Source organism: Astatotilapia calliptera, chromosome 15 (assembly GCF_900246225.1).
Source record: "Astatotilapia calliptera chromosome 15, fAstCal1.2, whole genome shotgun sequence".
Taxonomy (NCBI): Eukaryota; Metazoa; Chordata; class Actinopteri; order Cichliformes; family Cichlidae; genus Astatotilapia; species Astatotilapia calliptera.
The window spans coordinates 22,808,930-22,953,108 of record NC_039316.1 but is presented as its reverse complement, the minus strand read 5'-3'; the positions used below and the strand labels follow the sequence as shown (position 1 = coordinate 22,953,108).

General features: G+C 43.0%; 1 protein-coding gene across 1 annotated transcript; it reads left to right on the top strand.

Moving 5' to 3' along the window:
- Nucleotides 1-31,969: 31,969 nt before the first annotated feature.
- tnfrsf21 (tumor necrosis factor receptor superfamily, member 21) lies at nucleotides 31,970-126,382 on the top strand. Its single transcript, XM_026142404.1, has 4 exons — nucleotides 31,970-32,346; nucleotides 74,223-74,913; nucleotides 83,355-83,921; nucleotides 125,999-126,382. Exons 1-4 carry the CDS (start codon nucleotides 32,311-32,313, stop codon nucleotides 126,322-126,324), a joined length of 1,620 nt encoding a protein of 539 aa, XP_025998189.1. The 5' UTR covers nucleotides 31,970-32,310; the 3' UTR covers nucleotides 126,325-126,382.
- The last annotated feature ends 17,797 nt before the right edge of the window (nucleotides 126,383-144,179 follow it).

The window sequence follows — 144,179 nt, the reverse complement described above, 5'->3', positions numbered from 1 at the left end:
CATTGTTAAATGTTCAGTTTCTATATGTTAAAACAAGATCTAGAGCAGTGGTTCCCAAGCTTTTTTCGCTGGGCCCCCCTTTGTTTTACAGAAAAATGTTCGCGCCCCCCTTCAGGCGCGCGCAAACACGCAAGCACTAACACATCCTCCAACAACACACACCCATATTTTGCTCAATTGAGGTTTATTTCACACGTCAAACATTTAGTAAACTATTGAGCAAATACAAGTAATCTGCAGGTAGTAAGAAAATAAACTAACTCTTTCACGCTACGTCTGCACCTACACGGGTATTTTTGAAAACGCAGGTGTTTCATCCACACGTAAACGGCGTTTCAAATCACCGAAAACTGAGATTTTTTAAAACTCTTTTTTTGCGTTTACGTGTGGACAAGGAATACAGAGTTCTCCATGCAACGTCAAACGTATGTGCCTTTTTTCACGTCACGTTGTGCGCCACATTATTGCTTACAGGAGATGAATTGCAGAATGGCAAATAGTCAGATTAACAGTATTTTGTCTCTATCTTCAGGTTTTACACGCTTACATATAAACATGCAGTTACTGTCCATCCATTTAGAAAGGCAGAGGCGTCACGGTGTAATTATTTTACATGTAGTTGTTTTTTCCCTGTGTAATAATATTCAACATTGCTATCAATAAATTTTTCAAAAAAATGCCTCTGTCCAAAATGGGTTTAAAAACATAAACAGCTGTGGGATACTATTTGTCCGTGATTTAGACAGGGGGAACAAATCGTGGCAGGATCAGCCTAATATTATTTGTATCCCACTGTAACTTTACTGTATAAAGAGCTAACATCTCCAAAATGTCAGGAGTAGTTAGTCATTACAACAAGTGTTTGTGAACTAAAAATCAAGAATGTGGGATACTGTTTGTCTGTTATTTGGAGAGCCCAGCGTGTGCTCCCGATGTAGGGAAAACCAATTCTGCAGGGGAGACTTACCTCGGCACTTGTGCAGGTGAAGCCAAAGGGCAGATATGCTTCACCATATTTTCTAGTCTTTGGCTTAGAATGAAGTTGGTTTGGAAACATATTCAGCAATGCTTCATCTCCTGCTTTGCGTTTGTGTGGGCGCCCCTGTGCTAGCAGTGTCCAAGTGTTGTTTTTTTTTGGTTTTTTTTGGTTCCCTTTTCATGCCGCGCCCCCCCTGCAATGGCTCCCCCTAGGGGGGGGCGGGCCCCACACTGGGAAGGTCTGATCTAGAGTGTGATTAAAGTGGTTGGTGGGTTCTTTTACATTTTGAGAGAAGCCAATTGAGTCTAATAACAGATTAAATGCCATGTTGAGGCTGTCATTTTTAGCATCTACATGGATGTTAAAATCACCCACAATAATTATTTTATTTGAGCTGAGAACTAAATCAGATAAAAAGTCTGAGAAATCAGACAGAAACTCTGTGTAAGGCCCAGGTGGACGATAGATAATAACAAGTAAAACTGGTTTCTGAGCTTTACAGCTGGGGTGGACAAGGCTAAGCATCAGGCTTTCAAATGAATTAAAAGTCTGTCTTGGTCTTTCGTCAATTAATAGGCTGGTGTGAAAAATTGCTGCCACACCACCACCTCGGCCTGTGCTTCGAGATTTCTGGCAGTTAGAATGACTCGGGGGTGTTGATTCATTTAAACCAACATAATCATCCTGCTGCAACCAGGTTTCTGTAAGGCAGAGTAAATTGATTTGTTGATCAATTATTAAGTCATGTACTAACAGAGACTTGGAGGAGAGAGACCTAATATTTAATAATTCACATTTCACTGTTTTACTCTTTGGTTCAGATGTGGATATTGTATTGTTCTTTCTTTGTGATTGTTTATGTTTAAGTTGTTTATTGCTGGTTTTTAGTTTGTTTTTTGTCTTTTTGGGAGCTGACACAGTCTCTATGGAGATGGGTTTTTGGGGGGATAGCAGGAGGAGAGAAGCTGCAGAGAGGCGTGTAAGACTGCAACTCTGCTTCCTGGTCCCAACTCTGGATAGTCATATTTTGGGGGGTTTAATAAATTTGTCCATATTTCTAGAAATGAGAGTTGCTCCATCCAAAGTGGGGTGGATGCCGTCTTTCCTAACAAGTCCAGGTTTCCTCCAGAAGGTTTGCCAATTATCTACGAAGCCCACATCGTTTCTGGGACACCACTCAGACAGCCAGCAATTTAAGGAGAGCATGAGGCTAAACATGTCACTCCTGGTATGATTGGGGAGGGGACCAGAGAAAACTACAGAGTCCGACATTATTTTGGCAAAGTTGCACACCGCTTCAATATTGATTTTAGTGACCTCCGATTGGCGTAACCGGGTGTCATTACTGCCACGAATTATGATTTTACTGAATTTACGTTTACCCTTAGCCAGCAGTTTTAAATTTCCTTCAATGTCGCCGGCTCTGGCCCCTGGAAGACAATTGACTATGGTTGCCGGTGTCTCTAGCTTCACATGTCTGAGAACAGAATCACCAATTACCAGAGTTTGACCCCCAGCGGGTGTGTCGCTGAGTGGGGAAAAACGGTTAGACACATGAACAGGTTGGTAGTGTACCTGGGGCTTCTGTTTAGGACTATGCTTCCTCCTCACTGTCACCCAGCCGCCCTCTTTACCCAGCTGCAGGGGGTCTGCCGGGGAACAGCTAGCGGGGCCTAGGCTATCTTCGGCTGCACCAGCTACAGGGGCCTGGCTAGCTACAGGTGGATGAAGGGTGCGAAGCCGAGTCTCCAATTCAGTAATCCTGGCCTCCAGAGCTGCAAATATGCTACATTTGTTAGAGATATTACTGCTAAAGGAGGCCGAGGAGTAACTAAACATCTGACACAATGAGCAAGAAAGTGCAGGAGGGACAGGTGAAGTAGCCATGGTGCTAACGAGTCGGCTACGAGCTAAGCTAAGCTAGCGAAACAGTACAGCGACAGTGAGTGAATACTTTAGCTATAAATTAGGTAGTGAGTACACAGAAAGTGTGCTTCGGATGAAGCACGTGAAGATTATACTATGAAAAAAGAATGTATTTAAAAGTTTTTAATTAAATTGCTAAGCAGATAAGCTACTCAGAAACACCACTGTGTTTGAGCAGGAACAGGAAGTGATACTCTACCACAGAGCGAGCGAACACCAAGTGACAGCGCCACCAAGAGAGGTTACCCAGTCCAGCCAGGACTTCCAGGTTTAGGATGCAGTATTATCAAGGACTCCCTCAATATGGCAGTAAGATTACCAGTATTAAAGCATTCTATATACATATCTAAGAGGGGCTGTGCTAATCTATCTTTAAAGTATCTGTAAAGGTCAATTGGCTGTCCGTCTTGGCCAGCTGTTTTGCCAGCATTTGGAGAGTTTATAGCATCAATAATTTCTTGTATATTCATTTGCCTGTCAACATTTTCTTTGACTTCGACTAGAATTGCATTCAAGTTGCATTGTTGTATTCATAATTATATATTGTTTCAGAAAACATTTTAAATGCACTGTTTATCTCTAATGGGTCTACTGTAATGTTTCCATTTGAAATTTCAAGGTTTGTAATTGCCTTTTCAGATTCCTGCTGTTTTATACACCAAGCCAGGAGCTTGCCGGGTGTTTCACCTTGATCATAGAATTGTTGCTTTAATCTCAATAAATTTGCAGTTGCTTTTTCGCTTGTCATTTCGTTATATTGTGTTCTCAGTATTTCGTTGAAGACTCTTTTTTCAGCCTCGTCAGTTCGCCCTCCACAATTATGTATATCAGCTTGAACAGCTCCAAATACTGACACAATGCCACCCATTTCAGTATGTGAGTTGCTTTTCTTGTTCGTGTCCGTGCATGGCGTCCGTCTGCCCGTCCTCCACGCCGCTTTCGTCTTGTGTCTCATTTGTAGTTTTTTTGTTTGTCCTTGCTCGGAAATTAGGCATTTTAACTTTCTCATATATTCACCAGACAAACTGTGTCAAAACTGAAGTTCTTTTGTGGATTTACAAAGAGTATCTAATGAAAAAACAACTGAGCATGCGAAGCACGCTTCTGCTCACGGTGCTGTCATTACCGGAAGTCCTCGGTACATCCTTTAGCTGAATTTGCCGTTTAAAAAAAACGTTATTGTTATTAAACATGTACAGGGAAACTGCTTTGCTATGGTGTTTGCCGAAGTGATGAGGAGGTCTATTCTCACCCTAAAAGCAACCAGACAGGAAACCCTTAATCCAAAGGCAAATGGGTCTATCAGGTCTGTCAGTTTGGTCATCAGTTGGTCAAACAGGAGCCAAGCAGAGACCCGCTGAATCACTTAAATTGAGCTTGCCTGACGAAGTGAAGTTGACTAAAGGATCTCCAAAAGCAGCGCCTTAAGCCACAATCTACTGAAGAACACATGCGAAACAGTCATATCAGTCTGGAATAGCTTACAAAGCATTTCTAAGGGTTTGGGATTCCAGTGCATCACGGTCAGAGAATTATCCACAAATGGAGAAAACCTAGAACAGCGGTGAACATTCTCAGGAGCAGCTGGGCTACCAAAATTACTCAGAGAGCGCTTAGACTAATCCAGGAGGTCATAAAAGAAACCAGAACAACATTTCAAGAACTTTCAAGAATCACTTGTCTCAGACAAGAATCACTTGTCTCAGTTCAGGTCAGAGTTCATGATTCAACAACAGGAAAAAAAAAGTTGACAAAAATGGCATCCATGCGAGAGTTCCAGGGTGAAAGCCACTGCTGATCAAAAGGAACACAAATCTGGTGTATTTTGATGGTTCTCAAAACTTTTAGGAAAATTAGGTTTAACAAGACAAAAGTTAATAATAATGGATTGGATTTATATAGCGCTTTTCAAGGCACCCAAAGCACTTTACAATGCCATTATTCATTCACTCTCACATTCATACACTGGTGGAGGCAGCTACGGTTGTAGCCACAGCTGCCCTGGGGCAGACTGACAGAAGCGAGGCTGCCGGACCGTGGCGGCACCGGACCCTCCGACCACCACCAGTAGGCAACGGGTGAAGTGTCTTGCCCAAGGACACAACAACTGAGTCTGTCGGAGCCGGGGCTCAAACCGGCAACCTGATGAACTGCCAACTCTTGGGCCACGATCGACATCATACCAACAGTCAAACATGGTGGTGGTAGTTGGATGTCTATGGCTGCTTTAAGGGGGTGGCGTGTGTAATAATGTGAATTATTGTTTGCAAGATGGTTTGTTCCACAATGGATTTTGTTGCTGCACGAACGTTTTAGAGTGTCACACAAGTAAGGAGTGTTGGGCCAGATTGTTAGGCTGTATGTTGTTGTACATGGCAGAGGACCAATCAGAGTCGCATGGCTTGTTAATAAACCTTACTATCCCGTTGGGTAGGAAATAGATATTCTGGAGTCTGTCGTGAATAAGACCAGGATATAACATGGTGGCAGCAGAGCGGACAGCGAGCAGGCAGCAGAGTAAGCTGCACGGACCTCCGGGAGACGCCTGTCGGAGCGGTGAGCAACTAGCGGCTAATCGAGTTAGCACCGCCGCGAGGCATGGAGGGCCTTAAAGCGCCGCCGACGCTGGTACTGGACTCCAGTAACCTATCACGGACATGGAAGACCTGGAGGGACGAGTTTATGCTCTATGTGGAGCTGACCATGGACTCAGAAGGCGAACAGAAAAAAGTAAGCCTGTTTAGTTATCTCGTTGGTGAGAGCGGCAGGGAGCTGCTAGACATGATAATGGGCGACACGGTGAGAGATCGGTGGACAATTAAGGACATTATTGAGAAGTTTGATAATCATTGCAATCCTGTAGTTAATGAAACTGTGGAGCGTTATCGGTTGTTCACGAGAAACCAAGGCGCCAGTGAGACAATCGATAGCTATGTGACGGAGTTAAGGCTGCTGACAAAAACGTGCAATTTTGGAGTAATAAGGGACTCACTGATTCGTGACAGGATTGTATGTGGACTTAACAACCCGAGTTTGAGGGAGAGACTGCTGCGTGAGAAAAACATGACACTGGATGCAAGCATACGGCACTGCAGAGCCGCAGAGCTGTCGCGGGAAAACAGCAAAACCATTTTGGGAGCTGCAGTGGAGGAGGTGCATGCTGCGCGTGGAGCTGTGCGCCAGAAACAGATCGGCGACGCAGTGCACTGTAAGTTTTGTGGCAGAACACATGAAAAAAAGAAAGAAAAATGTCCAGCATACAGGAAGAAATGTAAAAAGTGTGGCAGAGAAAACCACTTTGCAGTTAAATGCACGGCACATTCAGAGCAGAAAAGAAGGACGAATGTACACAACGTGACAGCATGTGAGAGTGATGAGTATGAGGACATTCTCTGTGTTACAGAGGCAGACACATATGATTCAACTACAAAGAACGCTGACAAAGTGAGAGGCACTCAACTCTTTGCAGGCATGCTGATGAGCAAAGAGATTTTTCAGATTGACTGTGGTGCCAGTTGGAATGTAATGCCAATCCACATGCTAAGCCCGAACACACAGTTGGAGGACACACAGACAGTCTTGATTATGTACAACAAAAGTAAGATAAAGCCGTTGGGAAAATGCAAAGTTAAGCTATGTAACCCGAGAAATCAGAAACGGTATCGGTTGGAGTTTCAAGTGGTTGACAAAGACTGTAAAGTACCACTGATGGGCAAGAGAGCCAGCGAAGCGATGAAACTCTTTTATAAGTGCACTATGAAAACTTTTATAACTCTTTTATAAGTGCACTATGAAAACCTCTTGAAACTGGACAGCATCGTTAGTCAAAGGAGCTTGCAAAGAAAAGCGTCTGGACTTCTTTAAGTTGCTTGAAGACATTTCACCTCTCATCCGAGAAGCTTCTTCAGTTCTTAGGTCAAATGGTGGGGAGTCCCAGATATAAACCTAGTGGGAGTGTCCCCCCACAGAGGGACAAAAGGACCCCCTGATGATCCTCTAATCGCCTGAGCCAAGGACCTTCACAGACAGACAACATCGTTACTTCAGCGCACCCAACAGCCAATGAGTGGAACATGGATCAGATTAAAGCAGAGTATGCCGATGTCTTCACAGGAGATGGCTGTTTGGAGGGAGAGTTAAGGCTCGAGGTGGATGAAACTGTGAAACCAGTGCAGTTACGAAAACAGCGTGTCCCTATTGCAATGATAAAGCCGTTAAAAAAAGAGTTCAAGATCTTCAGCGCAGAGGGATCATTGCACCAGTAGAATGCAGCACAGACTGGATCAGTGGGATGGTTGTGGTCCAAAAGCAGAGTGAGGACTTAAGGGTGTGCATAGATCCAAAACCCTTAAACAAAGCCCTACAACGGAGCCACTTCCCATTGCCCACCATTGAGGACATTTTGCCAGATCTGTCAAAGGCTAAAGTGTTCTCTGTCTGCGACGCAAAGAGTGGATTCTGGTACGTGAAACTTGAAGAGGAGTCGAGCTACCTGACAACATTTTCGACTCTGTTTGGACGCTACAGATGGCTGAGGATGCCAATGGGGATAAGTCCAGCTCCGGAAGTGTTCCAGAGGAAAGCTCACACAAGCTTTGGATGTACTGGCAAGGATCTACAGTGGGGCAAAAAAGTATTTAGTCAGCCACCGATTGTGCAAGTTCCCCCACTTAAAAATGATGACAGAGGTCAGTAATTTGCACCAGAGGTACACTTCAACTGTGAGAGACAGAATGTGAAAAAAAAAATCCATGAATTCACATGGTAGGATTTGTAAAGAATTTATTCGTAAATTAGGGTGGAAAATAAGTATATGGTCACCTCAAACAAGGAAAATCTCTGGCTCTCACAGACCTGTAACGTCTTCTGTAAGAAGCTTTTCTGTCCCCCACTCGTTACCTGTATGAATGGCACCTGTTTGAACTCATCATCTGTATAAAAGACACCTGTCCACAGCCGCAAACAGTCAGACTCCAAACTCCGCCATGGCCAAGACCAAAGAGCTTTCGAAGGACACCAGGAAAAGTATTGTAGACCTGCACCAGACTGGGAAGAGTGAATCTACAATAGGCAAGCAGCTTGGTGTGAAAAAATCAACTGTGGGAGCAATCATCAGAAAATGGAAGACATACAAGACCACTGATAATCTCCCTCGATCTGGGGCTCCACGCAAGATCTCATCCCGTAGGGTCAAAATGATCATGAGAACGGTGAGCAAAGATCCCAGAACCACACGGGGGGACCTGGTGAATGACCTGCAGAGAGCTGGGACCAAAGTAACAAAGGTCACCATCAGTAACACACTACAATGGCAGGGAATCAAATCCCGCAGTGCCAGACGGGTTCCGCTGCTGAAGCCAGTGCATGTCCAGGCCCGTCTGAAGTTTGCCAGAGAGCACATGGATGATACAGCAGAGGATTGGGAGAATGTCATGTGGTCAGATGAAACCAAAGTAGAACTTTTTGGTATAAACTCAACTCGTCGTGTTTGGAGGAAGAAGAATACGGAGTTGCATCCCAAGAACACTATACCTACTGTGAAGCATGGGGGTGGAAACATCATGCTATGGGACTGTTTTTCTGCCAAGGGGACAGGACGACTGATCTGTGTTAAGGACAGAATGAATGGGGCCATGTATCGTGAGATTTTGAGCCAAAACCTCCTTCCATCAGTGAGAACTTTGAAGATGAAACGAGGCTGGGTCTTCCAACATGACAATGATCCAAAACACACCGCCCGGGCAACAAAGGAGTGGCTCCGTAAGAAGCATTTGAAAGTCCTGGAGAGGCCTAGCCAGTCTCCAGACCTCAACCCCATAGAAAATCTGTGGCGGGAGTTGAAAGTCCGTGTTGCTCGGCGACAGCCCCAAAACATCACTGCTCTCGAGAAGATCTGCATGGAGGAATGGGCCAAAATACCAGCTACTGTGTGTGCAAACCTGGTAAAGACCTATAGTAAACGTTTGACCTCTGTTATTGCCAACAAAGGTTATGTTACAAAGTATTGAGTTGTATTTTTGTTATTGACCAAATACTTATTTTCCACCCTGATTTACGAATAAATTCTTTACAAATCCTACCATGAGGATTCATGGATTTTTTTTTTCACATTCTGTTACTCACAGTTGAAGTGTACCTCTGGTGCAAATTACTGACCTCTGTCATCATTTTAGGTGGGGGAACTTGCACAATCGGTGGCTGACTAAATACTTTTTTGCCCCACTGTACATCATTGCAGATGATGTGCTGATCACGGGTCAGGGGGACACAGATGCAGTACGTGACCATGAGGAGAAGCTGAGACAGTTTTTGACTCGTTGCAGGCAGAAAAACATTAAGTTAAACACAGACAAGTTTAAACTTAAACAGAAGGAGACTACGTACATTGGACATCAGCTGACATGCAACGGTCTGAAAATAGACCCAGAGAAGGTTAGGGCTATAGAACAAATGCCCAGACCTACAGGCGTGAAGGCAATACAGAGACTGTTAGGTATGGTGAACTACTTAGCAAAGTTTTGCCCACATCTGTCTGACCACTGCTACATACTGAGACAACTGACACACAAAGACAGTGAGTAGAACAGGACGACTCGACATGAAGACGCATTCCAGAGACTGAAAGAGACTATAGCAGAGGCTCCAGTCCTGAAATACTACTGCCCAGCTGACAGTACAATGCGACGCTTCTGACAAAGAGTTAGGTGCAGCACTCATGCAGAAGGGTAAGCCTATGGCCTTTGTGAGTAGAGCACTTACACATACAGAGCAAGGTTATGCCCAGATGGAAAAGGAGCTTTTGGCTGTAGTTTTCAGTATGGAGAAGTTTCATCAGTACATATATGGTCGTAAAGTGGTAGTACACAGTGAACAGTGATCACAAACCATTAGAGACCATTGTAAGAAAACCGCTGTTGAGTGCACCCAAACGGTTGCAAAGGATGCTTATGCGCATTCAGAAATATGACTTTGATGTGATGTATGTGCCAGGCAAAGACATGTTATTAGCAGACACGTTGAGTAGGGCATATCTTCCAGAGTGCTCACCACAAGGCTCCATAGAGGAGGAAATAGAGAGCATTAACATGGTCACTCATGCACCCATCTCACCTGACAGACTACACAGCATAAGGACTGCTACACAAGAGGACAAAGCACTACAGATTCTCATAGATACAATTCACAGAGGTTGGCCGACTGACAAAAGAGACATTGACGATGACATCAGACCATACTTCTCATTCCAGGATGAACTGAGTAGTCAGGATGGACTTGTGTTTAGAGGTGAACGTGTTGTTGTCCCGACTACCATGAGACAGGAAATCAGAGCTAGACTATACTTGACACACCTAGGTGTAGAAGGTTGTGTAAGGAGAGCCAGAGAGTGTATGTATTGGCCAGGTCATGAACAAACAAATTAAGACTTATGTGAGTAAGTGTGACATCTGCAGATCAGTTGACTACAGACAGCAGAAAGAGACTTTGGTCCCACATGAGATCATGGGCTAAGGTGGGCTCAGACCTGTTTATGTTTGACAACAAGGACTACCTTATCACAGTGGACTACTATTTAAACTTCTGGGAAATTGACTATCTCCCGGACACTAAGTCCACCACAGTGATTAGAAAGTTGAAGGCTCACTTTGCCAGACAGGGCATCCCGGACATTGTTGTTTCAGATAATGGACCACAGTACACTGTTAGATTTATATTGTTGATTGTCATTTATGCTTAGAAATATTTAATCATATATGCTTAGAGGTGTATAATCGATTGTGTAGTGATAGGATGTCTGATCCTTAGTAGTCTGCAAAGACTTTGTGTGCATTCCAAAGTGTTCTGGCAGACACACTCAGATCCTAGGGTCATGGCAAGAGGTTATATCTTGTCTTACTGATATATGGTATAGCAAACACATCTATATCTGTTTTAGTCTAAGTGCCTTTTGTTTAGATGAACTGCTGGACGGTACTCTTTGTTCACATATGTACCTATGTTAATGAACCTATGCATATTCATGTAACCTCAATAAAGGAGCAGTGTTACGAGGGAGTAGACGAGAGCAACTGGGGTCAAGCAATGGAATGGCGCTCGTCCAGTCCTCTCCCTCATGCATGAGTTACACAAAGAACTTTTCCTACCTGGTGTTCAATGCTTTTGCTGTGTAGTTAAATTGTTTCGTTCCAGCGGTGGGCCTGTGCTAGACAGACCCATCATATACGTCTGGCGAGTTTCTGAGATTTAGTCGACTGTGGGATTTCCAGCACAAAACATCTTCACCAGGTTACCCTCAGAGTAATGGGAAGGCTGAATCAGCAGTGAAGACCACAAAGAGGCTGCTGCTAAAGGCAAAAATGGTGGGGCAGGGCCTGTATCTTGAGATTCTGGACCATCGCAACACACCATCACAAGGCCTGGAGACCAGCCCAGCTCAGAGGCTGCTCAGCAGGAGGACACAGATGCTTTTGCCAACCAGGACGAGCCTGCTAAGGCCAAAAGTCATTCCAGCCCTGCGGGAGTTGGAAGCGCCAAAAAGTGTGCTATGACCGATCAGCATGAGACACGGACTCTTTGAAGCTGGGGGACAGCGTCAGAGTTCAGCCTTTTGACCGCCATTCCACTTGGAGCAGGGGAGTGGTGATTGGGACTGTTGACCCGAGGTCCTGTGAGGTTCAGTTGGACTCTGGAAGTGTCCTGAGGAGGAATTGGAGGCACCTGAGACATGCAGGCGTGATAGATCAAGAAAATGCCATGACAGACACTGGGGCACTGAGCAGCTCAGTGACAGCTCAGTCAGACACTCGTGAGCAAATCAAGACTGACGAGGTTTCAGGGGGTGTCAGGACAAGGTCAGGCCGCAATGTGGTTCCACCACTTCGGTACAAGGACTATGTTACATAATGAGGACTTGACAGCCTTTAGTGTTTGAAGGGAAGAGTTGTGTATTCTGTGGAAATTGATGTTCACTACAGCTTGCAGAAATGTACATGTTTGAATAGTGGAATGCTTTTGTACTCTTTGAGTGTTTCATATTGTTTTCTCCCTCAGTAAGAAGAAGGACAAATCAAAACAAAAAAGGACTTGTTTTTCCAAAAAAAAAAGAAAAAAGAAAAAGGGATGTAATAATGTGAATTATTGTTTGCAAGATGATTTGTTCCACAATGGATTGTGTTGCTGCACAGACGTTTTAGAGTATCACACATGTAAGGAGTGTTGGGCCAGATTGTTAGGCTGTATGTTGCTGTTGTACATGGCAGAGGACCAATAAGAGTCGCATGGCTTGTTAATAAACTTTACTACCCCGTTGGGTAGGAAATAGATATTCTGGAGTCTGTCGTGAATGAGATCAGAATATAACAGCGTGAATGAATTAGTTGTATAAAGTGCTTTAGAATAGAATAGAATGGAATAGAATAGAATAATCCTTTAATTGTCCCACAAGGGGAAATTTGGTTGTAACAGCAGCCAAAAAGACACATATACAAACAAACAGTACACATACTATATACAGAGAGTACTGTACAGTTATTACATTAAATAAAAATAACTACAGATAAGAGGCAAAGCAGGTTGTAGTGCGAATCGGTTAATTAACTTATTGCAGTTACAGCACAGATGTAAACATCTATGTTTGTTGGGAGCAGTTCTGATTGTACAGTCTGACAGCTGCAGGGAGGAAGGCCCTGCGGAAACGCTCCTTCATGCATCTAGGATGCAGCAGTCTGTCACTGAAGGAGCTTGTCAGGGTTCCTGGGTCGTTGACCCAGTGATTTCAGTTTGTTCATGTTCAGTTTGGTTCGCCACATTAATGTTCTCACTTCCTGTTTTTTCCCATGTCAGCTTGTCTCCCGTGTCATTAGTCAGATTATGTTCAGCCCTGTACTCACCTGTTTCCAATCATTGTCATCATTCACCTGTGTATTTAAGTTCCTCGGTTTCACCAGTTCTCTGTCGTGTCATTGATGTTGATGTTCATGTGATGTTCTGTTGTCGTTTCCGCCTGCGTTCAGCCAGCCAGCCATTCAGCCTTCCAGCCAGTTGTCCAGCCAGCCAGCCATTTTCTCCCTTTGTTCTGTTCATCCACTCCTCATAATAAATCTGCACCTACCTGCGAGTCCTGCGTCTGGGTTCCTTCTTCCTCGCCTCCACACGACGCCTGACAGAATGACACGACCCGTGCCACGAAGACACGATTGGAACCCAGCAGACTCGGACCTCTACGAGCGGCAGGAGGCAGCGCTTTCCCGTTGGGCAAAGGAGCTCAGGGGAAAACAGCGGCTCTTCGTGGAGCGAGAGCACGTCTTCGAGGGCACTCGCTTGGCTCTGGGCGGGCCTCGGAGACGCCGCGTTCCCCCACCTGCTGCCTCACCTGTACCGGAGCATTTGCCGTGGAGAGTGGACGTTCCACGCCGCGCTTCGGCCACTCCCTCTCTCGCCACTCCGCTCCTCGCTCCCACACCCGCCGCCTCATCCGCCGGACCTCCACCATCGCCGCGGCACAACGGCTACGCCTCCCACCTCAGCTCGACGGAGGCTACCGCGCCAGAGGCTCAGCTGTTTATCCCGGCCGCTTCCTCTTCCCGGAGAAAGCGGCGCACACGCCGCCATAAAATGGACTATTTTCAGCAATTCCCGGTGGTGAGTTCCAGCGACTGTTTTCCACCCTCGTTTGACTCTCCACTTCAACCCAATAATAAACCCGTCTTTGATTCATGGGACGTTTCCCTCCTAGAGGAGGAAGTGGACTGGGAAGAGTTTTTTTGCTCTGCTCCTCCAAAGACTGTAGATAGTGGTGGCAGGAAAACCCGAACATTCTCCCATACACCTGCCAGTAACACACACACCGTCCCTATTTCCACACCCATTATTGAGCCATTGCCCACCAGCATGGGGGCCCAGTCTACGCCCACACCAGTGCCAGCTCCCAGGAGGAGGGCAGCTGCGACCCGGTCTAACTCCACACCCGCTTCTGTTTCTCAGGTGGGGGTGACTGGTGTCCAGCCGCCTTCCGTGCCCGTCCCAGCGCCCAGGCTGAGGGCAGCCAGAACCCAGCCTGACCTCCCTAGAGACTTGGAAGAGCTAACCGGTTCACCTGCTGCGTCACCACTTCATCCACCTCCTGACCCAGCCTTTCATGCCCTCGCACTATCCCTAGTTAGGTTAGCTGAACTGTCCCCTGCCCAGGCACCAGCCTTACTAGCCCAAGCCGTAATTTTATCTCCGTCACTAGCTCAATCTGTAGCTCAGCCAGCAGCCTCACCTACCCCTGTTCATCCCTTAGCATCTCCACTCCAGTCAGTTCTCTCACCTGCTGTTCAGCCTCCACTCCAGTCAGTTCCCTCACCTGCTGTTCAGCTTTCCCTCCAGTCAGTTCACTCTCCTGCTGTCCAGTCTCCTGCTGTCCTCCAGTCACCTCCTGTAGCTCAGTCTCCTCCTGTCCTCCAGTCACCTCCTGTAGCTCGGTCCCCTGTCCAGTCTGCTCCTGTTTCCCAGTCACCTGTCCACCATCCCGTCCAGTTCCCGGACCTGCAGCCACAGCACCCAGAGCCAGCTGTGAGCCGTCCTGCTTCTCAGCCAGGGGTCTCCGCACCCGCGGGCCCGGCCGCTCCTCAGCCAGGGGTTTCCGCACCCGCTGGCCCGGCCGCTCCTCAGCCAGGGGTTTCCGCACCCGCTGGCCCGGCCGCTCCTCAGCCAGGGGCCTCCGCGCCTACTGGCCCTGCCTGTCTCCGGCCAGAGGCCTCCGCGCCTGCATCGCCTGGTCAGGCCTCTGCCTCAGCTGCACCCACGCCCGGCCCGGCCTCTGCCTCAGCTGCACCCACGCCCGGCCCGGCCTCTGCCTCAGCTGCACCCACGCCCGGCCCGGCCTCTGCCTCAGCTGCACCCACGCCCGGCCCGGCCTCAGCCTCAGAGCCTTCGTCTGCTGCAGCCTCAGAGCCTTCGTCTGCTGCAGCCTCAGAGCCTTCGTCTGCTGCAGCCTCAGAGCCTTCAGCCTCGCCTGGCCCAGCCTCCGTGCCTTCAGCCTCGCCTGGCCCAGCCTCCGTGCCTTCAGCCTCGCCTGGCCCAGCCTCGTTTGGGTCTGGAGCTAAACGGCCGTTTTCTAGACCGCTGGCTAGGCCACTGGCCGGGCGCCATCGCCGTCGTGGGCGGCCCACAGACCCCCTTCGCCTGAGTGGCCGCCGTCGCCTTCCGCACGGCCGGCCCCCGGACCGCCTTCGCCTGAGTGGCCGCCGTCGCCTTCCGCACGGCCGGCCCCCGGACCGCCTTCGCCTGAGTGGCCGCCGTTGCCGTCCGCACGGCCGGCCCCCTGAACTGTCTCGTCTCGGCCACGGGCCGCGTGGACGCCCACCTGAACTGTCTCGTCTCGGCCACGGGCCACGGGGGCGCCCACCTGAACTGTCTTGGTGTGGACTCCGTCCCTCCGTCCTGGGCCCCCTCCGCCCGCCCTGTTCTGGTTTTTTTTTCTTTCTCTTTTGGCCGTCGGGTGCCGGCCTTTGGAGGGGGGGGTACTGTCAGGGTTCCTGGGTCGTTGACCCAGTGATTTCAGTTTGTTCATGTTCAGTTTGGTTCGCCACATTAATGTTCTCACTTCCTGTTTTTTCCCGTGTCAGCTTGTCTCCCGTGTCATTAGTCAGATTATGTTCAGCCCTGTACTCACCTGTTTCCAATCATTGTCATCATTCACCTGTGTATTTAAGTTCCTCGGTTTCACCAGTTCTCTGTCGTGTCATTGATGTTGATGTTCATGTGATGTTCTGTTGTCGTTTCCGCCTGCGTTCAGCCAGCCAGCCAGCCATTCAGCCTTCCAGTCAGTTGTCCAGCCAGCCAGCCATTTTCTCCCTTTGTTCTGTTCATCCACTCCTCATAATAAATCTGCACCTACCTGCGAGTCCTGCGTCTGGGTTCCTTCTTCCTCGCCTCCACACGACGCCTGACAGAGCTCTGCAGTTCAGCAACATTTACATGCATGGGGTGGGAGACTCTGTCCATCAGAGATGTTATTTTGGCCAGAGTCCTTCTGTCTCCCACCACCTGCACTGGGTCCAGGGTGCATCCCAGAACAGAGCTGGCCTTCCTGATGAGTTGATCCAACCTTTTCCCCTCAGCTGCCGATAAACCGCTGCTCCAACATACAACACTGTAAAAAATGACAGATGCCACCACAGAGTCATAGAAGGTCTTTAAAAGCGCTCCCTGGACTCCAAATGACCTCAGCCGCCTCAGCAGGTAGAGTCTGCTCTGACCCTTCCTGTAAAGTGCTTTGAGTGCTCAGATAGAGTAGAAAAGCGCTATATAAGAACAAGTCCATTTACCATTACTTTAGCCACTTGTGATAACTGATGGAAACATAAGCTCTGCACTCTACCAGAAAATCCTGAAGGAGAATGTCTGGCCATCAGTTCACTTCGATTGTGCAGCAGGACGATGATAAAAAGAAACAAACAAACACCAGTCCACCTATGAATGGCTAAAAAAATCCCCAAAATAAAATAAAGGTTCTGGAATAACCTAGTCAGAGTCTGGACTTGAATTTAATTGTGATGCTTTTGCATTCCAATTTGTCTGAATTCATGCAATTTAGCAAAGAAAAGTGCGCCAAAATTCCTCCACCGTCACGTTAAAGACTCATAGCCACAACCAGTTATTACGTTTTGGGGGCATTTACCTTTTCATACAGGCCGGGGTAGGTTTAGACAACTTTTTTACCTACCTCCATTACAAATCTTTCTCATGGTTTTTCTGAGTGTCAGGGTCAGACATCAATGGCAACAGAATCGACAGTGAGAGCTGCTTATTCTAATTGAACTTGTTGAACTGCAGCCAGACACTGGGGCTGCTATCTGTGAAATCCTATTAAATCACCAGGATCCCACTGAAAAAAATGTTAAACTCACCACTTGTGCGCTGTGATGGTGTAAAACATGTTACACAGGCAACAATTCACTCTTACATTTATTGTCTTTTTCTATTCAGTTTTCTTTCAAAGTCCAAAAGTTGGTAGGTCATTTCAGTAAACAGACCAGGATTTATCTCTGTCCAGGTGTGGGATTTGGATTAAAGAGGGTAACACACAGTGGATGATCCCTCCAAAGGAAAGCAGAAAGCAAAGCTCAAAGATCTGTCATCAGCAGAAGCGGTTTCCCTACTGTGACAAGCAGGAATATGCTGTAGAGGACTATTTATACTTCCAGAAAGTTGAACAAATATCTGCATATTGGAACCTCCTTGATGACGTGTTGCGTTTTTTCTGTTGCATGTTGTGTCATGGTCCTGGCAGGTTAGGTTATTTTTTTTGTGTCTTTCCTCTCTGTCTCTTTCCCTCTGAAGCTTATTTGGACAGAGCTCCTCCATTCTTGCACTTGCTCAAATGTAATTTATGGTCCTGCAAACACGTCCGTCTGTGTAAGGGTTTCCCTTCAGACAATGTATGGACAGCAGTACTGATGCACTGCAGATGTGCTCCAACGCCCTCCTTAAGAATCCCAACTGCAGATGACCTGTATCCTGGCTGAATGTTGATTGGCAGAGACGTGGGCAAACTCAATCACAAAAAACAATAATCCAAAACTGAAAACCAGATCCAGGGACCATAACACAACTACTGTGTCCCCAACAGCAAAGAACACAACATGAGGCTGAAAATATGGAGCTAATTATTCACTGTCATTGAGATTAAAATATTCCCTTATGTTTAACATCTTACAGAATCCTCACAAGTATTGTTTGCTGATAAGGACTTAGAAAAACCAGACATTTGAAGTAACCTCCTTTAATCAGGATGGAAAATCTGTCCTGCCCACTGACTAACACGCATGTTTCTGTCTACAGCTACTGACTGCTCTGCAGATGGAGGGGAAGTTGTCATTTGTTTAAGTTGTCATTTAGCAGTAAACTAGCTTGGTGAACACAGTGGTGCAGCAGTGTACTTCCTGTGGATGTTAAGTATATGCAGAGGACTCTCCATTTAGATGTATTATGCCTTCTGTGTAGTCTGTTACCAGGAGACTCAATTGTTCAGGACCTAAAACTCCAAAATATGGTCTCTGGCAGACACCACTTACACAATACAGTGAAAAAAACACCACAAACATGTAGTCTGAGAAGGAGTGGGGCATCAAAAACAAGTCACTGAAAACATTTAGTTTTCAGTCAGACCTTTAAATAAAAGTACAGGGACAGAAAGAACAAACAGTTGTCTGTAACACAGATGATGGACAGGCACCACACAATGATGTCCCACCAAGATACAAAAATGCAGCTGGTGATAGGTAAATTAAAGGTACAGCAAGTCATTTTTTAGGTTATATAAACCCCAAAAGAGAACGTTCAATTTTATTGAATGCACTTTGGCAACAGTAGGAAGGAAAAAGTCCCCTTTAACAGCAAGAAACCTCTGGCAGAACCAGTTTCAGGGAGAGGCGGCCATCTGCTACAACTGGTTGGGGGTGAGTAGATGAAAACAAAACAAAGATGTGCTTTGGAAAAGAGCTAGGGATTAATAATAATAATACATAATTAAATAGCTTTTTCATGCTACATATGACCATTTAACATTTGCATATTTTCATAATCTCTTTTCATGATGTCTTCGATAACATTCTCACATTGCATGAGAGTTTATTCACTAAGTGTTCAAGTCTAACAATTTTAAATCTGCTTCAAAAGTTTCACTAATCCTAGCTAACTAAGGCTAACAACAGCCAACAGGCAAAAAAAGACAAAACAGTGCTTAAAGTTGAAGCAACAAAGCACCCCAGCATCGCTGTCAATAGACAAAAGTGAGCTTCACTGACACATCACTTGTATCGGACAGCTGAGGTAAACAGTGGACTGACACCCTACACTCACTCTCAGAATTATTTGTCCTACAGCAGCCACTGGAGCTAGGGTTAGCACTTGAATTGGGAGGGGTAGGGAATGAGAATTCGGTTGACTGCAATCTACTGAAATCTAGTGGTGAGATTTTACATGCTGTAACTTTAAATATTAATATACATATTCAAAAAATATGTTTTTATGATCTAAGTAATGACTTGCGGAGTGAGCAAGACAAATTATATAACTCTATACCAGGGGTGCCCAATCCCGGTCCTCGAGAGCTACCGTCCTGCAGCTTTTAGATGCATCCTTGTTCCCACACACCCGAATCAAATGAATGGCTTGTTATCAGGCCTTTGCCAAACATGATGGCATGCTGAAGAGGTAATCAAACCATTTGATTCAGCTGTGTTGGAGTAGGGATGCATCTAAAAGCTGCAGGATAGTAGCTCTCGAGGACTGGGATTGGGCAGCCCTGCTCTATACTGTCTGCTTTGCTCCACTGTAACCCATCTGTAATGAATAAGCTGTGTGATTATAACAAACACAATACAGACGACTATTTCTGGCCTAAGTACAAAGTATTGCTCAGACATATCCTTAAACCCTCACTGACGAGTAGGATGAAAACAAAACTGTCATCACTGTCTAAAAATGAGCGTATTAAGGGGAAATTTAGGCATCCATATTAAAACCCTTCTGTCGTGGTCCCCGTGTCTCGCCGGCTGACTCCGTCAGGCAATATGCTTTTTTGTTTTGCTTTCTCTCTCTCTCTCTCTCTCTCTCTCTCTCTCTCCCTCTTTCCCTTTTCGCCGCAGCGGCACTCATTGTGGGCTCCCACTGCTGGCCCACAAACCTGCTCTCATCACCACACCTGTTGCTGATTCAGGCGGATTGCGGCACTACTTAAGATGGCGGACTTGCGCTAGTCTTCGTTGGATCGCTCAATGAACCTGCTTAATCTGAATTCATAAGTTTTGTGTGACTTTTGCCAACTGGACTCTCTGTGTGCTTAGATCATCCCCGAAGCTGTTTTGGCTTTATTTGGACAGATGAACAAGAGGAGTGGCTGTGGAGAGAAATTGGACTTTGTAACAAGAGAGTGAAACTTTTCTCTGAAACAAGTGTAGTAGTGCACACAGTATCAGTGAAAACAGGTGGGACAAGACTTTTAGGAAACAGGACAAGTCATTCTGGCACAACATGGAAATCTTTTGAATACTTTAGTTGAAACAGTGTCAAATTTGTAATTTTGGCGAAGATGACTTATTCACTGACAACAAAACTTCATTCAGTCACATGATTTAAAGGTGCTCAGTTTGTTACGGACTTCTGCATTTTCACTATAGTGTTTTGCCGGATGCATGAGGTCTTGTGAATAATAGACTTTTCTGCATGTGATTCCAATGAAATATTTTCATCAGTGTCCTGAAACATTTGCAATCGATAACATCTGACAAGAAATAATTTGCTTTCAAGGATTTTACGTCCAGTTTTGAAAACACAGTGTCTTTTGGGAAACCAGAAAAAACTAAAAGCGTGCTCAGCCATTCTCTCTGTCTCTCTGTGCATGTGTCCGTGCATGTGAATGTGAATGAACCACACCTTGTGTTTCAGGGGCGGGTCCTTCTTTTGCTTCCCGCCCTTCAGTCCTGCACACCTGGGTTGATGAACTCACCTGTTGGTATTGATGTGATTTTCTGCTCCCTGTTTAAGAAGAAGGAAGACCTTAATTCGATGCCTGTCTGAACTGGAGCCTCAGAATGACTAACTGGGAATCCTCTTGCTGTCACACCTTGCTTTTGTTTTGCCACTTTGTAAATAAATGTGTTAACCTTTATTCCTCTGAGTCAGATTTCTGCTCAAATCTGGCTTAAATGTCCCTGTCCCTCATAATCAGATGACTTTGTGACCCTTAAAGAGGAAAAATCTGGAAATGCATCAGTGTAAAACTGAAACATTCAGGTGAATAAACAAGGAACAAAACCCATGCTTTACAGCGCTATCTAATGGGGAACTCTAGCCACAGTGCATACTGTAAAAGCCAAGTTTGAAAGATAATTGGCAGCTCGGCCTTCATTTCTCTCATACTTTATAAAACTGTCTTTACGAAAGTTGTTGCTGGGTTCTAGAAACAAACCCACATCAAAGCCAGAAACAGAGATAGTCAGATGATCGAGTCAGCACCACCTTTGTTTGGGTGTGTGTGTGTTTAATTCCACAACTTTGCTTTATGCCTTTGTTTTCATTTAGGAATAAGCATGTCTAACCACAGGGTGTGTTTGCGACCTGTGTGGTCGTCTGACTGCTCGTGTTCCTCGCCCTGCCTCACTTCTTTTTACAGATGTTGCTCTAACTACCAAAATAATAGACCCAAGTTGTAATAAAGCGGAACTACCCTTTAAAAGGAATTACGACAGCCATGATTAAAATGTTTGCCAGGCTGTGTGTGCTTGCGGCTATAGTAGATGCTTGTGTGTGTCTGCTGTTGAAGCATATGTGATTTAACAAACAAACAAACAAACACGTGCATCTGGTAACGGCTTTGCACACCTATACACAGTCTCTCTCTCTCTCACACACACACACACACGCACACACGCGCGCACACACACACACACACACACACACACACACACACACACACACACACACACACACACACACACACACACATGAATCTCCTCACCACCGTAGTGGCCTGTTTATAACTTCACTTCTATATAAGGCAGCTTCACCTAGTAACTGCTGTTTGAGAATATGTGTGGCCCTGTGGCAACACAGGCTGTTTGGCCCACTGAATGTTAGCTCTGCATTGCAGCATGACTGAGCAGCTGCGTAGGTCAAGGCAAGCGCTATGTGTAACATGCTCTCCGGCTTTGCTCATTCGTGTCTTCGCATTAATCGCTTCCAGGCTGAGGTCCTATATAAGAAGGATTGAATCAAAATCTTGATTTTACATTGATTTTCCCTTCATTCCGAGTGAGTCACTGACCCGCTTACACTCTCTTCTTCCCCCACCAGCAAAAAGCAAAGCGGCATGTTTCATCCCTTTATCTCCCCCCCTTTCCTCCCTGTCCACTGTCTTCCTCTCCACGTGCAGGGCAGATGGAGCTCCGCTCTCATATCGGCTGCTATTTCCAGAAAAGTCTGTGGCTATAAGTGTGCCAGTTTGCGTGCGTATGCAGACTGCTCACTAACAGCTTGCCTGACAGGCCACAGAGCTGGGCGTATTGTGTCTGGGTAGCTCGACAGCAGGACGGTAAATGGGTGGGTGAGGGGTTGAGAACAGATGACTGAGTGGCTAGCTCAAGGAGCCATGTTTGCTCCACTGACACACATGGGACAGTTGCTGTCCCTCTCTTGGAGCCGGATACCACAATGAAAGATTAAACCAGTGGAACCCAGGACTAGGGATGGGTACCGGTATCCGGTGCCATGATGGTACCGGTATCCGGTGCCATCTGACATAAACGGTAGTAACCAGACCGAAAAGCAGCGCACATTATATACATAAGTCACTCATTAATAAATAGCTGGAAAAGAAACGTGTAGTTGTAGCAGTAACCAGTGTGTTAAGTGGATGCGTTGTACAGGGAGATGGCCACAGGCAGGAAAGATTTCCTGTGTCGTTCAGTGGTGCTTTTCGGTAATCTCAGTCTCTCACTGAACGTGCTCCTGTGACTGACCAGCATGCCATGGAGTGAGTGGGAGGTGTTATCCAATATTGTCTTTATCTTGGACAGCATCCGCCTCTCCGACACCACCTTGAGGGAGTCCAGCTCCATCCCCACAACATTACTGGCCTTATGGATTAGTTTATTAAGTCTGTTGGCATCTGCTACCCTCAGCCTGCTCCCCCAGCATGCAACAGCATAGACGATTGCACTGGCCACAACAGAATCATAGAAAATCCTGAGCATTTTCTGGCAGATGTTGAAGGACCTCAGTCGCCTCAAAAAATAGAGACGACTCTGGCCCTTGCGGTAAAGTGCTGTGGTGCTTTTAGCCCAGTCCAGTTTATTGTCAATGTGTACTCCAAGGTATTTATAGTCCTCAATGGAATACATGGAACTCATAATAATGGAATACATGTACCGGTGTTATGTATTTAAAATACAAAATATGAGTAACTCTATTCCTCTACAGTTACTGTTTAAAAAGGTGGTATTCAGAATACAGTTACTTTGTTGAATATATATATATATATATATATATATATATATATATATATATATATATATATATAAAAATTGGCAACATTGCAGACATAGAGGACAGTTACAAGTACCTGGGGATCCCGCAGGCGAATGGGAACCATGAAGGGGCCGCTAGAAAAGCTGCAACCACCAAGTACCTGCAGAGATTCAGGCAAGTCCTGAGGAGTCAGCTGAATGGTAAGAACAAGATCCGGGCCATCAATACGTGATCAGGTACCCTGCTGGGGTAATAGGCTGGCCAAAGGAGGAGATAGAAGCCACTGACATAAAGACAAGAAAGCTCCTTACCATGCATGGAGGGTTTCACCCCAAGTCCAGCACCCTGAGGCTGTACGCTAAGCGGAAGGAAGGGGGCCGGGGACTGGTGAGTGTCAGCACCACAGTCCAGGATGAGACAACGAACATCCAAGAATACATTGGGAAGATGGCCCCAACTGACCGAGTGCTCAGTGAGGCATACATGGAACACCATAACCAAGTGGCGTTCCATGCAATACGTACCAGTGGCCAGAAGAGCGCAGTCCTGGGAACAGCTAAGATACTGCGCAGGACCCTCAAGCTCCCAGGCCTCTGGTAGAGGACCCGAGCTTGAAGGATAAACCGCCCGCAGGGGCGTGCTGGGTGTTGTGTATATATATATATATATATATATATACACACACATGGATGCTAGCAGGCAAGGCATACATGGAACGCCATAACCAAGTGGCCGGCATAGTGTACAGGAACATCTGTGCCGAGTATAACCTGGAAGTCCCAAGGTCAAAATGGGAGATGCCCCCAAGGGTGGTGGAGAATGACCGAGCTAAGATCCTGTGGGACTTCCAGATACAGACGGACAAAATGGTGGTGGCTAACCAACCGGACATAGTGGTGGTAGACAAACAGAAGAAGACGGCCGTAGTGATCGATGTAGCGGTTCCGAATGACAGCAATATCAGGAAGAAGGAACATGAGAAGCTGGAGAAATACCAAGGGCTCAGAGAAGAGCTCGAGAGAATGTGGAGGGTGAAGGTAACAGTGGTCCCCATGGTAATCGGAGCACTAGGTGCGGTGACTCCCAAGCTAGGTGAGTGGCTCCAGCAGATCCCGGGAACAACATCGGAGATCTCTGTCCAGAAGAGCGCAGTCCTGGGAACAGCTAAGATACTGCGCAGCAGGCACGTGCAGAGGGGGGGGGCTAGAGGGGCTTGAGGGCGGGTGCTCATCCTTTCCTGATGGGTGCCCAAAGTGCCCTTTTGTTGAGGCAACTTTTAATTTTTTTTTATTTATTTATTTATTTTTTATGTGTGTGGGCGTGCGGAGTCCTGTCTGTGCCCCTCAACAATAATATTTAACTATTAATCACAGTTTTGCTTGTAGGAGAAACACAAGTTAACTCAGAGACACAGACTGATGCGACAAAACCAGTAAGTAGGTGTGCAGCGCACACTGTAGTGTGTAGCACCCAGGAGTATTAGCTTATTACGTACACGTTGGTAAGTTGTCTTGTGGCAACTGACGAACTGAAACAAACGAGCGTGCTGTGTGTGCAACAGCGCGACAAACATTACCTGTCCTTTTATTAACTGCACAAGTAGTGCTGGTCACAGCTGCTGGCTACCTGTGTAAGGCTGTCATGGGTCTGTAGCTCTGTCACCGTTTTAGGGAACATATTTAGTTTTAAAGTATTTAGAAACATTTAGTTTTAAAGTATTTAGAAACATATTTAGTTTTAAAGTAAGTTTCCGGGCTTTTCCTGCCTTTCTGGAGGGATTATATTTCACTAAAAAACGATCTAATATGCATGTCCACATAATTATGCATTATTATAATATTTTAAAAAACACACGCTGTATTTTAAAGAACATACATTAAGAAGCAGATTATATTAGATTTATATTTTAAATAAGACAAAATTTGGAATTTACAGCAGTAAAATTATTGTATCTCTACAGTTTAAAAATGTAATAAGCTTTGCCCCTGCACAGAGTGGATAGTGAAACAAATGGAATCATCATAATGACATTATTTCATATTTATTACTTCCCCCTCCTCATTGCTTTATTATTGTAACTCTAGTAATAAATAATAATGTAAGGATTCTGGATCAGCACCATGATGCCCATAGTATATACAGTATTCTGAAGAAGGTCTAAAATGTCCCTGTGTGTGCGTGCATGTGTTTGTTTTATTTAGATGGATTAAAAAAAAAATATTACTCATGATATAACATTGTCCAGACATGGCTGGTAAGGACATGAGGAAGAAACAGTAGGAGCTGTGTGAGGCTACTAAAGGCAGTGCTATAACATTTTTCTGTCATCATTTTATTTTAGATTAAGTGCAAGAGTTGTTAGGTGTGGATAATTAGATTATAGTTTATTGCAATAGCAAGTTGTGCCTTGTTCTCAGATAGACAGCAAGTGGAGAGTGATATATGAAAAGATGGGATGGAAGGAAGAAGAGAAGCAAAGAGTGATTCACAGGCAGAGCCTAAATTATTTCTCACAGTTTTTTGTGTCCTTATGGTTCCAAGCGCTGTCACCAATCTTTGCATTTTGTTATTATCTCATGACACTTGTTTAATCTGCTACCATCTCTCCTATGGACTTTTTAATGTCTACAGTCTCAGATCAACACAGCCCTGCCCTTCCCATATTAGATTCTTGATGAATGTATGTTGTTGTTATTCAGCCTGGTTCAATGTGCCCCTTTTTAACTTTGAGCACCCGCCCCTTTAAACCTCTCTGCACGGCCCTGCTGCGCAGGACCCTCAACCTCCCAGGCCTCTGGTAGAGGACCCGAGCTTGAAGGTTAAACCGCCCGCAGGGGCGTGCTGGGTGTGTGTATATACATATACAGTGGGGCAAAAAAGTATTTAGTCAGCCACCGATTGTGCAGGTTCCCCCACCTAAAATGATGACAGAGGTCAGTAATTTGCACCAGAGGTACACTTCAACTGTGAGAGACAGAATGTGAAAAAAAAATCCATGAATCCACATGGTAGGATTTGTAAAGAATTTATTCATAAATCAGGGTGGAAAATAAGTATTTGGTCACCTCAAACAAGGAAAATCTCTGGCTCTCACAGACCTGTAACGTCTTCTGTAAGAAGCTTTTCTGTCCCCCACTCGTTACCTGTATGAATGGCACCTGTATGTGTATTAGGTTATGCCCTAGGTTCTAATGCTTGTGTCGCAGCCCATGTCATCTCTACTTGCGCCCGCATAATGACGTGAAGAAATTTTTTTTTTTATTATTATTCAAAAAAATGACCGACCTAAAACGGGAGATTTAAGTATGTAAATATAATAATAACCACTGCAGACAAAACGAGTGCCTGACGAGCCCAGTTGTAATTAAGCTATTAAGACTCGACTGTATACTGTGTTCATGTTTTCCTCCGAAACAATAAGTTCCGTTGGAGCAGCCTTTCAACACCTCTCTCTGTCTCTCGTTAGCAAAGTTGACCCAGACAACAAAGCAAAGCTACACTGAACAAAAATATAAACGCAACACTTTTGTTTTTGCTCCCATTCCCCATGGGATGGACGTAGAGACCTAAAATTCATTCCAGATACACAATATAACCATCCCTCCCAAACAGTGGTCACAAATCAGTCCAAATGTGTGGTAGTGGGCACATCTGCTATATTGAGATAATCCATCCCACCTCACAGGTGTGCCACATCAGGATGCTGATCTGACATCATGAGTAGTGCACAGGTGTACCTCAGACTGCCCACAACAAAAGGCCACCCTGGAATGTGCAGTTTTGTCTCACAGCAAAATACCACAGATGCCACAAGCAATGAGGGAGCGTGCAATTGGCATGCTGACAGCAGGAATGTCAACCAGATCTGTCGCCCGTGCATTGAATGTTCATTTCTCAACCATAAGCCGTCTCCACAGGCATTTCAGAGAATATGGCAGCACATCCAACCGGCCTCACAACCGCAGACCCCGCAGGTCCACACCAGCCCAGGACCTCCACATCCAGCAGGTTCACCTCCAAGATCGTCTGAGACCAGCCACCCAGACAGCTGCTGGAACAATTGGTTTGCACAACCAAACAATTTCTGCACAAACTGTCAGAAACCGTCTCAGGGACGCTCAACTGCATGCCCGTCGTCCTCATCGGGGTCTTGACCTGACTCCAGCTCGTCGCCGTAACAGACTTGTGTGGGCAAATGCTCACATTCGATGGCATCTGGCACGTTGGAGAGGTGTGCGCTTCACGGATGAATCATGGTTCACATTGTTCAGGGCAGATGGCAGCTGAGAATGTCCCAGTTCTTGCATGGCCAGCATACTCACCGGACATGTCACCCATTGAGCATGTTCGGGATGTGCTTGACCGGCGTATACGACAGCGTGTACCAGTTCCCACGAATATCCAACAACCTCGCACAGCCATTGAAGTGGAGTGGACCAACATTCCACAGGCCACAATTGACAATCTGATAGACTCCATGCGACGATGTGTTGCACTGCATGAGGCAAATGGTGGTCACACCAGATACTGACCGGTTCTGGGTCCCCAGACCCCCAATAGCGCAAAAAACTGCACATTCCAGGGTGGCCTTTTGTTGTGGGCAGTCTGAGGTACACCTGTGCACTACTCATGATGTCAGATCAGCATCCTGATGTGGCACACCTGTGAGGTGGGATGGATTATCTCAATATAGCAGATGTGCCCACTACCACACATTTGGACTGATTTGTGACCACTGTTTGGGAGGGATGGTTATATTGTGTATCTGGAATGAATTTTAGGTCTCTACGTCCATCCCATGGGGAATGGGAGCAAAAACAAAAGTGTTGCGTTTATATTTTTGTTCAGTGTACTTTTCGGCTACGAACCCGAAACAGAACCCGTCGTATTAACCAGAGGTCCCTTTACTATGGTTTGGAGTTGCGGACCTGTTTTATATATGGGCGGAAAACGAGAGAATGCAGAACTGAAAAGGCTGATAAATGATTCATATGCTGGGCTCCAAGACTAAGCAATTTCTAAAAATAGCAAAATACATTCAGAATACCCCAGTGCTGTTTTGGGAGAAATGGAGTAACCATCTAGTATAATGTAAACCAGAAAATAGAACAAAAATATCGCCTGGTCTGACAAGTCTTGGTTTCTATTGCAAGATTCAGATGGTAGAGTTACAATTAGGAACAAATGAGACAAATGACTAAGGCCTCTGGAGCTATGTGTAAAAAGCTGAATGTGTGGTGTGTATTAGAGATGGACCGATCCGATATTACGTATCGGTATCGGTCCGATACTGACCTAAATTACTGGATCGGATATCGGAGAAAAATAAAAAATGTAATCCGATCCATTAAATATCACGAAAGCACCTCACAAAACTTGCAACACGCCGTAACTCACCTCAGAACGTTAGCACGTCGGAGCAGTATGCATCACGTGCGGCTGTGGCATGCGGGACCTGTCTGGTCTGGATAGCATGTGGAGCTTCGCTAGCAACCCGGCATTTCATCTCCGACAAAGTTATCCCCGAGAGAAGTAAAGCAAGTGTGTAAGTCCATCTCTGAATGTTTGTAAAGCATTCCTGCGTTAAGCTTAACAAACAATATATGGAGCGACTGCCTCTTCTTGCTGCTACTTCAATCATGAAACTGTTTAATGATCAGCTGATCGGCTTTTCTGTCGCGAGTCCGTCTCTCTTGTTTGTTTTTGGCCCACTTTGCACCAGAAAGAGGAAACCAGCAGCTGAACAACAGCAGCACGTTTAAGCTTGATATGCTGTTGTTAGAATTTATTTAATATTACTTTCTACACCAGGATCTTTTTCTACGTAGCTGACGGCTGGTAACTGTACAGGGGCGGATCTAGCAAAGTTTAGCCAGGGGGGCCGATAGGGCATTAACAGGGAAAAGGGGGCACAAAGACATACTTTTCTTTCTTATTCTTATTTAAAATGTCTAGCTTTTAATAAATAATTATCTGACACCCAAAGTTTTAATTTGATGTAAAATGAATAGAAGTCCATTACTGTATATAGTAACCATTAAGTCTAATATATATATACCTAACTAATATATAAGCTATAGTACTAATATGTAAGCTATAGTACTTTTTCCTTTGGGAAGGTACCATCTGTGCAGTGTGCAATTTTGTTGAAGAAGGATGTTGAATCTATTTAATATTTCTTGAAAAATAATTGATTTCTGTGCATTTTTTTTTCACACTGCATCAAATTAAGGTTGATTACGTCGATTAAGCATCATGAGGTGGAGCGTGAGGGGTGGTTCCCTATTTTTTATTTATTTATTTTTGTTGTTGCTGGGAATTTGCAACCCTATTAGTTAGGTTGCTTAATATTTACGCTAAGTACTCTTTAAAATACCAGAATAGGGAGGATGGTGTAGGTTTAAGTTTATTAGATTGATCAGTATTGCTGAACTATGAAATATTTTTTTTTTGCATACAGGTATAACAGAATAGCTTTAGTGTAGTTGTTGTTTTAAACTTGAGTATGAACTTATACAAAATGCAGCAAGATATTTAAAAAAACAGTTTTGTTGATTAAAACACACTATATCGGATTCATATCGGTATCGGCAGAAATCCAAATTTATGATATCGGTATCGGACATAAAAAAGTGGTATCGTGCCATCTCTAGTGTGTATCACACAAATTGTCATCAGCAAATGTAAAGATGCAGTAAAACTACATTTAAACCTTACATTAGAAACATTCGTCAAGTTCTGACAGAGATTTCGGAAAAATGAAAAGGTAGAGCTCTGATATCACTTTGGACATAAATGAAGACAGAAAATCAAACTGCAGCAACATTTGAAGGATTACTGAAGTTGGGTGGGCTAGCTGGAATGTAATGGTGTGCTATGTGGTGGATAGCTACTAGAGATGGCACAATACCACTTTTTCATATTTTCAGTTCTTACCCTCTCCGACTAAATCGGTTTCAGTTATGTACTGAAATATAAGAATGGACATTAGACGGTTCTTTCAAAGAAAAAACTCAGGTAAATGTTATTTTATATATTATGCTTTGGATGTTGTTCAGTATATTTCTATGCAAAACAAGAGGGATTTCAGTACACAGCAGGATATTCACATTTGTAACCAGATATTTACATACACTTTAGGGAGAAAACATAAAACATTTTTACTGTACAACATCAATTTAGAGTAAACTTTTGTTTTAGATAAATATCGAAATATCTTTTGAATTAGTTAAATGTCAGAATAAAGAGAGACAGAGCTGTCTATTTTTTATCACTTTGATCAAATTTAGGAGTACATATACACTAAGTTTGTTAATGTCATGGTCCTGCGACCATGACTCAGTGACTTTATGTTTATGTACTTATTGTTATTACTTTCATTATTATTCATGGCTGTTTTGGGATGGTTTGTGTTTGGGATTTTAGACACTGGGTTCTGGGTTTGTGCTCCCTCTGTTGGTCCCTGGTGTTAGTGTTCCCCTGTCTCGTCAGGTTAATCAGGTCCAGCTGTTTCCCCCATCTGTGTGTGATTTCCCAGTGTCTCTTTGTGTATTTATAACGTGTGATTTCCTCTGCTCCTCGTCGCGTCGTCTGTATTCCTACCTGTGTTCCTACCTGGTGTAATCCTCTGCGTGTTCTCCCTGCTGTTCTCCCTTGATGTTCAGGTTTGCCACTCCTCTGTGTAGTTTATCCCAGTTTAGTTTCGTCCTTAGTTCTGTTTGCCATCTCCACTTTGTGTTTGTTATTAACAATAAATCACCCTCACATCTGAATAAGTGCTGCATTTTGGGTCCTCCTTCCACTTTCCACACGGCCGCTGCCCCGGACCGTGACAGTTAATTAATAAGAAAACTCCAGACGATTCCATTCTGAGCTGAAGAAGCTTCTGATAGGTTAGTAGAGTCCATGTGAGTAAATTGGTGGCACACCTGTGGATGCATATAAGGCAAAACACAGAGCCTGTTTCTTTGACATGGGGAAATCAAGAGATTTCAACCAAAACACCAGGAAAAGAACTGTGGAGCTCCATAAGTGTGGCTCAATTTTGAATACAATTTGGTGCTATTTGCAATTAAGAAATACAGATAGTTTCTCTCTTTACTCTTAAAGTTAACAAATATGTTTTTTATATTTATCAATCTAAAAAAATAAACATTTAGTCTGATTTGATGTTACAATTAAAAAAGTGTTTGTGTTTTGATCTGAAGAGTACATAACATAAATATGTGGTTTCAACTGTATATTTGATGATTGTCAGCACAAAGAGGGAGAGAGAGTAACAGAGAGGGAGATGGAGAATGAGGACAGAACAGAGCAGGTGAGACATACATGTTAGTCAAATGGTTCTTTACCAAAAGTATCACCGTATCATAGGTCCTCATGTATCTCGTACCTAGTGTTTCTTTTTAGGTTTGCTATTTTTCAAATTCTATATTTATTAAGTTATGCAGGCTTGTATGCACAACAAGGCTAAATAATTATACAAACTTTTCTCAATCTAAATAGTGTACTTTGGTAGAATTAAAAAGTGCAGGTCTATGATGATTTTTAGTGCTACTATCATCTAGTTCTGATTCTGATTCTGTCTTGGTTAAATCCTAAGTAGTCCTGATTTTGAACTGTTGTAGTCCTGTTTTAATTCCGGATCAGTTTAGGGGTCTGGTTGAATTGGGGTTTAGACCTCGTGTCTTGATACAGCCCCGATTTTGTTCTGCCTTGCTGCTTAATTAAAAAACTAGTTTAAGGTGTCCTGCACATGTGATATATATTTTTCCCTATAAGAAGTCATTCTTTTTTGAACCAAACTCAAAACAGAGCCTATTAATCTTTCAGTCATTTCTAAAAAAAAAAAAAAAAAAAAAAAAAAATCCCACATGCATACTACCCTTTAGGGCTAAACCCCGGGTGTTTCAAATGTCTTCCACTGCAACCCCTGTTTTCCTAACCAGAAGCGGGGTTCAATACACGTGCACGACTCATTCGTGACTGGGATTGGCCGACAGCCCTTCGCTAAGTCCCGCCTCTCGCTTTACGTCAGCAGTGTCTGTGGAGGACTGCAAGAGCGGACGGAGAGCCGCACTGCACGCTGACAAGCCAGGACAGGGCGAGGCGGCGGTCCCGGTGTATGCCCCCCATCCATCATCGCTATGGGAATTACCACAGCGTTGTCTGTGAAGCAGACCCTCACCTCGCATCTAAAACCGGTTCACCTGGAGACACAGACTATAAAACACTGCAGTGGAGACTGTCGCTGCTCAGAGCCGGGCTCAGCTTCTCTCCTCCGGTAAACTGAGGAGGACGATGATGATGATGATGACTAACATCTATAGATGAGAAGTCTTTCTCAAGCCGTCACCTTGGACCTCTGCTCGACCTTCATCTGTATACTCTAAATGAGGACCATGCCTGCCATGTGTGTATCCGCAGTGGTGAGTACATCCCATTTCAATTCACCTCCGTGCATGTTTTTCTTTCTTTCTAAGTACTGCTCTAGCAGGTTCTTCATTTAAAGGGCCAGTGCCTGTTTTTTTGCCCCCTGCTCTGATTCAGCTTAAAATGAATTATCCAAATTTCTTTAAGAGTTGACACGTGAAGAATTTATTTCGTTATTTTTTCACTCATTTATTATTTTTTCAGTTCAACGTTTGAAAACTGTGTCACGAGTCTCAGTCAGTGGAAAGATGGAGAAAGAAATGCCACTCAACAGTCTGTTGTTTAGCCCTGTTGCACTGCGAACAATTAAAACGTCAGTCAGCGGAGTTTAAACTGATAGGTTTTTGTCACAGCTGATAAAGAATATGGCTCTAGATATTTAAACACACAAACAAATAATTAAATAATTTAAAACTGTAAAAAAAAAAGTAATGGTTGTTTTACAAATGTTTTACAATTCCACTTGATTTTCATTTTAAAAAGTCAAAGTATTATTATTATTATTATTATTATTATTATTATTATTATTATTATGATGGCCATCACTCAAGTTTTAGGGATGGGTGAGCTGATGTTTTCATGCATTTTAATATAGTTAGTGTCATCATTCCAGCCTTCGGGCAGATGAGACTGTGCCTTTGTCTCCTCCCAGTCATGTTGACATGTGCTAAAAAAGAGTGAAGTGTTTCCCTCAGTAGACATCATACTTATTTCATCAGGGCAATTTTATGGAGTTCATAGCTTCGTGCTTGGTGTATTTCTAGCGTTTAAAAAAATAATTTATTTGAAAAAAAAAGCTTTTGCCATGATTATATATTATATTTGATTTTTATTTTCAAACGATTTAAAGCTTTAAACCCCTGCTTTACTGCAGTGGTTAATGCATGTGACTAAGGGGTAATAACAATTTAACATCTCCACTAGGAGTTTCAAACAAGCAATTAAAAAGTACCATCTGCTATGATCTACTGCAATGCAATATAAAAGGTTTGGAGCATGCTGGCAGGACTAACACACAATTTATACTTAACACTACTGCATGGCTACACCTCTTTGCAAGGGTCTGTCTGTGTGATGTTAATGGTGTCATCTAATTATCTCCATAAGAACTGATTTGTGTGGACCTTACACGTGTTAGGCTACAAACACTGTCAGCTGCATTCTGTCTATTATATATCTATTTATGCATTTTTTTAAAAAAAGTGTCCCAACAAAAGTGAGATCAGGTTTAGTTCGAGTTGTTGCATGAAACTTTAGTTGTTGCTTTGAATTTGCCAGTTGCCTGTGTCATGTCATGTTGCCTGTTGGAAAACAGACAGACAACTGCTAGGGTAATGGCATGTTTTACAATGTATTGCATTAGACTAGTCTGCAATGGATGATGTAAAGTACAGATACAACTTCAAATCCTGGGTTTGGTCATTAATAAACATGCTCAGGTTTTGGGTTTCACTTTTAAGCTTTTATGCTTTTTTTTCTTCTTTACAACATATTTTAAAATAAGACCACAGCCAATGTAAAAGTAAAATCTCTAAAATGTATAAAAAGTAAAGCCAATGCAAAGTGCCTTAAACACGTTTTCTGTTTATTGGCCACCAAGGTTTGATGCTTAGCAAAAAACTTGCAATGGAATCTTATAGAAGTCTATAGGAAAATGGCTTTCTGCCTTTATCCATGGAAACACTTTCCTACTTAACTTATGGGCTCAGTAAATTGTGCATTTATGACACGCCCCTTTCTCATCACATCTAGTTTCAAAAGACCAGGATGTGAAAACTGTGAAAACACTCAGCCTGATGCTTCAAAACATGAGATTATAAATCATTGTCCAATAGTGAATGATATCACAAGAAATTCACCTTGTATGATACCAGAGACAGTTTAAGAGAGAGGCATGGCATGTGAAAAGTCAGACATTAGCAAAGATGGCAGTGACATACAAAAAAATAAATAAACACTTTTAATTATGTAATTTTCCATTTTGTTCTGCGGTGATGTTAAATGGAATCCAGCCATTAATAATATCATGACAACTAATTAACTTCCTTGAGCAGTTATTTTGAAGCATTTTCTAAATTAACTAGTGGCCATCCACCAGCTCCCAGAGAAGAGTTGTGTAAACAAGTCGTGTGTGAATATTATTCACACTCACCTTTTTTTAATGCAGTACAGACTGCGTGTTTTCACAGGATGAATTTGTGGAATTAATGTTTTTGGATCATACTTGATTTTTCAGATTGTTTGGACGCAAAAAACAGATCTGACCAATGAGAACATTTGGTGCGCTCGTAGTTCAAACGTACATTGGTACTGAACATACAACGATATATAAATAGTTAAATATTACTATTTTACATCAGAGCCGAGATCAGATAGAATCAGTTAGAACCTGTTGTGGTCCCAACTCTGTCACGAAAAGCTTAAACTGACCCACTGACATCCTAAAATATGCACAAAAGTGTTATAGCTTTAACTCATGGATCAAACCATGAACTTCTCCCTGGTGCTGCCTTCTTGTGAGAATTGGATGAACCATGAATCTCTGTTTTTTTTTCTTTTTCAGGACCGGCTCATCATCACTTTACATTTTTTCACAGTGCATTTTTCGAGGACAAATTTTTCTAAACACTCAATGCTGCTGATGTTTCTATATGTTACCCAACAAATTTGCATCCAAAATTTCGGGATTCTGTGACATTTTTTCACTAGGTGGCCTTTAGGGTTCAGCTTTAGTAGGGTTAGGGATAGACTGAGAAACGAGAACAAATTCTGTTTGTGTATGCCAACTAAAAAATCCATACTTCAATTGGCATTAATAGCATCCCCAGGCTTCTACCTTTCTACCTATAAAACCCGGAGAGCAGTCAAATGGTGGAAGTGGAAGCTAAATTGGCTAGTCATTCATATGTATATTAGGTCGTTACCTAGGAGTTCTGGAGGGAGGGGAGTGGGGGTGAGTGATTGAGGGGGTGGGGGAGTGGAGTGTTTCAGTTTGCCATCTTAGGGAGAAATCAACACATGTCCTTTGTATGTCCTTTGTTGCTGACATTTATTGATGAAAACTGTACAAAAAACCAACCATTTGTACACATATTTACAAATAATGATAAAAAGTGAGTGAGTACATTTCAACATTTTCAGCAATCACTCACAATCCTGGCACTGCCACGGTATCTGTCGTCTGCATTTACCACATGTGTACCTGTAGCAGTGAACACATCGCACAGTGGCCTGATTTTTTTTGCATCTGTGTACTTGGATTTTAGGTCGCAAGCCACCCAAAACTTGATCCCAAACTTGTCAGGTTTACTTGCAATATACTGCAGGAAACAGCACCGAGTCTTTGATGGGAAAAGCTGTTCATCAACGGTGATATGTAGACCAGGGTTGTAGCACGGGATGCAGTTGGTGACAAATGATCCCCACACACTGGAAATTGCAGCGAACTTATCAGTCTTTGCTCGATCACTGCGGGTGGACTTGTCATCAAAGCGTAGGTGTTGCATGATGTCTTGGAAGCGGTTTCGTGCCATAGTTCCAATTATCTGTGGGTTTCCCAGGTTTGCTGACCAGCAGTCATTTACCGATGGAACCCTGTAAACCCCCCGCAAGATGACAATTGCAATAAATGCCATTAGTTCAGGGAGGTCCATGAACCAATGAACATGCACTGCACTTAGCCTAATCCTTCATTGAAGAATCTTCATTGAAGAATCCTCTCCAAGGAAAGAAAATTCATCGCCCTGAAGAATCCTCTGGTGTACGGACCTCCTCTCCAAGGAAAGAAAATTCAGAGAAGACTCACTACTCAGCAGGCGTTGGAAATGATCCTGACGGAAGTCGACCCTTGTGACTCGGATGGAGAAGACCTAGCAGTTCAGCCGGATTCGGACTCAGAGCTGTCTGATCAGTCTTCCGGTTAGTTTCATTTCATGTTATTTCCTTTTTCATTTCAAACAAGTAAGTGGATGTAGTTAGTAAGTAAGATATTTCAGACATTATTCTGATACAGAGGAGGAGATACTGGAATTATAATTAGTATCTATGCATGCATTTGTGATTTTGTTTGACCTTCCCATTTTGCTCACAATTTGAATTTGTTCACACTGCAGATGAGGAGACTGCTTCTCCACCGAAAAAGAGAGCTTGTTTGGGGACTGAGACAGCGAAAGATGGCACAGTGTGGCGTGAAGAACATGTGGGGACCCGTCTCCCTTTCACCCCAATAGAACCGTACGCTGCAGATGGAGAGCCAACGGCTAAGGCCAGGAGAAGTATCTCGAGTCGCCTTCAGAGCTTCCTGTGTTTCGTCACTCTTGACATGCTTTGTAGCATTCAAGAATGGACTATTCAACATGCACAGCAAACGGAGCATGTTCATTGGTTCATGGACCTCCCTGAACTAATGGCATTTATTGCAATTGTGATCTTGCGGGGGGTTTGCAGGCTTCCATCTGTAAATGACTGCTGGTCAGCAAACCTGGGAAACCCACAGATAATTGGAATTATGGCACGAAACCGCTTCCAAAACATCATGCAACACCTACGCTTTGATGACAAGTCCACCCGCTGTGATCGAGCAAAGACTGACAAGTTTGCTGCAATTTCCAGTGTGTGGGGATCATTTGTCACCAACTGCATCACGTGCTACAACCCTGGTCTACATATCACCATTGATGAACAGCTTTTCCCATCAAAGACTCGGTGCTGTTTCCTGCAGTATATTGCAAGTAAACCTGACAAGTTTGGGATCAAGTTTTGGGTGGCTTGCGACCTAAAATCCAAGTACATTTGCAATGTCTTCCCATATCTTGGCAAGGACCCCAGTCGTCCCACTGGGGAGAGACTTTCTGAAAATGTAGTAATGAGGCTGATGGAACCATTCCTAGACAAGGGCAGAAATGTTACCACGGACAATTTCTTCACATCGCTTTCACTTGCGCAAAAACTTCTTGGACGGAAAACCACCATCCTCGGCACAGTCAACAAGATTCACAGGGAAATTCCTCAATCCACTAGACAGACAGATCGCAATGAATTCACCACTCAGGTATGCCACTCCACACCGAGCCCTGGAAAAAGGGCCACGTGTCAGGTCAAACACAGATGCAAAAAAAATCAGGCCACTGTGCGATGTGTTCACTGCTACAGGTACACATGTGGTAAATGCAGACGACAGATACCGTGGCAGTGCCAGGATTGTGAGTGATTGCTGAAAATGTTGAAATGTACTCACTCACTTTTTATCATTATTTGTAAATATGTGTACAAATGGTTGGTTTTTTGTACTGTTTTCATCAATAAATGTCAGCAACAAAGGACATACAAAGGACATGTGTTGATTTCTCCCTAAGATGGCAAACTGAAACACTCCACTCACAGTTGGTGACAAATGATCCCCACACACTGGAAATTGCAGCAAACTTGTCAGTCTTTGCTCGATCACAGCGGGTGGACTTGTCATCAAAGCGTAGGTGTTGCATGATGTTTTGGAAGCGGTTTCGTGCCATAATTCCAATTATCTGTGGGTTTCCCAGGTTTGCTGACCAGCAGTCATTTACAGATGGAAGCCTGGTAACCCCCCGCAAGATGACAATTGCAATAAATGCCATTAGTTCAGGGAGGTCCATGAACCAATGAACATGCTCCATGCACCACTCAGCAGGCCATTTGTAAATATGTGTACAAATGGTTGTTTTTTTGTACTGTTTTTATCAATAAATCTCAGCAACAAAGGACATACACCCATGTGTGTTGATTTCTCCCTAAGATGGCAAACTGAAACACTCCAAGTTGGTGACTTTTGGAGATTTGTTTCCCTGGATGATTGAGAATGCATCAAGATGAAACACAAAAGGAAGCTCACCGCTTTTAGCAGCTCCCCCACCCCCTCAATCACTCACCCCCACTCCCCTCCCTCCAGAATTCCTAGGTAACGACCTAATATACATATGAATGACTCCAGCATTTGACTGACTGCTCTCCAGCTTTTAAAGGTAGAAACGCAAAATGATGACTCCGCGGGGGTCTAAGGTAGAAAACCAAAATGACTGCTCTCCGGGGGTCTAAGTGTTAAAATATGAAATGACAGATGGCCATCTTTCCCTGAGCTTGCCTAGTTCTGTCGGCGGTTTCTTCCTGTTAAAAGGGAGTTTTTCTTTCCCACTGTTGAAAAGTGCTTGCTCGTAGGGGATTGTATGATTGTTGGGAGTCTTTACCCTACAATATAAAACGCTTTGAGGCAAGTGTTGCTGTGATTTGGCACTATTTGAATGTCTAAAAGAGTAACCCATTTTATTAATTTAATAAGACAGACTACAGTCAATCAATAGCAACATAAAAAAACTACATCACTTAATTTATTGACTGCATCCATCAATTTTTTATTTAAATTATTAGATTAGTGCTTACTGATTAGTGCTAATGACATAAAATCATCGGTACTGCTGAATGGCGACCCCAGCTAATGGCATATTTCAGTACTGTTTAACCTCAAACACTCTAAAAAACCCCAAATATTCTTGCAACACTTGAAAACAAACACAATGAGCTCATCAGGCAGTCCTGCCATTATTCACTCATTAGCAATAAACTCAATAAGCATCTACAGGAATAATCATTGCTGCCTATTGTGAGTGATATGTTCAGCGCGACTGAATCCAAACAGAGTCTCTTTCTCCCAGTGAGCAGTGACACGAGGATATGCAGCAACAGGTGCTGGGTAAATGTGTGTGTGTGTTCGCTGGTTAATAAGACCATGTGCAGGTGCAAGCATGTGTGTTTGTGCTCACTGTTTGTTTGCTAGTGTGTGTCTATCCATGCATGTTTGCTCATGTGCATTACTTAAATTTGGATAGTAGTTACAGTCTAATGTTGTCTGCCACAAACATCCTACCCATGTAGTGTATGCACGCACCTTGTTACATAACAGTTTCAAGCACACACACACAAAACACGCACAACATCCTAAACAGTAACTGATTGTTTCTGTCATGACCGACTGTGTGCAGTTAATGAAGTCATTTATTAAAATGAGTCATGTATTTCTATTATGTAAAAAAAATGCGAGGTTGATGCATGGAAAACTTCTCACCGACAGTCCACTTCCTGTTCTGTGGTAATCCTTGTAAGCACTAATCATAAGTCTTGTCACAGGATGTGTTCACGTTGTGTAGCACAGCTGCAGTAGCTTCAGATCACAAGTCTCGAAGACAGTCACTATGCCTCTGACGGGGTGAAAGCGGTCACACGTTGCATATTTTACCTGCATGTTTTTGACCATTGGTGGGATGTGTAAAAGCATTTAAATGTGCTTCTGTCTGTCTGGGGTGGCTGTAGCTCAGGTGGTAGAGCAGGTCAGCTATTAACTGGAAGGTTGGGAGTTCAATTCTTGAGCAAGATACTAACCCCATGTTGCCCTCCGATGCATCCATTGGAGTACGAGTGTTAGATAGTGAGCACTTACAGCTTAGAAAAAGTGAATGAATTAGTTGTATTGAGTGCTCAGACAGAGTAGAAAAGCGCTATATAAGAACCAGTCCATTTTGCACATATTTCAGGTCAGTGGGTTCATTTGGAATTTGTGTAATTTGGAATTTGCCATATTTATTTCAGCATAAATATTTAAGCCTTAATTTAAAGTCTTGCATAGAGCATTGCAAAGTCCAGTACTGTATTGATTTTGGGAAATACATTAGAATGAATAGCTATGACTCAACAGTTTTGCCTCAGCATCCACAAAAGCATTTACTCACAAAGCACTTCTAGTATCCAGTAAATCTTTGAACTTGAACTAGTGCAGCACTCACGGTTAATGGAAACCTTATATGGGATTGTTTTTTCAATAAACCTAAGTTAGGAACCACTGGTTACTAAAAGTAACCAACTGTCAATTTCTAGGGATAAAAAATGTAACTATCGCAGGGACAAAAAATGCAGTTTCTCTACTGGCGAGGAAGTGAGTCAGTCCCTATAGACTCCTATGCTAAAATGCCTGGCTTTTTAGAACAGTGATTAACAGTGATTAGCCTGGTACAAACAATTGTCTTGAGGGCTTTACATATCAAGAACATCACCTTTCAGATGCAAACGTCTTGTGTAACAGATCAAACACCACACCAAAAGCCTTGTGTTTTTGGAAAAATTCATCTTTGTTGAGCATGTTAAGGCAAGGCAAGTTTATTTGTATAGCACAATTCAACAACAAGGTGATTCAAAGTGCTTTACAGAGACATTAGAAACAAAAACAAATAAAAAGCATGATTTAAAATTGATTAAAACAAGCAAACAAACAAACTAATTAACAAACAAACAAAACAGTATATAAAATCAAAACAGATAAAATCAGAACAATAGATAAAATCAGTAGTTAAATGTAAGTTTTGAAATTTAAGCTTAAAAGTGTGGATTTGGTGCTTTATTCAAATGCAGCTGAGAATAGGTGAGTCTTCAACCTGGATTTAAATAAACTGAGTGTTTCAGCTGATCTGAGGCTTTCTGGGAGTTTGTTCCAGATATAAGGAGCATAAAAGCTGAATGCAGCTTCTCCGTGTCTGGTTCTGACTCTGGGAACTGATAAAAGACCGGATCCAGACGACCTGAGGGATCTGGAAGGTTCATACTGGGTCAGGAGGTCACTGATGTATTTTGGTCCTAAACCATTCAGAGCTTTATAGACCAGCATCAGAACTTTAAAGTCCATCCTCTGACGGACAGGCAGCCAGTGTAAAGACCTCAGAGCTGGACTGATGTGGTCCACTTTTTTGGTCTTAGTGAGGACGCAAGCAGCAGAGTTCTGAATGAGCTGTAGTTGTCTGACTGATTTTTTTTAGGTAGACCTGTAAAGATGCTGTTACAGTAGTCAAGCCTACTAAAGATGAATGCATGGACTAGTTTTTCCAGGTCCTGTTGGGACATCAGATCTTTTATCCTTGAAATGTTCTTGAGGTGATAGTAAGCTGACTTTGTTATTGTCTTAATGTGTTTTTCTAAGTTTAGGTCTGCATCCATCACTACACCCAAATTTCTCGCCTGGTTTGTGGTTTTTAGGTGTATAGATTGAAGTTCTCTGGTGACCTGTAATCGTTTTTCTTTGGCGCCAAAGACTATTACCTCAGTTTTGTTTTTGTTTAGCTGGAGAAAATTGTGGCACAGCCAGTCATTAATTTCCTCAATGCATTTACCAAGAGCCTGTACAGGGCCTTGGTCTCCTGGTGACATTGTGATATATATTTGTGTGTCATCTGCATAGCTGTGGTAGTTTATTTTGTTGTTCTTTATAATCTGTGCCAGTGGGAGCATGTAAATGTTAAACAGAAGGGGTCCCAAGATGGAACCTTAGGGAACTCCACATGTGATACTTGTCTGCTCAGATGTGAAGTTACCTATTGATACAAAGTATTTCCTGTTTTCTAAGTATGTTTTGAACCAGTTTAGTACAGTTCCTGAAAGACCTGCCCAGTTCTCCAGTCGTTTGAGTAATATGTTGTGGTCAACTGTATCAAATACTGCACTGAGATCCAGTAAAACTAGGACTGACATTTTTCCACTGTCTGTATTCAGACATATGTCATTAAACACTTTGGTCAGAGCGGTTTCAGTGCTGTGATTCTGTCTAAAACCTGACTGGAAGGCATCATAGCAGTTATTCTGTTTTAAGAAGTAATTGAGCTGTTGAGAAACTGCTTTTTCAATGATCTTACTTAAAAATGGGAGATTTGAGATCGGCCTGTAGTTGTTCATTTGTGTCTTGTCAAGATTGTCCTTTTTCAGTATAGGTTTTATTACAGCAGTTTTTAGTGGTTCTGGAAACACGCCTGATATTAATTAAAGAAAAGTTGGCGATCTGTAACAGGTCTGACTCCAAAGTCTTTGAGACCTTTTTGAAAAAACTTGTTGGCAGGACATCTAAACAGCAGGAGGAGGAGTTCAGTTGACCTAAGATGTCCTCCAGGTCTTTGCTGTTAATAGGGTGAAACTGTTTCATGGTGTTTAAACAGTTTTTCGGTGGACACAGTACATATTCTGGATCTGCTGTTGATGTACCAATTGCTTGTCTAATTTTTTGGATTTTTTCTGTGAAGAATTTGGCAAAGTCATTGCAGGCCATGGTCAAATGAAGTTCAGCTGCCACTGACACAGGAGGGTTTGTTAGCCTGTCAACTGTAGAAAATAAGACCCGAGCATTATGGCTGTTTTTAGTGATGATGTCAGAGAAGTAGGACCTCCTTGCACTCCTCAGTTGTAAATTATAATTGTGAAGTTTCTCTTTATAGATGTCATAATGAACCTGGAGGTTTGTTTTTCTCCATCTGCGCTCAGCTTTCCTACACTCTCTTTTTTCATTTTTTACCAGTGTGGAGTTTCTCCATGGAGACTTTTTCCTTCCAGAGATAACCTTCACCTTAATGGGAGCAATAGTGTCCATTACATTTAACATTTTAGCATTGAAGCTATTGATGAGCTCATTGACTGACCCTCTGGACAGGTCAGGTGTTAATGGGAAGACCTGGTTAAAAATTGCACTACTGTGTTCAGTTATACACCGTTTTGTGATCACTGTTGTTGATATATTTATGTGGGCTGAGATTTTACTTTCAAAGAAAACACAGTAATGATCAGACACGCCCACATCAGACACAGTAACCTTTGAAATGCTCAGGTCCTTGGATATCAGTAGGTCAAGAGTGTGTCCTCTATTATGTGTGGCCTCTGTTACATGCTGAGTCAGCCCAAAGTTGCCCAGAGTGTTACTCAGGTCTTTAGTCCCTTTGTCCTGAGGGTTGTCCACATGGATGTTAAAATCCCCAACAATAATTACACAGTCGAAATCAACACAGATCACAGACAGCAGTTCACTGAGGTCATTAAAAAAAGTCTGTGCAGTATTTGGGAGGCCTGTAAACATTAAGAAACACAACTTTGGATGGGGCCTTCAGCTGTAAAGCCACATATTCAAAAGACTGAAAACTTCCAGGAGATAGCTGCTTACATTGAAATGATTCATTAAATAAGACAGCGATCCCCCCTCCTCTCCTGCTCACCCTGGCCTCACTGATAAAACTGTAGTTAGGAGGGGTCGTCTCGATGAGAACAGCTCCACTGTTACTTTGGTCCAACCAAGTTTCAGTTAAAAACATAAAATCAAGGCTGTGCTCAGTGATTAAATCATTAATTAAAAATGTTTTCCCAGCTACAGATCTAACGTTTAATAAAGCCAACTTAAGTGTTTTAGAGGTATTACTTCCCCCTCGTGTTTGGGAACAGTCTGTGGCACACAAGGTATGTTTACTATGTTTAAAGATCTTTTAGAGTGCAGCTCTCTGTGTTTTGACCAGGCCACATGTCTCCTTCTGTCACCTAAAAGTACAGAGATTTTAAAACCTTCTAGTAAACAGGGTCCCAGCTTCTCCTGGGAAAAGTCACCACTGCCATAATCCTCGCAGCCCGGACCCTCCACACATCACACATCAGACTTCGGAGACAGAGCATGAAGGTGGTAAGGAGGAACTAAGGGGGGCGAGGCTGAGCAATGTGACTTCGATTGCTCTGTTGACGGTGGGGCTCGATGGCGAACCTTTGGCCGCTCTGGTGGGGGGTTTATAGGGGACAAAAAGGGATTGGGCCGGGGGGTAGATCTGAGCCCAGCATTGACCCACTCCATCATCTCCTCAGTGAATTTCAGGTGTGGGGAGGAGGGAGAAAGGGAGGGGGAGGAGGGTGATGGGCGTGATGGCCTGTCAGGGGTTTGGGGGACTGGGGAAGATCGTGGTCCCTGGTCCTGGTCCTGGTCGTTGGTGTTGTTGAGAGAGTTGGAGGCAAATAGGGACCCCTCTTCTTGCCTCAGATGTCTCTCCTTTCTGAGGCTCTTCCCGGGTGGGGGCAGATGGAGCTCCTCCTCAAGGTTTCTGCTGGGCTTTGTCTGTTCTTGGAGTACTGTTTGTTCCTCTTTATGAGATAACTCCTCGTTTATCTCAGCCTTGGCACCAAGCACAGATGGATGACGTATGGAATAAAACAAGTTGGAGGTGAACAGTTTCACCCCTGACTTGTTAAAATTAAATCCATTTGCTTTAAACAGATGCCTGCGTTCCCAAAAAATAAAGTTGTTGATGAGAGTGGTCAGTACATGCTGATATAAGCCATTTATTCAGTGTAAATAACCTGCTGAATCTCTCGTCTCCTCCTCTGACGGGTGGTACAGGTCCACTGATGAATACAGCTGCATTCAGAGAGTTTACAGTATTTAGTAATCCAGTAAAGTCCCGTTTCAGAACCTCCGACTGTTGTTTGGACACATCGTTTGACCCTGTATGCAGAACAATGTTTGTCACAGTTGGATATTCATCTGCAATTTGAAGAATTCTCTCCTTCAGGTTGTTGACCATATCCTTAGGAAAGCAGAGGACTTTAGTGTTCTTACCGCACATCCTTTGTACATCTTTACGGCAGAGTCACCCACAATCAGAGTTTCAGGCCTAGCCTTTAGCTTTCCCTGTGGTCTTTTACTTTTCAACAGATTTTCGGACCTTACTTTGCTGCTTTTAGATGGATGGTTGTCCGATATAGATCCAGGGTCCTTTGATAGTGGAGCAAATCTGTTCTGCAGTTTCACATTCAGTTGTTTTGGAGGTTTGTTGTTAACCTTCCTATTCACGGTTGTCCAGTCCTGTTTCCTCTCGTATACAGGGGTAGAAGAGCTTCTCTGTCTCGTAGGAAGTGAAGGCCCGTCGGTTTCAGAGATTTCAGCTCGCTGTGCTCTGCCCGTGATACGTCCTCCCCCTTCCAGGAGACATGATTTATGTCTTGGTTTTGCACCAAGACAGTCCAAGGGGGGATTATCACTTGAGGATTTATAATAATGCACAGAGTCTACTTTCTTGGTCATGTTATCTGTGCTCCTTAGCTGTGTACTAGCTTGCTCATCGCCATTGTTTTGAATCAAAGGCAAGGTTGTTTCATTTCCACACAGTCCATTTACCTCCACGTTTACTTCTAAGCGATGAATTTTTGTCTCCAGGGCCCTATTTCAGGAAGCCGGTTTAGTGCAAACTCTCAGTAAGTATACCCTGAGTTAACGAAAACTCTGGGTTTTCAGTTTCACAAAGCGAGTTTAGATTAATTCTGAGTAAGTTACTATGACGACACACTCCGTGAAGCTAACCTGCTCCCTAGCAGGTTTACTTCAACTAACCCTGACCTTCTCCGCCTCTTTGTCGGAAACCTGACTGTAGGAAGTGTCAGACATGGCGTGTCCCTTCCTTGAAGAGCCAGTAGATGGTGAAGCCCAAATTCTCCGCAGAGCTCTCCGCCGGGAGAGAGTGATTAGAGCGCGTTTGGACATTTTATCATTTCCTGATGATTTCCTGTGTGAACGTTACCGTTTTTCAGCACAATCTATAATTTATTTGAATAACATCCTCAGGCCTAATATTGCTCATGTGACACATCGCGGACATTCTCTCAGTTCTGTACATATTATTTGTATTGCACTTCGTTTGTGGTGTTCCCCGGTCATAGACCCACAAGATTTATCAAAGAGGGATGCCACAAAATTGCAGGTATCAGGATGAACGAAACTTAATTCATGATGTGGTGATACTTGAACTACTACTTAAATTTTACATTTATTTTCAGGGTTCCCAGGCGTGATTGGCTGTACAGATGGCACTCACATTCCAATCATTGCTCCTTCAGTAAATGAAGGAGACTATGTGAACAGGTAGTCTTTCCACAGCATTAATGTACAGGTACATAGTTCCCTGTAGCATTTCAAACTAACAAATTATTTCATTATAGTAATGGATGCTAATTTGTGTTCTCTGCACTGTGAAGAACATATGTGATGCTGCCAACATTATCACAAATGTGGAAGCCAACTGCTCAGCCTCTGTGAGTGGTGGTGGTGGAGGACCCCCACCTGTTTTTCGGGCCTCCGCTTTTTTTTCTGTTGGCTATAACGGGTCACATTTGAGCATACAGAGTAAGCAAATATGTACTTGTAATGTGCTCAGATAATTTCAGTAAGTGCTTACACACACTACTGAAACGCTCTCACACACACTACTGAAACGCTCTCACACACACTACTGAAATTTTAGCTCTCACACACACAACTGAAACGCTCTCACACACACAACTGAAACGCTCTCACACACACAACTGAAACGCTCTCACACACACTACTGAAATTTTAGCTCTCACACACACAACTGAAACGCTCTCTCACACACAACTGAAATGCTCTCACACACACTACTGAAACGCTCTCACACACACTACTGAAACGCTCTCACACACACTACTGAAACGCTCTCACACACACAACTGAAACGCTCTCACACACACAACTGAAACGCTCTCACACACACTACTGAAACGCTCTCACACACACTACTGAAATTTTAGCTCTCTCACACACAACTGAAACGCTCTCACACACACTACTGAAACGCTCTCACACACACTACTGAAATTTTAGCTCTCTCACACACAACTGAAACGCTCTCACACACACAACTGAAACGCTCTCACACACACACTACTGAAACGCTCTCACACACACTACTGAAACGCTCTCACACACACAACTGAAACGCTCTCACACACACTACTGAAATTTTAGCTCTCACACACACAACTGAAACGCTCTCACACACACTACTGAAATTTTAGCTCTCACACACACAACTGAAACGCTCTCACACACACTACTGAAACGCTCTCACACACACTACTGAAATTTTAGCTCTCACACACACTACTGAAACGCTCTCACACACACTACTGAAACACTCTCACACACACTACTGAAACACTCTCACACACACAACTGAAACGCTCTCACACACACTACTGAAACGCTCTCACACACACTACTGAAATTTTAGCTCTCACACACACAACTGAAACGCTCTCACACACACTACTGAAACGCTCTCACACACACTACTGAAACGCTCTCACACACACTACTGAAACGCTCTCACACACACTACTGAAATTTTAGCTCTCACACACACAACTGAAACGCTCTCACACACACAACTGAAACGCTCTCACACACACTACTGAAACGCTCTCACACACACTACTGAAATTTTAGCTCTCACACACACAACTGAAACGCTCTCACACACACTACTGAAACGCTCTCACACACACTACTGAAATTTTAGCTCTCACACACACAACTGAAACGCTCTCACACACACTACTGAAATTTTAGCTCTCACACACACAACTGAAACGCTCTCACACACACAACTGAAACGCTCTCACACACACTACTGAAATTTTAGCTCTCACACACACTACTGAAACGCTCTCACACACACTACTGACAAACCAAGTCATTTCAGTTGAACAGGAAGGCATTTCAGTTGAACAGGAAGGCATTTCAGTTGAACAGGAAGGCGTTTCAGTTGAACAGGAAGGCATTTCAGTTGAACAGGAAGGCATTTCAGTTGAACAGGAAGGCATTTCAGTTAAACAGGAAGGCGTTTCAGTTGAACAGGAAGGCGTTTCAGTTAAACAGGAAGGCATTTCAGTTGAACAGGAAGGCATTTCAGTTGAACAGGAAGGCATTTCAGTTAAACAGGAAGTTAATTCTTGACAAGGAAACTGAAGGAAAAAGTGTTAGATTTCAAACAAACCACTACACAGATGTCTACTCAGCAACCTGTTAGTTAGGGGTGGGTTTTTATAATCGATTTATTGATTAAAATCGATTCTGGCTTGGATAACGTGAAATCGATTCATTAAAATCCTGAATCGATTCTTTTTTTCTTTTCTTTTTTTTTCGCCTGTCCCATTTGGTTCTTTAGCCATCAGAATTGTTGTCTGAAGACCAACAAGGATACCCAATGGATTTACTTTGCCAAATGGATCATCGTGGCATTGCCGTATTGGTCCATTTGGTCGATCTTTGTTTTTATTATTTATTATATTTTATTTCCAGATGTTACAGACGGGACAGACATGAGTGAGAGATAGGAAAGGGAGAAAGAAAGAGGAAGGAAAGGAAAAACAGAAGGGGAGAGGGACAGTGAGAAAGGGGGGGAGAAAAAAAAATAAAAATCTCCTGGATCACCTGTTGAGAGAAGAATAGAAAACAAGCAAAAAAAGACAACAAAAAAAAAGAAACAAAGCAACATACTAAACACAACACCATCGCATTAATCTAGCTAAGTGTAAACAGCAGTAAATACTAAATATTCAATGTTGTTGTGCAGCACGCAGGACAGATGTGCTTCGAAGTAGCAGCCAAGAAAGGTGTAATTTGGGTCTACGAGCAGTGAACACCCGTGTGCATACCTGTGTGGATCAGCGCGCTTGTATTCCAAAGGTTTCTCCATGTAACGATCTGCTAGGGAGAGTGGGGGGGCCACAGCCCCGTCCTCCAGGGTGTGAAGCAGGTATGGAGGAGATCAAAACTCCAGACATTCAGAGGCCCCCAGAACACAAGAAACCATGGAAGACCAACAGAGGGGCAGCCGCGCCACTGTTCCAGTAAGAGCTGAGGAGAGTCCCAGATGAGGGTTCACTCAGCAGCCGCGGAGCAGAAGCCAGGGGGAGTTGCAGTGACGCGTCCGTGAGCTCCGCTGGCCGCCAGCTGTGCCTGAGTGACCGAGCCCCAGGCCGAGAGGCCGGGGGCACCCCACCCCCGAAGGGGCCCGAGCGAGCCCCAGGCTCCAGGCCCCGATAAGCGGCCGCCAAGGAGTGAGCCGGTGTGTACCTGGACGCCCACCCCCAGACACAAAGAACCACCAACGCACCGACACCTGAGGGAGTCCGCCACCGGCAGGGGAAGTGGTGGTAGGTGGAGATAGGCCTCCAAACCTTGGAGGGCCTGAGGTGTCCCCAGAGAGGTGGCATCTGATACCCAACCTGACATATAGACACAGACATACAGGCACACACAGACACAAACATCCATTCCCCCCCTCATGCTCTCATATGCACTCACTCCACACTCAACCAACGTGGAGACAGACATAAAGAGACGCTGTACACACGATCACACTCCCCAAGCGTACTCTACAAACCGGGTCTAGGTACCCTTGCCCCTGGAGGGGGGAACTGCACCCAGACCCAGGTGGTGTTACCCTTTTCCCTGCGGTGGGGAGAGGCAGACCACCCCGACTCCGTAGCAGCAGGGAGGCCCCACACCCCAGACCGCAGTCGGACGGCCAACTCCACCTAGCCCTCCCGCTCCAGCAGGCCGCAGAGAATGGGGGTGGGAGAAGACTCCAAACCTCCCTCCACCCGCTCATTGTAGTGTTGATGCATGTGTGTTCTAAGGTGCAATTAAAACCCAGGAGGGCACGGAGCTACCTGCCAAGGAGCAGCAGGTAAGCGCATAGTCCCTCCTGATAGCCCTCAATGTCTAAGTGTATTTAAAATTGAGAGGTGGGCAACGACGCCAGGGGTGAGGTGTACACCCTGATGGTAATTTGGACTCCGTGATTGTGCCCACCCCCAAGATCCTATATGTATGTGTAATGAGAGTGTGAATAATGTGAATGTCTAAGTTGTGGGATAAAATTGAGGCAGAGGCAGCCAGCAGGGGACAGAGGGGGGGGGGGGGGGGTAGCCTCCTCTGCACCCTGGTGACATACCCCTACTCCAAGGCCCTGCATGTGTGGGTGGTTGTGGTGGAGCGGGAAGAGAGAGGCAGCTGGAGATGGGGAGGGAAGGAAGGGAGGGGCAGGTAACCCCTCCCTGGGGCCAGCTCCCCCGCTGACCCCAGTAGGCACTCCCACACTCTGCGACCCGCCAGGGAAAGGGGGCCCAGGCCCATCCAGACCGGGGCCCAGTGCAGCAGCGCCTCCCGGCCCCACACAGCCCGGGACAGTCCACCCAACCCCACCACAGAGAAAACTGCACCCACCCCACCATCCACTCATCTTCCAGACTACATAAGACAGTAAACGCCCAGGCTGAGATCTTCCTCCACCTCTCCTGTATCTCCCCCTCATGCAGAGAGAGTTCCTGAAGAGAGGAAAGCTCCTGCAAGATGTGACCATCTCCCCCACCAGTTGAAGAGCCCCCCAGGTGGTTCGACGCACCGGCGGCACCCTGCTTCAGGGCCGGGCCCCCATGCACCCACCCGCCCACAACCCCGGCAACACACCAACCAGGATCCAAGCCCCCGAGGCCCGGCCCGGGCCCCAGCCCAGAGACGGAGCGCCCCCAGAACCTCACGCCCATCCCGGACCCACCCAGGGCCAGCCAGGCTACCAGGTCAGTAACCCACGTCCGTCAGCGCAGACCCTCCCCTAGCCCCGCTGCACGCAGCGGCGAGGAAACAGTCACCTGAGAGCCAACAGAGCCCCCAACCGGACATGACCGCTACCCCGGGTTGAGCCCCCCAAGGAAGATGCCTCCGGGGAACCCCCCGACGCCCTAAGCCTGTCCCTACCCCCACACCAATCACAACAGTGAAAGTGGGACCAAATTATGACCCCCCACCCCCACTAGGTGATGGAGCTGATAAAAGGAGTCCAGAGCAATTGATCTGATGTGGTGGCAGAGGCTGTATCAAGACTAATGTAATCTAATAGATAATTTCTATATTGGTTAGAATTAAGATTATTTTTATTTTTCCAGTTCATGAGGACTGTTTTCTTGGCTATGCATAGGGCAGTGAAAATCATATGGGCTATATTCTTTTCTGAAGTGACATTATCTAAGCTGCCCAGTAAACACACTAAGGGGGAGGTTGGAATGTTACATTTCAGACACTTTGATAAGTCTTCACATATCTCGCGCCAAAACTTTTGCACTGGTGGACAGAACCAAAGAGCGTGGATGTAATTGTCTGGTGTATTGCCTTGACAGTGTGAGCAGTTGTTGGAAGATGTAAAGCCCATCTTGAACATCCGATGACCTGTATAGTGCACTCTATGTAGTATTTTGTATTGTATTAATTGCAGACTGGGATTTTTAATTAATTTAAAGGTTTTTAAGCAAATCTGAGACCAGAAGTTTTGGTCTAAGCTGACTGATAAATCTGCTTCCCACTTTGCAATAGGAAGGGATATTGATTCATCTAATTTAGAAAGTGTTCTGTATATTTTAGATAATAATTTGGGGGATTTAAGAGTAAGAAAATGTGCCGCACTTAGTGGTGTTTGTAATTCAACTTGACTGAGGTTAAATTTCTTTTTTACTATGGATTTAATTTGTTGATATTCTAAAAATCTTGTCGTGTTGATCCCATATTGTGCAACTAGTCTGTCAAATGGAATAAATTCTGTTCCCTCTAATATATGTTCTAAGTATTTAATTCCTTTACAACTCCATTCTGGGAAATTAATCATATTATTGTTTTGTAATATGTCAGGGTTATTCCAGATAGGTGTACGTTTGCATGGGATTAATGAAGACTCCGTTATTTTTAGAAACTCCCACCATGCTGTCAGAGAAAAGCTGATGTTGATACTTTTAAAGCATTCATGTCTTTTGATGTTTGAGCTAATAAATGGTAGGTCTGAAATCTCTAGATCCTTGCATAGTGCCTGTTCAACATCTAGCCAGGGCTCAACTAAGAAGGTATGTTTTAACCATTCTGAGATGAACTGAAGCCTGTTGGCTAAGAAGTATTGGTGAAAATTAGGCAGATCTAATCCTCCTCTATCCTTGGTTCTTTGTAGCGTTTTTAAGCTGATACGCGGGGGTTTATCTTTCCAAAGGAATTTGCAAATATATGAATCCAGAGATCTGAACCAATCTTGTGATGGTTTGTTAGGGATCATCAAAAATAAGTAATTTATTTTTGGCAAGATCATCATTTTTATAGTGGCGACCCTTCCCATGAGTGATATGGGTAAAGATTTCCATCTAGTCAGATCGCCTTCTACTTTCTTTAGAAGTGGGATGTGGTTTAATTTAGTTAAGTCTGAAAGCTTAGGAGAGACATTAATACCTAAATATTTAATATTTCCGGATTGCAGTGGGGCAGAGGAAGAATTATGGAAGGAGCAGTTAATGGTGAGAACTGTAGATTTTAGCCAGTTAATTGAATAATCTGAAACTCTTGAAAACCAGTTTATTAAAGTAATTACCTCAGAGAGGTTGGTTTGTGTGTTTTGCAGAAAAAGCAACACATCATCCGCATAGAGACTGATTTTATGTTCTATGTTCTTACATTTTATGCCCTTAATTGTTGTAGCCTGTCTAAATGCTGCTGCTAGAGGTTCGATAAAAATTGCAAAAAGTGAAGGGGAGAGTGGGCATCCCTGTCTGGTGCCCCTCAGGAGATAGAAGCTGGAGGATGTCTGGTCATTTGTTCTGATACGAGCTTTTGGGGAATCGTATAGTATTCTTATCCAGTTTATGAAAGAGTTTCCAAAACCAAATTTGTGTAAAGTTGCGAATAAAAATTTCCAGTTAACTCTGTCAAATGCTTTTTCTGCATCTAGAGATAATATTATGGTTTCGATGTTTTTATCGTATGAGTAGTCTATTAAATTAAGTAATCTACGAGTGTTTGTTGAGGAGTGCCGACCTTTTATGAAACCAGTTTGGTCAGGATGAATTAAGAGGGGGGTCATTTTCTCTAATCTCTTTGAGAGAGCTTTGCAGATTATTTTAAGGTCTACATTTAAAAGAGAAATTGGACGATAGCTTGAGGGAAATAAAGGGTCTTTGCCTGGTTTTAGCAGGAGACTAATGTTGGCAGAATTCATATTTGGTGGTAGTCTGCCATTTTCCTCGATTTCCTGCAACATGCCGTGGGATACTGGTGCCAAAATTATCCAGAATTCTTTGTAGAATTCTGCAGGGAAGCCGTCTGGACCTGGAGCCTTATTATTGGGAATACTTATCAGGGCTTCCTGGAGTTCACTTGGCGTCAGTGGCGAATCCAGTTCCATTGCTTGACTATCTAGTAATTTTGGAAGAGTTACGTTGTCAAGAAACAGATCAATTTCATTTTTAGATGGGTTTATTTGTGGTGAGTATAAAGTTTCATAGAAATCCCTAAAAATGTTGTTTATTCTTCCAGGATCATATATTATGTTCCCCGATAAATCTTTAGCAGCACATATAGTTGTTTTTTCTTTATTTATTTTTAGCTGGTTAGCTAGAAATCGACCTGATTTGTTACTGTGTTCAAAATTCTGCAAGCGAAGTCTTTGTATAAGGAATTGTGTTTTTTTATTAATAATTTCATTTAATTCTAGTTTTGTTTTGCATATTTTGTTCAATGTTTCCTGATCTTGGTCGCACGCGTAGGCTTCTTCTAGTGATTTGATGTTTTTTTCTAATTCCTGTATATTTTTGTTTTCTTCTTTCTTTTTGTGTGATGAGAAAGAAATTATTTTACCTCTCATCACAACTTTCCCTGCTTCCCATAGAACAGAAGCAGATATTCCGGGAGTGTCATTAAAGTCTAAATATGAAGTCCATTCCTTTTTAAAATATTTAATAAAGTCTTCATCTTTAAGTAGTGATATATTAAATCTCCAGTTTTTTCTTGGCGTAGTGTTATTCTTGTGCATTAGTGTTAAAGATACAGGAGCATGATCGCTGACAGCTATAGGATGAATCTCAGTGTCTGAAATGTCACACAGCAGTGAGCTGCTGACCAAAAAATAATCCAGACGAGAGTAAGAGTGATGAACATGCGAGAAAAAAGTATATTCCTTACTGGTGGGGTGAAGAGAGCGCCATGCATCGCAAAGACCAAAGTCGCTCATATACTGTTTGATTATATTTGTGGACTGCCAATTGCGCTGAGTTCCTGTTGTGTTGAGCCTATCCATGTCTTCATTTAGTCCAAGGTTGAGGTCACCGCCAAGAATGAGTGTGCAATCAAGGTGTTCAGAGAGTGCACTAAAAAATCCGTGGAAGAATGAGGGTTCATCAACATTTGGACCGTATATACTTACAATACATAGTTTTTTGTTCAATATTGATAGTTTAATAATTAGAAATCTACCCTCTGGATCTATAACTGTATCGAGTACTGTAAAATTAACATTTTTATGTATTAAAATTGCTACTCCCCGTTGTCTAGAATTATAACTGCAAACACGTTAGGAAACTCAGGTGTTTTAAGTTCGTTTAAACCTGTGACAGGTCTGTGAGTTTCTTGTAATAAAACAACATCTGCCTGTAGTTTTTTAAGCTGGTTAAATATCTTTAACCTCTTTCCTCTGGAGCCAGCTCCATTTACATTCCATGTGACAAACCTCAGCATGCCCATAATTGTGTGTGTATGTCTAATGAAGTATGCTGGGTGTTTCGTTTAGACAGGTGGAGAGAATGTGGAAACATCCCTTGTTTGTAAATAGAAAGAGAAAAAGAAGTGTGGTGAGAGGCTCCATAAGTCTGACTATGTGTGTGAATATTCACTAATATGAACAAGCGTGGCTTGCTTATGTGTCCTGCAAGTCTGTGCGTGCTGTGAGGCTGTTGTGAATGTGCTGCCGTTGAGCTGATGTGTTTGCGTGATCGTGGTGTGAAAATATGGAGAAATAGAGGGTGTTGTTTGTAGGTGAGTGGGGAAGTAGGTGATCACAGCAGTGAAAGACAAGAGAAAGAAAGAAACCACATGAACTGTGAGCAACAACAACAAAAAAGAAACGAAACGGAAACATTCCAATTAAAGCAATGACGGAGGGTGACGGTGTTATATCTGCTATGACATCATATTGATATTACTAGGTTAAACCCATGTTAAAAGAGAAAGTGTGAATGAATAAGAAAAGAGTGTAGCGGGTTCTTATCTGGAGTGCAGTCAATATAACCACGGTGTGGTGCCGGGGTCGCGGTAGAGCTGTCCGTCCACGTAGAGCCGGTCCACGGCGATGACAGCACGGGAGCCTTTCTGGATGAAGCTACGTCGAACTGGGAACAGGACCTTGCGTCGTTCCAGGATCTCTTTGGGGAACTGGTCGATCACGCTGAAGTCTGTTCCTTTCAGCTCTCTGCCGCGACTCTTCACCTGTTCCTTCTGTTTGAATTGACCGAATTTGGCCACAATAGGCCGTGGTCTCCCGGTCCGCGACCGCACGCCCCCCAAGCGATGTACTCTATCGAAGTTGATGTTCTTTACGGTGTCCTCCGGCAGCTTCAGGTGGATTTTAATGAAGCTTTTCACCGTTGCCTCTGCGTCCTCTCCGGCAGTTTCTGGAATACCAGAAAACACAAGATTATCTCTCATGCTACGGGCTTGTAGATCGATAACGGACTCTTTTATTTTTTTATTTTCAATGTTTAGCTGGGTCACGTTATCGGTGAGAGATTTGACCGACTCCCGTAGCGTGGCATTTTCAGCGGCAAGCGTTTCCACCTGCTGCTGGCTGAATTCCAGGGATTCTCTCAGAGATTTAAATTCCCGGTGTAAAATCTCCACCAGGGACAGCCTCGCATCGAAACTGGACAATCGCTTGTCGATTGACTCCAGGATGTCTGCGATGTCTTTGCCGGCAGGCGATGTTGTACCGGGGGAGTCTGCCGGGCGACATCTCTTCGATGACGGCGTCTCAATTTTGGCCGGGGAAGATGCACTCTGGGCCTTATTCATTACTAAATCTTGAAAACAGCGGTCGATGTAATCTTGGAGAGCGTCTAAACTCTCCCTGTTGTCCTCCAGGGTGTTAGAGATGATAAAACAGATGTTGTTAGTTATATGACAGTTGATTAGTATATTTGGTAATACTGAAGCTTGAAAAACCTTTGTTAAACTCTATGCTACCATTTGCTTTTTCTCCGCCAAAATCTCCGGCGTCTGACGTCCCCTACAACATGGGTCGCTTACCTTGTCCGTCACTTCCGTCACTTACCTTCTTCCGTCGAATCGATTTTTTAATATAAATTTATTTTACCCGAAATGCCAGAATCTCTGGTGAAACCTCACAAAATTTCAACAACCACCAAACAGCTAAGACAGTAAATGAGAGCAGGTACACGGCTTCTGCACAAAGACGTAAACACACAGCGCGGACCCGCGGATCAGAATCAGTGAGATGTCGCCTTTCTCACCCGACAGCACGGACACGGTCGGGGCTGAAAGCCGACAGCTCGCTGACTCTGATCTGTCGGCAGGTCCGCGCTTTGTTTTCACGCCGTTTTTGCGCCGATTCTAAAGCTGTTAGTTTTATCTCTCTCCAAACAATATTGACTGAACCAGCAGCAAAAGAAGATCCAAACTGCGCTTCACATAAACATCGTCATGAATTCACTCACTGTTTTGCTTCCACCACGATAAAATCGCACGTCATGCACAGCCCTCTCTTTCTCTCTCTCTGTACTTCAAGAACAGTTTCCCGTCTAAAAATCTGTTTTCTGTATTATTCGCTTGCTTGTTATGCACAAGTCTACTGTTGTTTACAGCGCAGTCGGCCGCTGTTTTTTTTTTTTTTTCATTTTACATACTTCCGAAAAGAAAACCTAATTTCTGCCGTTCAATACTGAATAAATTTAAACTTTTTAAAATTATGCAAAATGCAAAACGTTAGCCGTGTCTCTAATAAAACCGCTGTAACGTCAGAGGTAATGTTCATATGTTGATTAATGGTTTTCTTTCGTTTTTGATGTACTGCAGAATATTTTTTATAAAATCCCAGGCCAGGAAAACCACCTTCATGTTTTTATGTGTTTTATCTTCAGCTACTTTGACACAAAGGCATCTGCTGTGATGCTCACACCTTTGATAAAGTCTTGCGTGTGTCAGCTTCCTTTTTTTAAATACAAAAATATGTAAATGTACTGATCTGAATTATAATATTTCTGACTGTCAAAATTCCCCATAATCAAATCGAATTGAATTGAATCGAATCGTGGAACAAATCGATTCTGGACCTTAGTGAGACAGCTGCATTACTTAACAATATATTAGCCTCAGCATAAGTCAAAATCTAGAATAGCGGGAGACGTACATTATCCTGGTTATTTTTTTGGCATATGTGCTTTTTGTCTTTTTTAGCAAAGAAAAATATCTTAAAATCATCAATAAAACCAGGGAGAGAAGGCTTAGCATTCCTCCATTTAGCACAATGGATATGATATTTCAACCCGTTCTCACTCCCAAAGCGTAACATTTTACGCTAGGTGACAAATCGTCACCATATTACGTTTTCGGCTACCCACCACGTTCCTAAATGACGACCTCGGAAAAAGAGGAAATATGAGAACCGTCTGGACTGAACCTACACATGTTCGCTCTTATTCTTCAAATCGCTTAGAAACACGCTATTTAACATCATTAAAGTCCTGGTTAAGGTCAGGAATAAGGTTATGGTCAGGGCTAGGGATAAGGTTAGGTTTAGGGCTGGAATACAGGGCTGGAACGTCTACTCCCGCGGGAGCGTCATTGCACTGGATTCCAGCCATAACCCGCCGCGTACCATAAGAACTCCGAAGGTGTCCTTTCGCGTTCCTCAGGAACGCCGCGGGACGTGACAAAACGTCGACATGTTACGCCTCGGGAGTGAGAACGCTCTGGATATTTACTCAAAAGTATGATGATGCACAGCAAATTCAAAAGTGTTAAATGTTTTGGTGTTAATAGTCTTCTTGCAAAAGTATAGTTAATTTTACTCTAAGCAGAGTCACATTCTTTTAATGTAACTCTGAGGTGTAAAATGATAGTAGTTAAAATCGAGTGTTAAAAATGAGTGTTTCTCTGTCAAATCTGGAGGTGTTACAATGGAAACATTAACTCTTGACCTCTTAACTCTGAACTCCTACAGGGGCTATGACACCAATAGTGTAAATTCACAGACTCCGCCCCCAGCACGGCTCCAATCGAAGCTGAAGTGAAGCCGTTTCAGAACATTTTGCTCTACATATTTGAGTTGTTTGCCATGCTTGGTAAGTCATTTTTTCAAAGATTGTTTCAATTATTATTATGAGCTTTTACTTCTGTGGCTCTTTGGAGTTGAGACAAAGCTGTGTGAAAGACATTAGCCATGTTGCTCGGTGATAGCATAATATTCTGTCTTAGCTAGCTGAAAGGTATTGTTTGCGGGCAAATACCACAGCCTTGAAAAAAAGCTTGCATGTGAATTTTCAGTCAAACTTTTGGTCAAATACACCTAAAACAATGTCTGGAATGTGAAATGTTGGTATAATGGTGCTACTTGAAGCCTGAAAACGATCGCCCATAAAAAAAAAACAAAAAAAAAACACGAGCAAACAGCAGTAGCAGGCGTCCTGACTCGATTCTACGTTAGCATAGATCCCTCCAGAGTTTTGTGCACACGGTTTAGGTAAAAATGAAAAAGGTTGAGGTTTTACATTTAGTTCAGTATTACCTGTTGCCTGTGTCTTTGTCTTTTGGGAAAATACTTTACACAAGTAATGGCTCAAAGAGGATTCCTTTTTTTTTTTTTTTTTACTGTGCTGCAATTGTTTACTGGATTATTTGTGCCATTAATTAGTGTCAACTAATTTTTATTCAATCTCCGCACAGGATATGCTTGTGAAGATGGAATATGGGGGAGAGCAGAAGTGCGTTGAAGTTCCACAAAGGGATGAATGAAGGACATGCATATTGTATTGAAGAAATAAGTGATGAGAATGCTGTTATTTGCATTTACTATGTCAGACCTTTTGATAAACAAAATTCTAATGAAAGTGAGAACATGTATACTGTTACATCTTTCAGAAATGTTTTGAAATTGTGGTGCACAGTTCAGAATAAATGTTTTTCAAAAACCATTGCATCTTTTTAGTAAATGTTTATTTCCAAAAGAAATTTCTAGACGTTCAGAACAGTAAAATTCCCGCTTTTTAGAATGAATTAGAAGATAACTCTTACGTAGTTAAACTAAAATACTCTTTGAGAGTTAATATATAAACTCTTAACACCAAGTGTTAAATTATCAACTCCAGACAGATTTGGTGTTTAACACTAAATCAGAGTTAAATTAACACTCTCTGGTGTGGACCCATATAGACACTTTAATAGTGTTGAAATCAAATCCGACAGTGTTAATTTGGACATGCTGGATTTGCTGTGTGTTAATAATGTCTGAGACATCCAATGCTAGATGATCCATATAAAAAAAATTATGATGTAATTTAAACAGTGGCACATCATTAATATTTAGGGAAATCCAATTTTTTAAGTTGCACCAAATACATTGTGTGATAGGGCATAGGAAAAAAAAAGATGTTCTAGGGTTTCATTTTCATCAGTACAAAAAGAACACTGATCCACCTCAAAGCCAAATCTCTTTTTTTAGAAATTCTGCCACAGTATTAGTTTTGTTTAAAGTGTGTTTCTTTAACTTTAGGTAGAATAGGCTATTTCATAAATTTTTAGTATGCTTTATCCAGTGTATATGAAATAACTAAATTAGAACCATGCCATGTAACCATTCTGTTGTAACTATGAAATATTTTGTCTTTGAAGAAACTACTAACAAATTTCTTATTGCATTTTTATCAAACAGCTGACATTGCCCTAGCAATAAATTTGGGAGCACTGATGAGAAATTATTGTATATCATAAAAATTTTAATCAAATGAAGCAGAGGCAGTGGGACCAGTTCACAAAATTTGTTATATTCTCTTTGAGAACAGTTTAGACAATATTTTTCTGAAAAGTCTGTGTAACTTAGAATGACACCGTTATCATCCAACAAATCTGTTATGAATATAATATTTTTGTTCAAACCAGTCACTCTTGAAAATTGATTTTTGATTAAGTGTTATTACCCTATTATTCCATAAGGTTGAATTATGGGGAGAAGTTGTGGGTAAATCTCATTTTCCCAAAAATGCAACGTCTGTTTTGGAAAGTTTGATATCTTTATGGGGATTTTATTTGCCGCAAAATCACATTTCAAAATAAAGTCTAATCCTGTATACTATTTTATTAAACAAGAATCATGGGATGTGGAGCTAAGTAGAGTCTGGCTGTGACAGACAAGATTTTAACCATTTAATTCTAAGGGTGCCAACCATAAATTCCAATTCTGGAGTTTTGATACCACCTTTATTGTATCCCTTCACAAGCTGAGATCTTTCTATGTAATGGGTTTTATTCCTCCACAAAAATTCGAACACATTTCTATTTATGGTTTTCATGGTATTTATCGTTTTTTCATTTTTATATCGTTTACGTGGCGCAAAAAAGGTTGGGGACTGCTGTACTAGCAGATTGCTGAGTAGAAATCCTTGTAGTGTTTTGAAATATACCACTTTTTCCATCAGTTTCCTTGTCAGGAAACAACTTCCTGTTCAGCAGAAATGCCTCTGGTTTCAGTGGTGTGTGTGAGAGCGTTTCAGTTGTGTGTGTGAGAGCGTTTCAGTTGTGTGTGTGAGAGCGTTTCAGTAGTGTGCGTGAGAGCTAAAATTTCAGTAGTGTGTGTGAGAGCGTTTCAGTAGTGTGTGTGAGAGCGTTTCAGTAGTGTGTGTGAGAGCGTTTCAGTAGTGTGTGTGAGAGCGTTTCAGTAGTGTGTGTGAGAGCGTTTCAGTAGTGTGTGTGAGAGCTAAAATTTCAGTAGTGTGTGTGAGAGCTAAAATTTCAGTAGTGTGTGTGAGAGCGTTTCAGTAGTGTGTGTGAGAGCGTTTCAGTAGTGTGTGTGAGAGCGTTTCAGTAGTGTGTGTGAGAGCTAAAATTTCAGTAGTGTGTGTGAGAGCTAAAATTTCAGTAGTGTGTGTGAGAGCGTTTCAGTAGTGTGTGTGAGAGCTAAAATTTCAGTAGTGTGTGTGAGAGCGTTTCAGTAGTGTGTGTGAGAGCGTTTCAGTTGTGTGTGTGAGAGCGTTTCAGTAATAATGTCCCTTACGGCACCTCATACAAACAGACCAAGCACTATGGCTCATAATACAATTACACCTTACCTGTTTGGACTATATTTTTATATTTCATTTTTACTTGCTGCCAGGAACGTTTGGGGCCTGTTGGGTTGCACCTGCGCTCAAATCACATCACAAAATCAAATGTATAAAATAAAAAATAAAATAAAATATAATAAAATAACGTGTTAAATGGGTGGAAATCCCTAGATCAATGTTTAAATTAACACTCACGCATTGACTCTGTCGGCTTTGTTTTGCCATGCATGCTCCCTTTCTTTTGCAGCTGAGGCTGTGTTACTTTTTTTCCGCGGAATTTGCATGTTATCGGCATATGCTGCCATCAGAATTTCGGCCTCAAGCGCTGTAAGATACATTGACCGCGCCTTCTTTCCCTCCGTCTCCATGGTGACTCGCTTAATCTGTGCTCCACTAATCAGGGCTTTATGTATCCTCGTGCGCGCGCTTAACTTGGGGTTAAAGCAACTCCGCGTTGATTGAACTAATTGTTATCAGCCTTTCTGAAACCGAATATTCCGAGTTGGACAGTTCGGGGTTACTCAACCCTGAGTATCGTTTTTCACTCTGAGTTTTCTAAACCAGCTTCCTGAAATAGGGCCCAGTACTGCAATCTTCTGCAGGAGGCTGTGGTAGTCATCTGTGGAGAGGGAAGGCATCTTGTTGCTAGTTAGCCTAGCGGTTAGCACCTTTCCAGGCTATTGAGGCTGTTCGGTGCCCAGACGCTGTAATCAGGCTTCAGCTGTGTCTAGGCCACAGACACACGGAGCGCTGAGGATAAGGTAACTATAAAAATGTTGCTGTTTCTGTTAAGAACACTTTAGTCCTAATGATCTATAAGTGTCCAGAAGCTATCGCGGGTAAGCTCATACGGAAAAAAGGGAAAAAATCAGCATAAAAATCAATAAAAATCAATAAAAGAAGCAAAGCATTTAAGAGCAAAGAGATGAAGCGTCCACACTCACAAAAGGGGAGGAGCAAAAAGCAGTGAAGTGTTCCTGATGTTTCTAAAGAAGAAAATTAAGGAAAGAGATTTGTGGTTCATTATATTCTCAGAAGAAGGCAGCAACAGAGAGAATATCATGGTTTGATCCGGGAAGCCGACGCTGTATCACAGCCGCTTTTATACATATTTGAAGATTTCATTGCAGAAGTCTTAGCAGAACTAGGACCACATCTGTGGAGACAGAGAAATAATTTCAGAGCCGACTGGCCAAGTTTTAAGCTACAAGCATGCTTGTTGTCAAATGAATCTGATCGGTCAGATCTGTTTATTTACATGTGGGAGATCATCAAAAAATCATGATTGATCTGAAAAAAAAAATAGTTGCTGCAAATTTGTGGTATGAATTTGCACTGAACAGCTGTAATAAGAAAATGTCAGCGTGAAAAACAATATTCCATCCATTCGCTTATCCTTTTCAGGGTCGCTGGAGCCTATCCCAGCTGTTATAGGGCGAGAGGCGGGGTACACCCTGGACAGGTCGCCAGTCTGTCGCAGGGCCAACACACAGGGACAAACAACCATTCGCACTCACATTCATTCGCACATTCACACCTATTGACAATTTGGATTATCTAATTAACCTATCCCCACAAGCTGCATGTCTTTGGACGGTGGGAGGAAGCCGGAGTACCCGGAGGGAACCCACGCAAACACGGGGAGAACATGCAAACTCCACACAGAAAGACCCCGGCCTGATGTTGGAATTGAACTCAGGACCTTCTTGCTGTGCGACAACAGTGCTAACCACCGTGCCACCGTGCTGCCTGCAAAACAATATTCTTACAGATTATTGCATCCTGAGTGTAAAAGCTTTTTGTCTCTAGAGCCAAATTTTTACACAGCTGTATAATAAAATTTCAGAGGTGACCAATTTGAGTGACAAGTGGCTGCTGCTTTTCAACTCAACAAGCTAGCTAGTCAGCACTAGTATACAATAAGAACTGCAAGCTCTAAAATCCTATCTGATGGTAGCCATAAAAATATTCAGAGAGGTGAAAAGCTTACTGAATAGCTTTGTTTTGAAAAAATGTTAGCCTTCACTGTTAAAGATGTGTGAGTACCCTCTATCTAATTAACTGCTAAGAAGCTAATACTAGCGATGTGTTATTATACTACTGTAATTAGCTGCACTTGGAAGCATAATACCATTACTCATGGATTTCTGAATCATCCACATTCCACTGGAACAGAAAGAGTTCACTATCAAAATGCTTTAGCTTAACTTAAAGAAATATGTTCTCTGTCTCACATTTTATTTATTGCTGCTTCCTACTCTTACTTTTTAAAAATGTTATTGCTTGAGTTGGAAGTTGCACTTAGTTGCCTTATTATTTCCCAAGATATAATGGGGTGTCAGAATCTTTTAAAAGTGAGATGTGTTGTTGGGACCTATGTGGCTGTGTGTGGATCTTCATAATACAGACTCTATGAAAAAGGGCAAAACTACCTTAAGGGGTAATTGCAGTGGTTCAGTATTGCACTGACATGTTGCTTGATGGCTGAAACCTAGAGCTTAAATAGGAAAAACATTTAAAATAGAGGCAATAGAATTGTTAGCATGACCTGTAATTGACATGCTCATGTGTTCCAAACCTCTAAACACATTTTTTCCCCATGATTTCTTTTTTTGTTTGAGAGCGTAAGTCAGTTAAAATGTTAAATTGACTTTATTGATAGGAAAATACTGTGGTTTAGCTACTCAAAAAATCAAATGTAGTGTCTATGTAATACTGCTAAGCTATGGAATCGGTAAGTATGTTGAAAATGGTCTGACCTATCGGCTCTACTTGGGAGCAGAGTTGGACCCAGGCGTCTATGCAGTAGCTGGAGTTGGAAGTAGAATTACAGGTTTTCTGCTTAGGGAGTCACAAAGTCGGTTGTGTTTTCTGGAAGTGACTGTGTGTGTGTGTGTGTGTGTGTGTGTGTGTGTGTGTGTGTGTGTGTGTGTGTGTGTGTGTGTGTGTGTGTGTGTGTGTGTGTGTGTGTGGCGGGTGGGAGTGCTCAGTGCGATCCTGCTCTGCAGTGGTAGTGCAGTGGTGTCACACTGATGCCTCTGTGATGTAAACACAAGCTTCCTGGCTAAAGACTCCACCCTCAGATCTTTCGCTCTATCCTCTGCTCTGTGCTTCACTCTGTGAGTCACAGAGACATCAGCCAAATATCCACTGGGATTCCCTCTACAGTTTCTACCAGCAAAACTTTAACCTTCAAGTTCAGCTAGCACCAGCTAAACATAAATAGATCCTGAATGTCTCAGAAAGTTGATTCTGTTCATTTGGAAGTAACGTTGTCAGTGAGAGAAACATTTCGTCACTCACCCAAGTGACTCCTTCAGGCTCAGCTGACTGCAGGTTTCCCCAACCTTATAAACAGTACCGCTGCATAATAGCGCTGCATAATAGTGCTGCATAATAACATGCACCATGTGCACTATTACCTAACAATGAGTCACAAGCCACAATTTCACGATTGTTAATATACAAATTGTCATGAGCATTAATCAAGTGGCCATGAGTTCTGTTCACGGAAACTTAGGGAGTGACTGTAACATGGTGAACAATGTATTCAGAGGAGGGGGCCAAACGTTTAAAATCTTTCAGCTCAACTTTGAGAACTTGTATCTCTATTTTTATTAATGTGTATTCTCAAAGTTGAGATCATCAGAGTCAAAGCTGTACAATGCTTCTATGGGGGCAGGGAGGATGTTATAAAAAAACATTTAGATGTTTTTTCACACAAGTGTGTGACTGAAGAGGGGAATCAGATCACACAGCATCTTAAGTTTTTTATGCTCTTCTCTGAAAAACAGTCAAAATGAATTTATTTCACCTGCTTTGGTGCAAATGTAAATGGCCACAGGTGCATGGGAGGCGAAACAGCAAGACACACCCCCAACAGGTAGTTATTTAGCAAGTTCGAGACTATTGCAGTGAATTAGGTGAAATGGATTCACAGTTTGCTTACATTTTTTGGAGCAGTGCATATGCATCCAAGTTCCCCACTGTTCCAACTGGCTTCAAAGAAGCCCTGCGACTGCTCCTGGTTATGAGTAGTAAACTGGATTTCAGATTGTAAAGTTGGTTTACCTCTACTTTATGAATATGTGAAGTAGCTATAAATGAAGATTTAGGTCAACGGGTCAGGCTGGAAGCTGGTGAGGGTTTCCCTGTATGTTGTTAATGCCTATTAGGTTGAGTAACTTGTGGAGACTGCCAGACAACAGTAATGTTTGCAGAGGCAGGACTACAGAGATGGAACAGAACATACATATGATAGCCCAGGTCTTTTCCAATCCGTTTGTGTCTGACTCTGATTGAAGGTCTGTGCACCAGGCAAATGATGTAGTTGATCAACAGTGTGGACAGAGAGAGAGAGAAGGCTGTTGTAAAAGGAGGAGTGCTGGCAGAGGAAAGACAGAAATTGATTCACACACTAAATCTGCTGAGGTTTTATTGTGGATCTTCAGACAGCGTCTGTCTGTCCTGACAAAGTACCATTACTGCACTTTGCTTCCTCTTCTGCTCCTGTGTGTCTTTGTTGCCAGTTTGTCTTGTATCTAAAATGCAGAAAGAGGGAGGATTAAAAAAAGCAGAGGGCACACAGCCAAATGGGACCATGTGCGGCCATTAGCTTACTCACCACTTCCCCAACATGCTGACTAACAGCCGTTGCAGTAATTACCTTCATTGGCTTAAAAGCATAGATGCAGACAGAAAAGGGTCATGAGGTCAGTCTGCTCCCTGAACAGCTTTACCATGAGAGAAATAGAATACAATAAAATCCTTCCCTTTACCAGGAGATGTTCTGTTTTTTGTTTAAAGGTCCAAATGTTCTGTTAAGTGTGTGTTAAGCAGTGTTCTGCTTAACACACACTCCAGGGCCTGATCAACCCTGGCAGGGCCTCTTTGGATGAGGGTGTCTAGTGATAATGGCCGAAACACCCGATGAATCCAAGGTCCACTACTGACGATGTGTCCCAAACTGGTGAAGTGTCTGGGCTGCCTTTCCTCATAACAGTCATCCCTCAAGATTTTCTCCATTTAAAGCAATGCATTATCAGGGACTGTAACATCTGGTCCTTATTACTGAATCTCCACACCTTTAAGAATTGTTCAACGTTACCAAGCTCCCATAAATCACAAGGGCATATAATAGAATTAAATAGGTATGAATTCAGTTGATGGTTAAGCAAGAAAGTATTCAGAGCACCTCACTTGTTCCACATTTTGCAATGTTACAGCCTTATTCCAAATTGTATTAAATTCATTTTCACTTCAAAACTGCACATTCCAGGGTGGCCTTTTGTTGTGGTCAGTCTGAGGTACACCTGTGCACTACTCATGATGTCAGATCAGCATCCTGATGTGGCACACCTGTGAGGTGGGATGGATTATCTCAATATAGCAGATGTGCCCACTACCACACATTTGGACTGATTTGTGACCACTGTTTGGGAGGGATGGTTATATTGTGTATCTGGAATGAATTTTAGGTCTCTATGTCCATCCCATGGGGAATGGGAGCAAAAACAAAAGTGTTGCGTTTATATTTTTGTTCAGTGTATAATATCAAACAAAAGCCATTTTTGGATCTCTACAGAGATGTTCAGGTTCAATCAGGTTCTGGGAAGAGGGCCATCTTCCCTTACATTCCTATAGAACTGGACGATTTTTTGCAATCACACTTGCTGCCCCCTTGTTGCCTTTAAAAAGACTACAAGTTTCAGGCACTTCTGTGTTGAATTTACTTTTAAGACCTGGAAGTCGCTACCATCTGCGGCTGTGTCAGGCTTACAGGGTCACAGACTACTTACCATATTCTATGAAATTAATGGGGAAACATGTATAAGGAGTATATGCTTTATAGTCCAGCATGACGAGAAAGTACAGTCATCTCTTTTACATATAACAAGGATAATCAGTGAACATAAGTGGAGATCTTCGTGTTAAAAAAAACTAAATTAAGTAATAATATTTTCCTATTTAGTTTCATGCTGTATGATTTTATTTGTGAAGAAAAGCTATCGAGAACAGTAGGCAAACAAAATATGTGAGCTAGCTTAATGTTGAACAGCTAGCTTAATGGGATGAAAAGCGGTCCAAGTCAGGTGGTGTTGCTCATGATCCCTTACTGTACCTTAAAGGTGCACAGGGATATATATCAAATGGTAAATTTTTTATTTTTTCTTCCAGCATAACAACATCAGCACCAATGGTAGGGGAATGGGATAGAAAATTTCAGAATCCTCTTGATTAATACCATCACTTGTGATAATCTCCAAATGCTTACTGTGTCAGTAATCAAATTCTATAAACAAACAGTAGCCCCGTGGTGGGGAAATATCCATTGTGTTCTGTAACAAGCAGAATGTCTCCATTTACTGCTGCGTGTGTTTTCACTTTGAACACTGATGTGAGTGAATGCATTGACATGAGTGACGCAAGTGAGTTATGAGTAGCGCCTCGAGAACATGCTCTAATGTTTATGGATGAGGTTCTTGGAACGAACACAAAGAAGCAAAGGAGTGGTGTGGCAAAGGGCAACAGAGTCCTGAAAGAATGGAAAGCTTTATCCTTTTTAGCACTAATCATAGAAAGAGTTTGGCTTCCATTGACTGTTTAATTGCAAGTAGTCTGTGGTAAGTTCCTTCACATATTCATATAAGTAATTTCCAATGACCAAAACATACATGTGTGGTCCGTTTATACCCACCCATTCCTACCACATTGGTATCACTCTGACCCCCTGCTTCCAAAGCAAAGAATTAGAGTTATCTTTGCTCAGGAGGATCTTATGAGAAACGGTGTCAAATGCCGCACTAAGATCGAGAAGGATGAGAATGGTTAAAAGACCAGAATCAGCTGCCATCAGAAGGTCATTAGTAATCCTTAACAAAGCCGTTTCTGTACTATGATTGGGGCAGAAACTAGGATGAAATTGTTTTTAGAGATTATGGTCATTGAGGTATGAGTGAAGCTGGGAGGCAACAACTTTCTCAAGGATTTTTAAAATAAAGGGCAGGTTTAGAATAGAATAGAATAGAATAATCCTTTAATTGACCCACAAGGGGAAATTTGGTTGTAACAGCAGCCAAAAAGACACATATACAAACAAACAGTACACAGGACACGGAACAGAAACATACACAATTTTTCTTACATATTTACATTAAGGACAGTGGTCACTATAAACAGAATACTGTACAGTTATTAAATTAAATAAAAATAACTACAGATAAGAGGCAAACCAGGTTGTAGTGCAAATCGGTTAATTAACTTATTGCAGTTACAGCGCAGATGTAAACATCTATGTCAAATCAAAATCAAATCAAATCACTTTTTATTGTCACATCACATGTGCAGGTACATTGGTACAGTACATGTGAGTGAAATTCTTGTGTGCGAGCTTCACAAGCAACAGAGTTGTGCAAATACAATAATGTAAACAAGCAAAATACAAGAATGGCTACATCTGAAACTAATAAATATATGTACAATATATAATAGTATATGCATTTCTGGATGTGTATACTAAATATTTTTCTACGTGTGTGTGTGTGTGTGTGTACACATATTTTATAAATTAAATAGAGTAAACAATAAATAAAATATATAAATATATACAGAGTTGGTTGAGACATGTGCAAAACAGTGGCATTACTGTACAGTATGGAGTGCATAATGTTGAAGTTCCAGTAGTGAAGCTGAGGTGTCTATGACGTGTTCAGCAGTCTGATGGCCTGATGGAAAAAGCTGTCTCTCAGTCTGCTGGTACGGGACCGGATGCTGCAGAACCTCCTTCCTGATGGAAGTAGTCTGAACAGTTTATGGCTGGGGTGACTGGAGTCCTTGATGATCCTCCCCGCTTTCCTCAGGCACCGCTTCCTGTAGATGTCTTGGAGGGAGGGAAGCTCACCTCCAATTATCCGTTCAGAGCACCGCACTACTCGCTGGAGAGCTTTGCAGTTGTAGGCGGTGCTGTTGCCATACCAGGTGGTGATGCATCCAGTGAGGATGCTCTCAATGGCACAGCGATAGAAGGTCCTGAGGATGCGGGGGCTCATGCCGAATCTTTTCAGTCTCCTGAGAAAGAAGAGGCGCTGCTGCGCCTTCTTCACTGTTTTGTTTGTGTGTACTGACCACGTAAGATCCTCAGCCAGGTGTACGCCAAGGAACCGGAAGCTGCTCACTCTCTCCACAGCAGCGCCATTGATGGTGATCAACAAATATATACTAGAGCTGGGCGATAGAACGATAATGATATGTATCGCGATATAACTTTTACTCGATAGAGAAATTAAGCTATCGCGATAGACCTCGCTGCTCTTGTCCTCAAAAAAAAAAAAAAAAAAATCCAAATTAAGTAGCGCAGAGCCAAACCAATCACAGCCGCAGCGTCACGTCGCGTGACTTGTTACGTACAGCACAAGTGCCAAGCCGCACGTGTGTTTGTTTGGGAAGCAGCCAGCGGGTAATGGAGCCAGCGCGTAATGGAGGAAATGAGTGTGCCGACTAGAAAAATCAACCGAGCGTGACCGAAGAGAAAACAGATGATGGTTCCAATGCCGGAGAGGTTGTCAAACGGAAGAGCCAAAGAAGTTCCGTAGTGTGAAGGTATTTCGGCTATTTCAAGTCTGACAAAAAATAGAGTAGCGTGCACTGTAAATTGTGCCGAAAGCAAGTCTGGAAATACAATAAACTGGTGCATGCGTCACACTGTGCGCCACGTTATTGTTTCGGTGAAATGAATTTCTACAATACTGTTACTGTTAATTCTACTCTCTGCAGTGTTTAAATGCTTACATATACACACAGTTACTGTCCCTCCACACATACGACTCGGTTCTGCTTCTATGCCCCAGCTTTGTTTATTTTTTCCCACCGAGGCTTCTAGACTTCTGATTGGCCAACATTTCGGTACGGTTAGGAATCTAGCGCCACCTGCTGCTTTGGGATGTTCATAGCAGCGTTTTCCTTCATTTCTGCCTTTATGTGTGTACGGGATTATTTTTTAAAACGTAAACGGAAAATCTCCGTTTTCAAAAATACCCGTGTACGTGTGGACGTAGCCTCAGTCTCTGACTGGAAGCGCTAATTCGTCATTCGGCTTTTGTCAGACTAAAGTAACTGTTAAAACTGTTTGAAAAGCTAAGCTATACAACAAGGAGAGATTGAGAATTTCCTTTTAGTTCTCAGTTTATTTGATATTGACAAAAGTTAGTCAGTTTTGTCTGTTCTTCTGTAAAACAATCTAAGATTTATTTTTAGAATTAATATTTTGTTTCTAAGTGGAATTGACAATTTAGTCTGTTTTGTTTGTTCTATTTTGAAACGTAAACGCTTTAGTGGCTGCCTTTTGTGTAGTTTGCAATATTTGCCTTTATTTATCTGAAAAAGTCTCATGTTCCTTAAGTACATCTACCCTGTTGAACTTATTATGGGAAATAAATATTTAAATAAAAACAAGCTGCTGATTATTTCACATTTTACTTGTGAGCAACGGCACATTTAAATCTTACAAATATAGTTATTTGGCTTATATCGTGATAGATATCGTTATCGCCTGAAATGAAAAAAACATATCGTGATATGAAAAAATCTCATATCGCCCAGCTCTAATATATACCCATTTCAATTATTTATTTTTACCAGTGAAACCAATATAACATCTCCACATTCACAAATATACATTTCTGACATTCAAAAACAAAACAAAAACAAATCAGCGACCAATATAGCCACCTTTCTTTGCAAGGACACTCAAAAGCCTGCCATCCATGGATTCTGTCAGTGTTTTGATCTGTTCACCATCAACATTGCGTGCAGCAGCAACCACAGCCTCCCAGACACTGTTCAGAGAGGTGTACTGTTTTCCCTCCTTGTAAATCTCACATTTGATGATGGACCACAGGTTCTCAATGGGGTTCAGGTCAGGTGAACAAGGTGGCCATGTCATTAGTTTTTCTTCTTTTATACCCTTTCTTACTCACTGTGGAGTACTTGGACGCGTGTGATGGAGCATTGTCCTGCATGAAAATCATGTTTTTCTTGAAGGATGCAGACTTCTTCCTGTACCACTGCTTGAAGAAGGTGTCTTCCAGAGACTGGCAGTAGGACTGGGAGTTGAGCTTGACTCCATCCTCAACCCGAAAAGGCCCCACAAGCTCATCTTTGATGATACCAGCCCAAACCAGTACTCCACCTCCACCTTGCTGGCGTCTGAGTCGGACTGGAGCTCTCTGCCCTTTACCAATCCAGCCACGGGCCCATCCATCTGGCCCATCAAGACTCACTCTCATTTCATCAGTCCATAAAACCTTAGAAAAATCAGTCTTGAGATATTTCTTGGCCCAGTCTTGACGTTTCAGCTTGTGTGTCTTGTTCAGTGGTGGTCGTCTTTCAGCCTTTCTTACCTTGGCCATGTCTCTGAGGATTGCACACCTTGTGCTTTTGGGCACTCCAGTGATGTTGCAGCTCTGAAATATGGCCAAACTGGTGGCAAGTGGCATCTTGGCAGCTGCACGCTTGACTTTTCTCAGTTCATGGGCAGTTATTTTGCGCCTTGGTTTTTCCACACGCTTCATGCGACCCTGTTGACTATTTTGAATGAAACGCTTGATTGTTCGATGATCACGCTTCAGAAGCTTTGCAATTTTGAGACTGCTGCATCCCTCTGCAAGATATCTCACTATTTTTGACTTTTCTGAGCCTGTCAAGTCCTTCTTTTGACCCATTTTGCCAAAGGAAAGGACGTTGCCTAATAATTATGCACACCTGATATAGGGTGTTGATGTCATTAGACCACACCCCTTCTCATTACAGAGATGCACATCACCTAATATGCTTAATTGGTAGTAGGCTTTCGAGCCTATACAGCTTGGAGTAAGACAACATGCATGAAGAGGATGATGTGGACAAAATACTCATTTGCCTAATAATTCTGCACTCCCTGTAGTATGAAACAAGTTCACCAGGGGATAAGAAGCTGTGAATGAATGGAAGGTCATAAATAGCAGATGAACGATCTGCAGGGTTAATACTACTAATTTTCCTAAATGTGATTACACAGGGAGTATCGCTTTTGGAGGCTGTTGTATTTACAATAAAATAAATAAACATGATCAGATTGGGGAAACAAATTGCCTTTACAGTGGTATTACTTAGACTTCACATGAGTAAGAGGTTAATGTTATAGCGTCCCTAAAAATCTTATGATTGGTTGTTTTGAAGTAAATAAGTGTAAAAGACTGCAACTGGTTGTTTAAAAGTATAAAATGGTAAAGCCATGTATGGTCTGTAGCATTTTCTGATAACATCACTCTGACATGACTCAGCTTGGGCCTGTGTAAATGTGTAACCCTAGACATGTGTGGGTTACTCCCCTAAACCCGCTGAGCTGAGGTTCCCAGCAGCAGTGAGAGGGAAGCCTTTGGGAAGAAAAAAGAACAAAGTTCCCCATGATACATCAGTTAAATTCTTAACTGTGGAAATGAATGCACACCATTTGACACTAAAGTTGTGACGAGCATGATGAGTCAGTGTAGTGACTAAGTGATATTAGCGATACCAGATGGAGGTATGAGTGTATCCATGTGGTCATGTCTTTTCTGTCTGGTGAGGGATGTTGAGTACCAAAAAAGGCAATGATAAACCAGAGAATGTTCACAGACTTACTATAATGTATTAATAAATTAATGAATAAGTATAATATGATTTCTCTATTTAGTTCTAATTTGTGACTCTGTAAAAAACCTAATATTAAAGTACATGTAGTATTTTAGGCATAGGAGTTGTGTCATTGTTTGACTGAGAGGGCCTGGACCTTCTGTGCTTCTCCCAAGTCTTGTTATCACGGGACAAGTAATCATTTTAACTGACACACATAAAAATGTATGTTTCTTTCTTCTAAATTTTTTTTGCTTAATTCCAAAGCAGGTTTAAGTTTAGGTTTTAGGGCTAGGGTTGGGACCATCACTGATGACAATTTAGACCTCAGATGGTTAACCTCTTACCATCCACAACGTCGCTGGCAACCTGTTGGTTTTGGTTTTGTTAGAGCCACATGCTCAAGAGGCAAATTTTCATAAACTACATGTTAGCTGTCATACATTTTTGCATTGAAGTTTTTCATATTAAATTGGAATGCTTCAGTCAGGGCAAAAATTTATAAAAAAGCCATGGACAGCATAAAAAATAGTAGATGGTAAAGGAAATAAGTACCATAACAGGATATTAGTTAAATGGACTGGTTCTTAAATAGCGCTTTTCTACTTTGTCTGTGCACTCAAAGTGCTTTATACAACTAATTCATTCACCCAATCACATCTTCTAAGCTCTTAAGTGCTAAATATCTTACATTTATACACATTCACACTCAGATGGATGCATCGGAGAGCAACATGGGGCGACCGTGGCTCAGGGGGTTGGGAAGCGCATCTGTAACCGGAAGGTTGCCGGCTCGATCCCCGGGCTCTCTGTCCTGGTCGTTGTGTCCTTGGGCAAGACACTTTACCCTACCGCCTACTGGTGTTCGCCAGAGGGGCCGATGGCGCGATATGGCTTCTGTCAGTCTGCCAGGTCAGCTGAGGCTACAACTGTAGCTTGCCTCCACCAATGTGTGAATGTGAGAGTGAATGAATAGTGCCATTGTAAAGCGCTTTGGGTGCCTTGAAAAGTGCTATATAAATCCAATCCATTATTATTAGTATCTTGCCCAAGAATTATTTGGCATTTTGCACAGACTAGAGCAGTCTGGGATCAAACCACCGACCTTCTGGGTAGTGGTTGACCTGCTCTGCCACCTGAGCTACAGCCTTAATGTGGGTGGTTCTTGTAAAATTAAGTTACTTCATACTCCATCTTTCAGTGGACAGTACTGACAAAACCGCCTAATGTGTGAAACTGACATTGTGGATCCCAGTCTTAAGAATTCAGATAGTGTTTGGTTTTTGCTTTAAACACTTACTGCAGTATAATGAATGCAGCATCATTCAGGGGTTGACAATCTGTCCTGTTGCATAAATTTCTACACCAGAACATTTTTCAAAACATTTTTAGTCTTTCGCCTAATAGCTGCCTTCTCTTTTCCCCTCAGCTCTTATGTACAGTTGTGGTTGATATCTCAGCTCGGGTTTTGACCACATCCAGCACAGATGACCAGCCCATTTTTTCTCAACGGCACTATCAGCACACCGACCAAGACACGGGCACCCAGCTGGTCTGTGATAAGTGCCCGGCTGGCACCTATGTCTCCATCCACTGCTCTCCAACTTCTGTGAGGGAATGCAGCCCCTGTCCCAAAGGCACCTTCACACGGGGAGAGAATGGAGTTCAGCAATGCCATCGCTGCAGGAGTCCTTGCCCAGCTGGCTTTATTGAGAAAACGCCTTGCACAGCCACCCAGGATCGAATCTGCACATGCCCACCCAATACATTCCTGTCAGGGGATGGTGCTGCTGTGTGTAAGCCCCACTCTTTGTGCCCCCCAGGCAAGAGGGTGAAAAAGCAGGGCAGTGAGAAAAAGGACGTGGTCTGTAAGCAGTGCTCTGAGGGAACTTTTTCAGATGTGAAATCAAGTGCAACACAGTGCAGAAATCACACAGGCTGCCAGGTTCAGGGGCTGGTGCTGCTCTCACCAGGGACTAGAGAGAAAGATAATATCTGTGGACCCCTTTCTACAGCTCCATCCTCTGCCTCCACCACCGCTTCAGGTGGCTCAGGACTTGTACAGGAACCCATTATTTCTTCAATCTTTCCAGCACCCCTGGCTGGACCTGCACAAAAAGGTGAGGGATGGGAATTCTGTTTAATAATCTTCTATTTGAATTTATATAGTTTTCAACTTTAACTGTTTTTTATTTTAATGTTTCTTTACATTTATAAAAGTTGACCTAATAAAAGTTGCATTTTTCAAACATTTTCCATGTGAATTTCCCTGCGAAATTTCAAAGGTGGCATTTATTGTCTCCTCCATTATTGCCTTGCCTAAAGGCCTCTTTTATGCTTGCTTACATTATCAACAGCAAACAATATTAGCTACCAATAGCTAAAAAAGTGCTAATCATAATAATACTGCCATTGACGTCTATAGCCGTCAATTGCAGTGAATGAGTCAATGGGTTTAACTCATTCACTGCCAATGGCTGGCAGTGAATGAGTTAATAAACAGCTGGAAAGTCAATAAAGCGCGTTTGTGCCACCTCATAGACATTCGGTTGTAATTAAAGTTATAAGCCACCACCTAGTTTTTTTTCACCAACACTTTACCATTACGTAGCTTTAGTTAGTGTACGACGCTCACGCCATGTTATAATGATGCAGTGTGTTAGTGCCAGCCAAAATATCACACTGATTTTGAGGATTTGTCTTGCATAAACAGAAGCCAGTTGCTTCTGTGAGCAGCAGGGTGGTACTGGCTGACACACTGATAATCAATAGTGGTAAATAATGCACTGATATTGATTGATCATTGGTTTGTTCCAGTGTCCACAAAGCACTGCTCCACTTTTATGTCAAACACATTGCTAATTGTTCTACCATTTCAACAGACTGAAAGCAGTTTTTAAGTTGTTCTGTCTGACTAGTTCCCTCTCTTTTTTTGATTTAGCACTGTTCCTCCACCCAGGCTGATTACAATGTCCCTCACTTCTTAATTAATGAACAGACTGTGGAATGAGCAATTTAGAGCTCATCTGCTCTACGATAACAAGATGGAGCACAGCTTTATTTGCAAAGCAGAAGGAGGAGAAGGATATTAGGGGAAAGTTTGTAGTTACATTTTGACGGATGATTTACCTCTTGAGGGATGCAAACATACTGTAGTCACCCAAGTCAGTTGTGTTCACACTAAGTACGACTGAAACAATATTCAGCACCTCATCATCACTTCTGTGCAGTCCCTTTGGAAAGCTGTGCCTTTTCAGGCTTCTGTCTTGGATATTATTATTTCATTTTCTTCACTTGAAACCCACTCCTGCACCTAATGTAAGAACAAAATTAAAAAATTTTCTGTTTGTGCACCAAGCTATGCTAATTGCAGATGCTCAGATTAGGCTCTCTGGTCATTTTTTGTGTGTGTTGTGTACAGCTTCTCCTTGTTCTCCCCAAATGTGGGCATATGTATTAGAGACGGACCGATCCGATATTACGTATCGGTATCGGTCCGATACTGACGTAAATTACTGGATCGGATATCGGAGAGAAATAAAAAATGTAATCCAATCCATTAAATATCAGAAAAGTACCTCACAAAACTTGCCACACGGCGTAACTCGGCTCATAACCGTAGCACGGAGCAGTGTGCTCAAGTGATAGAGCGGCTACGTGTATTTGTAGCCTCAAACCAGCATTTCATCTCTGATGAAGTCATCACAGAGAGAAGAAAAGCAAGTGTGTAAGTTCATCTCTGAATGTTTGTAAAGCATTCCCACGTTAAGATTAACAACCGATATATGGAGCGACTGCCTCTTCTTGCTGCTACTTCAATCGTGAAACTGCTTAATGATCAGCTGATCGGCTTTTCTGTCGCGAGTCCGTCTCTCTTGCTTGTTTGTGGCCCACTTTGCACCAGAAAGAGGAAACCAGCGGCTGAACAACAGCAGCACGTTTAAGCTTGATTAACTGTTGTTAGAATTTATTTAATATTACTTTCTAGACCAGGATCCTTTTCTACGCAGCTGACGGCTGGTAACTGTGCAGGGGCGGATCTAGCAAAGTTTAGCCAGGGGGGCCGATAGGGCATGAACAGGGAAAAGGGGGCACAAAGACATACTTTTCTTTCTTATTCTCATTTAAAATGTCTAGCTTTTAATAAATAATTATCTGAATCTTACACCCAAAGTTTTAATCTTATGTAAAATATATAGAAGTCCATTACTGTATATAGTAACTGTTAAGTCTAATATACCCTAGTAAGCTATACTACTTTTTCCTTTGGGAAGGTACCATCTGTGCAGTCTGCAATTCTGTTGAAGAAAGATGTTGAATCTATTTAATTATTCTTGAAAAAGAATTGATTTCTGTGCATTTTTTTCCCACACTGCATCAAATTAAAGTTGATTACGTCGTAATCGACGTAAGCATCTTGAGGTGGAGGGTGGGGGTGGTTCCCTATTTTTTTTGCTGGGAGTTTGCAACCCTATTAGTTAGGTTGCTCAATGTTTCTGCTAAGTAGGCAAGGCAAGGCAAGGCAAGTTTATTTGTATAGCACAATTCAACAACAAGGTGATTCAAAGTGCTTTACAGAGACATTAGAAACAAGAACAAATAAAAAGCATGATTTAAAATTGATTAAAACAAGCAAATAAACTAACTAACTAATTAACAAACAAAACAGTATATAAAATCAAAACAGATAAAATCAGAACAGTAGATAAAATCAGTAGTTAAATGTAAGTTTTGAAATTTAAGCTTAAAGTGTGGATTTGGTGCTTTATTCAAATGCAGCTGAGAACAGGTGAGTCTTCAACCTGGATTTAAATAAACTGAGTGTTTCAGCTGATCTGAGGCTTTCTGGGAGTTTGTTCCAGATATAAGGAGCATAAAAGCTGAATGCAGCTTCTCCGTGTCTGGTTCTGACTCTGGGAACTGATAAAAGACCGGATCCAGATGACCTGAGGGATCTGGATGGTTCATACTGGGTCAGGAGGTCATTGATGTATTTTGGTCCTAAACCATTCAGAGCTTTATAGGCCAGCATCAGAACTTTAAAGTCTATCCTCTGACGGACAGGCAGCCAGTGTAAGGACCTCAGAGCTGGACTGATGTGGTCCACTTTTTTGGTCTTAGTGAGGACTCGAGCAGCAGAGTTCTGAATGAGCTGTAGTTGTCTGACTGATTTTTTAGGTAGACCTGTAAAGATGCTGTTACAGTAATCAAGCCTACTAAAGATGAATGCATGGACTAGTTTTTCCAGGTCCTGTTGAGACATCAGATCTTTTATCCTTGATATATTCTTGAGGTGATAGTAAGCTGACTTTGTTATTGTCTTAATGTGTTTTTCTAAGTTTAGGTCTGCATCCATCACTACACCCAAATTTCTCGCCTGGTTTGTGGTTTTTAGATGTATAGATTGAAGTTCTCTGGTGACCTGTAATCGTTTTTCTTTGGCGCCAAAGACTATTACCTCAGTTTTGTTTTTGTTTAGCTGGAGAAAATTGTGGCACAACCAGTCATTGATTTCCTCAATGCATTTACCAAGAGCCTGTACAGGGCCTTGGTCTCCTGGTGACATTGTGATATATATTTGTGTGTCATCTGCATAGCTGTGATAGTTTATTTTGTTGTTGTTTATAATCTGTGCCAGTGGGAGCATGTAGATGTTAAACAGAAGGGGTCCCAAGATGGAACCTTGGGGAACTCCACATGTGATACTTGTCTGCTCAGATGTGAAGTTACCTATTGATACAAAGTATTTCCTGTTTTCTACGTATGTTTTGAACCAGTTTAGTACAGTTCCTGAAAGACCTGTCCAGTTCTCCAGTCGTTTGAGTAATATGTTGTGGTCAACTGTATCAAATGCTGCACTGAGATCCAGTAAAACTAGGACTGACATTTTTCCACTGTCTGTATTCAGACATATGTCATTAAACACTTTGGTCAGAGCGGTTTCAGTGCTGTGGTTCTGTCTAAAACCTGACTGGAAGGCATCGTAGCAATTATTCTGTTTTAAGAAGTAACTGAGCTGTTGAGAAACTGCTTTTTCAATGATCTTACTTAAAAACGGGAGATTTGAGATTGGCCTGTAGTTGTTCATTTGTGTCTTGTCAAGATTGTCCTTTTTCAGTATAGGTTTGATTACAGCAGTTTTTAGTGATTCTGGAAACACACCTGATAATAAAGAAAAGTTGACGATCTGTAACAGGTCTGACTCTAAAGTCTTTGAGACCTTTTTGAAAAAACTTGTTGGCAGGACATCTAAACAGCAGGAGGAGGAGTTCAGTTTACCTAAGATGTCCTCCAGGTCTTTGCTGTTAATAGGTTGAAACTGTTTCATGGTGTTTAAACAGTTTTTTGGTGGACACAGTACATATCCTGGATCTGCTGTTGATGTACCAATTGCTTGTCTAATTTTTTGGATTTTTTCTGTGAAGAATTTGGCAAAGTCATTGCAGGCCATGGTCGAATGAAGTTCAGCTGCCACTGACACAGGAGGGTTTGTTAGCCTGTCAACTGTAGAAAATAAGACCCGAGCATTATGGCTGTTTTTAGTGATGATGTCAGAGAAGTAGGACCTCCTTGCATTCCTCAGTTGTAAATTATAATTGTGAAGTTTCTCTTTATAAATGTCATAATGAACCTGGAGGTTTGTTTTTCTCCATCTGCGCTCAGCTTTCCTACACTCTCTTTTTTCTTTTTTCACCAGTGTGGAGTTTCTCCATGGAGACTTTTTCCTTCCAGAGATAACCTTCACCTTAATGGGAGCAATAGTGTCCATTACATTTAACATGTTAGCATTGAAGCTATTGATGAGCTCATTGACTGACCCTCTGGGCAGGTCAGGTGTTAATGGGAAGACCTGGTTAAAAATTGCACTACTGTGTTCAGTTATACACCGTTTTGTGATCACTGTTGTTGATATATTTGTGTGGGCTGAGATTTTACTTTCAAAGAAAACACAGTAATGATCAGACAGGCCCACATCAGACACAGTAACCTTTGAAATGCTCAGGCCTTTGGAGATCAGTAGGTCAAGAGTGTGTCCTCTATTATGTGTGGCCTCTGTTACATGCTGAGTCAGCCCAAAGTTGCCCAGAGTGTTACTCAGGTCTTTAGTCCCTTTGTCCTGAGGGTTGTCCACATGAATGTTAAAATCCCCAGCAATAATTACACAGTCGAAATCAACACAGATCACAGACAGCAGTTCACTGAGGTCATTAAAAAAGTCTGTGCAGTATTTGGGAGGCCTGTAAACATTAAGAAACACAACTTTGGATGGGGCCTTCAGCTGTAAAGCCACATATTCAAAAGACTGAAAACTTCCAGGAGATAGCTGCTTACATTGAAATGATTCATTAAATAAGACAGCAACCCCTCCTCCTCTCCTGCTCGCCCTGACCTCACTGATAAAACTGTAGTTAGGAGGGGTCGTCTCGATGAGAACAGCTCCACTGTTACTTTGGTCCAACCAAGTTTCAGTTAAAAACATAAAATCAAGGCTGTGCTCAGTGATTAAATCATTAATTAAAAATGTTTTCCCAGCTAGAGATCTAATGTTTAATAAAGCCAACTTAAGTGTTTTAGAGGTATTACTTGTCCCCTCGTGTTTGGGAGCAGTCTGTGGCACACAAGGTATGTTTACTATGTTTAAAGATCTTTTAGAGTGCAGCTCTCTGTGTTTTGACCAGGCCACATGTCTCCTTCTGTCACCTAAAAGTACAGAAATTTTAAAACCTTCTAGTAAACAGGGTCCCAGCTTCTCCTGGGAAAAGTCATCACTGCCATAATCCTCACAGCCCGGACCCTTCACACATCACGCATCAGACTGCGGAGACAGGGCATGAAGAGGAACTAAGGGGGGCGAGGCTGGGCAATGTGACTTCGATTGCTCTGTTGAGGGTGGGGCTCGATGGCGAACCTTTGGCCGCTCTGGTGGGGGGTTTATGGGGGACAAAAAGGGATTGGGACGGGGGGTAGATCTGAGCCCAGCATTGACCCGCTCCATCATCTCCTCAGTGAATTTCAGGTGTGGGGAGGAGGGAGAAAGGGAGGGGGAGGAGGGTGATGGCCTGTCAGGGGTTTGGGGGACTGGGGAAGGTCGTGGTCCCTTGTCCTGGTCGTTGGTGTTGTTGAGAGAGTTGGAGGCAAATAGGGACCCCTCTTCTTGCCTTAGATGTCTCTCCTTTCTGAGGCTCTTCCTCAGATGCCATGGATGTCTCTCCTTTCTGAGGCTCTTCCCGGGTGGGGGCAAATGGAGCTCCTCCTCAAGGTTTCTGCTGGGCTTTGTCTGTTCTTGGAGTAATGTTTGTTCCTCTTTATGAGATAACTCCTCGTTTATCTCAGCCTTGGCACCAAGCACGGATGGATGACGTATGGAATAAAACAAGTTGGAGGTGAACAGTTTCACCCCTGACTTGTTAAAATTAAATCCATTTGCTTTGAACAGATGCCTGCGTTCCCAAAAAATATTAAAGTTGTCGATAAAGTGCACTGAGTGGTCAGCACATGCTGATATAAGCCATTTATTCAGTGTAAACAACCTGCTGAATCTCTCGTCTCCTCCTCTGACCGGCGGTACAGGTCCACTGATGAATACAGCTGCATTCAGAGAGTTTACAGTACTTAATAATCCAGTAAAGTCCCGTTTCAGAACCTCCGACTGTTGTTTGGACACATCGTTTGACCCTGTATGCAGAACAATGTTTGTCACAGTTGGATATTCATCTGCAATTTGAAGAATTCTCTCCTTCAGGTTGTTGACCATATCGTTAGGAAAGCAGAGGACTTTAGTGTTCTTACCGCACATCCTTTGTACATCCTTTACGGCAGAGTCACCCACAATCAGAGTTTCAGGCCTAGCCTTTAGCTTTCCCTGTGGCCTTTCACTTTTCAACAGATTTTCAGACCTTATTTCGCTGCTTTTAGATGGATGGTTGTCCGATATAGATCCAGGGTCCTTTGATAGTGGAGCAAATCTGTTCTGCAGTTTCACATTCAGTTGTTTTGGAGGTTTGTTGTTAACCTTCCTATTCACGGTTGTCCAGTCCTGTTTCCTCCCGTATATAGGGGTAGAAGAGCTTCTCTGTCTCGTAGGAAGTGAAGGCCAGTCGGTTTCAGAGATTTCAGCTCGCTGTGCCCTGCCTGTGATACGTCCTCCCCCTTCCAGGAGACATGATTTATGTCTTGGTTTTGCACCAAGACAGTCTAAGGGGGGATTATCACTTGAGGATTTATAATAATGCACAGAGTCTACTTTCTTGGTCATGTTATCTGTGCTCCTTAGCTGTGTACTAGCTTGCTCATCGCCATTGTTTTGAATCAAAGGCAAGGTTGTTTCATTTCCACACAGTCCATTTACCTCCACGTTTACTTCTAAGCGATGAATTTTTGTCTCCAGTACTGCAATCTTCTGCAGGAGGCTGTGGTAGTCATCTGTGGAGAGGGAAGGCATCTTGTTGCTAGTTAGCCTAGCGGTTAGCACCTTTCCAGGCTATTGAGGCTGCTCGGTGCCCAGACGCTGTAATCAGGCTTCAGCTGTGTCTAGGCCACAGACACACGGAGCGCTGAGGACAAGGTAACCATAAAATGTTGCTGTTTCTGTTAAGAACACTCAAGTCCTAATGATCTACAAGTGTCCAGAAGTAATCGCAGGTAAGCTCACACGGAAAAAAGGGAAAAAATCAGCATAAAAATCAATAAAAATCAATATAAGAAGCAAAGCATTCAAGAGCAAAGAGATGAAGTGTCCACACTCACAAAGGGGAGGAGCTAAAGAGTACTCTGTAAAATACCAGAATAGGAAGGATGGAGAAGGTTTAAGTTTATTAGATTGATCAGTATTGCTGAACTATGAAATATTTTGGGTGCAGTGTATTTTTTACATACAGGTATAACAGAATAGCTTTAGTGTTGTTGTTTATTGAAACTTGAGTATGAACTTATACAAAATGCAGCAATATATTTAAAAAAACAGTTTTATTGAATAAAAAAACACACTAATATTCATATCGGTATCGGCCGATATCCAAATTTATGATTTCGGTATCGGACATAAAAAAGTGGTATCGTGCCATCTCTAATATGTATATAGATTTTGACATTTGTCAGTCATCTACACTGGTCTGCAATTTCTGCAGAGTATTAGTATTAGTATGCTCAACAATGACTATAATGGCCACTGCCTGGAAAACAAAGGAGATTTTGACCCCTGTGAACATCATCTAAACACTCTTTTCGTTTTCATGAATACTCAGATTGTAATAACAATGTCAAAAAGGTGTACACAGCCCACTCAGTGATGAAGTAAGTCAACAAAGCGTGTCTGTGCCAGATTGCTTGGATGGATTAAGGTGTTAGGATCCTCCGCCCGTGATACCGTCTGTTTTTTGTTTTTTTTGTCTTAGTTAGACAGAACTCCCAAGTGACTGAGTTTAATTCCCTCTTTCTCTGTGTCACTGTTGTCTCTCATCTGCTACTTCTATACTATCTACTATCTTTGCTTTCCTTGTCTTTCTTATCTCTCTTCTTGCTTGTTCTGTGTCTCCATCAACCTCTCTGCCTCTCAACACAGGTACCCACAGCCAGTCAGCAGCCATTCAGCTGAAGGAACCCCAGGGTGGAAAAAGCCAGCGAGCAGAAGAGCCCCTCCGAAGCCATCCTGGCACTCTCACCCAACCAAATTGGACTCCAGTTCTCCCAGCTCATGAGGAACCAATGGACCATGAGTTGCAGAGGGGGCAACTGAATTCTGAACCAAACCCAGGGCCTAACAAGAGGGCAATGGAAGATCTGGGGACTGAAGAAATAGTCAAGGTTGAAACAAGCATAAGAAAGGTTAATGGACAAGATAGTGCAGGTGGGGCCTCCAGCTCCTACAGGCCAACTCGCAGGGGATTCCCAAGACCAAGCGCCCATAATCACTTTGACATAAACGAGCACCTGCCCTGGATGATTGTACTGCTGCTGCTGCTGGTGCTGGTGGTGATCGTAGTGTGTAGTGTGAAGCAGAGCTCTCAGGTGTTGAAGAAGGGCCCAATGCAGGACCCGAGCAGCATCATGGAGAAGGCAATTCAAAAGAAACCCCCTGCACCACTAACTCAAGTCCGAGAGAAGTGGATCTACTATGCCAACGGACAAGGTAAACCTACTGGATCTTTTGGTGTTGGAAACTGCTTTTCAACTGAGGTAGAAACACAGTTAGATCTTCAGAAGAGTCTCTAAGACTTTAAAATTGCACACATTCAATTATTTTGATAACTTGGGGTTTGGTGCTGAAGTTGTGGAACATAAAAATCTATCTCTATCATTTTCTCTCAGTTCGAGGGGTTAGGGTTAGGAGTTAGGGTCATTCAGTTAAAATTCAGCGACATGGATGAATAAAGGGAGAATTAATCATTTGATGTCAAGGTCAAGGTCAAGGTAACTTTATTTATACCCAAAGGCAAGGTAAATTTGCTTTACAGAAAAATGACAGCATTTGGCATCCCTTTAAAAACACACATACCTAGTAAATATATAAAGCTCACTGTGGCACATATATAGTAGTTTTGATATTTCGAATCAAAAACAGTTCTTATTTAATTCAGTGACAGCAACGGGGACAAAGCTATTTTTATAACGCTTGTGAATTTGGGGCTTCAAAGTTAATCTACTCCTAACCTTTAATCAAGTGACTGAAGAAACTACTAACATGACAGGGTCTTACCATGGCCATTGTGTTTTTTGTAAACTCAGCATTGTTTCTACTAAATGCTCTACATCTGCAGCTCACAGGAGGCTGCAGACTCTTAGTTACTCAGTGCATATCTCAGGCTAACGTTATAGCGTGCGTGAGTTCTGCTTGTGAACTGCGTAGATCCCCGTACCAATTCCACCCTCCCCTCCACAGTTTCTTATTGCCACTCTCTGTAGCTACAGATTGAGATGTAGGGTTGAATGTTTTCTACTTGTAGAAAACATTCAACCCTACAGCACAGATCTTGATTTCACACTGACTTAGGACAAGAGACCCAGACTCAGGGAACATATCCTGACAGAGACACTCAAGTCTCAAGTAGAAATCTGTGTATGTGTGCATGTAACCTTGTCTGTGTGTGTGTTCTTTGATCAAGCTGAGACATCCGCTACCCTCTCTCTGCTCCCTCATTGACTGACCACAGAGAACTGGAATAATCTGGTTTCAGCTGCATCAGAGTTGTTGTTTGGTTGGCAAGGAACATTAGTAGGTCAATCTGGTCTCTTACAGAGTGACAAAGAGATATATGGAGAAAAGGAAATGAAGAGGGAACGTGAGATAGTGCTGGGAGTTGTGTGTGTGTGTGTTGTTTGGAGGGGCTAAGGTTTGACACAGGAAGTGTTATACTGTTGCTGGCTAACCACATTGGGCTTTCCCTGCTGTTGCCTAGCAGCCCTGATACTTAAGATGCCTGTTATAGAAAGGAAAGGTAGGCAGTTAGAGAAACACAAGTACATTTTATGAAGCTATCAATTATCATTCAACTTTACAACTCCCAGCTTTACCAACATGGTAAATGTGATGGTCTTGAGTTGAGTCAAAGCATTTTTGACTTATACAGTTACTTCTTTTTAATACTCTTGATTTTTTAAAATATAAAAATAGCTCTTTCTTTTAGAAGTTCATACATTGAACAAATGAGTAATAGCAACAGTAGACTTAACTTTACAATTGTAGCAAATCCTCTGTGCTTATTTATAGTGGGTGGACCTAAAATAACCATAACGGCAACCGCCTGGCGAAGTTGGAAACAAAATATTTAAATAATGGCCAAAGTTTCAAAGATTGATGTAATCTCACAGCAAATCAAGATTCAGTATACTTTAAAAACTGTTTTCTATAGTTCATTATGAGTGCAGGAAGCCCCACCCAGCTGCTAACCTTGCTTTTTGGGTTTAAGCGGGAGGAGTGAAAAGGCCACCTGAGTGGCTGGGAGTCCCAGTTTGATATAAATAAGGATTATTATGGGTACTATGGATCATGCAGGTCTACTTTAATGTAAAAGAAGTTAAATTATGAGCTCCTGTTTTGGAGCTTGTTTTGTCTCTGTTGAATGGGCAAATAAGCAGTTAATTGCTGAAGTTTGTCATGTTAACTTTATATGGTAATAATAGTTTTGTGTTTACAGCTTGTCCTGATTCTGCCAAGTGACAAAAGAAAATGAAGAAACAAAAAAAACCCCAGTTAATTGTGCCTCATGTTGTTTTGTTTTATTTCAAATGGGTCTAAGATCAGATTATGTTTAACAGGAAATGATCTGGACTGTGTTACCGCCATGTTTCTCATTCCTGGATCTTGTAACCAAAAACCCTACTGGTGCTTAAACCGGACAAAACAAACATTGCCTTGACATGGCAATGTGAGTACATGTTAGTGTTCTTAAAAGAATGCTGACAGATAAACAGCACCTGCTAGAATAGATTGATGTCATAATCTACAACAACAGGTGTCCCCCGAGGATACAGTTCCTAAATGCACGACTATGGGCAAATCATTTGGAAAAAAAAAACTACTTGATGAAACTCATTAAACACATTAAAGTGAATAAAGTCTGGGTTTCAAATGAATCTGTTTAAATGATTCTGTGTTTTTGTGCATTATGTTTGTGTTCTCCTGATTAGATGAGTAATCCACTGCCCATGTGTATGCATTTAGGTGAAGATATACAGTGGGGCAAAAAAGTATTTAGTCAGCCACCGATTGTGCAAGTTCCCCCACCTAAAATGATGACAGAGGTCAGTAATTTGCACCAGAGGTACACTTCAACTGTGAGAGACAGAATGTTAAAACAGACCGTTCAATGGTGACCAGAACACTAAAGTAAGGGAGTTTGGAGTGCACACAACAGGAGGGCTATTAGTCATTATATTTTAAGCTAACAGATGCTTACATATCTAGCAACATTGTAGCCTTTGGCTCAGTGACACACAGCAACTGATCAGTTGGCAACCCCCTGGCAACATCTGGCAACTAGAGAAAAAAATTTATCTTCTAACTAGTTAGTGAGTAGGACTAGGCGATATGGCCCAAAATTCATATCTTGATATTCTTTAGCTGGATGTATGTCTCGAAGAAGATATATATTGAAGAAGGGATTTTTTGCCATAAAGTAAGAACAAAAAGAGTTCTTAGTCAAAGCTGTGTCTCAGATCTCAAACAGGCACTTTTATTAACATACAACGTAGATGTACATGAAATTACTCAGAAATAAATTATCAGCATTTATTAAATAATAATGCTGCATATATAAAATAAAAAATGTTGTTTTTGTGCATAACAAAAAGCTCACAATTGTGCATTCAAAATGTAAACTAAAAAGACGCTGAGCATAATAACAAAGACTGACAGATTTTGCAGCTGCTCTGTTCCCATGTTCTACTGCATGACTGACAGCCTTGAGTTTGAAATCCACTTCGTAACCATGTCTCTTAACAGGTGCCATTTGTAGTCCTTATACCCACACGATAATAATCCGCGCAATATTACGTTGAAGCACAGCACGTATTACTCCGCGAGGCTCCTGACTATGGCAGCCATATTGCTTTGACAATTAAGTAGTGCAGCTTCGTAGCTTGCCAAAGTCGTAATAAAACCTTTTTTGACAGATTTCTGAGCGCCGTGTACCACATAAAATCAGTTTTCGGTCAGTAAGCATAACCAGAATTCATACATAAGGCTCACTGTCCATTTTTGAGAAAATGAAAGGATTTTAGTGTAAGCTTACAGCCGAAAAATACGGTACACGAGTTTTGTAAGGTGGTTTGTTTCGGTGCAGGAGGCTGTGAGACTTCGCGGTCCAGGATACAGGACGCAGTTTCACACACTCTTCATTTTGCACTTCATGGCGCTGTTGTAAATAGTGAAAATACCAGTAGTGCTCCAACCTTTAGTCGGGACGCTTTCTCAACATTCTCTACAGAATACACTGCTGCTCATCTGACACTCCAAATAATACTAATAATAATTAGTGCTGCCAGCGTTAATCTTGTTAAAATGACATTAAGGCCATAACTGCATTAACACAGTTAATGAGTTATCGCGGATCACCCCTTGCGTGGGGCTGGACTTTGTCAACGCATTAACGACCTAACCGCGCTAATATGGATCTCTAAATTACTAATTTTCAAATGTTTTATTTTTACCGACCAGCTCCTCTTGTATAGTTGCAGTGTCCATCTTGTTATTGCCTGCAGGTGAAGCGATGGGGGAGGGGTAGTTGTGTTCAGTGAAGGAGAGAGGCGAGGCAGAGTAGCGTTGCTTAGAGACAAAAGTGGACGAAAGAGAGGCAAACTTGCGGGTCCACGAGTATAATCATAATGCAACATAGACTATATCGATATAAACAATATTGTCACATCTCATATAAAAATATATCGATATATACAGTGGGGCAAAAAAGTATTTAGTCAGCCACCGATTGTGCAAGTTTCCCCACCTAAAATGATGGCAGAGGTCAGTAATTTGCACCAGAGGTACACTTCAACTGTGAGAGACAGAATGTGAAAAAAAATCCATGAATTCACATGGTAGGATTTGTAAAGAATTTATTCGTAAATTAGGGTGGAAAATAAATATTTGGTCACCTCAAACAAGGAAAATCTCTGGCTCTCACAGACCTGTAACGTCTTCTGTAAGAAGCTTTTCTGTCCCCCACTCGTTACCTGTATGAATGGCACCTGTTTGAACTCATCATCTGTATAAAAGACACTTGTCCACACCCTCAAACAGTCAGACTCCAAACCCCGCCATGGCCAAGACCAAAGAGCTTTCGAAGGACACCAGGAAAAGTATTGTAGACCTGCACCAGACTGGGAAGAGTGAATCTACAATAGGCAAGCAGCTTGGTGTGAAAAAATCAACTGTGGAAGCAATCATCAGAAAATGGAAGACATACAAGACCACTGATAATCTCCCTCGATCTGGGGCTCCACGTAAGATCTCATCCCGTGGGGTCAAAATGATCATGAGAACGGTGAGCAAAGATCCCAGAACCACACGGGGGGACCTGGTGAATGACCTGCAGAGAGCTGGGACCAAAGTAACAAAGGTCACCATCAGTAACACACTACAACGGCAGGGAATCAAATCCCGCAGTGCCAGACGTGTTCCGCTGCTGAAGCCAGTGCATGTCCAGGCCCATCTGAAGTTTGCCAGAGAGCACATGGATGATACAGCAGAGGATTGGGAGAATGTCATGTGGTCAGGTGAAACCAATGTAGAACTTTTTGGTATAAACTCAACTCGTCGTGTTTGGAGGAAGAAGAATACTGAGTTGCATCCCAAGAACACCATACCTACTGTGAAGCATGGGGGTGGAAACATCATGCTATGGGGCTTTTTTTCTGCCAAGGGGACAGGACGACTGATCCGTGTTAAGGACAGAATGAATGGGGCCATGTATCGTGAGATTTTGAGCCAAAACCTCCTTCCATCAGTGAGAACTTTGAAGATGAAACGAGGCTGGGTCTTCCAACATGACAATGATCCAAAACACACCGCCTGGGCAACAAAGGAGTGGCTCCGTAAGAAGCATTTGAAAGTCCTGGAGTGGCCTAGCCAGTCTCCAGACCTCAACCCCATAGAAAATCTTTGGCGGGAGTTGAAAGTCCGTGTTGCTTGGCGACAGCCCCAAAACATCACTGCTCTCGAGAAGATCTGCATGGAGGAATGGGCCAAAATACCAGCTACTGTGTGTGCAAACCTGGTAAAGACCTATAGTAAACGTTTGACCTCTGTTATTGCCAACAAAGGTTATGTTACAAAGTATTGAGTTGTATTTTTGTTATTGGCCAAATACTTATTTTCCACCCTGATTTACGAATAAATTCTTTACAAATCCTACCATGTGGATTCATGGATTTTTTTTTCACATTCTGTTACTCACAGTTGAAGTGTACCTCTGGTGCAAATTACTGACCTCTGTCATCATTTTAGGTGGGGGAACTTGCACAATCGGTGGCTGACTAAATACTTTTTTGCCCCACTGTATTTAAATGGCAAATGGCCTGTATTTGTATAGCGCTTTACTCGTCCCTAAGGACTCCAAAGCGCTTTACACATTCAGTCATCCACACATTCACACACTGGTGATGGCAAGCTACATTGTAGCCACAGCTGCGCTGGGGCGCACTGACAGAGGCCCACTGGCAACCTTCCGATTTCAAGACAAACTGCCAACTCTTGAGCCACAATCGCCCAATTTACAAACTCGATATATCCCCCAGCCCTATTGGCGAGTGTTGGCTGGAGGCGAGGCTGCCGGACACTGGCACCACCGGGCCCTCTGACCACCACCAATAGGAAACGGGTGAAGTGTCTAGCCCATGGACACAACGACCAAGACTGTCGGAGCCGGGGCTCAAACCGGCAACCTTCTGATTACAAGACGAACTGCCAACTCTTGAGCCATGATGGCCCCACATATTCTGAAATTATATATTCTGTTACACTATCCAATGGGACATAACTTCTTGTACAGGATCACCAGTCAAGTCTGGTAAAAATAACCTCAAAAGTCACAAAATAGCAGTTGTAAAGGTTTTATTCCCAGCACAACAACAGGTTAATATCCTTCCTAATTTTAATAGTTTAATAACTTTTTAGGGACAGGTGGGACAACCCTCATCTCAGCAAATCAGTTAGCAGTTCAGTATGTACGTGGCAATTATTGGGAAATGCATTGATGGAGGAAGAGGGCGTAGACTCTAGAAAGAGTAGGTTGTAGCAGTTTATTTAAGTTGCCTAATATGAGCTCATTCATTTTAACCTGCACAATGCTTGCTACATTGTAGCCTCAGCTGCCCTGGGGCGCACTGACAGAACGAGGCTGCCGGACACTGGCGCCACCGGGCCCTCTGATCACCACCAGTAGGAAACGGGTCAAGTGTCTTGCCCAACGACATAATGAACGAGATTGTCGGAGCCGGGGCTCGCACCGGCAACCTTCCGATTTCAAGACGAACTGCCAACTCTTGAGCCACGATCGTCCCATTTAAAAACTCGATATATCCCCCAGCCCTATTGGCGAGTGTTGGCTGGAGGCCGCTGGCTGTCGCCCAGTGAAATTTTCTACCAAGTGGTAGTGAAACAGCAAAGCTTTTACTTGGGAGGATAACATTTCTAGTTTTTTTCACATTTCTCACTCTTTCACTACAACTTGGCAAGTAGTTTGCAAGTATTTGCAGACAAATTTGTGTTTTCCATGCAAACTACTATTCACTGCAGCAACCTGCTTTTCATTGCAACTCTGAATGCCATGCTAGAGACTGCCAGCAACTACTCACCAACCAGTTGCAGAATCAGCATTTTTCCTAACCAGTTGTTACCAGATAGTTGCCAACTGATCTCTAGGCCTGCATGAACTGGGTTTTAGAAACTTCACAGCAACTAAGAGCAGCTATTGGAAGCTGGTAATCAGTGGTTCCCAGTGGATCACTGACTGATCTCTAGGACTCTGTGACTGAGCCAAAATGCCAAGTCTTTATGTACCTCTCTTTTCCAGATCATTTCAAATAGAGAGGAATCAAGCATAAAATCCATGGAACTGTTAATCAAAATGTATCTTCTTGGTTGGATCTTAGTTCCTTGATCTCAGTCTGTCATTTGTGTCTTAATGGAATAATTAACTCATTCACTGCCAGCCATTGGCAGTGAATGAGTTAAACCCATTGACTCATTCACTGCAATTGACGGCTATAGACGTCAATGGCAGTGAATGAGTTAATACAATGAATGAATGAATCTTTGGGCTATGCCTTACAGGCATTCATATTCTTAGGTGTTCACAAACACTGCCGCGTAGAATGTGTACTAGAAGTTAGACCATAAGCCTTCTTTTTGACTTCTGCACACTTAGCTAATCACTACTTAAATTCAAACCACAATCTGAAAGGTCATTTCAGACACTTCTAGGTGACTTGATGTTGGAATAACACAGCATATTCACTGACCTTAGTTTCATTTTAATTGCTGGCCTTTGTTTCAGAAAATAAATATATTTCTCAGATCCCAATAACACAAATCTAGGCTGCAGCCCTTGAGAGCCCCATTCAACCCCTGCTGTGGAGAAGTAGCACATTTCACTACTTCCTTGCCAGCCCTGACCAAATGCCAAACACTGTATGTGTGTGATCTGTGCTTTGACGTTTCCCTTTCTTGCACAAATGCTTTAACGGCCCCAGTAAAGGGGTGTTACAACCTTGAAGCAAAGCCAGCCACACACCTTGGAAGTATTAAGAAGCTGTTTTGTTGTAAGGTTCCAGAGAGTAAAAAGCAGAGAAAAGTGGCTATTTGGGGGTTGCACTTGTACACATACAGTGGGGCAAAAAACTGTTTAGTCAGCCACCGATTGTGCAAGTTCCCCCACCTAAAATGATGACAGAGGTCAGTAATTTATAGTAATAACAAAAATACAACTCAATACTTTGTAACATAACCTTTGTTGGCAATAACAGAGGTCAAACGTTTACTATAGGTCTTTACCAGGTTTGCACACACAGTAGCTGGTATTTTGGCCCATTCCTCCATGCAGATCTTCTCGAGAGCAGTGATGTTTTGGGGCTGTCGCCGAGCAACACGGACTTTCAACTCCCGCCACAGATTTTCTATGGGGTTGAGGTCTGGAGACTGGCTAGGCCACTCCAGGACTTTCAAATGCTTCTTACGGAGCCACTCCTTTGTTGCCCGGGCGGTGTGTTTTGGATCATTGTCATGTTGGAAGACCCAGCCTCGTTTCATCTTCAAAGTTCTCACTGATGGAAGGAGGTTTTGGCTCAAAATCTCACGATACATGGCCCCATTCATTCTGTCCTTAACACGGATCAGTCGTCCTGTCCCCTTGGCAGAAAAACAGCCCCATAGCATGATGTTTCCACCCCCATGCTTCACAGTAGGTATGGTGTTCTTGGGATGCAACTCAGTATTCTTCTTCCTCCAAACACGACGAGTTGAGTTTATACCAAAAAGTTCTACATTGGTTTCACCTGACCACATGACATTCTCCCAATCCTCTGCTGTATCATCCATGTGCTCTCTGGCAAACTTCAGATGGGCCTGGACATGCACTGGCTTCAGCAGCGGAACACGTCTGGCACTGCGGGATTTGATTCCCTGCCGTTGTAGTGTGTTACTGATGGTGACCTTTGTTACTTTGGTCCCAGCTCTCTGCAGGTCATTCACCAGGTCCCCCCGTGTGGTTCTGGGATCTTTGCTCACCGTTCTCATGATCATTTTGACCCCACGGGATGAGATCTTGCGTGGAGCCCCAGATCGAGGGAGATTATCAGTGGTCTTGTATGTCTTCCATTTTCTGATGATTGCTCCCACAGTTGATTTTTTCACACCAAGCTGCTTGCCTATTGTAGATTCACTCTTCCCAGTCTGGTGCAGGTCTACAATACTTTTCCTGGTGTCCTTCGAAAGCTCTTTGGTCTTGGCCATGGCGGCGTTTGGAGTCTGACTGTTTGAGGCTGTGGACAGGTGTCTTTTATACAGATGATGAGTTCAAACAGGTGCCATTCATACAGGTAACGAGTGGGGGACAGAAAAGCTTCTTACAGAAGACGTTACAGGTCTGTGAGAGCCAGAGATTTTCCTTGTTTGAGGTGACCAAATATTTATTTTCCACCCTAATTTACGAATAAATTCTTTACAAATCCTACCATGTGAATTCATGGATTTTTTTTTCACATTCTGTCTCTCACAGTTGAAGTGTACCTCTGGTGCAAATTACTGACCTCTGTCATCATTTTAAGTGGGGGAACTTGCACAATCGGTGGCTGACTAAATACTTTTTTGCCCCACTGTATATATCGATATATTTTTATATGAGATGTGACAATATTGTTTATATCGATATAGTCTATGTTGCATTATGATTATACTCGTGGACCCGCAAGTTTGCCTCTCTTTCGTCCACTTTTGTCTCTAAGCAACGCTACTCTGCCTCGCCTCTCTCCTTCACTGAACACAACTACCCCTCCCCCATCGCTTCACCTGCAGGCAATAACAAGATGGACACTGCAACTATACAAGAGGAGCTGGTCGGTAAAAATAAAACATTTGAAAATTAGTAATTTAGAGATCCATATTAGCGCGGTTAGGTCGTTAATGCGTTGACAAAGTCCAGCCCCACGCAAGGGGTGATCCGCGATAACTCATTAACTGTGTTAATGCAGTTATGGCCTTAATGTCATTTTAACAAGATTAACGCTGGCAGCACTAATTATTATTAGTATTATTTGGAGTGTCAGATGAGCAGCAGTGTATTCTGTAGAGAATGTTGAGAAAGCGTCCCGACTAAAGGTTGGAGCACTACTGGTATTTTCACTATTTACAACAGCGCCATGAAGTGCAAAATGAAGAGTGTGTGAAACTGCGTCCTGTATCCTGGACCGCGAAGTCTCACAGCCTCCTGCACCGAAACAAACCACCTTACAAAACTCGTGTACCGTATTTTTCGGCTGTAAGCTTACACTAAAATCCTTTCATTTTCTCAAAAATGGACAGTGAGCCTTATGTATGAATTCTGGTTATGCTTACTGACCGAAAACTGATTTTATGTGGTACACGGCGCTCAGAAATCTGTCAAAAAAGGTTTTATTACGACTTTGGCAAGCTACGAAGCTGCACTACTTAATGCATTGTCAAAGCAATATGGCTACCATAGTCAGGAGCCTCGCGGAGTAATACGTGCTGTGCTTCAACGTAATATTGCGCGGATTATTATCGTGTGTGTATAAGGACTACAAATGGCACCTGTTAAGAGACATGGTTACGAAGTGGATTTCAAACTTGAGGCTGTCAGTCATGCAGTAGAACATGGGAACAGAGCAGCTGCAAAATCTGTCAGTCTTTGTTATTATGCTCAGCGTCTTTTTAGTTTACATTTTGAATGCACAATTGTGAGCTTTTTGTTATGCACAAAAACAACATTTTTTATTTTATATATGCAGCATTATTATTTAATAAATGCTGATAATTTATTTCTGAGTAATTTCATGTACATCTACGTTGTATGTTAATAAAAGTGCCTGTTTGAGATCTGAGACACAGCTTTGACTAAGAACTCTTTTTGTTCTTACTTTATGGCAAAAAATCCCTTCTTCAATATATATCTTCTTCGAGATATACATCCAGATAAAGAATATCAAGATATGAATTTTGGGCCATATCGCCTAGTCCTACTCACTAACTAGTTAGAAGATAAATTTTTTTCTCTAGTTACCAGATGTTGCCAGGGGGTTGCCAACTGATCAATTGCTGTGTGTCACTGAGCCAAAGGCTACAATGTTGCTAGATATGTAAGCATCTGTTAGCTTTAAATATAATGACTAATAGCCCTCCTGTTGTGTGCACTCCAAACCCCCTTACTTTAGTGTTCTGGTCACCATTGAACGGTCTGTTTTAACAGTTCTCAAATTAAAAATTAAAAAATTCAGAGGCTGGGTCACTGGGTCGTTCAGTCGGTTGTTCAGTGGTCATTCAGTTGGCCATTCAGTGGGTGGTTCAGTAGATCGTAAAGTGGGTCTTTTATTTTGTCATTCAGGGGGTCAGAGGCCAAAGGGGTTGAGGGGTGGATTCCCATTCATTTTCTATGATGGTCGGGAACACCACAGATGTAACAAAGTTGATTAAAACACTCAAAATTCAACGAAAGAGGTGCTCATCACTTTTATATGTTCAAGTGCATAGTGTGGAGGATGTCATAAGGCCTCGAGCCAATGGGACATTTTTTAATTTGTAAATTGGTAAGATTTGACCTGAGCATGACAGGAAAGACAGTGAAGTTCCCACTTTATAAAAATTACAGTGTAATGTTGATGTTTCAAAGAGAAATCTTTGTGTTAGTTCTCAGTTTGGTCTGGAAAGAGCTGTTTCAATACAGCTTCACTGTTCTATCTGTGCCAGGTATAGCATCATAGCATTTCAGCAAGTGGATAGTGCTACAACGTAAAACTGCAATTCCGTTCTTACCACTTGGACAGGTTGCAGTTGCCTGGCTAACAGCTTTCATGGTTGAAACCCTGCCTTTGCAACTGCTTTTTCTCTATTGTCAACAGATTGTCAAGACATCCATCTATTTGTTGTGGTTGTAGATGTTGTTGTGCCAACCAGCAGTTGGCTAATACATGACTTTAGCGTTTCTGTTTGTGATGCAAATGCATACAGAAGATTTAGTTCTTGGAAAATTCGACAGTGATCACGTAACCTAGGGGAGTCCCTAGAACTCTTTGGACCGAAAAGTGCTTTTTGACACTGCATAATGAAACTGATATGTGTTCCTTTAATCGCTTGTGTTTGAGTATGTAATAATGTGAAGTGATGTGATTATGTTTCTCATACAAGGTTTGTTGCATTATCAAAACTGCTCTTTCCAATCAGTCCAAAACAGCTGTGACATTTTGTGTATGCAGTTTTTAGTGATGGCTTACAAAGATGGAAAAACACATTGTGTTCCTGTAAGATGACATCAAATAAAGGCAGGCTGCACTTAGTGTGGTTACCAGCCATATTATTTACAACCTATATTTCCAAAGTAAGTTGCACACTGTTGAGGAAAACATGAAGGAAAACAACATTCTAACTACCCACCATCCTTCCTCATTAAACATCCACACCGTTAATAATGCCAGGTTCCACATCCAAGCCCAGTGGGGAGTCGTGTTAGAATATACTTTGTGCTGTAACAGGGTGGGCTGGGGTAGCCTGCTCTCTGTTCAGCCTGGGATTGATTGTGGAGTAGAGTTTGAGGGGTTTGTTGCCTGGTTAGAGGTACACAGTTCCTGTTGCACTCCCACACAGCCACATAAACAATTCACTCATTTATTGTTTTGTGTTCCTAAATTGGAATGAACGTGAGAGGACTATCTGATGTGATTAATTCAACAAAATGGTATTTGTAAAGACGTTGACGCGCAAAGCACCCTGCTTCCCATCATGCTACGGTACAGAGGTGAGACCACCTGTTGGATCTAGTGTTTGTTTTCCCCAATTTCCCAATTCTCAGTTGGGTTTTAAGGAGTTTCCTGGACGATGTTCTGTAGCAATATTATCAGTAATTGGGGCTTACTGCATGCCCATATTACTGAGAACTCTAATATTCTTGAATTCTAAAATTGTAAGTGTTAACTGCTTAGATTATGCGTTTATGCTAATAAGTCTCAGAAGTGGTGTCACTAGCATTGCAATCAGGTCAAGATATTCATTATGTCCAAAATCATGCACAAGTCAAGAATATACTTTTATGTTGTTTCTATGGCTCTCTTGTCGGAGGATTTATTGTGAATGCGACGTTCTGGGAACACCTAGAAGATATTACTCTAAACAAACATTCAGGTAAACTCAAGGATGAACTGATTTGATTTTCTTGGTCAAAAAGTCAGTGTCACGGTTATAAAATAGAATACAGGGTGGGCCATTTATATGGTTACACCGTAATAAAATGGGAATGGTTCGTGATATTAAAGTCCTGTTTGTGGCCATTTAGAAGTCGGCCATCTTGGATACAACTTTTGTTTTTTCAATAGGAAGAGGGCCATGTGACTAGGGCTGGGCGATATGACCCAAAATTCATATCTCGATATTTTTTAGCTGGGTGGCAATATAAGATATATATCTCGATATTTTTTAAAGCCATAAGTTAAGAACAAAAAGAAAGTTCACACTGTGTCCCAGATGTCACACACGCATTTTTATTTACATACAGCATAGATTTACATGAAGAAATTACTCAAAAATAAATTATCAGCATTTATTAAATAATCATGCTCCATAAATAAAAGAAAACAATGTTGTTTTTGTGCATAACAAAAAGCTTATAATTGTGCAGTCAAAATGTAAACTAACAGACGCTGAGCATAATAACAAAGACAGATTTCACAGCTGCTCTGTGTACCACCTAAAATCGGTTCGCAGTCAGTAAGCACAACCAGAATTCATACATAAGGCACGCTGTCAACTTTTGAGAAAATGAAAGGATTTTAGGCCGTGCAGCCATTGTGGGCAGCATGTCGTTAGCGTGGTTAGCTCGTTAGCGCGGTTAGCTCGCTAACACGTTGTCACTACTCGATCCGTACCGGAAACCCGATCCGTACCCCGCATGTGCAAATCTTACGTCACTTCCTCTCTTTGCCAACATTGCGACATTCAATATATTTGAATGATACGGTTAGCGCCCAGTTAGCACCTAGCATTTCTCAACAGCTCTGCCTCCTTTTCGACTACCGGGACATTGAAACAATGGATAATCCGTATCCGCAACAAATTTTTGCTTTTCTCCTCAACAGAGAGCGTTCCCCGATTGAACAACAGCGCCCTAAAATAAGAAGAATGGTGCCTAATGACAGAGTTAATAATTACAGACTTTTTATAATATGTCACGTGAAGATTCAGCAGCCAGATGAAGTGTTTACTGGCAATTGACAGTGATAGCGGACATTATCATCACTTTTCCAACAATCCTCTCCACACAGACAAGCATAAACACACTCGATTATCACTAAATCAAATTTAACACATGTTTGTAATGACGCTAATTCAGTTTACAATAGGGTTCATTCGCTCAGTCAGCAGGTGGCGGTATCCTCGTACACTGGGGAGTAAACTGCCATTAAACGAACAGAAGAAGAAGAAAACCCCTGCACATGCGCGGTATGGATCGGGTAGACCCGATTTGTACGGTCCGGCTATGTACATGCGCAGTAAGGATCCCGATCTGTCACTATCTTTTTATTTTTTTGTTTTTGTCTACATTATGTTAAATGTTTCATTATCGGAAACATTTTAAGAAAGATTGTTATTCTTAACATCTTAACAGATACTCTGACCTGTAACTATCGTAAAATGCTTCGACCGGAAGTAGACCCCTTTCGCGCATGCGGGGTACCGATCGGGTTTCCAGTACGGATCGGGTAGTGACACACGTTGATGCCGTCCAGCCCCACAACTCGCTAACGGAGATTTGCCGTGTCCATCTGGTCGCTGCCTGCAGGTGAAGCTATTGGGGAGGGGGAGTTGTATTCAGTGAAGGAGAGGCGAGGCCGAGTAACGTTGCGTAGAGACAAAAGTGGACGAAAGAGAGGCAAACTTGTGGCTCCACAAGTATAATTATAACGTAACATAGACTATATCGATATAAAGGATATTGTCACGTCTTATATCTCGTATAAAAATATATCGATATTTTTTAAAAACTCGATATATCGCCCAGCCCTACATGTGACACATCAAACCTATTGGTAATGTCACAAGAAAAACAATGGTGTGCTTGGTTTCAACGTACCGTATTTTCACAACCATAAGGCGCACTTAAAAGTCTTAGATTTTCTTCAAAAAGTACGGCGCGCCCTATAGCGCAGTGCGCCCTGTGTGTTGTAATGAGGACGTAGTAGAGAACACCATGAGAACGCTAAAGGGTGAAGTGTGGGCATTGACTTTATCGCACATACGGTACCTGTATAAAAGAACAGGTATGTGCGTTATGCAGGACATCGTTGTTTTAACAACCCTGAAAATGGCAAAGAGACACGCTTACGAAGCACAGTTTAAACTGAAGGCCATCAGCTACGCGGAGGAACATGGAAATCGAGCAGTGGCGAGAGAATTTAAGATTAACGAATCGATGGTTCGCAAATGGAGGAAGCTAGAAAACAAGCTCCGGCAGGTCAAGAAAACGCAGCTAAGTTTCCGTGGACATAAGGCGAGGTGGCCCGAGTTGGAGGAAAGACTCGAGCGGTGGATCATCGAGCAAAGAACGAGTGGGAGAAGCGTTTCGACGGTCACCATTCGGCTAAAAGCAGTTTCACTAGCTGAAGAGATGAACATTGAACATTTCCAAGGAGGCCCGTCTTGGTGCTTTCGTTTTATGAAACGTTGCCATTTTTCCATCCGGACCAGGACTACGGTAGCGCAGCAACTTCCAGCGGATTATAAGGAAAAGCTGGCCATCTTCCGCTCCTACTGCAGCAAACACATCCAGCCCAGCCACATCACAAACATGGACGAGGTCCCGCTCACTTTTGACATCCCGCTGAGTCACACTGTGGAGAAGAAGGGGACCAGCACGTTAGCGATACGCACAACGGGGTATGAAAAGTCTTCTTTTACTGTTGTGCTTGGCTGCCATGCTAATGGACAGAAACTGCCGCCTATGGTGATTTTTAAGCGAAAGACTTTGCCTAAAGAGAAGTTTCCAGCAGGAATCATCATTAAGGCAAATGAAAAGGGATGGATGGATGAGGAAATGATGAAAGACTGGCTGAGGGAGGTGTATGTAAGGAGACCAGGTGGTTTTTTCCACGCATCACCATCGCTCTTAATCTGTGACTCTATGCGTGCCCATCTCACAGCCGATGTGAAAAAACTAGTGAAACAAATGAACTGTGAGCTTGCTGTCATTCCGGGAGGCCTGACAAAGGAACTCCAACCGCTGGACATCGGTGTGAACCGCCCATTCAAAGTAAGGCTGCGAGTGGCCTGGGAGCGATGGATGACCAATGGAGACCACAGTTTCACCAAGAGTGGAAGGCAGCGCCGGGCGAGTTACGCCACAATTTGCCAATGGATTGTAGATGCTTGGGCTAACATGTCTGCTGGCACTGTTGTTCGAGCTTTCGCAAAAGCCGGCATAATTTCCAAGGAGCCGCACAGCACGGAAAGTGACTCTGACAGGGAAGAAAGTGAACCTGGCATGTTTGATGGAGATTTAGCGCAGCTGTTCAATTCAGACACAGAGGATGAGGACTTCGATGGGTTTGATTGATGATAAAAATGTGAGTACCAAACTTTGTTTTGCTCCTGCTTTATTTTTTAAATACGCACACTTGTATGCTTGTGTGTTGTTGATGATGACGATTACCGGTAATAAAAATGTGAGTACCAAACTCAGTTTTGCTCCTGCTTTATTTTTAAATATGCACACTTGTATGCTTGTGTGTTGTTGATGATGACAATTACCGGTAATAGAAATGTGAGTAAGGTACCGAACTCAGGTTTGCTCCCGCTTTATTTTTAAATACGCATACGGTACTTGTATGCGCCCTATAATCCAGTGCGCCTTATGTGTGTGTTAAATACAGTAATGGCACACATAACTGAGACGGCGCCTTTTAGTACAGTGCGTCTTATGGTCGTGAAAATACGGTAACTTTATTCTTTAATGAGTTATTTACAAGTTTCTGACCACTTATAAAATGTGTTCAATGTGCTGTCCATTGTGTTGGATTGTCAATGCAACCCTCTTCTCCCACTCTTCACACACTGATAGCAACACCGCAGGAGAAATGCCAGCACAGGCATCCAGCATACGTAGTTTCAGGTGCTGCACAGCTCGTATCTTCACACCATAGATAATTGCCTTCAGATGAACCCAAAGATAAAAGTCTAAGGGGGTCAGATTTGGAGACCTTGGGGGCCATTTAACTGGCCCACAATGACCAATCCACTTTCCAGGAAACTATTCATCTAGGAATGCTCGGACCTGGCACCCATAATGTGGTGGTGCACCATCTTTCTGGAAAAACTCAGCGAACGTGCCAGTTTCAGTGCATAAAGAGGGAAACACATCATCATGTAGCAATTTCAAATATCCAGTGGCCTTGAGGTTTCCATTGATGAAGAATGGACCCACTATCGTTGTACCCCATATACCACACCAAACCATCACTTTTGTTATTCCAACAGTCTTGGAGGGATCCATCCAATGTGGGTTAGTGTCAGACCAATAGTGGTGGTTTTGTTTGTTAACTTCACCATTCACATAAAAGTTTGCCTCATCACTGAACAAAATCTTCTTGCGTGAACTGAGGGTCCTGTTCCAATTTTTGTTGTGCCCATTCTGCAAATTCTGTGCGCCGATCTGGGTCATCCTCATTGAGATGCTGCAGTAGCTGGAGTTTGTAAGAGTGCCATTTGTGAGTAGCTAATATCCACCGAAGGGATGTTCGACTAATGCCACTCTCCAGTGACATGCCGTGAGTGCTACGCTGTGGGCTCTTGCTGAATGAAGCTAGGACAGCCACTGATGTTTCTTCATTAGTGACAGTTTTTCTTGCGCCCACATTTTGGCAAATCCAACACTGAACTTAGCAAGCAGTTTGCTAACTGTAGCATGGGAGATAGGTGGTCTTGTAGGGTGTCTTGCATTGAAATCTGCTGCAATGACCCGGTTACTGCGTTCACCAGATATCAACACAATTTCAATCCGCTCCTCACGTGTTAACCTCTTCGATATGTCAATGGCTGTGAACAAAGAGAAACTTATAAATAACTCATGAAAGAATAAGGTTACGTTGAAACCAAGCACACCGTTGTTTTTCTTGTGACATTACCAATAAGTTTGATGTCACATGGCCCTCTTCCTATTGAAAAAGCGAAAGTTGTATCCAAGATGGTCGACTTCTAAATGGCCACCATGGTCACCACCCATCTTGAGGAGTTTGCCCCCTCACATATGCTAATGTTCCACAAACAGGACTTTAATATCACCAACCATTCCCATTTTATCACGGTGTAGCCATATAAATGGTGCACCCTGTAGAATAGAATAAAATAGAACAGAACGCCTTTATTGTCACTATACAGATGTACAGTGAAATACGGAGCATCTCCTACGCAGTGCAAACGTGTGTGTGTGTGTGGGGGGTGCACAATTCTGCAGTACTATGTATATATGAACAGTATTTAGACAAAGAAATATATCAACTGTGAACACCATGCTGCCAACTTCAGGACTTCCTCTCTGTAGACTGCCTTGTCCCCCATTTCAGATGAGTCCGACTACCGTAGTGTCATCAGCAAATTTGATGATGTTGTGGGTCGAACTGCATTTGCGGTATTGAGAGAATACAGGAGGGGGATCAGCACACAGGCCTTTGGGGAGCAGGTGCACAGTGAGCATGAGTCTTACAGTCTGGGCCAGTTTGTAAGAAAGTCCTTTATCCAGGCACGTGTGAGAGGGGGGAGGCCAAGAGTGACCAGTTTAGTGATGAGGATGTCCAGGATGATTGTAATGAAAGCTGAGCTGTAGTCCACAAAGAGCATTTGGACATAGCTTTGCCGCTGTTCTAGGTGGCCCAGCACAGAGTGGAGGTCTATGGTGATGGTGTTTTCTGTGGATCTGTTCACGCGGTATGCAAACTGGTAGGGGCCAAAATCTGGGAGGAGGTAGTCCTTGATGTGTTGAAGGACTAGTTTCTCGAAACATTTCATGATTGTGTGTACCCTGGGTGTGAGGGCCACAGGGCAGTAATCGTTCAGGCTAGTGATGGGAGACTTCATCGGCACTGGGATGATTGTGGCTGACTTTAGACAGGATGGGATGGTTGCCTGATCCAGTGAAAGGTTGAAGGGTCTGGTGGGTACATGCTCTTAGCACCTTGCCAGGTACTCCATCTGGACTGGCAGCCTTCCTGGGGTTCACTGCTAGGAACACATGTGTGACATCATGTTCTGTTACAGTGACTGGAGAGCGGTGCAGGAAATAGGTAAGGATGGGAGCAGAGCTGAAGTAGATGAGTGCTGCTGTTGTGGTGTTTCAAAGTGGGGAAAGAAGCCGTTTATTTCCTCTGCCAGCTGGACACTCATATTTTCTGTCTTCGCAGTGCAGCCTTGTGGTTTATGTCTTGTATACCCTGCTACACGTCACATGTGTGTTGTTGCTGGACATGTGGAACACCATGCTTTTTTTGTGGTCTGACTTGGCTTTTTTGATTCCCCTTTTCAGATCAGGTCAGGCAACCCTGTACAGAGCTCTGTACATGTTGTATATGTCTGTATATGTTTTTTATATTTTGTTAAACAGACATTACAGAATGCCTGGAGGGAGTTGAATTATAGTCAGCACAAACACCCATTCAGACTTTAGGATAAAATGACCAAGGTTTAGCTCATGATAAGAGCAGTGTCTTGAGTTAATTTCTTCTGAGTTGGCACTGAAGTTAACTTGGAACTCAAGGATAAATTGAATAGAATTTGTTGTTTAAAGGTCAGTTTCACTGTGACCTCTATGAATTATTCATTAAATTTTATACACATATCCAACAGGATAAAATGGAGAAACGATGATATTTTAATCTTGTTGTATTTCCTGTTCCAGGGTCCTTAAACACTACAGTTGTCATTCACTATAACATGGTTCATCTCATGCCATGTCTCCTGAACAGTACAGAATGCGTTCAGCTTGTCAAATTTACATAAATTTTCGATCGCTAGAAGTGTAACTCTGAAGTGCTGTGCTGTATGTTTGTAAGGTTTCTCCCTAACAAACATAACAATGTTGTGATGAAACTGTTTGCACTACCTTGCCTTTGGCTTGATTCTATAATATTGGACTTATTTTTCTACGAAGGTTTGAACTTTGAAAGTGTTTAAACAAGAGAGAAAAGTATGAAAATGTTCATGCCTATCTGAGAAAAGCGTATAGTGTGTAGTGAGGGGTTTTACAGCCTTAAAACATCTATAATAATTGTAAAAAATGAAGTTGGCTACTGAGGAGATTTCACCTATCCCGAGTTATTTTTGGAACGTAACTCTCGTGACAAATGAGAGACCACTGTACTTCTATTGTCAGTTATCAGTTATTATCAAGTTGGTTTTAACAGTAACTCATTTTTTTTTTTAAATCTGACTCAATAGCAAAGATTTATACATTAGTAAGATTTTGTAATTATGCATACAACAGTTTTGAACTTTCAGTGATTTAGAACACAACATTTAAAGCAAATCTCTCACAACTGTTAATCAGTGCTTTTGACCAATGGAGGAAGAGAAATAGGTAAAACAACCCCTTCCAACCTTCCATCCATTCATGCAAAAGTAAAATACTTACTTAACCCTGTGAAGTCATCAGTGATGACATTAAACTTTAACTCTGTGGTATCAGAATACAAATTCACAAATTTTTCCACCAAGGTCATGATAATTATGGGACAAAGAAAGCAATCATGCCTTTTGCAAAGTGCACTGGCTGTAGCTCAGGAGGTAGAGCAGGTCATCTGCTCATTGGAAAGTTGCTAGTTTGATCCCTGGCTCCTCCAGTCTGCATACCAAATATCTTTGGGCAAAATACTAACCCCAAATTTCTGTCTGATGAGTCCATTAGACTGTGAATGTGTGTGAATGCTAGATAGAAGAGCACCAAGGTCGAAAACGCATAGAAAAAAGTGTTTGTATAAATGGTTGTGAATGAAGAAAATTGCATAAAATCCTCTGAGGGCTCAGGTAGACAAGATAAAATCCTCTATCCAAAATATAGAGTACATGTAAACGCATCTGCCAACTGAAATAGTAAATCACGAGCCCTATGTAGGTCATTTAAATGTGTCCAGCTAGCTTTGGCAGTGAGGCGTGCAGAGCAGGGGGATTTCTTGTCTGTTGTTGTGTTTTATGGCCAGCGATGTGGATGAGAGTCGACAGTCTCCCAGCCCAGAAGGCTGGCACACAAGGTCCTCTGGGTGACTCCAGCATTCGTGTGAGTGTATTAATCTAGAGTGTAATAGGGGATTGAGTGTGTGTATGTATTTATATATGTTTCCATGTGTGCACTCTTTCAGTCATGAGTTGTAAAGCCTTTTGGACTGGGGAAAGCTTGTAAAATGAGGTCAAATGAAACTGATCTGGTCACTTCTTTATTGGGTTAGTTTAGAGTTAGGGCTCCGATTTCAGCTTAGATTTAGCTTCATACGTTTGGGTAAGGAAAGGGTTCAAGATTTCAGATGGAAAATTAGAGTAAAATTTTTCTCTGCAAACGTGTATAGACTTCACATGTCTGTGTATACCTGCTTTTTGGCTTGAGTGTTCTTGCATCTTTACATAATAAAACAACAGATGGCATTTTAATAGCTAATCAACTGTAATTTTTAATCAAATGGATACAAAGGGACAACTATAACAACTTGTAGATAGATGTAGAACAAAATCAACTCAAAACATTTCATTTATAGACCTCCTCTTCCTACTGTCCTTAATTTAAATAAATAAATAAAATGCAGAAAACTACCTGAATGCAGTTATTGTTTCTCTGACAGCCTGGTGCAAAGCAAACAATATTACTAGTATTTACCTTGAGAAAATCAGAATGATTATGTTTGTTGAACTGACTGCAAATAGCAGACCTCATGGTTGCAGTGTGTCTGTAATCTATCTGTACTCATGTAAGACTGCAATTATTTGGAAACTTTTGAGAATCTGCCTGAGAGTGGTTGCGCTCTGTCTTTGGAGATCAATTGTCTCATACCAGGCGACTGGTGTACCTTGCGACCGAAAACAGTCATGCAGATGTTGAGGGTTTTGCATGTCATACCTCTGGGTGTCCAGTTGGTTTCTGCAATAATTTGCAATTAATGCAATTATATAAAGAAATGTTGTTTATTTTAACTGTAAGGTGTGACCATACATGCCAACCCTTTTTCATTGCCCCTCCCGAAAATCTCCCTGAGCCACCATTCTCCCGAATTTCTCCCGATTTTCCACCCGGACAACAAAATTGAAAAACCATATCCCAGAATTCATAGCACGGTCCAGCCAATTCAGGTTTCCAACAATGGCCGCAGCTACTTAGTTTTAATATTACTCTTATTACTCAACGCAAAATTTTTTTTTTTAACATAATTTCAGGTGATAATGTAGCTGTGTAAACTTCAAATTTCTGAACAGCGAACTCCCGGCACATCATTTTTAAACCTCTGCAGCATCAGCATGCCTTTACCATTTTAAGGCCCAGGGAAACGAGCCTGCAAGCGCTCTGTAGCGGTCACTGGTGATAAGGAAAGGCTACTCCTCATAGAGGACTTACGCTCGGGCACACATTTTTTGGTTGACTCCAGCTCCCTTGGGAACCCAGAGTGCCGGCAGGCTAGTTTCCCTGGGCCTTAAAACTGCAAAGACAGCACGGCGCTATCATGCGGCTGATAAAACACAGCCCTTTTCCGCGGTGCTGCCGTGCCGCCATCCCAGCCACCATTGATGAGTTGGAGACCCCAAGGAGGATCGGTGGGGGCGGGGGAGATGCTGTTGGTGGGTCGGGAACTATCGCCTGGACGCCAAAGCTCCTGGTAGCCAGGAGAATGTAATCTGCTTCTTCTGTGAGTGAGCAGTAATCCTTTGTGGCCAGTAGCGGGGGGTTGGCGAGGCCAGCTCGCACCAGCAACTGTTGGAGGAAGACGGGTGAAGAGTGAAGAGGAATCCATTCCAAGCAAGGACATGAGCTCGAGAGCAGTACCATCACCCAGGCCTAAGAGAGAGGATTTTCTTGGCCCGTTCTGCATCGGAGAGGGAGTAGTGCAGAAGCAGCAGCGCCTTGCAAGTGCTGTATTTCCCTTGGGTGGGGGTATATCGGGGGAGGGTCATCACACGGTTGGTGGACAGCAGATCCAGCGAAGACACCACATGTATGGGCTCAAAATGTGGTCATAAATATTTTGTACTTGTAAAAAAGATTTGTATGTGTAAAAAAGATTTGTGTGTGCGTAAAAAAGATTTGTATGTGTAAAAAGAATTTGTGTGTGCGTAAAAAAGATTTGTATGTGTAAAAAAGATTTGTGTGTGCGTAAAAAAAGATTTGTGTGTGCGTGAAAAAGATTTGTATGTGTAAAAGAGATTTGTGTGTGCATAAAAAAGATTTGTGTGTGGACTTAGAAAAAAAAACCCTGCAAGTTACAAGTACGGATTTTGACCCTATTTTTCTTCCTTTCATCTGATTGGTCAATGTCATGTCAATCACAAATGTAACAATCCAATCAGAGAACAGATGGGTTTGGCTGCCATGTGATTAAATTTGTCCATAACCTTCGGGAACTCTTGCATCAAATTTTATCGAGTGGAAAAAAGTTAGCATCCATCCTCCAACTTCACTGTGTTTATGTTATGCTACACAGCTAACATAGCTGTGTAGCTAGCCACCATGCAGCACATCATTATATACCAGCTAGCCCAACTTCAGTAACCCTACATACACCACTGCTGTTTAGTTTTCTGTCTTCATTTATGTCTGAAGTGCTAGCAGAGCTGTAAATTTAAATTTTTGCTATGGTTGCTGTGCTGGTTAAGCTGCCAGATTTTTGGATTCACGACCCTCCTTCATGGTTCGTGCACATCGAAGTTCAGGTTGCTCTTTGTGGCATTTCAGCCGACGACATGAAATAGCATCATGTGTATGGGCTCAAAATGTGGTCATAAATATTTTGTACTTTTAAAAAAGATTTGTATGTGTAAAAAAGATTTGTATGTGTAAAAAGAATTTGTGTGTGCGTAAAAAAGATTTGTATGTGTAAAAAGATTTGTGTGTGCGTAAAAAAGATTTGTATGTGTAAAAAAGATTTGTATGTGTAAAAAGATTTGTGTGTGCATAAAAAAGATTTGTATGTGTAAAAAGATTTGTGTGTGCATAAAAAAGATTTGTGTGTGCGTAAAAAAGATTTGTATGTGTAAAAGAGATTTGTGTGTGCGTAAAAAAGATTTGTGTGTGGACTTAGAAAAAAACCCCCTGCAAGTTACAAGTACGGATTTTGACCCTATTTTTCTTCCTTTCATCTGATTGGTCAATGTCATGTCAATCACAAATGTAACAATCCAATCAGAGAACAGATGGGTTTGGCTGTCCGAGGGGCGCTTTTTTGAACTGCAGGTCCTTGAAGGGTGATACAGTTTGAAGCTGGAGGATCACTATATAAATATCCGATAGCAGCTAGGTCCCCTAACTTTCAGTAGCTGTTGAAAGGAAAAAGTTGTGGTATATCAGTGGTTAGAAATACCATTATTACTTTAGGATTAGTTTAACACAAAGTCAGGGCTGACCCAGGACCATTGGTGTGAGTCACAGTGCGCAGCATAAAAGTCCTTTCACATCGGACGCAGGATGTGCTGCTAATGCTAACTGCTAACTAAAAGCAAAGGATCCAGAATTTGTTGCTGGCTGCTGAGCTCTGTGGGTTTTTGCAGCAGCTCTACCTGTACTAGATGCACCTGCTCCTTGTCTTTTCTATCTCTGACTTTATGTCCTCTACAAGAGTTTTTTTTGCTGGTTCTTCAAATGTTCAATAAAAACATGTATGCTAATTCATAACGAAGAAAGCTTTGTAATGAAGACTGTCATTTCCAAAACACTGCCCGCCCCCACCCCGCGGTCCGCAGCGCTGTTGAAAAGGCTGTGGAAGTCCCTGTATTAAACACGTACTCCTGTGACACAAAAATCACCAAACTCGGATGACCACAGACTGTTTTCCTTCGTGGTGATGAAGGAAAACGCTGGGTTGGCATGTAAAAGGGCATTTATTCCCTTCAAAGACCTGCAGTTCAAAAAAAGCGCCCCTCCGACAGCCAAACCCATCTGTTCTCTGATTGGATTGTTACATTTGTGATTGACATGACATTGACCAATCAGATGAAAGGAAGAAAAATAGGGTCAAAATCCGTACTTGTAACTTGCAGGGGTTTTTTTTCTAAGTCCACACACAAATCTTTTTTACGCACACACAAATCTTTTTTACACATACAAATCTTTTTTACGCACACACAAATCTCTTTTACACATACAAATCTTTTTTACGCACACACAAATCTTTTTTATGCACACACAAATCTTTTTTACACATACAAATCTTTTTTACGCACACACAAATCTTTTTACACATACAAATCTTTTTTACACATACAAATCTTTTTTACAAGTACAAATCTTTTTTACACATACAAATCTTTTTTACAAGTACAAAATATTTATGACCACATTTTGAGCCCATACACATGATGCTATTTCATGTCGTCGGCTGAAATGCCACAAAGAGCAACCTGAACTTCGATGTGCACGAACCATGAAGGAGGGTCGTGAATCCAAAAATCTGGCAGCTTAACCAGCACAGCAACCATAGCAAAAATTTATATTTACAGCTCTGCTATCACTTCAGACATAAATGAAGACAGAAAACTAAACAGCAGTGGTGTATGTAGGGTTACTGAAGTTGGGCTAGCTGGTATATAATGATGTGCTGCATGGTGGCTAGCTACACAGCTATGTTAGCATAACATAAACACAGTGAAGTTGGAGGATGGATGCTAACTTTTTTCCACTCGATAAAATTTGATGCAAGAGTTCCCGAAGGTTATGGACAAATTTAATCACATGGCAGAATGCTGTAAACGAATCAAACTTCAGTCAGGAGAACAACTGAGATAATCCATCCACAATACGAGGTTAGTCATTAATATACTGCTACATGGGCATGTAGTTACAGCATGTGGGTTAAAAAACTGAGCTTTAAAATGAACAGTGGTAATGAAAACCGAGATAGGCCGACAGTTATCACTGACTGTTTTTAGGGGCTTGTTCAGATTAAATAGAACAAAATACAAAGCATTAAAACGTAAAAAACACAACAGCCTTAACAAATGCAGAGTAGTTTGGACCTGGAAGCAGGGTTCATCAGGTCATCACTTAAAGACCGGATATCCCACCTGCTGTGAATGTTTTAATCCAATATACTTGTTATTGTTATCACTTGACACATCCTGTTTTTGACAGTAAAAATAAATAACATTCATATAAGAAATAAAATTGTCTGTGTAAACTATACAGTGGGGCAAAAAAGTATTTAGTCAGCCACCGATTGTGCAAGTTCCCCCACCTAAAATGATGACAGAGGTCAGTAATTTGCACCAGAGGTTCACTTCAACTGTGAGAGACAGAATGTGAAAAAAAAATCCATGAATCCACATGGTAGGATTTGTAAAGAATTTATTCGTAAATCAGGGTGGAAAATAAGTATTTGGTCAATAACAAAAATACAACTCAATACTTTGTAACATAACCTTTGTTGGCAATAACAGAGGTCAAACGTTTACTATAGGTCTTTACCAGGTTTGCACACACAGTAGCTGGTATTTTGGCCCATTCCTCCATGCAGATCTTCTCGAGAGCAGTGATGTTTTGGGGCTGTCGCCGAGCAACACGTACTTTCAACTCCCGCCACAGATTTTCTATGGGGTTGAGGTCTGGAGACTGGCTAGGCCACTCCAGGACTTTCTTACGGAGCCACTCCTTTGTTGCCCGGGCGGTGTGTTTTGGATCATTGTCATGTTGGAAGACCCAGCCTCATTTCATCTTCAAAGTTCTCACTGATGGAAGGAGGTTTTGGCTCAAAATCTCACGATACATGGCCCCATTCATTCTGTCCTTAACACGGATCAGTCGTCCTGTCCCCTTGGCAGAAAAACAGCCCCATAGCATGATGTTTCCACCCCCATGCTTCACAGTAGGTATGGTGTTCTTGGGATGCAACTCAGTATTCTTCTTCCTCCAAACACGACGAGTTGAGTTTATACCAAAAAGTTCTACTTTGGTTTCATCTGACCACATGACATTCTCCCAATCCTCTGCTGTATCATCCATGTGCTCTCTGGCAAACTTCAGACGGGCCTGGACATGCACTGGCTTCAGCAGCGGAACACGTCTGGCACCGTGGGATTTGATTCCCTGCCGTTGTAGTGTGTTACTGATGGTGACCTTTGTTACTTTGGTCCCAGCTCTCTGCAGGTCATTCACCAGGTCCCCCCGTGTGGTTCTGGGATCTTTGCTCACCGTTCTCATGATCATTTTGACCCCACGGGATGAGATCTTGCGTGGAGCCCCAGATCGAGGGAGATTATCAGTGGTCTTGTATGTCTTCCATTTTCTGATGATTGCTCCCACAGTTGATTTTTTCACACCAAGCTGCTTGCCTATTGTAGATTCACTCTTCCCAGTCTGGTGCAGGTCTACAATACTTTTCCTGGTGTCCTTCGAAAGCTCTTTGGTCTTGGCCATGGCGGAGTTTGGAGTCTGACTGTTTGAGGCTGTGGACAGGTGTCTTTTATACAGATGATGAGTTCAAACAGGTGCCATTCATACAGGTAACGAGTGGGGGACAGAAAAGCTTCTTACAGAAGACGTTACAGGTCTGTGAGAGCCAGAGATTTTCCTTGTTTGAGGTGACCAAATACTTATTTTCCACCCTAATTTACGAATAAATTCTTTACAAATCCTACCATGTGAATTCATGGATTTTTTTTCACATTCTGTCTCTCACAGTTGAAGTGTACCTCTGGTGCAAATTACTGACCTCTGTCATCATTTTAAGTGGGGGAACTTGCACAATCGGTGGCTGACTAAACACTCTTTTGCCCCACTGTATAAACTGAGCAAAATAGCGCCACGGGTGGCAGCCTCTGTACTGCGCTCTCTCGCACTTTTCTTTTTTTTGTTTATTTTCTGCACTTTTGGTCACTCAGACAACATCACTTTCTCCAGAGATCAACTGCTAAACATCAGGCAGTCGTCTCAAAATAGTTCTTATCCATTTTTCATAAACCCGTAAAGTTATTTGGAGATTTTAGTCAGAGGCGCAGTGGCTCCCTGTGGCTCCCAGAAGAGACACAGACGGGGGACTCATGCTGGTGAAACTACGTCGGCGAAGATTCCACACGGCACTCCCCAAATGCATCTTGCGAATCTCTGCTCTCTTCCAAACAAAGTTGATGAATTACTGCTTTTAGACCGGACTAACAAGGACTTTGCACGCTATGCTTCCCTCTGCTTCAATGAATCCTGGCTCATTGAGTGAATCCCAGACGCTGTCTTATATCTGCCAGGTTTCCAACTTCACCGGGCGTACCGCGGAATGGAGCTTTCAAGGGAAAAAAAGGGTGGCGGAGTCTGCTTCTGCATTAACAAAGGTTGGAGTACTGATGTCACAGTGTTACAGAAATACTGCAGCCCAAACCTGGAAACTTTTTTTCATCAACTGCAAACCTTTTTATTCACTGCGGGAGATTTCTTAATTCATGCTGGTCGGAGTTTACATCCCTCCTCAGGCTAACGCAAACAACGCACTGTGCGAGCTTGCTGACCAGATTACCACCCTGGAAAGGAAATTCCCGGATTCCTTTACAATTGTCTTAGAGGGTTTTAACAGAGCAAGCCTAAACCATGAACTTCCTAAATACAGACAGCATATAGACTGCCCCACCAGGGACAACATCACACTGAATCACTGTTACACCACTTTAAAAGATGCCTATTGCTCTGTCCTCCGGGCAGCTTTGGGAGATTCTGATCACTGCCTGGTCCATCTTATTCCAGTTTATAGGTAACAACTCAAACGTGCCAAGCCTGTAGTCAAAACTGTGAAGAAGTGGACTAACGCAGCAAAGCAGGAACTGCAGGACTGTTTTGACTGCACTGATTGGACTGCTTTTGAAGCTATGTGTGTGCCAACCAAGACCTTTTGCACGTACAACAACAATAAACCATGGTTCACTCCTAAACTCCTATGTTCCTTTCAACATGGCGGCGAGTGCACACGCAGCGGCTTCTCTCTCTCCCAAACAAACTACTTTTTCGTGTTTTTCGTCCTGTAAGTTGCATTGTTTTTGTAAGTCTTTGTCGCGTCTATCTGTGTGCAAGCGAGGATATGCCCGAACACTTCTTCTCGACATCGGCAGAAACAAACTTTTTAAGTTAAACTCTGTGGACATCGAGAAGCTGAAAGATCTGGGTCTGCTCCGAAGGCCTACTCAATCACCGACCCCCACTCCTGCACTTCGCCCACAATGGATGCGCCTCAAGCGGTGTGAGAGGAAGCAGAAGAGGGGTAAGCGCGGTGGCATCCGAGCTAGGCTAGCGGCTAGCCCACACAAACCCGCCATCCCCTCTATCGTTTTGGCCAACGTACGCTCGCTAGAAAATAAACTGGACGACATCCGACTGCTACGTTCATCTCAAAGGAACGTAAAGGACTGCTGTGCTTTTGTGTTCACGGAAACATGGCTTAGCGACAGTGTCCCGGACCGCGCCATTCAGCTCGACCAGCTAACATGCTACCGTGCTGACAGAGTCATCGTCGCGGGAGGTAAGACCCGCGGGGGAGGACTTTGTGTTTACATCAATGATGCCTGGTGTCGCGATGCTGCTGCGGTCTGCAAACACTGCTCACCAGTGCTGGAGTTTATGGTTATTAAGTGCCGGCCATTCTATCTACCGAGGGAATATACAGCCATACTACTGTGCGCTGTGTACATCCCTCCCTCCTCCAATGTCAACAACAGGAGTGAGGCACTGAATGAACTGTACCAGCACATCAGTGAGCAACAGACAGCCCATCCTGATGCTTTTCTCATCCTGGCTGGGGATTTCAATCATGCAGACTTAAAGTGCGTGTTTCCAAAAATACAACAACACATATACTTTCCAACAAGGGGAAATAACACACTGGACTTTGTTTACACCACCCAGAGAGGAGCCTACAAAGCTTTTCCCCTCCCCCACCTCGGCGCCTCAGACCATATCACTGTCATGCTAATGCCTGCTTACAGACCGCTCGTTAAAACCACCAAACCGGTTCGTAAGCGGATACAAGTGTGGCCAGAAGGGTCTTCAGAGGCTTTACAGGACTGCTTTAACACCACAGACTGGGACATGTTTAAGCAGGCTGCCACCTATAACAACACCACTGACCTCCAGGAGTACGCAGAGACTGTTACTGCCTACATCAACAAGTGTATTGAGGATGTAACAGTCACGAAAACCATAACTGTCCGGGCAAATCAAAAACCATGGATGACAGGAGAGGTCTACAGGCTGCTGAAAGCTCGGAATGTTGCCTTCAGAGATGGAGACGAGGCGAGCCTGAGGACAGCTAGGGCCAACCTTTCCCGTGGCATCAGAGAGGCTTAGAGACAGTACTCCAGGAAAATATCTCATCACTTCAAAGACAGCAGAGACTCACGGAGCCTGTGGCGGGGCATTCAGACCATCACAGATTACAAGCCCCCACCACAGACCTGTGATAGCACTATCCCCCTGCTGAACGAGCTGAATACTTTCTTTGCTCGCTTTGAAGTCCAAAACAACACCACTGCACAGAAGACCCCACCCCCTCCTGGTGACCAGGTGATGACTCTGTCCCCGGACAGCGTGAGGAGATCCCTCAGCAGGATCAATGCACGAAAAGCTCCGGGTCCTGACAACATTCCTGGTCGTGTACTGAGAGACTGTGCAGTGGAACTCACTGATGTCTTCACAGACATCTTCAACATATCACTCATCCAGGCTGTCGTCCCCACATGTTTTAAAGCCACCACAATCATTCCGGTTCCAAAAAAGTCATCTCCCTCCTGCTTTAATGACTACCGTCCTGTTGCACTTACTCCCATCCTGATGAAGTGCTTCGAACGACTAGTCATGAAACACATCAAGACTGTCCTGCCCCCCTCCCTGGATCCCTTCCAGTTTGCGTATCGGCCCAACCGCTCAACCGATGATGCCATCTCCACTGCACTCCACTCAGCACTCACACACCTGGACAAAAAAGACTCATATGTTCGAATGCTGTTCATAGATTTCAGTTCAGCATTCAACACTATAATCCCCCAACAGCTCACTCAAAAACTGGTCCAGCTGGGGCTCAACACCTCACTGTGCAACTGGCTGTTGGATTTCCTCACCGGAAGACCTCAAGCAGTACGGGTCGGCAGTAATACATCCAGCACCATAATTTTAAACACGGGGGCCCCGCAGGGATGTGTGCTGAGCCCCCTCCTCTTCACTCTGCTGACCCATGACTGCACTCCATCATATAGCTCCAACCTCTTCATCAAGTTTGCGGACGACACAACGGTCGTGGGTCTCATTAGCAACAGGGATGAGACAGACTACAGAAGTGAGGTGAGACGCCTGGCCACGTGGTGTGTTGACAACAATCTCTCTCTGAATGTGGAGAAGACGAAGGAGATTGTTGTGGACTTCAGGAGAATGCACACCCAACATGCTCCTCTGACCATTGACGGAGCGTCTGTGGAGAGAGTGAGCAGCACCAAGTTCTTGGGTGTGCACATCACAGAGGATCTCTCCTGGACGTACAACACCACAGCACTGGCCAAGAAATCACAGCAGCGTCTCTTCTTTCTCCGCAAACTAAGAAGAGCAGGAGCACCAGCCCCCATCATGTACACTTTCTACAGAGGCACCATCGAGAGCATCCTGTCGAGCTGCATCACTGTGTGGTTTGGAGCCTGCAATGCGTCCTGTCATAGAACCCTCCAACGCATAGTGAGAGCTGCAGAGAGGATCATTGGTGTCTCTCTCCCCTCCCTCCAGGACATTTACAGCACCCGTCTCACTAAAAAAGCCCTTTGCATAGCGGCTGATCCCACGCACCCAATGCAAAGCTTCTTCAAGCTGCTGCCGTCAGGGAGGAGACTGCGGAGTCTCCAGGCCAGGACCAGCAGACTGAAGGACAGCTTCAGCCATCAGGCTGTCAGGAAGCTTAACTCCCTCCCGATTCTGCCCCCTCTCCCCTCTTCTCCTCCATGGTCTCACTGAACTCTGTCACACACACACACACACACACACACACTCTGACTCACTCACTGGCCTGCACCAGTTACCAGTCACTTTGTGGAGCATTGGACTGCCACTACCTCATAAGACTTTGTTGTTATACTATCTCTTACTGTACATTACTAAATCTCCATTTGCACTATTTGCCTATTTGCACTACTCTGCCTGGTTTACACTCAATGTCATTTACCCTTACCTGAATACTGTATATTGTATATTGTATAGCTTTCTTGTTCATTTGTATTGTATTTATTTAAATTTTTACTTTTTAATTATTTTATTTGCATTTTTTAATCATTCTCTTATATTTAAATGTTCATTGCTATTTCATCTAGGGTTTGAGAGTAACGAAATTTCTATTCTCTGTATGTCCTGTACATGTGGCAGAATTGACAAATAAAGTTGACTTTGACTTTGACTTTTGACTAAACTCCAACATCTTCATAAGGCTAGGGAGGACGCCTACAGAAGTGGTAATGGGGCCCTGTACAAGCAGGCCAGGAACACACTGATCAAGGAGATTGTTATGGAAAATTTAACAATAACCTGCAACACACCCAGTGAGCTTGATTTGAAGTGGGTTTAATAAACACATTCCAATGTGGAGAGAGCATCCCAGTGAAACCCTAGGACCATCTCTGAATTTTGGCCACCGCCCTTACATCTTAAATACAGAGACACAGACAAAGAACATTCCACAAACTCTTATATGTTGGCCCCTCTTCATAGAGAGAATTATGACCTTGTTTTCTGCTTGGCCATTACCTAAGGATTTACATCCCTGATAAGGAGGAGTCCCACTATCTGTTCAACGTCTCCCATTACAATGGCCTCACTGTGTTAACATTTCACATGCATGCAAGCTGGTGACAGGAGTGCTCTTACTATAGTAAAGTGAGAAAGTGATATTACTATAACTAATGTGATATGATTAAATATGTGATTAATACATGAGAAAAGAAATCTGCCACCACAAAATCAAAGTAGCTAAAAGGATCTACTCCCAGAAGCTCAATGAACAGCTCTCAGCCACCGACCCTGCATCAGTGTGGTAGGGCCTGCGGGAAATCACCAGCTACAGACGCCCCCCACCCACTGTTGAAGCAAACAAAGACCTGGCCAATGGGTTAAATATATTCTACTGCAGAAGAATATATTGGCCACCTCTCCCCCCTCACCCTCCTCAATCCAGACTCAACAAGCTGCTTCAAACGCTCCACCATCATCCCGGTCCCCAAGAAACCCACCATTACAGGACTGAAAGATTACAGACCTGTTGTCTTGACGTCTGTGGTCATGAAATCCTTTGAACGACTGGTGTTAGCTCATTTGAAGGACACCAGTTGGACCCCCTGCAGTTTGCCTACCGGGAAAACAGTGAACATGGGGCTGCATTACATCCTGCACCAATGTGCCTGAACTTTTCTCCTCCAAACTCTCCCAGCTCAGCATGTCACCAGCTACCTGTCAGTGGATCACCAGCTTCCTGACAGACAGGAGGCTGTCAGGAGTGAGGCTGGGGGAGATCACCTCTAAAACTCAGTCCCTCAGTATTAGTGCCCCTCAAGGTTGTGTCCTCTCACCACTGTTGTTCTCCCTCTACACTAAAGACTGCACCTCCAAGAACTCGGCTGTTAAACTCCTAAAGTTTGCAGATGACACCACCATCATTGGCCTCATTCAGGATGGTGATGAGCCTGCATACCGGCAGGAAGTTGAGCGGCTGGTAATCTGGTGCAGTCAGCACAATGTGGAGCTGAACAAGCTTAAGACTGTACCCATATGGAAAAGATATATACAGTGGGGCAAAAAAGTATTTAGTCAGCCACCGATTGTGCAAGTTCCCCCACCTAAAATGATGACAGAGGTCAGTAATTTGCACCAGAGGTACACTTCAACTGTGAGTAACAGAATGTGAAAAAAAAATCCATGAATCCACATGGTAGGATTTGTAAAGAATTTATTCGTAAATCAGGGTGGAAAACAAGTATTTGGCCAATAACAAAAATACAACTCAATACTTTGTAACATAACCTTTGTTGGCAATAACAGAGGTCAAACGTTTACTATAGGTCTTTACCAGGTTTGCACACACAGTAGCTGGTATTTTGGCCCATTCCTCCATGCAGATCTTCTCGAGAGCAGTGATGTTTTGGGGCTGTCGCCGAGCAACACGGACTTTCAACTCCCGCCAAAGATTTTCTATGGGGTTGAGGTCTGGAGACTGGCTAGGCCACTCCAGGACTTTCAAATGCTTCTTACGGAGCCACTCCTTTGTTGCCCAGGCGGTGTGTTTTGGATCATTGTCATGTTGGAAGACCCAGCCTCGTTTCATCTTCAAAGTTCTCACTGATGGAAGGAGGTTTTGGCTCAAAATCTCACGATACATGGCCCCATTCATTCTGTCCTTAACACGGATCAGTCGTCCTGTCCCCTTGGCAGAAAAAAAGCCCCATAGCATGATGTTTCCACCCCCATGCTTCACAGTAGGTATGGTGTTCTTGGGATGCAACTCAGTATTCTTCTTCCTCCAAACACGACGAGTTGAGTTTATACCAAAAAGTTCTACATTGGTTTCACCTGACCACATGACATTCTCCCAATCCTCTGCTGTATCATCCATGTGCTCTCTGGCAAACTTCAGACGGGCCTGGACATGCACTGGCTTCAGCAGCGGAACACGTCTGGCACTGCGGGATTTGATTCCCTGCCGTTGTAGTGTGTTACTGATGGTGACCTTTGTTACTTTGGTCCCAGCTCTCTGCAGGTCATTCACCAGGTCCCCCCGTGTGGTTCTGGGATCTTTGCTCACCGTTCTCATGATCATTTTGACCCCACGGGATGAGATCTTACGTGGAGCCCCAGATCGAGGGAGATTATCAGTGGTCTTGTATGTCTTCCATTTTCTGATGATTGCTCCCACAGTTGATTTTTTCACACCAAGCTGCTTGCCTATTGAAGATTCACTCTTCCCAGTCTGGTGCAGGTCTACAATACTTTTCCTGGTGTCCTTCGAAAGCTCTTTGGTCTTGGCCATGGCGGAGTTTGGAGTCTGACTGTTTGAGGGTGTGGACAAGTGTCTTTTATACAGATGATGAGTTCAAACAGGTGCCATTCATACAGGTAACGAGTGGGGGACAGAAAAGCTTCTTACAGAAGACGTTACAGGTCTGTGAGAGCCAGAGATTTTCCTTGTTTGAGGTGACCAAATATTTATTTTCCACCCTAATTTACGAATAAATTCTTTACAAATCCTACCATGTGAATTCATGGATTTTTTTTCACATTCTGTCTCTCACAGTTGAAGTGTACCTCTGGTGCAAATTACTGACCTCTGCCATCATTTTAGGTGGGGAAACTTGCACAATCGGTGGCTGACTAAATACTTTTTTGCCCCACTGTATAAATCTTATAAAGTTTGTATCTATCTTGTGTGAAACTTGTATGAAAAGCATACAAGAGTGAAAACAGATATAAGATCCCTTGAAAAATTATATAATCAAACTTGTATGTTTTGGATACTTACTAAAACAATATATGAAAGTAATGAGAAAGTGGCCACTTTCATGAGTAAATCATATAAGTTTTTACTATATCTTTTCCATATGGGTAGAGATGACAGTAGACTACAGGAGACATCCCTCAACAATGCTCTCCCTCACTATATCAGACAGCCCGGTGTCGACTGTGGAGATCTTCAAGTTCCTGGGTACCACCATCTCCCAGGACCTGAAGTGGGAGACCAACATCAACTCCATCCTCAAAAAGACCCAGCAGAGGATGTACTTCCTGAGACAACTGGGGAAGTACAGTCTTCCACAGGAGCTGCTAGTCTTCTAGTTCTACACTACAGTCATTGAGTCTGTCCTGTCCTCCTCCATCGCAGTCTGGTATGGAGCAACCACTAAACAGGACAATCGCAGACTGCAGTGGATTGTACGGGCAGCAGAAATGTTCATCGGGGCCCCCTGCCCTCCATCCAGGACCCGTACCTCTCAAGAACCAGGAAATGCGCAGGGAAAATCTTCACAGACCCCTCACATCCTGGACACAGACTTTTTGACCTGCTGCCCTCTGGCAGACGGTATAGAAGCCTGCAGACCAGGACCACCCGACATGGGCACAGTTTCTTTCCTCTCGCCATTTCCCTCCTAAACAGTTGAACTGTCACACTGCTCCCACTGCCAGACTGCAACTGCACCTTATGGACATTCTGTGGTATTCATTTCACATTTAACTAGGTTGTAACTGGAAGGTGTGACATTAAAACTACATCTGGTAAAAACCTGTACAAGTGCACACATTGCTTCAGGAATGACAGCTGTCAGTGCAGCTGTGACTGGTTGATGTATTAGTTGGTATTCGTTGATGACTAAATCTGTCACAGCCATTTCTGTGTCTCTAAAAACTACAGCTGTTATAGGCTGACGAATCAGCACCCATAAATGCAGAGTTTAAACGATTCTATGAGATTTCTATAAAACTGAGCAAGGGGCTGACAGTACTGCTGCAAAGAGATTCGTCGCATTAAAACATCTAAAAAAACACAACAGCCTTACTAAATGCCGAGTAACCCTTCCCAAATCACATAATGAGGACAAAGAACTGCTTGATGCAGATATATCTGAGATGGAGGTACTCTGCGTCAACTGTTTACAAAATAATAAGACCCCTGGACCAGACGGATTCTTAGTCGATTATTATAAGGTTTTCTCAAATAAATTACTGACCCCAGTCACGAATATGATTATAGAAGCTTTAGAAAATAATAAATTACCAGACTGATTGTGTCATGACCCTGTGCCTTCTCGGCTGACTCTGTATGGCTACAAGTGTTTTTGTTGTGCTGCGTCTCTCTCTCTCCCCTCCTGCGCACTGCGCTTTACCGGGGCGGAGTCATGACGGCTCCAGCCCCTAGCTCGGACACCTGCAAACAATCGTCTCATCTCATTCACTTCTTAAGGCGGCTGCTGAGAGTGCTTCTTCACTGGATTATTGTGTAACACTCATTTCTCGCCAGCCTGAGGACCACCGTTTGGTGAGCTAAAAGCCGGAGTCCGAGCTACCTGAGCTTCAGTGAAGGATTGTGTACATAGCCCGCCCCCTTGCCGTGCCTGTGTTCCCCGGAGACCCTCTTCCTGTGCCCCCTCACCTGTATATATCCGCACCTGGTGTCTGTGTGTAAATAAATTGTGAACTTAAGTGACAGTCTGCCTCCGAGTCTCTCCTGAGCCTGACAGATTGGAAATCACAACATTGGATTGGAAGACATGCCTAAGATAATACACACTGACCAAACAGGCTTCATGAAAAACAGGCATGGAGCAGATAATGTACGACGTTTGCGCCATATATTGAATACTGCTCAAAAAAATCAAAACCCCCTGCTAATAATTTCTATGGATGCAAATAAAGCATTTGACAGGATTGAGCCAAACTTTCTATTTCAAATGTTGGAGGCTATGGGCTTTGGAGAGAAGTTTACCCGGTATAATATCTGCCATGTTCCTGAGTCTGACGACTCAGTGTTTTGTGTTTCCTTATATTATTCTATGTTCTTGCTTATTCTGGTTATGTGTTTTGTTAAGGTTTGCCATTTGTTAGGTTTCTGTTCTGTGCCTGCCTGCTCCCACTTCTGTGTTCCCTCTGTCTGTCCATGGTGTCACACTGTCTGCTTGTGAATCTGTCTGTTAAGTTCAGTGTCTTGTCTGGTTCTGTGTCCGTGAGTTTCCTGTTTTATTCTGAAGGTCTCTATCTCGTGTGAGTGTTCTCAGCCTTACGTCTGTGTCTCGTCAGCCTTGATTTCTCCCAGGTGTGTTCTCCTCCTGTCTCCCATCCCACGATTACGCCTGTGAGTATTTAAGCCCTGTGTGTTCTCCTGCCTGTTGCTGGTTTGTCTGCGTTATCTCCCTCCGTCACCTCCCTGCTTCATTCTGTGTTGCTTCCCCAAGTCTACCTCTGTTGTCTCTGTTCTGGTTTCAGGTTAGTTTTGTTAGTTTTCCCAGTTTAGGTTCTCTTAGGTTTTGTTTTGTGCCTGCTATATTCCAGTTTGTATGTCCATCCTTTTTAACAAAGCTCACTCGCATCTGAAGCTGCCTGCATCTTGGGTCATCTATTAAAACTCACACGGCTTGCCCTGCTAGCCGTGACAATATCATAACAAATAATGTGATGTCAGGCACTTTTTTTTTCTTTTTTTTTTTGCCTGTCCCGTTTGGATCTTTAGCCATCAAAATTGTTGTCTGTAGGCCAAGAAAGATGCCAAGCGGATTTACTTTACCAATTGGATCATCATGGCCTTGCCATATTGGTCCATTTGATTGACCTTTATTATAATTATGTATTTATCTGATTGGATTTTCGGTTGTTACAGACGTCCCGTCAAACAGACATGACTGGAGGATAGGACAGGGAGAAAGAATGACAGAAAGAGAGGGAGAGAATGAAAAATAGAGGGGAGAAGAAATGGCGAGTAAAGGGGGAAGAAAAAGAAAAAAACAAACAAAACACCTGGATCACCTGTATTGAGATAAGAAAAAACAGAAGAGAAAACAAACAAAAAAGAGCAACATAATAAATACAACACCATCACAATCACAAAACTAGCTAACAGTAGATACTGAATATTACATGTTATTATACATGTGATTGACAGCGCACAATGTGCTTTGAGGTAGCAGCCAAGACAGGTGTAGTTTGTGTCTTTGAACACCCGTGTGTACACCTCGGGTGTGCACACAGGTGCACACCTGTGTGGATCAGCACGCTTGTATTCAAAAGGTTTCTCCATGTAACAATCTGCTAGGAAGTGTGGGAAGCCATAGCCCCGTCCCCCAGGGCATGAAGCAGGTATGGAGGAGATCATTCCCAGACATCCAGAGGCCCCAGAATACGAGGACCCAAGGAGGATCAGCAGGGGGTCAACCGAACCACCCTCTTAGGAAGAGCTGAGGAGAGCCCTGAATGAGAGGTCACCCAGCAGCCACAGAGCAGAGGCCAGAGGGGGTTGCAGTGACGTGCCTGCGGGCTCTGCCGGCAGACAGCTGTCAGGGCTCTAGACTAACTTTTTGACATGGGCGCACCGGTATGCCTAACTTCAGAAATGTAGGCATACCGGCACAAAAGTTATGTGCACTCAAATTTTTCAACCGCATCGCTTAACACCGCAGTTTTACATGTGCACTTTCTTTGGGGGGGGGAGTCCATACAGACAATATTCATTTCTAAATTATTAACTAACAAACTTGTGCTTAAAGTGCTTTGTCAATATTGTAGAAAATGTTAAACTTAATCATCATCTTGGCCTCCTCTGACGACCTGTTTGCTGCTGTCTGTTGCTGAAAGGCAGTGGGGAGAGGGGACACTTGGGCAGTGCATTTATTGCATCATATGTGTTTCCTGGATACACTGTGCTTTTTCAGCATTCAAAGATTGATGGCACCGTGTCAGAGCACTGGCTATGAATTTCAGGCAGATCAGGCCTTAACTTAACAAAAAAGTTATCAATAGTTCTTTTCATCTTTTCTTATTACCCGCAGCTACATCCACTTCTCTCAGGCCTAGGCTGCTCAGTAGGGCTGGGTATCATCGCTGATTTCTATAATCCATTCGATTCCGGTTCTCAAAGTCCTGATTTGATTCAATTTAGCCTCAGACAGTCAGAAATATTATAATTCTGATCATTTATCAGTACTGATACACATGAGATTTCATCAGAATTGTGAAAATCACAGCAGATGCCTTTGTGTGAAAGTAACTGAGAATAAAACACAGAAAAACATGAAGGAGATTTTCCTGGTCTGGCTTTTCATAGCAGATAACCTTGGCCTGGTAAATGGCCTGTATTTATATAGCGCTTTACTAGTCCCTAAGGACCCCAAAGCGCTTTACACATCCAGTCATCCACCCATTCACACATACATTCACACACTGGTGATGGCAAGCTACATTGTAGCCACAGCCACCCTGGGGCGCACTGACAGAGGCGAGGCTGCCGGACACTGGCGCCACCGGGCCCTCTGACCACCACCAGTAGGCAACGGGTGAAGTGTCTTGCCCAAGGACACAACGACCAAGACTGTCCAAGCCAGGGCTCGAACCAGCAACCTTCCGATTACAAGGCGAACTCCCAACTCTTGAGCCACGATCGCCCCGTTAAACCTTAAAAATATTCTGCAATATTCTGCAATTTTGCATAATTTTAAGAAGTTTAAATTTCTTCAGTATTGAACAGCGTTCAATAGTGTTGCTGACTTATAAAATAATGATACATTTATTGACTTTCAACAACTAAAAGAAAAATTTAAACTTCCAAGACAAAGTTTCTTCAAAGAGAAATCCAAAGGGGCATTCCCCGAGATACCAAAACAAACCTCTCTTGAAACCCATCTTTGCACCAAACCGTGCAAGTCAATAAAAGGAATAGCATCTTCTATATATGCTATTATCAGTGAAAAGTTACCTGATCACAACAAAGCATCCATAAAAAGAAAATGGGAAACAGACCTGGGCTATGTTTATGAAGAGGTAGAATGGCACCACTTATTGGAACAGGCACAGACCATGTTAATCTCTATAAGACACAGGCAAATGCAATTTAACATATTTCATAGGATATATTACACCCCTTACAGACTACATAAAATTGAGTAATTATTCCCTCCAGATATACATGCTGTGGAATTGCCCAGTGATAGAACAATTTTGGAGACGCGCCATTGTAATAATCTCAAGGGTAATGGGAATCCCAATTGAACTGTACCCAAAACTATGGATTCTAGGTGACACAGCTTCTATTAATGTGAATTACTAGAAGAAATATTTTATTTTACTTGCGAGTACAGCGTTGAAAAGATGTATTCTGCTATATTGGAAATCTGAAAATCCTCCAACACTGAGACACTGGATTAATGAGCTAGTGTCCTCCTTTGACTACGATGACCTGGATGACTGAGAACCTTCACAGACATAGTGTCCTACTGCACACCTGAGAAGATATCGTAGTGTAAAAGGGAAGTATGAAACCTTTGAAAAAATCTGGGGCCCCTTGTTGGCAGTACTACCGTCTCTGGACTTGACAGATTATAGTGGTGACTCAAAATTCTTAATTGCCCCTTGGGGATAAATAAAGTCTTTCTGATCCTGAACCCCCCTGGGTCTGTTTTAAATTGATCCCCGGTTCAGCTTTCCTGGCTTGACTTCCTGATTGATGTGGTTTTACCGTGAAGTGCGTTGATTCCTGAACACAAGAGTTTCTATAAATAAGTGTGAATATAAACTGTCTAGATATAGGAATGTAAGGAGATTGAGAGCCATACAAGGTTAGAGGGATGGGGGGAGGGTGGGAAAAGTTCGTATAATGTGTTCTATACTTTTTGTTTTGCTGATTTTATTTGTTCTCTTTTGTCTTGCATACTGTCTCCTAATTCTTTCTTGTAATTACCAATATTGTTATGTTATTATTATTATTATTATGTTATTACTTTTTGTGTTTGGTTTTCAGATTTTTGGAATTATCCTTGAATGGCATGAAAACAAGAATATACACTTAAGAGTGTTCCTGTAGTCACAATAACTTGCCATGTTGTAGTGAGTTGTAGATATTTGCTTTGTGTCATAATTGTGAGATTTTTGTTTTTGTTTTTTTTTTTGTTTGTTTTTCAAATTTAAAAATGAAAATAAATCTTACGAAAAAAAAAAGATTGGTGATTAGTGCAATCAATTTACCTCTCCCCACTAACTAATAAGGTTTTTCTCTTTGAATAACCCATTAGTTCCTGAACAAATGATCACATGTGTTCTCTAACTGTTTTTTCTCCATCTTTTGGTGTTTTAGGAGTGGATATCCTGAAGCTCGTGGCAGCCCAGGTGGGCACGCAGTGGATCGACATCTATCAGTCGCTGGCTAATGTCACAGAGCGTGAGGTGGCTGCCTTCTCCAACGGCTACTCTTCTGATCATGAGAGGGCGTATGCTGCGCTGCAGCACTGGACGATCCGGGACAGCGATGCCAACCTGGCCAAGCTGATCAACGCCCTGCACCGGCAGCGCCGCATCGATGTGGTGGAAAAGATCCGCTGTGTAATGGAGGACAACCCACAGGTAGGCCTAATTAATGTCGAGGACAGACAGTCTACTGCCCCCCTGCCCTGTTTTCACTGAGGATATCTGTAATGTTGCTGTCTTCACATCTTCACATCCAGAGGTGGGTTGAGTATCCAAAAATTGTACTTAAGTAAATTAAAATAGTAAAATATTATTACTCAAGTAAAAGTGAAAAGTAGTTGTCAAAAAAATTGCCCAAATAAGAGTAAAAAAGTAATTGGTGAAAATGTATTTTTTAAATAAATGCTATCAGACAAACATAAATAAATAAATATACAAATGTTAGTATTTTCAAATAGAATATATGTATATGTACAATTCTAATTTCCAGATTTCAGTTTTTCACAACATAAAGCCTTTTTAACCAATATCTACAGTAAATAATATAAATATATAAACAGTGCAAACCATTTCCAGTGACGAGATATGCTGTAAACTTTATATTCATTTTTGCTCTAAATGGCACAGCAGCCTCAGAGAAAACATTAGAACATAACATGTAACATAAGACTGATATCAAACTAACCAAAGCTAAAAATATATTTAGAGTAAACTTACTGCGACACGTTTCCACAGGTTACATGAGTTGAGTTTTTTCACGCTGAAAAGTCTGTTTGCTTTGGCTCACACTGTAGAAACCAACACTGAAAATATAGCTGTTCTTTTGTACTGCTTTTAAGTGAAACAATCTTTGTATTGTTTTGATACAAAACAATCCAACTCTTCAGTTGGATGGTGTTCATCCAACTGAAGAGGATGAACACCCTTGGTGTTCATCCTCTTCAGTTCTAGCGGAGACAGTTGACTCTGCCATGTTTTCATGTGTTTCTTCTTTCCATGTATCTACACGCTACTTTAAAACACTTGGGCCGCTCTGTCCGCCACAGTTTCAAACTGGTCATGTGACTGCATCTGATTGGTAAAGGAGTTACAAGAAACTCCACTGGCAGAATGATCCATTATTAGCAGTATTATGTAATTGGGGCAGGGATAGCTCAGTAGGTAAAGTGGTCGCCCCATGATCGGAAGGTCGGCGGTTCGAATCCACTTAACGGCTACCCTGAGGTATCCCTGAGCAAGGTACCGTCCCTACACACTGCTCCCCGGGCGCCTGCTTAGTGGGCTGCCCACTGCTTCACTGAGTGAATGGGTCAAATGCAGAGAAAAACAAGTAATTTCCCCATGGGGATCAATAAAGTATCCATTATTATTATTAAACTGATTATTTAAAACAAAGTAATGAGTCAAATTTTGCCAAATATTGCCGAGTAAAAGTACCTCTCCAAAAGTTGAAATTGTTCATCTGGACGTAGCGTTTTGTGGGAGAAACATTTTGTGGGAGAAACGTTTCGTCACTCATCCAAGTGACTTCTTCAGTCTCAGCTGACTGCAGTTTTCCCCAATCTTATAAACAGTTGAGACGCATTTTTTCTAAACACCAGGTCTCTGTGGCTTTTAAAAACGCTGCGCCAAAAATTGGTCAACCCCAACGATGGGGTCCCCTGACACAAACAGAGTAACATAGTGTACGCTGTTAAGTGCCAAGAGGATTGCCAGGATTTATACATCGGGGAAACCAAACAACCTCTGGCTAAGAGGATGGCACAACACAGAAGAGCTACCTCGTCAGGCCAGGACTCTGCAGTCTATTTACACCTACAGGCCAGCGGACACTCTTTCAAGGATGAGGATGTACATATCTTGGACAGTGAGGAACGCTGGTTTGAGCGCGGAGTCAAGGAGGCCATTTACGTGAAAAGGGAAAGACCATTTTTGAATCGAGGAGGGGGCCTAAGGGTACATCTTTCGCCATCTTACAATGCTGTGATTGCAGCCATTCCTCAACTCTCTGTGAATGGTACTCATGGCCATTGATCAGTGGTCTTTGATCAGTGGGTTTTGGTCAGTGGTTGTTGATCAATGGTAGAGATGGACCAATCCGATATTACGTATCGGTATCGGTCCGATACTGACCTAAATTACTGGATCAGATATCGGAGAGAAATAAAAAATGTAATCCAATCCATTAAATATCACAAAAGCACCTCACAAAACTTGCGACACGCCGTAACTCGCCTCATAACCTTAGCACGTCGGAGCAGTATGCATCACGTGATAGAGCGGCTGTGGTGTGCGAGACCTGTCGGTGGTCTGGTTCAGCATTTGGAGCCGGCATTTCATCTCCGACAAAGTTATCCCCGAGAGAAGTAAAGCAAGTGTGTAAGTCCATTTCTGAATGTTTGTAAAGCATTCCCACGTTAAGCTTAACAACCGATTTATGGAGCGACTGCGTCTTCTCTGTCCCTCCCTCTCCTGCTGCTACTTCAATCATGAAACTGCTTAATGATCAGCTGATCGGCTTTTCTGTCGCGACTCCGTCTCTCTTGTTTGTTTTAAGCTGTTGTTAGAATTTATTTAATATTACTTTCTACACCAGGATCCTTTTCTACGTAGCTGACGGCTGGTAACTGTGCAGGGGCGGATCTAGCAAAGTTTAGCCAGGGGGGCAGGTAAGGCATTAACAGGGAAAAGGGGGGCACAAAGAAATACTTTTCTTTCTTATTCTCATTTAAAAAGTCTAGCTTTTATTAAATAATTATCTGACACCCAAAGTTTTAATTTGATCTAAAATGAATAGAAGTCCATTACTGTATATAGTAACTATTATGTCTAATATATACCCTAGTAAGCTATAGTACTTTTTCCTTTGGGAAGGTACCATCTGTGCAGTCTGCAGTTCTGTTAAAGAAAGATGTTGAATCTATTTAATATTTCTTGAAAAATAATTGATTTCTGTGTATTTTCTTTTCACACTGCATCAAATTAAGGTTGATTATGTCGATTAAGCATCATGAGGTGGCGCGTGAGGAGTGGTTCCCTATTTTTTATTTTTTATTTTTTTTGCTGGAAGTTAGGTTGCTTAATATTTACGCTAAGTACTCTTTAAAATACCAGAATAGGGAGGATGGTGTAGGTTTATGTTTATTAGATTGATCAGTATTGCTGAACTATGAAATATTTTTTTTTGCATACAGGTATAACAGAATAGCTTTAGTGTTGTTGTTTTTTAAACTTGAGTATGAACTTATACAAAATGCAGCAAGATATTTAAAAAACAGTTTTATTGATTAAAAAACACTATATCGGATTCATATCGGTATCGGCAGATACCCAAATTTATGATATCGGTATCGGACATAAAAAAGTGGTATCGTGCCATCTCTATGGTCATGAGAATTTGCATAATTAAGATTAAGGAACTGACCTCCCAGCTCATTGTTCCTTCTCTGGGCTTGTTTCAGTCATTATGCAAATGTACTGTTTATAAGATTGGGGAAAACTGCAGTCAGCTGAGACTGAAGAAGTTATTGGGATGAGTGAGAAAACGTTTCTCCCACAAAACGCTACGTCCAGATGAACAGAATCAACTTTTGGAGATATACTTTAAAAATAAATGTTTTTCAAAAACTTACTCAAGTAAATGTAACGGAGTAAATGTAACTCATTACTACCCACCTCTGTTCACATCACATCGTCAGCTCTGTTCTCTGAATGTCTCTTCTACTGACAGCTAATTTTGGAGAACATCTTTCCAATATGTCCCTCTGAAGCTGATCCCTCTGGGTTACTTCACTTGGACAGATAGAGTTGACATCTAAAAAGCTTTGGATGAGATTTTAGTCTCTTTGAGGGCAAGATGAACACTGTGTAAACTACAGAGTAGGCAGCAGTTCATTGGAGCTTTTCAGTTATTTATTCTTTTTTGGTGACATTTGTAGCCTGTGTCTAAAATACATGACAGTACTTAGTATTTAAAGTCGGATGCTGTATTATGTGATTCAAAACATGTTAGATGTTATTTATCAGAGTATTTACAAAGCTTTGAAAGAATAGCCTGCTAGCGTGCTGTAGCTTAGACATCATCTGGGGTACATTTGGCTTTGAGAAAAATGTTTCTTCAGTGATGTGTTGAACATCTTATGTTATCCAAGCACCTAGTGTTGCATCTTCCTTTGCACCGTTGCTGTTTGGAGAGGATAGTGAAAAGGTCTTGAGACATGCCTTTTTTATGTTTATTAAAGTTCTATAAGTATGTATTTCTTTATATTTTGTTAGGAAAATGGATAATAAATCATTAATCTTTCCAAGCCTTTGGTTTGCTACAAACACTCTCTGCGTTAATGATCTTTGGTTATATACCAGAATACTACTGCATTTGTATGTTAATAATATCTAAGCACGGTGGCACAGCAAGAAGGTCCTGAGCTGTGATACACTTCTAGCCAATCATTTTACGTTTCTGAGGATAGTAGGCGGGTCCAGGTACGTACGTTCTTTTAGAGCAGAGCTACAGATTAAAAATGCCCTAGGCGAAGCGGTCAAAAGTCTGGCTGTACTTCACAGCAAAATATGCAAACTCAGCAGCCTGCAACAAGTGCTTTAAGCTGATACTGTGATACTGTCAAAGGAGGTAACACCTCAAATCCGATGAAACACCTGGCGACGCATAGCGTTTTTTTTTTTTAAAGCCAAGAAATGCGCTGTATTTGATAGCTTGCTGCGAGACCTCACACAGAGTGCATCTACTGCGGGTGTGGTGCCTGTTATCAGACGCGGAGTTAGCAACATCCCCAAAAACACGAAGAGGAGAGTCCTGACCCCTAGCCTTGCCAGTGTAGCAGAAATGATGATGGATGATGATGGCAGCAGCAACCGTTCTTCTCTGCGTGAGTAACGTGAGGCTAACCACGTTATTACATTAATGCATGTAAGGTGAACTAGCAAACATCATCATCATAGCTACATGCGGCTGTCTTCTTGTTTGATGGCAGATGCTCCCTTCACCCTGGCCAAAAAGGCTAAAATGACCAAAGAAAAAGAGGGAAACAGTTAAACGAGAGGTTTTTGGATAAAGTTTGTGTTTTTTCCATTGTTTAAGCACTGCTTCCAGCCAAGAGTGATACCATATATGCCCCATAGCTGCAGAAAAGGCTAACATTGTTATCTTTTTACAAAAACCAGCTGAACATGAGGTTTTTGGACCAATTTTGTGTTCTCCATTCTTTAAGCACCGGTTTGAGCACCGGCACCGTTTCAAAAGTACCGATTTGGCACCGGTATCGGATAAAACCTAAACGATACCCATCCCTAATGATTACACAGATATTTAAACTTGGGCACCAACATATAATGACACAAACACATTTTTCCCATCTTCAGATGAGTATATTTTATTTTTGTGATCCTCACCTGCAGATTTTCTCTCAAAAGAAGGCAGAGTTCAAGAGACAAAACAACGTGGTTGTCAAAGTTGTTAAGCCCATCTGTCCACTCCTGGTATCTGTAGACCATCTGGCACTGAGGACACAATCTATGGTGTGTTGAAACATCTGTTAAAGACAAATCACATTAATGTCATTTAACAGGGCAGCCCTTAGCGGCTGGAAACACAGTGAGACAGACCAAGGCAAGTGTAGTGGAACAAAGTATTTATTTGCTATATGGCTCTCCTTAAAACAATTAACTTGTCGAGCTTCTTCGCAGCACAAAAATCCATCCTCTAATGACAACTGGCAGCCTTAAATATGTTCAGCTGTCACAGACTTAACCATTATTCCACTCTCAGGTAAATTCTTAAATCCCAACCTTCCACCACAGTATACAATATATCAATAAGAATAAATAAATACATAAATACATTTTCACATTTACATATTAATAAATACTTCACACTTTAATGTTACACCAAACCCAATATTATAAAAACCCAGAAACCCAAGCACAAAAAGATTCACCACACTCTCTTTACCAATGGTCTCTCCCGGAACCTTTAAATGGTGTCTGGACCCCCGGGGAAACATTTGCCCAAACACCTTGAAGAGGACACAGGCAAGAAAGGTGAGTAATCATTAACTTACAAACACTTATTTGCACCACTTTTATCCCTAGATTTCACACACACATTTGCATTAGTTTTCCTTATTGGTAAACCTTAATCACAATCTCAATCACCATTCTTCTCTCCTGACAGACAACCACCACATTCCTTGATGAGGAGCAGCTGTGCAGGATCTGAAACAAGGCTACCAACTGATTTTAAAATTCCCAATAAATAGTCAATAAATATTTAAACTTCTTGTGTGCAAATCCATGCTTAAAGTGCAATGCTCATAAAGTACTTGATAAGGTGCTTTTAATAAAGTGAAAGGTGTGCTCTAAAGTGCTATACAGACAATACAATATAAATAAATGCAGTAAGGGAGTCCTCTTCCTTTTTTTTTTTTTTTTTTTTTTTTTTTTTTTAAATGACATCAGAAACAGCAGTATGCGACATTACGTGATGGCAGAGCTTCAGTTCATCCTTTGTCATTTTATTTTTTTTATTTTATTTTTTAATAAATAGGACAGGGGGAATGAATGAGAGAAAGAGGGGGAGAGAAAGAAAGAAAACCAAAGGGGAGAAGAGACGGTGAGAAGAGGGGGGAAGAGAGAGGAAAAAAAAAAAAAGAACTCCTGGGTCACCTGTATGGAGAGAAAAAAACAAACAAACAAACAAAAAAAAACAAACCGAGGAGACAGCAAACAACAAAGAGCAACATAATAATAGAGAAAACAAAGCACCATCACAATAAACTAGCTAGTCATAGATATCAATATTTACTAAATAATAAACGATATTGTGCAGCATGCAAGATAGACAGCGCACAGTGTGCTTTGAGGCAGCAGCCAAGAAAGCTTTAGTCCGCGTCTGTGAATACCCATGTGTGCATACCTGTGTGGATCAGCATGCTTGCATTCCAAAGGTTTCTCCATGTAATGATGTTACATCCTGGGAGGCTGTGGGAGTGTGTGGGCGTGGTGTTGTCTTCTCTCTCTCCTCCTCCTTCGTTCTGGCCCCTCCCCTTGTCTCTCTCTGCCCCTGCCCTCTCCTTTAGGTCACACCTGCTGCTCATCTGCTCTCGTTACAACCAATTACCCTCAGGGGTGATATAAGCTGGAGAAGAGCAGTGTGGAGGAGGAGGGAGAGGTTTCTGGTGGATTTCCTCTGTGCTGGTCAGAGCGTGCTACTGGCTTAGGTGTGGAACGGCCTGCTGCGTATGACCAGCCTTCTGGTGTGTGGCTCTTTGTGAGTAGTGTTTAACTGAGCAGTGATTGCCCATGAGTGACGGCAGCCTTCATTAGTTTGTGTGGCCTGCCTGGATATTGTTTGTTAGCAGCGTTGCTGTCTCTTTCTGTTGAAACCTTATTGTTGCTTTCTTTGTTGAGTGGTCATTACCACTTTGGGTTGACCTCCCTGATTTCTTATTATAGCAGCGGTGCTGTCTCCTTTTGTTGTTGCCATTTATATGATTATTGAGGTGTTTGCCTACAATAAAGATCTATTTTATGTTAAATACCTCTGCCTGGCGTTCTTTTCATTCCACCTGGATCTAACTGTTACTGTCCCCCACCCTCATCGCCTAGACTTTTATGTGGGGACGTAACAAAGTGGGGGCTCGTCCGGGATCGGAATGAAAGGAATTGGGTTGATTACAAGTGCGTACAGGTGTTTGTGTGTTGTGTGAAGGTCATTTGGCAACTGCTGCTCTCCCCGGCTAGCACAGGGGAGTGTCTAGCTGAGCATTTGCTCTTCCTTCGGACACTCGTTTTTTTGTTTTGCCTTTTTTATTTTCGGAGCAAACCCGGGTGGGGATTAATTCTCTGTTGGGGGTAGGCTTGTCGGTGCCTTTTGGCACTTGATGATTCGCCTTTAAAGTGGCCTCGAGCCTGGTACGCTCCAGAAGCTAGGACAGGCTAGATTCTGAGCAGGCAGGACTGGGGGGAGTGTGGGCTTTTCAATTAATGGTTGACTTTTTGACACAACACATTTCTCTTTCGCCTGTGTGTAGTTCTGTAGTGAAGGCATTGTGTGTGTGTGTGTGTGTGTGTGTGTGTGGCCTTTTAGTGGTTTGCTTGTGTTTTGGCAGGCCATTTTGGGTTTTCATGGCCACTTTTGATATTGCTGGGTTTACAGCAGAGCCGTCGCTTGCCCTGCTAGATGTTTGTAGGAAGAGGGATCTGCATGAGCTGGCTACACATTACGGGATCAGTGTCTCCACTGGTCTACGCAAAGCCGAGCTGAAAGCCGCTCTGGTGTCCGGGTTGTTGGAGAAGAGGGTGGTTGTAATGCAAGAACCTCCGAGCACACCCGGTCCGGCTGGACCAAGTGCGGCGCCTCCTGTTCGAGGCCAGGTTGTAGAACCAGCAGTGTCCACACCTATGGACCAGGGGTTGCCCGAGGGGGGGCCTATGACGCTGCCCCGTTTTGATCCACTCTCCATCCAGTCATCAGAGGGTTCTAAGCAGGATGCTAGGTTCAAAGTCCGTCTAGCTCGCCTCCAGCTGGAGAAGGAGCAGAGCGAGAGAGAGTTCCAGCTGAAGAGGGAGATAGAGCTTAGGCGTTTGGACGCAGAACTGGCTAGGGCTAGAGAGGTTGAGCTGATGAAAGTGGAGGCGGAGACGAAGGTCAAGCTGCGACAGCTGGAACTCCAGCAGGCCTCCACCCCTCCTGTGGTGGCTTCGCTGTCACATACAGACGTTCAGTTTGATGTAGGAAGGAATAGTCGTCTGGTCCCTGCATTTCGTGACACTGAGGTGGAGATTTATTTTGAATCGTTTGAGCGGATAGCGACAGCCTTGCGTTGGCCGCGGGATGTGTGGGCCATCCTGCTACAGCGCAAGCTGGTGGGCAAGGCGCAGGAAGTTTGTTCCTCGTTGTCCGCTGAATGCAGCTTGGACTACGACAAACTGAAAAGTGCAATCCTGTTAGCCTATGAACTAGTTCCCGAGGCTTACAGGCAGCGATTTCGGGGGCTGAAAAAGGTGCAGGGTCAATCCTTCCTGGATTTCGCAAGAGAAAAGAGTATCCTTTTTGATCGGTGGTGTATGGCCTGTAAAGCTGCAGACCTAGCTTCGGTACGGGAATTGATTCTCATTGAGGAGTTCAAAAATTGCGTCACCGAGCGGATGGCGGTATATCTGAATGAGCAGAAGGTCTCTACGTTGCAGCAGACCGCGACCCTGGCTGACGAGTTCGCACTCGTCCATAAAACCAGTGTTGGTAAGCATGAGCGACGCGACATACTAGCAAAGGCTAGTGGTGAGCAAGACACAAGGAGAGAGGTGCCTGTGCCTCGTCCCAGGTCAGACCGGAAATGTTTCTATTGTTTTAAATCCGGCCATTTAATAGCGGATTGCGAGGCCTACAGGCAAAGACAGCCAGTTTCAACACCACGTAAACCAAAAGGGATAGGGCTGATTAAAAACGCTTCTTCTGGTAGTAGACCACTTAGCACTGAAACGCCTGACGAATGTTTTAAACCTTTCATTTTCAAAGGAGCGGTGTCACTCTCTGGTAAGCCTGGAGATGGGCGTACTGTGACCATTCTACGCGACACAGGTGGTTCACAGTCCCTCATACTGGCTAGTGCACTTGCCTTTGATGAAAAGACCGCCAGCGGCACTGATGTTATTGTTAGGGGCGTTGGAATGACTTATGTGCCAGCCCCCCTCCATCAAATTTGGGTGCAGAGTGACCTAGTAAGTGGCATTTTTCCTGTAGCTGTGTGTCCTTGTTTCCCGATTGATGGTGTGGACTTCATAATGGGCAATGACATTGCAGGTGGGAAGGTTTATCCTGCCCCAGAGGTTACAAAGACCCCTGACCCAAGCCCCTTGCCAGATGTTTTAAACCGGCAGCACCCGGATGTATTTCCCGTAGGTGTTTGTGATGGCCAAACCCGTGGCCACACTCTAAAGTCGGTAACTTTTGTATTTTCATTCTTCATTTTGAATATAGTAATACATTTTAGTTTCCAATAACTTTATTGATTGGTTTGGATACATTTGTTCTATTTGTAAGCGCGCACATTTAGTTTACTTATGTATTCATACTACTTCATTTCTTTGCTTTCTGACTAACCTTTGTCTTTTTATTTTCTTACCTGCCATCATCACTGGGAGTTGCTGGACAAAAGATGGTAGCCAGGGTTTGAAACCATTAAATACAAAGGAAGATAATTGGACCACACCACCACTTCCTGCTGAAGGGGGAATGTGTGTTTTCTTTACTTTAAAAACAAAGTATTTGTATTTAATTAAATATTTGAGTTTAGGGTTTAATGGGGTTTTTGATTTTCTTCTTTAGTGGTTAGTTTATTAACAAACTAGATTGTACTGCATCGTTTGTGGTTTATGATTGTGTTTTGTTTGTTACCCCTCATGTGTCACAATGGTCTGATCAGCCATTATATATACCCTTGTATGTCATTCATGTTTAGGTCAATTATGTACGTTTGGGCAGTCATTTGGTTTGTTAAGGTTGCAGGCTTTGCCTGAGTTCAGTTTTGTTTCTTTGACCTCTTTTATGAGCTCAACATTTATTAGTCTTGTAAATATAATTTTTGGGGGTTAAATAAATGGAAATTATATTTTTCTAATAATTCCTGGGCTCCTCCTGTTTTCAACTCGGTCCATCACATGTGGTGTCAGGAGTGGGATCCTTCAGTTGAGGAGACAGGATTTTTTTTTTTTTTGCATTTTTCTGCCCTTTTTCCTCCCCTGACAAACTTTTTGAGCCATGCAGAATGCTGTGCGCCCAAAGAGAGGAAATAAAATGGAGGCCAGAGAGGCCTTGCAGCAGCCAGAGAGGGAGAAGGAGATGGAAGAAGGAATTTCAGTTGTGGCTGGAGACACTGAAGGAGAGGATACCAGGGAGCCAACTCTCCTTGATATTGCTGGGATTCTTCAGGCTTTCATGGGACAACAGGAAGTTAGAGATAAAAAGCAGAGAGAGGATGCTATACTGCAAGAACAGCGTTTTAAGAGTTTGCAACACCAGTTTCGGCTTTTGCAAATGGAAGTGCAGGCCAGAACCACCCCACTTCCAGAGCCCACATCAACTGATCCAGAGTCTGTTGAAACTCCAGCTGATTATCAGACACAAGCAACATCTCAGCATGAGGGTTCTGGCTCAGCCTCCATATTAACAGGTCAGTCTGTGCATATTCATCATCCTAAACTGGAGAAACTAGCTGTTGAAGATGATGTTGAACATTTTCTGACCACTTTTGAGAGAATTGCAGCTGCTTGTCGTTGGCCAGAGTCAGACTGGATTTTTCACCTCATACCTCTTCTCACTGGTAAGGCTCGAAGTGCCTATGTTAATATGGATGTGGACGATTCACTGCAATATGAGAAGGTAAAAGCTGCCATTTTGCAAAAATACGATATAAACCCAGAAACATACAGGCAAAGATTTCGCTGTCTTGAAGTTTTTGATGAGAGTCCCAAGGAACTGTATGCGAGACTGAAAGAACTTTATGAAAAATGGATTCAGCCGAAAAACAGAACTGTAAAAGAAGTTGGTGAAATTATTATCTTGGAGCAGTTTTTAAGAATGCTGTGTCCTGAGCTTCAGGTGTGGATTAAGGAGCATAATCCAAAATCTGCTGTAGAGGCCGCCATCCTGGCTGATGTGTTTGTAGCTGCCCGAAGTAAGAGTCAGCCATGGAGCAACAGTGCATGGAAGGCTGCCAGAGATTCACGTCGGTCGCAACCCCCTCAGCATCCTCAGAGGTCAGCGACGGGTGTGGGTAAGCCCTTTACAAGGGAAACGCAGCCTCTGAATACCTCGAAGCCAGGTAAAAGGCCACCAGTGTGCTACCTTTGTGGACAGGAAGGTCACACTAAGCCCATGTGTCCTAATAATCAAAGCAAATTATCTCAGATGTGTTTTGTGCCTCACCGGAATGTGGATATTAAATCTGAGAGAAAGCAGTCAAATAAAATCACCACAGTTAAGATTAATGGACAAGAAATTAATGCTTTAATAGACACTGGCAGCACACAGACTCTGGTACACAGGAAATATGTGTCAAAAGACTACACATGCCCCTCTGAAACCATATCAGTTTGCTGTATACATGGTGATGAAAGACCATACCCTACTGCTGATCTGTTTATTGAAGTGCAGGGGACACCCTATCTGTTAAAGGTTGGTGTAGCTGATAATCTGCCCTATCCTGTAGTTCTTGGGGAGGATCTGCCAGTCATCTATGATTTGTTGAGAGAAGTGCAAGAGTGCAATGTTGCTATAACAAGGGCTCAAACTAAAAATCAGGATGAGCATCATGCAACCCTCAGTGCTTTACCCTTCTTTGAGGCTGAACTAGAGACAGATCCCGGGAAGTCTCGGAAGCCACGCAGTCAAAGAAGACGTGAAAAATTTCAACACACTGTTGGAAAGACATCAGTTCAGGCTGCTCCAGATATGCCTTTAGGTTTTTCAGTACCTACGAACATCAGACAAATGCAGCAGGCTGATCCAACTTTGTCTGCCATGTTGCTGAGGGCTAAGGAAAAGGACTCTGTTGAATCTGACACAAATAAAGAGCTGTACATTCTGCAAGATGGCATTTTATACCACCAGCACGGCCAGGTTAAACAGTTAGTGGTCCCTAAAGTAGCCCGTGAAACAGTGCTTACTTTGGGGCACTCCATTCCCTGGGCTGGCCACCTGGGGAAGCATAAGACCACCGCTCGCATCAAGCGATACTTTTTCTGGCCTGGTTTACGCTCAGATGTTGCTATGTTTTGCAGGAGTTGTCCTCAATGTCAGAAGACTTCAATTAGAGTCCCCACCAAAGCACCACTCCAACCTCTCCCAATCATTGGTATACCATTTCAGCGTCTTGGCATGGACGTAGTTGGTCCTGTAGAAAAAAGTAAATCTGGAAATCGCTTTATGCTAGTCATTACAGACTATGCTACGAGGTATCCTGAAGTCTTTCCATTAAAAACTGTTAAAGCAAAAACTGTAGCTTCCTCATTGATTCAACTGTTCTCAAGGGTTGGATTCCCACAGGAGATTTTAACTGACCAGGGCACTAATTTTATGTCCACACTGTTGAAAGAGGTCTATAAGCTGTTAGGTATCAGGAGTATGCGGACAACCCCTTATCACCCACAGACAGATGGACTGACGGAGCGCTTCAACCAAACTCTCAAACAAATGCTCCGAAAGTTTGTCAATGATACAGGGTCTGATTGGGACCAGTGGCTGCCATACCTCCTTTTTGCCTACAGGGAAGTTCCTCAAGCCTCCACTGGCTTCTCCCCGTTTGAGCTTCTTTATGGCCATGAGGTGAGAGGCCCATTGACCCTGCTAAAGGACTCATGGGAGGGAGAGCAAGGTAAAGAGGAATCGGTCAATGTTATTTCATATGTCATTCATATGAGAGAAAAGCTTCAGCAGATGAGTGAACTGGCTCAGAGTCATATGGAAGCTGCTCAGAGGCAACAAAAGACTTTGTTTGATAAAAAAGCTCGCCACAGGAGTTTTGTCCCTGGCCAGAAGGTTTTGGTAATGTTGCCAACTTCTGACAGCAAGTTGCTGGCAAAGTGGCAGGGACCCTTTGAAGTACAGAAGAAACTTGGACCTACTACCTACAAAGTTTCTACACCAGGTCTTCAGCGAGGGAATAGAGTGCTCCATGTTAACCTTCTTAAGGAATGGATTCCACGCACTGAGAATAAAACAGAGGGTTTGCTTATTCACAGCGTGGATGAGGAGGAAGAAGTTAATGACTACTTGCCTTCAGTAACAGTCTCTGTCCTGGACCTGAGCCATCTCACCAGTGAGCAACAGTCTCAGGTAACACCTCTGATTAATTCAGACATATTTCAAAAGTACCCAGGTCGCACGAGTCTGGTGGAGCATGACATTGTTTTAAAACCTGATGCAGCTGTGAAGCGTATGAGTTACAGGATACCGGAACGCTTCCTGGTGGAGTTAAAGGAGGAGGTGGACCTCATGCTGTCTCTGGGAATCATCCAACCTTCAACAAGTGAGTGGTGCAACCCTGTTGTGTTGGCTCCGAAAAAGGATAGCTCGATACGTTTTTGCATCGACTTCAGGTATCTCAATTCCATATCAAAATTTGACTCTTACCCGATGCCACGCATTGACGATCTCATTGAGCGTTTGGGGAAGGCAAAATATCTAACTACCATTGATCTCTCCAAGGGATACTGGCAAGTACCTCTCACTAAACGGTCTCAAGAGTTGACAGCATTCCGTACTCCGTGGGGATTGTTCGAGTTCACAGTCTTACCATTTGGTCTGCATGGGGCCCCAGCAACATTTCAAAGGCTAATGGATAAGGTACTCTGTGGGCTCTCAGCATTCACTTGTGCGTACCTTGATGATGGTGTTGTTTTCAGTGGAACTTGGGAAGAGCATGTGGATCACCTAAGGATCGTGCTGGATTGGCTGTGTTCCGCAGGCCTTACCATCAATCCAGCAAAGTGTGCTCTTGCTAGGACTGAAGTCCAGTACCTCGGGTTTACTGTTGGAGGTGGGACAATTAAACCACAGGTTGACAAAATTAATGCAATTGCATCATGTCCTCTTCCACAAACCAGGAAACGGCTGCGATCCTTCCTCGGCATGGCTGCGTTCTACAACAGATTCATTCCCAACTTCTCAGCTAGAGCAGCCCCACTGACGGACAGGATTGGCTCAAGATGTCCCAATAAGATTCGGTGGACAGCTGAAGCTGTTGCAGCTTTCAAAGACCTTCGCCAGTCCCTGAGTAAGGACCCCGTTCTGCACTCACCAGATTTCACAAAAGACTTTACATTGCAGACTGATGCTTCTGAAAGGGGTTTGGGAGCAGTGCTTCTGCAGGGACCACCAGAGGATCGACATCCTGTCGCCTACATCAGCCGTAAGCTGCTACCAAGGGAGAGCCGCTACGCAACGGTTGAGAAGGAAACCTTGGCCATTAAATGGGCACTTGACTCTTTCAAGTATTATTTGCTGGGAAGAGAATTCATCCTTCAAACTGACCACAAAGCCCTGCAGTGGCTGGAGAGAATGAAAGACACTAATGGGAGAATCACCAGGTGGTATCTGGCTATGCAGCCATACCGGTTTAAGATTCACTATATCCCTGGTAAAGACAACACCATTGCTGATTACCTCTCTCGCTGCCTGATGGAAGATCCAGAAGTGGGGGGGTGTGTGATGGCCAAACCCGTGGCCACACTCTAAAGTCGGTAACTTTTGTATTTTCATTCTTCATTTTGAATATAGTAATACATTTTAGTTTCCAATAACTTTATTGATTGGTTTGGATACATTTGTTCTATTTGTAAGCGCGCACATTTAGTTTACTTATGTATTCATACTACTTCATTTCTTTGCTTTCTGACTAACCTTTGTCTTTTTATTTTCTTACCTGCCATCATCACTGGGAGTTGCTGGACAAAAGATGGTAGCCAGGGTTTGAAACCATTAAATACAAAGGAAGATAATTGGACCACACCACCACTTCCTGCTGAAGGGGGAATGTGTGTTTTCTTTACTTTAAAAACAAAGTATTTGTATTTAATTAAATATTTGAGTTTAGGGTTTAATGGGGTTTTTGATTTTCTTCTTTAGTGGTTAGTTTATTAACAAACTAGATTGTACTGCATCGTTTGTGGTTTATGATTGTGTTTTGTTTGTTACCCCTCATGTGTCACAATGGTCTGATCAGCCATTATATATACCCTTGTATGTCATTCATGTTTAGGTCAATTATGTACGTTTGGGCAGTCATTTGGTTTGTTAAGGTTGCAGGCTTTGCCTGAGTTCAGTTTTGTTTCTTTGACCTCTTTTATGAGCTCAACATTTATTAGTCTTGTAAATATAATTTTTGGGGGTTAAATAAATGGAAATTATATTTTTCTAATAATTCCTGGGCTCCTCCTGTTTTCAACTCGGTCCATCACAGTGTTCTTACCCGGTCACAGGCCCATCGGCAGGGAGAAGTGGTTGACTTGTCAGGGTCAGTGGTCGGCTCTATGCTGGGGATGGATGTGATGCCCTCTGAGGAGGGGGAGGTGGGTCCTGATGCCAAGGAACTGGCTCAAGAAGTGGCTGAGCCTGCTCCTGAACCCGCAGCCCCCCCTCTCCTCACACGGGAGGCCCTTATTATCGCTCAGAAAGCAGACCCATCGTTAACCAAATGTTTTGCTGCCGTAGATGAGAGTGATCATCTGACAGGAGACAGGAAGCAGACATTTGTTGTATGTGATGGATTGCTAATGCGCAGGTGGACTTCAAAGCCAGGGGAGGACTGGAGTGTAGTCCAACAGATAGTGGTCCCGGCTAGTTTACGTCAGCACGTGCTACAGTTAGCCCATGACCATTCATGGTCAGGACATTTGGGGATAACTAAAACATATGACCGTATTCTGCAGCACTTCTTCTGGCCGGCAATGAAGACAGATGTTGCGAAGTACTGTAATACTTGTCATACGTGTCAACTGGTGGGCAAACCAAATCAAACTGTGCCCCCCGCCCCACTATGTCCAATACCAGCTGTTGGTGAGCCATTCGAGCATGTTTTGGTCGATTGTGTTGGTCCGTTGCCAAGAACACGAGCAGGCAATCAGTTTTTGTTGACCATAATGTGTTTGTCCACGCGGTTCCCCGAAGCAATTCCTCTGCGGAGGGTCACCACTGCAAACATTACTAAGACGCTAATCAAATTTTTCACCACCTTTGGTCTTCCAAAAACAGTGCAAACAGACCAGGGAACTAACTTCTTATCTCGAGCATTCAAACAGACTTTAGCTTCCCTGGGCGTCTCTCATTCTGTGTCTAGTGCTTATCACCCAGAGTCGCAGGGTGCACTTGAGCGTTGGCACCAAACACTTAAGGCTATGCTAAAAAAGTACTGCCATGACACGGGCAGAAGCTGGGATGAGGGTGTCCCCTTTGTACTGTTCGCAATACGCAATGTTAAGCAAGAGTCCTTAGGATTCAGCCCAGCTACACTTGTGTTTGGCCGCGAGGTGCGGGGCCCGCTAAAGATGTTGAAAGAGAGGTTCCTTAGTGGGGGTGCTCCAAAAACTAACGTGGCAGATTTTGTAAAGACATGTAAGGATCGTTGGCAACGTGCTACCTCATTAGCTAAAGAGGCCCTGTGTACTGCCCAGGCGTGCATGAAGACGTGGCATGACAGAAAGGCTGTGAAAAGGCATTTTCAGGCTGGGGACAAGGTTTTAGTGTTGCTACCGGTGCCTGGTTCTGCTCTTACGGCCCGTTTCGCGGGACCGTACGTCATAGTGAGGAAAGTGTCTGAGACAGATTATGTTCTCAGTACCCCAGAGCGCAGGAGGAAAACATGCCTGTGCCACATCAACATGTTAAAACCCTACCATGATAGGGAAACTCATGAGACTGTTGCCAGTGTGGCAACCTCCAGCTCTGTCTCCGCCACCGTGCTGAGTGTAGAGGCCAGTGCTGACGACGATCTGCATATACTTTCTGAGGGACAACAGTGTGGACGGTTGGCGAATTCAGCTTACTTAGCCGAAGTAACGGCCCACCTGTCTCATCTGTCCCCTTCACAAGGCGAAGATGTGCTTAATCTACTGCACTCCTACCCCTCTCTCTTTGGTGATGTGCCCTCGCGTACTAATGTTTGTGAACATGATATCGATGTTGGGGATGCAACCCCAATCAAACAGCACGCGTACCGCTGCCCTATGGGAAAGCGCGAGGTGATGAGGAAGGAGGTCAGTTATCTAGCGGAGAATGGTTTGGCGAAACCGAGTCACAGCCCTTGGAGCTCTCCATGTTTACTTACGCCCAAGTCTGATGGCACCCCACGTTTCTGCACCGACTACCGTAGGGTAAATGCAGTGACTGTCGCCGATTCTTTTCCACTTCCTCGTATGGAGGACTGCATTGACAACATAGGTCCTGCCACATTTATTTCCAAACTGGACCTTCTTAAAGGATATTGGCAAGTGCCTTTGACCCCCAGAGCCTCTGACATTTCTGCATTTGTCACACCCGACCATTTCATGCAGTACAC

Coding starts and splice junctions, on each gene's coding strand:
- tnfrsf21 (XM_026142404.1), top strand. CDS start 32,311: ATGAGGACCATGCCTGCCATGTGTGTATCCGCAGTG. Junction 32,347..74,222: donor CCATGTGTGTATCCGCAGTG/GTGAGTACATCC, acceptor TTTTCCCCTCAG/CTCTTATGTACAGTTGTGGT. Junction 74,914..83,354: donor GGCTGGACCTGCACAAAAAG/GTGAGGGATGGG, acceptor CTCTCAACACAG/GTACCCACAGCCAGTCAGCA.